This window comes from Thamnophis elegans, chromosome Z (genome assembly GCF_009769535.1).
Source record: "Thamnophis elegans isolate rThaEle1 chromosome Z, rThaEle1.pri, whole genome shotgun sequence".
NCBI classification, from domain to species: domain Eukaryota; kingdom Metazoa; phylum Chordata; class Lepidosauria; order Squamata; family Colubridae; genus Thamnophis; species Thamnophis elegans.
The window spans coordinates 123,152,925-123,295,998 of record NC_045558.1 but is presented as its reverse complement, the minus strand read 5'-3'; the positions used below and the strand labels follow the sequence as shown (position 1 = coordinate 123,295,998).

The following is a 143,074-nucleotide window of genomic DNA, read 5'->3' as shown; positions in this document are numbered from 1 at the left end:
TAAACAGACAAACACAACACAAAAAAATAAAATAAAATCATCTTTCGTTACATATTGTAGAAGTGTGTCGATTGGTTACAAATAATTTTTGTGCATCTCTTCCACAGTCATTACTTATAATTCATATCATCACATTGTATATTTTAAATAAAAAATCTTTATATATTTTACTATCAACATCCCACAATTCTCATTTGACTATAATTGTTTTAACGTCCTTTTGCATAAAATAATCCAAAATTGAAAAACACAACCACATGACATTTTATTATTTATAATATCATCCAATAACATTACACCTTTATAACATGTTCTAAGTAAGAATTAATTATGATTGATAACAAAATTTCTAATCCCCTTTTCCAAGTTGCTGTTTACTATTTGTATCCCAATACCTTTTATTGAGCCAGTACATATATTTATTGTTAAGTATATTCCTTGTCATTTCATTGTTATTATTATAATTGTTATTTATTAATAGAAATTCATTCGCTAATTATATTAGGTTTCCTCTCTTCAAATCAATACATGTGTGTACCTTGTTATCATTATCAATTATTTATTTAACATATCACTCTAAAGAATACTAAATTACTAATCACTAATCATATTGTAGAAATGTGTCAATTGGTTACAAATAACTTTCATGCATCTCTTCCACAGCAGGGATGTGCAGTCACTGGAGGCAGGGGAGGCGGGGCCTCACCAGTCAAGCGAGGAAAAGGAAAGAATTTTTAAAATAATTAAAAAGGCCAGGGTAGTTGCTGCCAGACTCCAAGTCACAGTGACTTGGAGTCTGGTTAGTGTTAACTGTAGGGGGAGGCTAGAGAACTATGGGCCTCCTTTGCATAAGGAATTTTCCACCTTTTAAGAGTTAAGCAAGGGTTAAAAAGCAAAAAAAATCGTATGCAAAGGAGGCACGTGATTCTCCCGCCTCCTGATCTGGGAGCAGCAAATCATGCCTTGCAGTTGAGCGACTGCGCAATCTAGCAGCAGGAGCCTTGCTTGTAAAACGCCCCTGTGATGGAAAAGTTCATGCTCCGAGCAAGTTCAACTCTCCAGCGTGCAAGTAAAGTTTCTTTGGTTTTTCCAACCTTTTACCATTATATCTACGGAGAAGTTCTCAATCATTCAGATCTGCGCTTTTTCCAAAGGCAGGTGGACTTTCTGGGGTCCCCCCCTTTTCAGACATTTCTCTTCTCATGCAAGAGGATAGAAGAACCGAAAGCTTCATGGATGAGAAGTGAAACGTTTTCAAAGGTGGGGGGAAATATCCCAAGAAAGTCAACTCGCCTTTTGGAAAGAAAAGCACCTTTGGGACCACTTCTTCTTGTGTTAATGTGCCTGGCGTTTGGGGACTTTAAAAGGATGCGTGTTTCTCTCTTGCATTCTTTATATTTCGCTATGTCCTTTGTTCAGTGTATTGGTATTTCCATTGTCTGATAACTGCCAGGACACTTTTAATGTTTTGTTACAGCCGCCCATTCCAAAATGCGATATTTCACATATTTTAAAGGATAGTCATGGCAAAGTGAGAGGTTAGTCCACCTTAAGCTCCAAGGTGGGGTTTTGCTGTTTTTGAAATGCATTGCTGTAATCCGGAGGGGCGCATCATATTTTCCTCCCTGCCTGGGCAAACCATTAAACAACATTTTGTTGGTGTCAGCTGACAGGGTGCATTGTAAATGGTGATCAACTGCAAATGGATGAACTGTTAGGCCGGTGGTTGCTTTTCCTGTAGGGCTTGCTCAAAAACACATGGTGGGTTTTTTGTTTTTTTTGCTTGGCGTGGAATAGCGAGGCGTACTCGGAAGGATGGCTGCTTCTATGCCAGAGGCAATCAGTTTGGGGAAAACTCGAGTTCACATTACAAAGAATTAGTAATATATCGTTGCTAAGACTGGCTGCCCGCAAAGGACCTCCCCAGACTTGTTTTGGTGAGTGCGGGGTGACTGACGGTAGTTTGCGTCGGCCGCGCCTGCTCAAACTAGCCTCAAACTAGCCTCAGTCACCTCGTGTTCAGCAAAGCAAGCCCGGGGAAGTCCTTTGTGGGCGGCCAGTCTTAGCTGCTTGCGCCTGGCACTGCGGCTGAAGTGAAGCCCCAAAGCCCCCGCTGCCACCAAAATATCTGCTGCCACCTCCTCCTCCTCCAACAGCACTGCCTGATTTGCCACCGACGCTGCAGCTGAGGTGAAGCCGGCAAAGGTGCCCCCACCCATGGCAGCGGCGTCTCCCCCTTCGCTCGGAGCACCTGAGCTGGGCTCCGCGTTACCACTGCCCCCTCCTTCTCCGCCATGCATTTGAGGAGCCATGAGTCCGCGGGAGGGAGCGGGAGCAGGAAAAAAGGCCGCAGCGCGGGGCAGCAAATATGGTGGTGCTGTTGGAGGAGGAGGAGGAGGCAGCAGCAGTTATTCTGGTGGCAGCAGGGGCTTGTTGGCATCTTCAGCGGCAGCCCTCCTCCTCCCATGAATAAAGCGAAGTGGATCAGATCTATGCAGATGACATCATTGCAACATGACTGGAGGAGGAATTCTGGGAGTCCACAAATCTTAAAGCTGTGCTGGGGGTTCAGCGGGACTTTCGCGCTTGACAGTCATAGGTATGAAAAATTGTCCTAAGTCACTTTTTTCAGTGCTATTATAACTAAACAAATGGTTGTTAAGTCAAAGGTTAAATGTACTGCAAGACCACAGGTTGGGAAAGATTGCCATATGTACGGTGTGTTAAGGCATCCTGCTTATATATAACAGATATCATATAGGATGGATCCGAGCATGGTGAATCCCTAAGCTAAAGGAAACTGCCGAAGCTGCATTTGGCAAGTGGAAAGAGTGCATAATGCCACCTAAAAGCTGACGTTGGCAAGCCTGCTCCCAGCATGCATAATAACACTCGATCGGTGGGGAAGGGCATCTCCAAAGAGAAGGTGCAAATGCCTGAGAAAATGTGGCCTGTTTTAAACCATCAATGGGGGTTCTATGACCTCCGGTGATGGATTAGACAAGCCTTTTTGCAGGTATTCAGTGGACGGGAAAGCTTGGTTTATGGGAGCTTCTTTCTATATATGTAAAAGGGAAAGCTTTCCCATGCACATATGTGCTAGTCGTTCCCGACTCCAGGGGACGGTGCCATCTCCATTTCAAAGCCGAAAAGCCAGCGCTGTCCGAAGATGTCTCCGTGTTCCCACCAAAGTGATCCCTATTTTTTTACTTGCATTTTCACATGCTTTCGAACTGCTAGACTGGCAGAAGCTGAGACAAGTAACGGGAGCTCACTCCGTTACGTTATATAAGACATTGCAGGAAAACTGCAGGACTTTAAAAAGACTGAAATTTTGGGAGTTCCCTTCAAATGGAAAAATGTAGACAGGAGTGTTGTAATATAGTTCCTTGTGCAGGTGTGTGTCCTCCATGGCCTAGGTCACACTAGGGCCTGCAGAGTCACGCTGAATCACACAGGAGACAACTGGCTCCAAGAACACCATAACATCCTGATAATGCATAACATAACATCCTGAGATGTGCCCTACCAATGACGCCCAGGATTTGACCATATATAGAGAGAACTTTCCTGAGCAGTAGATTAGAAATTGTACTGTTATAGGCTGTTTTCTATCACATGTTATTGCTCCTCCTGCCTTTGTCCTGTCTCAATAAAAGGGGCTCTCAGGTTCTCATCTGGGTCGCTCCATCTCGAGAAAGGTCGTGTCCTGTCTTTTCTCAACATTGGCCTCATGGTCGACCCACGGGAACATCACATTTGGTAGCAGAGGATGGTTACTTCACATTTGGTGACCCCGACGTGATTGTGTCACCAGCCTTTCACTCATCCCCGACTTGGCAAAGTCTCGCAACCAGGGCCTGCCGTTAGCCAACGGAGCACCCTCCCAATCGTGAGTATGGGCTCAGGTTTCTCGAAGGCTCAGACTGCACACCTGCAGGAGCTTCGGGAAATCGTTAAATTGTCTGTTGCAATCTCTCAAGCGGCAGGTCATCCGCTTCCCATTCCCCCGAAAAAACATTTCCTCTCTCTATTGGCTTACATCTATAAGAATTGTCCCATTTACCCAGAGAAGGACTCTCTTAAAGTCTCCTTATGGCTTCAATTGGGTGTTTATTTTCATAAGGAACCTCGGGCCCCGCCAGAAGTTCTCACTACTTGGAGACTTCTTGTAAGATGCCTTCAAATTCATGAGGAAGATATGCAGGGGGCTGCTTTTAAGCCCTCGGAATCACCTCCCCCGCACTACGAGGAGATCGCCTCTCCTGCTTGCCAGGCGATGGCCCTCTCCGAGGCCTCTCCAATTCCCCCGGCCTCTCCACCTCCCCCGGCCCCTCCGGAAGAGAAGATTTCCCCTCTTCCTTCCGCCCCTTCCCCCGCCCCGCAAGTGTGGCGTAGCGCTCTCCAAGACGCTCTGCGAGATGCTTACAATCAAGGGGACATGGAATTGGCAGAGGATTGTTTCCCCGTAACCTTTCAAACCAATGCGGCTGGGGTGGTTGTGCCTAATTATATCTCAATCCCCTATAGAGCTCTTAAGGATCTTAAGCAAGCCGTTTCCACCTATGGGGTGCAATCCCCGTACTGCAAAGGACTGTTCCGAAACCTTTTGTCAGGGGACCCCTACGTGCTGGAGGATTGGAAACTTCTCCTCGGCATGCTTCTTACCCCCTCTCAATATGCCATTTGGGCCTCCGAATACCTTAAAGAGATTAACAAGGAAATTGTCAGAGGTCTGCCCAACAATGTTACCGCCCCTCAGTTACAGGGAGGGGCTGGGTTTGATACGGGGCCTCTGCAGGCCACGGCCCCCCGGGAAGCCCTTGGAATTCTTTTCACAGATGTTTCACAGAGCAATTGATTTATAGGATCCGAATTGGAATGGAGAAAAATGGTTTTGTGCATGCGTAAGTTTGTGTGTGCATGTGTTTGAGTGAGCGAGGGATCCAGTAAGGGAATTGCGCCTATTTAGTAGGTAAATTATGGGGACAGGTTGGGCAGTAGAGAGTACAGAGAAAGTGATGAAAGAGTGGGAGAGAGGAAGAAAGAAAAAGAGTGAAAGAGACAGAAAGAGACAAAGAGGAGAGAGAAGGGAGAAGGAGAAAGTGACAGAAGAATGGAAAAGAGGGAAAGAGAAAGTGAAGAAAGTGACACAGAGAGAAGGGAGGAAGAGGAAAGAGATATCCCACAGCCCTTATAACACCCCTGTGTTTGTTATAAAAAAGAAATCTGGTAAATGGCGTTTTTTGCATGATTTGCGGGCTGTTAATAAAATTCTCCAACCCATGGGAGCACTGCAGTGCGGCCTCCCCAATCCAAATTTGATTCCCCAAGAATGTGATCTCATGACACTTGTCCACCATTTCTCAGAAACCCACCCTTTTTGCAGCCCTAATTACAAAAGCCCTTCCGCTCCAGTGGAAGCCTCCTTCAACAGCTTTTTCCTATCAAAGATGCTATAACTGTCTTTGCCGATGGAAGCAAACATCGGGGAGCATGTGCCTGGCAGGAGGATGGTACATGGCACACCCAGCTCACAGAGCCACAAAAATCCTCTCAAAGAGATGAATTGGCCGCTTCCATCTTGGCCTTTCAGTTATTTGACAAACAACCGTTTAACTTAATTCTTGATAGTCTTTATGTGACTCAGATTATAACCTCTTTGTATGAGTCTTATCTCTCTTCTTCTATTGATTCACAACTTTTGTCTCTGTTTCTCACTTTACAAGGTCTTGTCTCCTCTCGCTGTTATTTTTTCCATGTCTCCCATATCAGCCCTTCCCTGGGCCTCTCCAGGAAGGCAATGATGTTGCTGACGCTGCGGCATCAGCCCCCCCACCCCATGTCAATGTTTGTTCTGCTATCACACCTTGGGATAGCCACTCTTACTTTCACCAGAATAAAAAAGCGCTCATAAAACAATTTGGCCTTACGTCGGCGGAGGCATCAGCAATCATTCAACTATGCCCCACCTGTAGCCAGCAGGCAAACCCTCTCCCTATGGGGGTAAACCCCAGGGGGACAGAGTGTTGCCAAATTTGGCAAATGAATGTTACCCAATATCCTCCATTTGCCCCTTGGAAATATTTACATGTTTCCATTGATACGTATTCAGGCTACATTATGGCATCCCCCCAAAGGGGTGAAGCCACCAAACATGTTATTAATCATTGTATTCGGACCTTTGCATCGCTGGGACGCCCAAAAGAATTAAAAACAGACAATGGCCTCGCTTACACAGGTGCAACCTTTGCTGCCTTTTGTAACCAATGGGGCATTGTGCATAAATTTGGCATTCCTTATAACAGCCAGGGTCAGGCGTTGGCTGAGCGCGCCAACCAGACATTAAAACATGCCCTGGACAGATATATTGGCAATAGGGGAAAATGCCCCTTGGCCTCCCAGCAGTGCAACACACCGGCAGCCCACCATCCTCGGCAGCGACTCGTCATTTTGCAGCTCCACCTACTGCGGACACCTCCCGTCCACCTGTCTACTATCGCTGCTTGCCTGACTTGATGTGGCGAGGACCTGCTGACCTGATTACCTGGGAAAGGAGCTACGCTGCAATCCAACTAAAAGACAAAGTTCTTTGGATTCTAGGACGGCACGTAAGACCATATTTGCCAAAACCACCTATACAACCACCTACACAAACACAGAAGCAGCCTGACCATGACCAACCAACAGGAACCACAGCTTGAGGCTGTCTCTGTCTCTGACCTGGAAAACAGAGCAGAGCACCCTCCACCCTCCACTCCCCCGACCGGCTGCCCCGTCTTTCGCCACAGATCCCCCTACTATGTGCTTGGTTGAAAGCTACCTGTTGTCATTATTTGAACCGGTCCGGACAAATTGAAACCAGTGTGGACAAATCACATGATACCGTTCAAACAGTTGGACAAACATATAAGGCCTTGGACTCCTGGTGGGATTGGATGACCTCTTGGTTACCAAATTTTAGCTGGTTGGGAAATGTTTCCAAGACCGTTATAACCCTTGTTGCTTTGCTGATACTGTTGTGTTGCTGTATTCAATGTGTACCCTCTTTATTAACTATGTGTAAGAATATACTCTCTAGCTTGGCTCCACAGAAGAAAATTCACATTGTCAACCACATGGAGTTACATGAACAGTCAACCCCCTTCATGGGGAAAGCTCCCTTCTGCATGCCCAGAGACGAAGAAGGAGACGCTGCCTTTTAAAAAACAAAAACATTCCGGGTGTGTGTGTGCAGGGCAGTTTCTGCTGTCTGAAACACACATACACAGGGATGCAAAAACATCGCACCAGAAACATCTTTCCGGCCTAAACGGCCCGGACTCACTATGCAGCCTCATGTAACATGAACTATGTGAGCCAGCTACTCCCACACATACCCTTTCTCCCTCCCAATGCCATGCAGCTTATAACTTTCTACTCCCCCTTTGCCCACCCTTTGCCATGATGTGATTTTTTTATTGGTTTATGTGTAGAATGCTGTGATTAGCCCTGTCAGATGAAGAGGGAAAGTCTTTTTGACAAAAAGAAAATAAAAAAGTAGGAGATGTTGTAATATAGTTCCTTGTGCAGGTGTGTGTCCTCCATGGCCTAGGTCACACTAGGGCCTGCAGAGTCACGCTGAATCACACAGGAGACAACTGGCTCCAAGAACACCATAACATCCTGATAATGCATAACATAACATCCTGAGATGTGCCCTACCAATGACGCCCAGGATTTGACCATATATAGAGAGAACTTTCCTGAGCAGTAGATTAGAAATTGTACTGTTACAGGCTGTTTTCTATCACATGTTATTGCTCCTCCTGCCTTTGTCCTGTCTCAATAAAAGGGGCTCTCAGGTTCTCATCTGGGTCGCTCCATCTCGAGAAAGGTCGTGTCCTGTCTTTTCTCAACATTGGCCTCATGGTCGACCCACGGGAACATCACATTTGGTAGCAGAGGATGGTTACTTCACACAGGAGGTCTACAACCGCTGGTCCACAGCCTACTACTGGACCGTTGCCTGTTCAAAATTGGACTGTGGGAGAAACAGAAGAATGCACACGCGTGAAGCTGCACTCCTGTGAGCCGTAAGCATGTCTGTGTGTGCAAATCTCCACTCATATGAGAAGAGGGTGCTTACGTTCATGCAGGAAGCCCCATTCACGCGAATGGAGCTTCATGTGCAATCACAAGTGGCCAGCCACTCGCGCTTGATGCTTCATTCGCATGAGTGCATTGTGCATGCATGCTGCTAGCACAAATGAGCTGTGTGCATGCGTCGGCCATTCTCTCCCTCTCCCTCGCTCCCTCCCCCCCCTCTCTCTCACACATATGTCTGCCAAGCTGGAAAGATTGGAGACCGCTGTTCTAGCCATTTGCATTGCTTACGCCTAATTCGGAGGCTGCTGATGGGTCAGTAGTAAAGCTTATCATGCACAGAAACAGCCTTACCCAATGAAGGTTGGGAAACCTCCTAAGACTGCTGATCGGATAAGAAGCGTGGAAGAAGCCACAAGCTCCCCAGATCCACCACCTGCACCAGGGCAGTTCTACGTATCGGTTGGCTGATTATAGAGATGTGATTTATAACCTGGGTTTCATACGGGAGCTCAACATTGCGGCAGTGGTGTTCCTTCCACATGTTTTACTACCTAACCACAACCTGGAATATAGGTTGGGTTAAAAGGGACTGACGTCTTGTCACTCACTGGGCTTCTATGACTGAGAAGGAACTACAATTCTGCATCTCTCTATTCCTATTACCTAAACCAGCCACCTTCCTCACTACCACTGCTTTGGGTTCTACCAAGTCTAGGTTAAAGTCATGTAGGGAGATGTGAAGGCTGAGAAGAAATTCAAACCTGGGTTTCTCTTTCCTAATCCCACACCTGAACCACTGCATTACACATCTGCTTCCGAAAATCAGCAGGATTCAGCCCACCTTGGATTCCCAACCTATCTTGGACGTTCCGTGAAGTCCTTGAAATCAAAGCAGGTTCCTTGCTGGAGACCAAAGAAAGGCCAGAAATTTGTGAGGGAAAGATCGAAAAATGCCTGGCTTCCCTTGGATTCAAAGTCTACCACTGGTAGGATATCTCCCAGTTGCTTACCTGCTTGGCTCTTTCTGGTGTTGAAGTCTTGGGGAGCTGCTTCTTTTCGGGAGTGTCTTTTGGTCTTAGGAAACACGGCTTTTATTATAGGCTTGCTCCTCCCAAGGAGAAGGAAGCAACAGTGGGTAGGCAGGAAAATTGGACACACCTTCAGACAAGAGACATTGGACAATCCAGCCAGGGACTTGCCTATTGGTAATTTTTGTTTCCCTGTTTTTTTTTCATACTAGGAGGAACACATCTGCATAGCCAACCAATTAAGTAGAGTTAGTTGACCATTAATTAATCTCGTTTAATTAACAGAATGACAGAGTTGGAAGGGACTTTGGAGGGCTTCCAGTCCAACTGCCTGCTCAACTGCTCTGTCTTCACTCATCTAAGGACCATGAATACCGTTACTCCTTGACTTACAACAGTTCATTTAGTGAATGTTCGAAATTACGAAGGCACCGGAAAAACATGGCCAAGGGACATTTTTCACACTTATGACCATTGCAGCATTCCCCTACATGCGATTTATATTCGGATGCTTGGCACCTCAGGTTCATATTGGAAAGTTTTCCCCTTTCCAGTCATGTCTGACTCTAGGGGACAGTGTTCATCTCTGTGTCTTAGCTGAGGGAGCCAGCATTCTCCGAAGACGTTACTATGGTCATGTGGCCAGCATGGCTACATGAAGCGCACAAAACACGGTTATCTTCCCACCAAAGTGGTACCTATTTACTCAAATTTGCATGCTTTTGAAATGCAAGGGTGGGTGGAGCAAGGAATAGGAGCTCAGCCCATCAAGTGATGCTCGGGTCTCAAACCCAGATAGTTAGCTTTGCAGCTGACAAGCTCAGTGGCTTTGACCGCTGAGCCATCATGCTCCTTCTTTTCTTTGATATTCAGGAATTTGACATTGGTGATCAATGGAGCAGGTTCTTGGGCAACTTAATGAGGATTGGACTTCAACTCCCAGAATTCCCCAGCCAACCTGAAGTTTAGAGGTTGCGGAAGGCAGAGGGGTAGGCAAACAGGCTGATGAGGTTTGCAGGGAAGCATTTGAGGGACAAAATTCAGAACTCTTCTTATTGTAGGTAGTCTCCGACTTAAAACTGGCCGCTTAGCAATTGTTCAAAGTTATGACAGACCTTGAAAAAGGAACTTGAGACCCAGATTTGAAGTTCTGATATTTGCTGCCTTCCCCCTTTGGGGGTCACATGACTGCATTTTTGGCTCTCAGCAACTGGCCTGCATTTATGGCTATTTGTAGTGCCCAGTGATTATGTGGCAACAATTTAGTTTTCCTGGAAATCAAAGTTTACTTCGGTTTCTGGCAAAAAATGTTCCAAAGTGATCACTAGGTTCAGTTAATGACCATGATGTTTGCTTAAGGACCACAATGTTCATTTTAAAATTGCCATGTTCACGACTGCCACAAAAGGGTCATAACGTGAGGCACAATCATAAGGTGGATGATCTGCTTTTTAACCATCAGGACTTATAACTGAAATATGAAGCTCAATTATGGTCATAATTTTATTATCTATATTTAATAAGGGGCTGAGTGGCTAAAATGCTGAGCTTGTTGATCAGAAAGGTCGGCAGTTTGGTGGTTCGAATCCCTAGCGTCATGTAACAGAGTGAGCTCCTGTTATTGGTCCCAGCTTCTGCCAACCTAGCAGTTTGAAAGCCTGTAAAAATGTAAGTAGAAAAATAGGGACACTTTTGGTGGGAAGGTAACAGTGTTCCATGCGCCTTTGGCATTTAGTCATGCCGGCCACATGACCACGGAGATGTCTTTGGATAGCGCTGGTTCTTCAGCTTTGAAATGGAGATGAGCACCGCCCCCTAGAGTCGGGAACGACTAACACATATACTATATTGCCAAAAGTATTCGCTCACCTGCCTTTACTCGCATATGAACTTACTGTAAGTGACATCCCATTTCTAATCCGTAGGATTCAACATGACGTCGGTCCACCCTTTGCAGCTATAACAGCTTCAACTCTTCTGGGAAGGCTGTCCACAAGGCTTAAGAGTGTGTTTATGGGAATTTTTGACCATTCTTCCAGAAGCACATTTGTGAAGTCACACACTGATGTTGGACAAAAAGGCCTGGCTCTCAGTCTCCGCTCTAATTCATCCCAAAGGTGTTCTGTCAGGTTGAGGTCAGGACTCTGTGCAGGCCAGTCAAGTTCATCCACACCAGACTCTGTCACCCATGTCTTTATGGACCTTGCTTTGTGCACTAATGCACAGTCATGTTAGAAGAGGAAGGAGCCAGCTCCAAACTGTTCCCACAAAGTTGGGAGCATGGAATTGTCCAAAATGTCTTGGTATGCTGAAGTATTCAGAGTTCCTTTCACTGGAACTAAGGGGCCAAGCCCAGTTCCTGAAAAACAATCCCACACCATAATCCCACCTCCACCAAACGTTACATTTGGCACAATGCAGTCAGACAAGTACCGTTCTTCCTATCAGTTCAACCTCAGCAGATAGAGCGGAGACTTTCTCTTGCTTTTTTGAGCATTTGAGAATCAGCAGAAATTCTAACATTGTCCATTTAAATTAAGAATGGAACACCAAAACCTCAGGGCATCAGCCACAAAGCGTATTTACTACTCTTCTTTAATTTCTTGGAGTTTATAAGAAGAAACCTGCAATTCCTGCCTTTCTTTCTCACACAAAAAATCACAGATGGGAGAGTAGCTCTATTCTGATATGAAATGCTGGTGAAGTGCTTGGAAAACAGTCAAACCTATGAGCCATGATAATGTTTGGGGACCAGATTTTTAATGCCAAGGTGTAGATGCTGGAATTAGTTTTATATGCCTTGACTCACTCTAGCATCTTACACGGAAGGTGCCGTCTCTACAATGTCTTTTCACAGATGCCAAGGAAAGCATAATTCCAAGTTAGGTAACACAGCTTCTTCCAAAACGAAATCATATTATTTAGCTCGCTGATCAGTAAGATCGGCAGTTGGGTGGTTCGAATCCCTAGTGCTGCATAATGAAGTGAGCTCCCATTACTTGTCCCAACGTCTGCTAACCTAGCAGTTCGAAAGCATGTAAAAAATGCAAGTAGAAAAATAGGGACCACCTTTGGTGGGAAGGTAACAGCGTTCCGTGCACCTTTGGCATTTAGTCATGCCAGCCACATGACCATGGAGACATCTTTGGACAGCACTGACTCTTCAGCTTTGAAACGGAGATGACAACTGCCCCCTAGAGTCAGGAAAGACTACCACGTATGTGCAAGGGGAGCATTTACTTCAACCTTTAAATTGAAGCTATTAAACTTAAGCCATGTCCTCACTTGCACTGAACCAGGAAATGTATTTTTTCTGTCAAGTTCTGTCACAGATCCAGGAGATAAACATGTTTGCTGAGCCATTTTAGTAGTCCAACAGTTGTATTTGCACAACACACAATCTGCTTCCTGAATTTCTTAATTTTTCATGGACTGCTTCAAATCACAAACTACTTGGGAAGCTAGGTTCTCAAATATGCTGAGTCTCAAAGCACAAACGAAATGCTGAAGTAGCCAATCTTAAAAACCGTGGTTTAGCTTAATTTGGATTTGTTCCATTAGCCAAAAGTTTTGCACACTTTCCTCTGGAACAGATAATACTTTATCTCAGTTATGGTAGCCGAATATTCATTTGCACAGTAAACAGCCACAGGCTGTTTAACTTTGGCAAGACAGAAAAGATTAGGAATTAATTAAATAAAAGGAAGATTCTTGTTTGCATCTGAAGAAAAAATAAGGAAGAACTAATTGTTCTAATAATTACAGTATGTCCACTTTTTAATCTACAGGCTCTGAGGTAAGTAGTAGATTGTTAGTTTAGGCATTATAAAATAGGAATTAAGATGCATAGGTAGAATACATCTTCCTTAATAGTGTAGCTGGATAAATACAGTCCTCAAAGTAAGCAAATGATGCAATTTATTCTATTTAAAAAAACTGAGAGGAGGCGCCAATATCGCGATGGTACGGACGTGAGATCTCGATGCTCCGAGACCGCCGCTGATACTTTTGCCATTGGGTGGTCCAATAGGACCTAAACCGTCCCGAAGAGACGGTGAACAGAAAGACTACGTCTTGCTGATCTCAGGGACCCCGCAAAGTCCCTGTTTGCTTCAAGAGAAGGTTTTCAAGCTGATGACAAATGGCAGCCTAGGGTGATGAAGTTGGGATGGCTCTGGAATGGAAGGAAACAGAAAGAGAAAGTGTGTCCATCTGGTGAGGAATCCTTTCTGTTTTGAAAAAGACTGCCCCAAAACTTCTTTTTTATGCTAAATTAAATCCTTAAACAGAAGAAGTAAGTGGCTAAATTGACCTGCATTGGATTGTTTTGGATAGTATGCTTTTTTTCCCCTTTTGTAATTACACTTTGTGGATTGAAGTGCTCACGACTTTTTTTTCTCTTTTATAATGTTCCAATTCCCCTGCACTTTTTTTTCTCCTTTTTCTCTTTCTTTAAATTGGACCTTATGATTTGGAACTAATTGGACAAGGTGTTTAAGATTTTTATTGTCTTTTTGTTTTTTTGGATTTTTTACCACATTTCCTATATTCTTTTTTACTTTAACTCTGACCCCCTTGCCTACTTCTTCCACTTATTTACTCTTTCTTGTTCTATGTTCTTGAGATATCCCAGTGGTTATCTGGGATATATTTTTTCTCTCTTTTCTTGTCTTTTTCTTTCTCTTTTCTTCTTTCCTTATAGTCAACACTTCTTGCTTTACTTTTTAACTTAAGGATTAAAATCTCCTTCTCTATTCTAACAAAAGTTTCTATTATTTGCTATTAAACTCCATTTAGGAATTTTGTTTCCCTTAAGCCTGAGACAACATCAGAGAGTGAAAGGAAGCAATACTGCTGCTAGCAGGCTAGAGGCTAGAGTTTCTGAAACTATGCATTCGTTCCTGTTTCTCCTTTGATTTCACTGTCTTTGTACTTCAAAGTTCCGTAATTAAAAGTGATAAGAGCCAAGGGCACAAAGTGTTTACACAGGTATCCTTGAGAGCCTTATCGGCACTTGGAGTGGGAGGGGGGAAACGGAACCTCTTTCTTGTGAAGATTACAAATGATATTGTGTTTAAGATTATATATATATATACATAATTTTACAACCCCCGGTATGCCCAAATATGGGAGGAAGATCATTACTTCCATTCTCTGTCCTTCGGCTCATCACAAGAGACCATTCAGGCAGAAACCCAATATTTTTACTGTTGCCTTTTTGTTACATTTTGTTGTATTTGTGCTGATAAATCTCTCCCTTTATTTATTTATCAGCACAAATACAACATATATATATATATATATATATATATATATATATATATATATATATATATGTATATATGTATATATGTATATATGTATATATGTATATATGTATATATGTATATGTATATATGTATATATGTATATATGTATATATGTATATATGTATATGTATATATGTATATATGTATATATGTATATATGTATATATGTATATGTATATATGTATATATGTATATATGTATATATGTATATATGTATATATGTATATATGTATATATATAGATAGATAGGGAGGGAGGGAGGGAGGGAGAGATAGATAGAGATAGAGATAGATAGATAGATAGATAGATATAGATATAGAGATAGATAGATAGATAGATAGATAGATAGATAGATAGATAGATAGATAGATAGAGAGAAAGAGAGTCTGGAATAGCAGTAATTTACAATTTGGAAATATGGATCAATTTTCAGAAGAGGAAACTTTAATTTTGCAAAATATTTGGGATGGAATTCAAAATTTATTGGAGTTAATTGGGAGAATTGAGAAGAAGATAGAGTTTATACTAGAAAAAAATGATGTAGATGGAGCCCTAAAAATTCAAGAGAAAAATGAATACAAAGATAAGAAAACTAATGATTTGATTTGTGAAAAGTGGTTGAAAGTGAAAAATTGAGAGTATGGAAAAGGAAATTTGATGGACTGGAGCTCTACCCCACATTTCCAGACACAGAAGAAGAAAAAATGATGGTTTTAAGGAGAGAACCCTTATCAGAAGCACGATCAACAACCAAAGATAAATTCATTAAAGTAGCAAATGGAGGACGCCGAGATTACCTGAGAGATGCAACAAGTAACAAGGTACGGAGAGATGTCCATAAAAACTTTACTAAGGAAATAAACGGAAGATTAATTCCACAAATGACAAAAGAAATAAGACTATATGCCTTCTGGAAGGATACCGGTTGATATATGAAAGTTGATAATAAAAAAGTAGCTACGTTTGGTGATTAGTTGTGGGAAATTATCCCATAATTGGCTGGGTGAAATTAGCTGGGATCAATAGGATAGGATAGAATATCTATCTGGATCAAAAGTATCCCAGTGAACATTTGCCAAGAGCCATATGGAAAGAACAGTCCTGGGAAAGCTTTTAGATAAGGAAGCCGAATTCATTTCGAGTGTCTATGTGAATAGCAATACACAGATACACACAGAGATGAGAGGCCTCTATTATCTGAGATATAAACACACAGAATTAGCCTTGCATCCTTTTGCCGCCTCGTGTAACAAATCAGTCATTCCCATATGCCTAATGTAGCTCTCTGTGTAATTTACAATTCTAAGACCGTTTGTTTCTCCTTCCTGCTCTCCTTATCAGGATGTGTTTTACAATTCCATACCTCCTCATTTCCCCTTATCAAAGAATACCTTTTGTCCCTCCTCCCTGCCCTTTCTGCCAGAATGTGTAATCAAGAAGTGATTTGTAACATACTGTGAGATCCTTTGTTTTGTACTAACTGCTGAAGATTGCTTCTTTGAACTTTCCTAATAAAGGGGCGCTCTAAAAGAATAGAGACTTGCCATTTTCACCCAGTCTGCAGTGTGTGTGTGTCTCATTGCCAAAGCAGCCTAGGAATTAGAGATTCGTGAAGTGGTCCATCGGATTGTGAGAATGCTTGTATTCCCAATGCAAGCTCACTCTCGCAAGTGGTGACCTCCGACGTGATCCATTTCACAACGCCAGGAATCAGTCGAGGTGCGACGCAGGGAGGCCCGGACAGGTCGAACGGACTTTCAGCGTGCCCAATATTCCCATCTCTTACCCAGCGCACCTTCCGTAAGTATGGGAAAAGATTTGTCTAAAGGGCGGGCGGCCCATCTTAAGGAAACAGGACCCCTGTCCAGAGAGCAGAAGGCTCACCTTAAGGAAATTGGACAGATTATTGGAGCTCATAAAACTATATTAAAGGATAAAAGTGAACTTCCCACAAAAAAAGAAGTTAGAGAATTAATGAGGTACATTTGGCAATACTGTCCGTGTTACCCAACATTTGGATCTCTTAATATAGACACGTGGGAGAAAATAGGCTCCTATTTACACGAGGAGCCCAGAGCACCGACACCCATATTAATCAGCTGTAAGGCTGTTTTAACTGCTCTCTGTCTTCATCACGGAGACACATTCACGCTTTCCAAAAAGCAGGCAGATGAATTAACATCTCTAAAACCCACTGCCCCTCCCAAGTATGAGGAAATAACAACAAAGGCTATAGAGGGAGAGAAAAGGGAAAGCAAAGAGGAGATTTTAAAGCAAACTCCTCAAGAAGAAAAATCTAACACCCCAGAAAAATCTGAAGAAGTAACAACAGAAATTGTAGATGTTTTATTGCCAAATGAATGGTACTCAGCAGCAAAAATACTTTCCACTTGGCAGATCGTCGCGGAATGTTTAAAAACTCATGAACAAGCCGTGATGGGGGGAACAGACACCCCCCTGCTATATTTGAAAACCTCTTTGCTAAATTCACACTCTCACTCTGAATCCAAGGCTTTCTTTTCCCTTGTATGCATGCCTTTGTTATCTTTAGCCTTTGAAGTTCCTCAACATTACACTTCGGGAGATTAATTTTGGGGCATTCGGCTAGCCCCACACAAAAGGCTGCTTCTTATTTTCCTTTTTATTTCAATCTCTTGGCAAGTGAATCTGCCTGGCTCTTCCTATTTCTTCCGGTGATTCCGGCTACCTCTATTTCATTTCATGTCTCAAGGAGTTCTTGTTACTCCCTTTCTTACTTACTCATCTAATTTTTCTTCTGATTGCTTTAAGCACACTTTTCTGCCTGAGCACCTGAAACTTTTTCACAGATGTTTCATTTCTCAGAAACCTGCACTCTTTGCAGCTCTAATTACAAAAGCCCGTGTCAGATCTGAATTGGAATGGAGAAAAAATGTTTTTATGCATGCATGAATGTGTGCCTAAGTTTTTGTGCACCCTCAAGGTAATTGTAGATAAGATGTTTTCAATCCAAAAGACAGGGATTTTAAAGTGTTCAATTTTGTAACAAATTTGCTGACTTTCTGGCCACCATCAGATGAAAATTGTTGCAGCTGTAATAGTTGTCTTTTAAAAGAAAAGTAAGAAATTTAGTAAGTAATGAGGTAAAGCCTGACTGAATGGGAAGACCTAGGTAATTGGACTTGATTACTTTGATGTAATGTCTGTTAAAACAATTCTTAGGTGTCCATCCCAGGTTCTGTAATTAAGGCACGTATCCGACCGGTTATTTTAAAATTGCATGTTAATTTGTGGGGGAGAGATTTGTTGTCTCAGTTTGGGGCAACCTTAACTTTGGAATAAGGTAGAGAAAGAGTGAAAAAAGGAAGTGAATAAAGGTAAAGAGAAAGAGGAGAATTGAATTAAATTGATGTTTGAAGTTTGTAAATGGGCTTTTGGCTTGAAGCTGTGAGGGTGAGAAGATTAGTTAGGATTTAAACTGCTCTCTGAAATTCCTCGCTGTTTGAAGAATGCATGACAAAGGATTTTGCATGTGAAGTTAATTTACACAAGCAGTTTGATTGCAGTGTTAAATGGTAAAAGTTGGTATGCACGTACTTTGATTTCTTTCATATAAAGAAACAGTAAGTTGCAAAGATTGTTTAATGGTATGTGTGTATGTTTGCGTGTTATCATCTCCAAATTTGTTGAGAGAAAGCATGTTTTAAAGAGCAGGATAGCCGTTTGTAGAATTGTTCAGCCTTGAGCTAACTTAAAGTGATTGCGTGGGTGAGTTCCACCCCCCCCTTTTCCCCCTGAGCCTTTCCTTGGAAGGAAACAGGAGAAGGGGGGAAAGAGAAGTGTGTGTGAGTGACTGCTTTCAGACCTAGAGGGAGAGAGACAGTAAGAAAATAGAGCTCATTGGCTTACATATAGCTCTTTGAACTGATGGTAATGAATGTTTTGTATTAAGAATAAATGAAATGGACCCTTTAATGAAACTAACATTAAAAAACAATGACCCGATTTGGATTGAACAGTGGCCCCTCCCTATTGTTAAATTAGAAGCCTTAAAAGAAATTGTGCAACAGTTGTTATTAGATAAAAAAATAGAATTGTCAAATAGCCCTTATAATACTCCTGTATTTTTAATTAAGAAAAAATCAGGGAAGTGGAGAATGCTTCAAGATTTAAGAAAGATAAATGAAGTGATTTGTCCCATGGGACCCCTGCAATGCGGTTTACCAAATCCTAATATCATTCCTCAAAATTATGCTTTAACAGTCATTGATTTAAAAGATGCCTTCTTTTCAATACCTTTACATAAAAAGGACAGAGTATTATTTGCATTTACAATTCCTGTACTAAATTATAGTGAGCCAACAGTAAGGTATCAGTGGAAAGTTTTACCCCAGGGAATGCTAAATAGCCCAACGCTTTGTCAATATTACATTAATAAAATTTTAAAACATTTTAGAGCCAAGTATAAAGGTATCCTATTCTACCACTACATGGATGATATCTTGCTAGCAATAGAAAAAGATGCACAAAGTGCATATTCACAGGTTTTAAAGGAGATCATACACGATTTTAATGATAAAGGATTTAAAATTGCTTCAGAAAAAATTCAAACTATGCCACCATATTTATATTTGGGACATAGAATCATGACATCTCACGCCTCACCAGTAATTCCAAAACTACCTGAGATGGATAAATGTAGTTTAGTGCAGTTACAACAGTATTTGGGTTCAATTAACTGGGCACGTCCCTACATGGGATTAACCACGAGTCAATTACAACCCTTATTTGCATTACTGGCAGGAGGAAAGGAGCCTGCTGCTATACTAACCATAGGGGACAAAGAAAAAGAGTGTATTCAGGTGATTGAGGCAGCCTTAACAAAAACCTGGGTAGACAGGATGGTTTCACACGTTCCTATCTCAGCTGCTATTTTCAATACCAAAAACTTGCCCACAGGGTGTTTGCTGCAAACACAGCAGAACAAAGTGTTAGTGATTGAATGGATACACTTAGCAAACAGCCCGGGGAGAACAGTTTCAACAAAACCTCTATTGTTATCCCAGATAATTATAAAGCTAAGAGAGAGAGCTCGAGCTACACTGGGAACGGATCCAGAAACTTTTTATATTCCATATCCGCTACCTTGGTGGGAAAAATATTTTCAAATATCAGACGCACTTCAATTGGCCTTAAGTGACTATTTAGGGACAATTAAATACCACTATCCCACAGATTATAGGTTTTTGTTACTGAATCTACAACATTTACAATTGACTTCCTTACAAAGTAAACTGCCAATTAAAAATGCAGTTACAGTTTTTGCTGACGGAACTAAGAACAGGGGTGCATGTGTGTATCAAATCTCAGGACAATGGGTGATTTACCACACGCACCCTCAGAGTTCAGCACAACGTTCTGAGTTGGCTGCCTCCATATTAGCATTTGAGAAATTAAAAGACCAAACATTTAATTTAATTGTGGATTCATTGTATGTTTACCAAGTGATTAATAATTTGTTTGATGCCTATCTTTCACCAGCCCTAGATAAGCAATTGTTAGATATGTTTTTACAGTTACAGCAATTAATTATGGATAGAAAATTTCAATATTTTGTGGCTCATATTAGGAGTCACCAGTCACTTCCTGGAATGCTAACAGAGGGGAATGATTATGCAGACAAAGCCGCTAGAGAAAGTTTTGTTGGATTTGCAACTCCATGGGAAAGCCATGAGTATTTTCATCAAAATGCAAAAGCCTTGATGAAGATGTTTGGAATTTCAAAAACTGAGGCTGTAGCGATCATCCAGCAGTGCTCAACCTGTAGCAGGCAAGGTAACGCAATTCCTATGGGAGTTAACCCCCGAGGAATTAAACGATGTGAGATATGGCAAATGGATATCACACAATACCCTTCTTTCGCACCCTGGAAATATATTCATGTCACAGTGGATACCTTTTCAGGTTTTATTTTTGCAAGCCCACAGCGGGGGGAAACAACCAAGCAAGTGATCAACCATTGTATGCGCTCTTTTTCAGTCTTAGGAAGCCCCCTGGAGATTAAAACAGATAATGGACCCGCATACAGTAGCGCTGCATTCGCTACCTTTTGTGATCAATGGAAAATTGTCCATAAATTTGGCATCCCATACAATTCCCAAGGACAAGGAATTGTAGAAAGAGCAAATTTAACACTAAAAATGATGCTTGATAAACAGCAAGGCCCCTTTAAGATAGGGTTGCCTGAAATCCAAAACCGTTTAAGCAAAGCCTTATACACACAGAATTTTTTGAATCTTACAGGCTCACCCATAGCTTCCACAGCTGGGGAAAGACATTTTCAGCATAGCGTAGTTTCTCCCCGCCCTCTTGTTTATTACAGACAATTGCCAGACCCTCAGTGGAAGGGCCCAGTGGAGCTCGTTACTTGGGGACGTGGATACGCTGCTGTGCAACTCCCGGACAGAGTGTTGTGGGTTCCTGGAAGATGCATACGACCGTTTCATGAGAGACCAGTGAAGACAGATGATAAAAAGGATCCCGAAGCAAGCCTATCCCTTTTGTTTCAAACAACAGACGACTAGAATTGCTGCTGCTCCCACTGTTATTCCTGTGAGCTGTGCATTGACTGCAGGATCCCATGTGACATTGTGATAATTGAACAATATCTTCAAGAATATTTTAACTACACCGATCCCTCCCGTATCACTACTGAACTTCGTATTACACCCACAGTACAACAAGCTCTTGATAATCCTTTTTCTAACGATTATCACGTAAGATCTATTGACCCCTCTTTTGACATCTAGTACTCAAGATGAAAATCCGTCCGGAACAGGTCGTTGGCCGGTCATATGTTCCCAGAGTACGTCAGCCCCGATGCCCATTTTTCAGAGGACCTTCGCCTGGACAGGAAATGGGATTTTGGGATTTTTGGGCTCTTCCGATGTCTTGTAAGCATTTTTTGTTGCACCTTTTGCTAATGATGTTGGGGATGGGAATTGTGCTTTTAATCATATGGGGGGCATGTGAATATGAACGCAAAAATAAGAAGGGAATAGTGGAGGATATTCAAGAAATTCCTTTCACACACAACCACTCAAAAAGAGCGATCATTCCATACTCCAATGGGGAAAACTGCAATTCTCAAGGGATATGCATCTACCCTCACAATACATACGGAGAAGCCAATACACAAGTTACCTTAACTTGTTATTTGAAAAATCCAGCTGCAGCATGTTTAATTACATGGCAATTTTTGCCTGCAAAATTCAAAAAGGCAATCCAAAATGTGAGAGGTATTTCACACCCGAAAGAGAACGGCTGTTTATCACACATTAAAGTAAAAATTACAGAGAATTCTATAGGTTGGTATCAATGCACGCAATACCAAAAAGGGTTACCTAATAAAATAATAAAAACAGAAGTAACTTCAAGAGCAAGTATAAAATTTCCCCCAGTTAGTGAGTGGTTCTTAACACTATTGAGTTATCAACAAGAGATAGGAGGAGACAACTCTCACCACCTAACAAAAAGAGAGATAAAAGAGGACATTTGCACAGCCTGTTTACAAAAAACCAAACAAGGCAAAACAATTTCCATGACCTTAATATATTATACTATGAAACCTGAATGCAATGGAACCTTAATACCACCATGCACACATAATAATACACAATACAATCAGTGCTATACACCAAATGGAATACAGTGTTATGAACCGAAAGCGGTAGGACCTATAACAAGTAGCATCTATGTTTATGGCTATAAAGGAGGATCAACTAGTTTAAAACATCAATTTCTTACAGCACAAAGATTATCAGGGTACATAGCCCATAATGTTTCAAAGGGAATGGCACCCATTACTGTTTGTTTTGATACATGTTTAGCAATTGCTATAGGGCAAGGAACAGGATCCGCGGGGGTAACCTGTGGAGGACAGTCGTGGGAACAATCATACATCCAAAACCATAGATATTTATTTACTCGCTCGACACTCTCAGCACATGGAGGCTATACCCAACCGAGTGTATATTGGTATACAAGTGGCTATGGACCTAACAATTTCGATCTTTCTATTACTCCAGTCACTACTGATTGTCAATCCCATCACTGCACACCACTCTGCCTTTCTGCACAGGTAGCAGGTACTTTAGGCACCCGATACTATCATTATGGTATTGGTATAGATAAAGCAGGAAAGGATCCTTATGGATATATTATTGTAAAGACTGAAGCAACGAAATTGACAAATCAACCTGTAAAGTTTTTTTGGAGTTATGAGCAGGAGATTGCTAAACTTAACGATCTACCTATACCTCCAAAAGCAAAAAATATGTTTATTAATTTGGCTCAAGAAGTTGCTACAGAACTTATGTTAAAAAATTGTTTTGTATGTGGAGGAACCACTATGGGAGATCGCTGGCCATGGCATGTACAAGAAGCAAACTATACTGAAATAGCACAATGGAAAGGGAACTTCACCTTTAATAATAACTTCAATGAAACCTGGCAAGTTACCTCTCATATAATAGGTCACATATGTTATACCAGAAATAAAAATAATCAGACTAAAAGAAATAAACCTATGGGATTTTTAAAATGTTCTAATGAGTGGGAAAATAACACTTGGGTTTCACAAACTAATATGACCAAACCTGAAAACTCATTGCTGGAAGTAACTAAGTTACGAGGACTTTCAGACCCTGAAAATGATACTATTGTGTGGAATTCACCTGATGGGTTATATTGGATATGTGGTAATTTTGCCTATAATATGTTACCCACGGGTTGGTATGGGTCATGCATCTTAGGGGCGATTCAGCCTTCATTCTTCCTAATGCCTATAGAGAAAAAACAAAAATTGGGAGTCCCTGTATATGATACTCTTGAAAGACGTAAACGTACCATAGATCTTGCTAAAGGGATAAAAATAGGTAACTGGAAGGATGATGAGTGGCCCCCTGAGAGAATTATTGCATATTATGATCCCGCGACGTGGGCACAAGACGGATCGTGGGGATATAGAACGCCGATATATATGATAAATCGCATTATTAGATTACAAGCTGTATTAGAAATAATTACAAATGAAACTGCATTGGCATTAACTAAGCTTGCAAAAGAAAGTGTATTGTCAAGAACTTATATTATGCAAAATCGTTTAGCCTTAGACTATTTGCTCGCTGCCGAAGGCGGAGTGTGTGGTAAATTTAATCTTAGTAATTGTTGTATACAAATTGATGATTCTGGAATTGTGATAGAAAAAATAACTCGAACTATGATACAAACTGCACATGTTCCTGTACAAACTTGGAAAGGCATATTGGACACTGACGGTTGGCTTGGAGGTATTTTTAACAATTGGAAGCAAGGTTTATTTTTTATTGGGATGATATTTTTGGGATTAACTATGTTGCCATGCATAATACCATTATTGAGATCCACTATGCAAAGTATTGCGGACGCTGCTATCCAGAAGCATCACGCATTATTAATAAGTGTCAATACATCAGAATTAATAATCCCTGGATATCCAATGGAAGGGGGATTTGTGAGAAAGAAACAACCCATGGCAATTGCTTCCATTTAAAAAATAAAAAAGGAGGAGATGTGGGAAATTATCCCATAATTGGCTGGGTGAAATTAGCTGGGATCAATAGGATAGGATAGAATATCTATCTGGATCAAAAGTATCCCAGTGAACATTTGCCAAGAGCCATATGGAAAGAACAGTCCTGGGAAAGCTTTTAGATAAGGAAGCCGAATTCATTTCGAGTGTCTATGTGAATAGCAATACACAGATACACACAGAGATGAGAGGCCTCTATTATCTGAGATATAAACACACAGAATTAGCCTTGCATCCTTTTGCCGCCTCGTGTAACAAATCAGTCATTCCCATATGCCTAATGTAGCTCTCTGTGTAATTTACAATTCTAAGACCGTTTGTTTCTCCTTCCTGCTCTCCTTATCAGGATGTGTTTTACAATTCCATACCTCCTCATTTCCCCTTATCAAAGAATACCTTTTGTCCCTCCTCCCTGCCCTTTCTGCCAGAATGTGTAATCAAGAAGTGATTTGTAACATACTGTGAGATCCTTTGTTTTGTACTAACTGCTGAAGATTGCTTCTTTGAACTTTCCTAATAAAGGGGCGCTCTAAAAGAATAGAGACTTGCCATTTTCACCCAGTCTGCAGTGTGTGTGTGTCTCATTGCCAAAGCAGCCTAGGAATTAGAGATTCGTGAAGTGGTCCATCGGATTGTGAGAATGCTTGTATTCCCAATGCAAGCTCACTCTCGCAATTAGTAAGTAGGAATTTAGTAATTTTTAGATTGCTTTGTTAAATAGTTGGCAATGGTAACAAACTACATGTATTTATGTTGGCTGGAGGTGAGGCATTTGGATATAAGTAGTAAATGATTTTGTTAACAAATATTAATAACAATAGTAATGAAATGATAAGAGATATAGTTAATGATATATATATGTACTGGTTTAACATAAGAAATTTGCAGTGACATGCGGTGAGGTTTATGGCTGGTGAGTCACTGACACAGCGTTGGGTTTCAAATTTTTTTAGACTTGTGGACTTCAACTCCCAGAATTCCACAGCCAGGCATGCTCAGTTCCGATTTAAAGTGACAGCATTTGTTTTTCTCCTTTGCGAAAAAGTTTTCTTCATTCTTTTTCTTCTCCCTCCCCCTCCTTCCTCCCTTTCTCAAACAGACACACGCATACATAGAAGTTGGATTGGACTCTCTTTCCTACCCCCTTCCCTCTCTCACTCACTCTCTCTCAAACAAACACAAACACAGAAGTTGGATTGGATATATTTTCCAATGACTTGAAAGGAGTTCCTCTGCCATACCACACAAACAAACACCCCACATTCCCTGCTGCTTTCCCCAATCACCCCCACCATTGCAAACGCAGCCTGCTGTCTGGGTGGGAAATGCCTGAAACGCAATAAAGCCCACCCACCCACTCACCTCCTGCTTGCAGGCTGGGGTAAGAGAAGAGACAGAGAAGCCGGAGGGGAGCTGATCCGAGCCTTTGATTGCAGGCAGAGCCACGTTGCCTTTTCAAACTTGTAATCAGTGAAGCTGGGCTTATATACTTTTATCCAGCTGTGTGTGTGTTTTTGTGTGTGTGTGTGTGTGTGTGTGTTTGAAAAGGCAACGTGGCTCTGCCTGCAATCAAACTACACTTGGGGAGGGATCTACACTTGAGGATGAAGTTTGAATTCCTCCCCCTCCCTCCGACCCACACCTACCTTTTCCAGCTGTTTCAGAGAGGATTTCAACTCTGCTCTTGCCTGTCATCATGAAAAAGGAAAAGGAAAAAGGCAAGATCTGAGGTCAGGCTGAGCTATTTGCTGCCATGGATGACTCTGCTTAACTGTTTAAAAAAGCCTCTAAAAAGTGCCCTCTACAGGAGGAGGCAGGAGAACGATGTGCCTCACCTATGTCAGGAATTTTTAGGCTTTTAACCCTTGCTTAACTCTGCTCAAATGATCATAAAATGCCTAAAGTCAGACTAGATGAGACACATCGTGTCTGTGAAGGCTTGAAGAGATGTTATGATTTAAGGTTACATTAAGTCTTGGCCACAAAAAGTATCTAAAAGGGGTCCATGGTGGAAATTTTTTTGATAACCACTGCTTTGTAGCATAAACATCCTTTGACAACACCATTTTCTTGCTAGGTGTTTGTGAATTTGCCTCCATCTCATTCCCAGCCCAGGCAAAAGACAGGGTGAAGTTATCCTTAACTGTCTGGTCATGATTTCCCCTCTAATCCATCTGCATCCGATCACAATTGCAAAGTGTGCAACTGATTGCCATCAGTTGTGGCAGATGTAAAAGCAAGTGACCAGTAGCAGTTTAGGACAAGACAGCCTCTTTCAGGCTGGCCCAGGCATCCCCAGGGGTGGGCTGCTTCGAGAGAACCCATAGCTAACGTTATGGCCGGTTTGGAGGAGCTCCAAATCCCACCCCTGGTTGGCCCCTCCCACCTCATCCGCCCCGCCCCTCCCAGGAGTCTCCATGCAGTCCATTTTGGATGCGAGGTAAATGCAGTGTCCGCCTGGAGCAGTGGTGGGTTCCGGATCCTGTTGCAATCGGTATGCTGCAATGGGGCCCGACATCCAACCCATGAATGCATGCAGCATGCGTGCAGCGTAGCTGCTTGGCAGAGCATCATGCAGGCACCATATGCTCCGTGTGCATGTGCAAAAACCTCAACCGGGTCAAATAATGGTAAGGAGAGTGGGTGGGCCCTCAGGAGCACCGGAACGGAACAGTACCTGGTGCTCCCAGCAGGCAATGGTATGCCTGTACCGGGGCGTACCAGTTGTATCCCACCACTGGCCTGGAGGCTCGGGGAGGGGGAAAAACAGACCTCCAGGAAGTTCTGGAAGGCCGAAAAAGGGGCCATTTCCGGAGGGCCTCTGAAGCCTGGGGAAGGTAGTTTTCACCCTTCCTGAGGCTTGACCATGGAAACATCTTTGGACAGCACTGGCTCTTCGGCTTTGAAATGGAGATGAGAACTGCCCCCTAGAGTCAGGAACGACTAGCACATATGTGCAAGGGGAACATTTACTTCAACCTTTAAATTGAAGCTATTAAACTTAAGCCATATCCTCACTTGCACTGAATCAGGAAATGTATTTTTTCTGTCAAGTTCCCATGATGTAGCCACCAACTTCCTCCTAGCCAGGATGAGATAAGCTGAAGCTGCCCGTAGATCTTCCGGTTTCCAAGTGGTATACAGGTAGTCCTTAAATTACAGCACTTAGTGACTGTTTGAAGTTATAACACAGCTGAAAATTGTAACTTGTGATCATTTTTCCTATTTGTGACTGTGGCAGTGTCTCCACGGTCACATGATCAAAAATTCAGTCACTTGGCTATTGACTCATATTTATGACGGTTGCCATGTCCTGGGGTCGTGCAAATCCTCTTTTGTGACCTTTTGACAAGCAAAATATATGGTGAAACCAGCTTCACTTAACAACCATGTTACTAGTTTAACAACTGCAGTGATTCACTTAACAACTGTAGCAAGAAAGGTTATAAAATGGGCAAAATTCACAACCCTCTTTCTTAGCAACAGAAATTTTGGGCTAAATTGTAGTCGTAAATTGAGGACAACCTGTATTCCCCCTTAAACCATCAGCACTTCAACCTCTCAAATACTGGAATACTCCTACCCCATCCCCACTAGTCCTTCTTTTCTCTAGACTAGTCAAACCCAAATCCTGCAACCTTCCTTCATAGGTTTTAGTCTCCCTGCCTTTAATCATCTTAGTTGCTCTTCTCTGAACTTTTTCCAAAGTCTCAACATCTTTTTTGTTCTGTGGTGATCAAAATGGATGCAAAATGGAGCAAAATTCATTTAACAATTGTCTCTCTTAGCAACAGAAATTTTTGCTTCAAGTCGTAAGTCAAGTATATAAATTATATCAATTCAATATCTGACATCCTTTTTTAATGAACAATATTTCTCCATTGTTTTGGTGAGAGCCAGGTCTGTCATCATAATGAAGCTTTGTCCTATTTTGTGGCCCTCGGGTATTGGAGCTGGCAAATGTTTGCCACTATGGCAAATAACCAAAGAAAGTTATATGTCAGTCTGGGTCATAAGGAAGCCACTCTCACAGGTCCAGGAGATAAAAAATAGGTTTGCTAAGCTAAACCATTTTAGTAGTCCAACAGTTGTATTTGCACAACAGACAATCTGCTTCCTGAATTTCTTAATTTTTCATGGACTGCTTCAAATCACAAACTATTTGGGAAGCTAGGGTCTCAAATATGCTGAGCCTCAAAGCACAAACGAAATGCTGAAGTAGCCAATCTTAACAACCATGGCTTGCCCATGCGACCTGTCAATCAAAAAGTTGCAACTGAATTAGTCAATACTCTGGTTGAGGCAACAAAACAATAAAAAGGAAGAAAAGTGAAATAAATTAAACTGGGCTGAACTCTTAATGCAGAGTCAAGATTTGCTTAGTTTAATTTGGATTTGTTCCATTAGCCAAAAGTTTGGCACGCTTTCCTCTGGAACAGATAATACTTTATCTCAGTTATGGTAGCCGAATGTTCATTTGCACAGTAAACAGCCACAGGCTGTTTAACTTTGGCAAGACAGAAAAGATTAGGAATTAATTAAATAAAAGGAAGATTCTTGTTTGCATCTGAAGAAAAAATAAGGAAGAACTAATTTTTCTAATAATTACAGTACGTCCACTTTTTAATCTACAGGCTCTGAGGTAAGTACTAGATTGTTAGTTTAGGCATTATAAAACAGGAATTAAGATGCATAGGTAGAATATATCTTCCTTAATAGTGTAGCTGGAAAAATACTGTCCCCAAAGTAAGCAAATGATGCAATTTATTCTTCTATTTTTAAAAAAATAGGGGGAAAAGACAAGAAACCATCCATCAAATCACTCTAAAAAGACAAGAGTACCTGGGAGGTTTTAGTTGCAAACATCATTACAGGTACCCTTTGACTTACACCATTCGTTTAATGACCGTTTAAAGTTACATCACAGATAAAAGTGACTTATGACTGTTTTTCACACTTTCGACCCTCACAACATCTCCATGGTTATGTGATTTACATTCAGATGCTGGACAACTAGCTCACACTTATGATGTCACAGTGTCCAGGGTTCATATGGTCCTTTTTGTTTTGTTTTTAATAAAAAAATTATTTTTTATTTTCAAAACAAACACAACACAAATAATCCTCCTTCTTTACATGTTATAGAAAGTGTACCAGTTGGTTACAAAAAACTTTCATGGATCTCTTCCACAGTCATCAACCATAATATTTCTCAATTACCATATTTTTATTTCATTTTCATTTTCATTTTATACAATCACTTATATACTGTGCGTAACAAAAAAACAAAAAAAAAGGGAAAAAAATCCACCATAAAAAAACCAACATAACACTTCAATCCCCCATACACCCTTTCTTCTCCCCCTCCAACTTTCATTTCTCCCCTCCAACATTCCCCTCTTCTACTTCCCTTCCCCCTCAGACATCTCCCCCTCCCTCCATCTCACCCTCCTTACATTCCCTTCTCACTCCCTCTTTACTTCTCCCTCTTCTTTCCCTCTACTCCTCACTTTGGTGTATCCCTACAATTAATCTATTCAGTTTATTTTTTAGAAAATGAAAGAAAAAGAAAAGAAAAGCGAGCAACAGTATACAAGTGCATTCTTATTGTTCTAAGAATTGAAACTGTATTTCCACCCTCCCCCCTCCCCCCTATAATCCCCCCTCCCTAACCCCCTTACGGCTTCCCAGGTCCCATACCCGGCATAGTTCTTTAACAAGCACTGGAGTGTAATAAGACCAACTAACTTTAAAGTTAAAAGATAAAAAAAAAAGAAAAAAAAAAGGGGGGGGGGGAAATAGTAAAAAATAGAAAGAAAAAGACACACAAAAAAAAGAAAAACAAGAAAGATCAATAAACCCGCTACATTAACACAGCTTCCCATCCTCTGTAAATCTTAAACAATGTGCCTCATTCCAAATTTCGGTTATTTTATTACTTGCAGGGTTTCAAACTCTATTAGAGCCAGGTAAGTTAATCAATTGGGGTTCTCCGACTAAAGGTCTCATTGCTTTATCTATCTATTCGGACCTTTAATTTATCTCTTTTTTATCCAAATATCCAAACCTTTCTATAAAACCATTAAACTCAAGTACTTCTTTCATTTTTCATTTCCAACACCTCCCATTCTGTCCTTACCCACATCCACGTGTAAATTTTTTACCTTCCACCCTGCCTTTACCCATGTCCACATATATATTTTATCCGCGTCCATTGCTCCTCACATATTTACTCCACCTTCCTGGAGACTCTCTGACTAATCTTTCTTAACCTTATGTTGAAATAGCAATTCATACAAATATCAGCTTGCATTCTAGCCCCAAGTAGTCTAGTTAAGCTTTCGCTACCCTTCCATCTCCCACGCAGCTCCCAGCTCCGTTCGTCCCAAACCACAACTCAAGAAGATCGCGATCTCCGCTCTCCTCGCCTAGGAAAATAATTCATGCGCAATTTGAGTTAGAGTTCAAACAAATCTTATATACAATATATGTCCACAATCAGCAGCGCTTCTTTCAGCCTCCATATCTCATCATCGATGTACAACTTTTCCATTTTATACCAGGCAGAAATCATGAAGTTTTAAAAGCATCGCTAAGTCTTTATTCTTTACTCTTCTGCCCTTCCGGAAGAGGAAAGCAACACCCTCCGCCTTGTGGCCACGTGTCCCGCTGCTTCTCTTCTCCTTCTCCTTGTCTCTCTCCAGGTCCGGATGAATCAGGAAGTCCCGCCTTCAAAGTCTTGTAATAAAATTCTCGGGCCTCACAGAGAGAGTTAAAGCGATGTTTTTGATTCTCAAATGTAACTGTAATGCCAGCCGGGACTTCCCATTTGTATGGAATCTGAGAATTTCTGAGTTCTTCAGTTAAGAAAATGTAGTCTCTCCTTGCTCTTAATATTTGAGATGGTATTTCTTTAAAAACAATCAAGTCCTGTCCATCAATTCTCAGCCTCTTGTTGTAAAGCCTCTGTATTATCACATTTCTGGATTCCCTTGTGGTGAAATATATGATTATGTCCCTCGGAAGCTGTCGCTGTTTTGCTACCCATGAATTCTGGCGGTAAATTTTTTGGATCTGCCAATCAAAGTTAAGTCCCAGACTTCCCACCGAGCGGCTAAGAGCCTCAAAAAAGATCTGTTTCAAATTCTCCTGTTCCTTTTCACGCAGTCCTCTAACTCTTATTGCAAACGCAGTCTTATTATAATTTATCATGACAAGTTGTTTTTGAGCATTTTCAATTTCCTGTTGTAACGTTTGGATTTTGGATGTCAAATTAGAGTTGGTTTCTTCCAAAAGTTCCAATTTATCCTCCGTTTCAGCAATATAATCTGTCATAACTGTCATTACTCCGATCATATCCTCCTTTGCTTGAGCAATTTTAGCATCAAATTGATCATATAAATCCGATATCAGTTGATTAATTTCCTGTCTGAAATTATTAAGCGTTTTGAGAAGAAATTCTTGTGTTAACAAATCTCCAGTGGAGGGCGTAGGAGGCAAGGGCAGCGACTTCATAGCAATTTTTTGAGATGTGTTATTAAGGAAGCGCTTCTGCTTAGATTTGGGAGCCATTCCAAAAAAATAAAAAATAAAAACAAGCAATCAAGCAAGCCAACAATCAAAGTCTCTGCTCCCCTCAGTTAATCTTTTAACAGTTAATACGGAGAAGCCTTCAGGAGAGTAGGGCTGACTAAGTACGTCACATCAAACACAAAAGCTATAAGATCGCCATCTTGTGACGCAGCTAGAAAAGGGAGCCTTTTACAAAATTGAAGCTGGTATTTTGAATAATAATGGAAGAAATTCCTCAGGAATGGTCCCCGCCCGGATTAAATTTTTAAATAGCTTAGCTTTGTCCTGGGGGGGGGGGGGCAACCTGCCTAGGGCTGCAAAAAAGCAGCTGCGAAGAACTGGCTGGAGTAAAAGCTCAGCTAATGTTGAACCTCTTCTCCATTCACAGCGAAAAAAAAGGCTGTGAATTACAAAGAGATCCTAACGACTGACCTTCTCCCTGCCCCTTTCTGCCAGAAAGGGGAGATATCTATAGATCTTATAAGATATACAAACCAGAACTCTGAGAGGAGCTCCGTTGAGCTCCCGTCGGCGACAGGCTCCTCCCCCAGAAACCATCAACCATAATATTAACTCAAGTATTTTAACTCGGATATTTATACATATTACCATCATCATACCTCCACTTTCATTTGACTACAATTGTTTAAATGTCGTTCATCATAAAATATTCCAGGATTTAAAACATAACCACATATTGGCATTTCATTTAATATTTCTAAAATCCTTCAATAACATTGAATCCTTATGACTTATTCTAGCTAAACATCCATAATATTTAGTAACAAAAATTTCTAATCCTCCTTTCCAAATCACTGTTTACAATTTACATCCAGTTTCCTTATGTTGTATACATACATACATACATACATACATACATACATACATACATACATTGTTATCATTATCCCTCCTTCATTTGACTATCCTTTATCATAACATTCCCCCCCCAATAATCAAAACTTAACTAAATTTAACTTAGTTCTTTTTTATTAGCCTTTATATATAATCAAAAAGATTTCTAATCTTCCTTTCATGGGTAACATTCAATATTTGTATCCAATTATTACTTATCATAACATTACATATGTATACATTATTATATTATCAATTTATTTGACTATATATGTTGTCACTAAATTTCACTAAGTTTAACTAGTTTTAAAGTATACACTTCCATCTCTCAACCTGTATCTTTCCAGTAGCAAAACAGTCTCATGTCTTCTGCCATTTGTGGTATCAGCCCTCTAATCATCTCCTTAATCAAATTTGTATGGACTCCTCTTAGCAACTCATTGCTTATTAAGTCTCTCATGTAATTTCGATGGCCTTCTTCTGTTTCCTTAATCAGCTTGTCTTTAATTGTCAGTGGTGTTATCAATGATGTTGCTAATAAAATTTTTCTCTTTAAATCCAAAACTTCTTTTGTTTTTTCTTCTTCTGTATCTTGCCATCTGGGGTAGAGTTCCCCTCCATTTAATTCCTCTTTCAGTGTTCCACTCTTTCCATTTCCAGACACAAACTAATCACCATAGATATCAGTGGATTTAATTTCTTTATGGTCATTTTCCTCTTTGGTTTTTAGGACTCTAATCTCCACTTTTTCCACTTGATAAACATCTCCAACTTCATCATATTTTACTGTTAGATGCTCTAGGTTTTCCAACTTCTTCTCCATCCTCTCAAATGTATTTGATAATTTCTGAATTTCTAACAATATCTTTTGTAGGCTTAAAGTTTCTTTCTGCTGTTGAAGTTGTGCCATTACATCCAGCTGACAAACACTGCTGCTCTGGCTTGGAAGGTTTTTACAAGATTAAGCATAAATTCACAATAAGGTCCAATTTTCACTTTTCTCTGGTTAAAGATATACTTCAAAGGAACATATGTATGCTTCTCTTCTTATCACTCTCTATAAACAAACGGTGAGATCTTGAAGTGCCAAGCCAGAATAATCAGTGAGGAAAGTTTTGTTTCCAATACACAAACCTCCAGCCTCTGAGTAGCAGTGTTTTTCTTTCGCTCTGTTGTTACAATTTTCTTTGTTTTCTTTTGTATCTTTTTTATATTCCAATTTTTAAAAAAAGTCAAATTCTTGAATGAGTTAGAGAAGAAAAGGGGAAAAACACCCGCAGTAATGACAGAGAATTAGGTTACAAAGAATAATAATAAAATAAAAAAATAGAAGAAGAAAACTTAATCCATTCGTTTTAAAAGGCTTGCATAAATTCCATCCATGAACATAGCATTTAAAAAGTAAGATAACCCACTGTCCAAAACTATTCAAAGCTTAATTCCACTGCTTATTTCTTCTGTCCTCAAATTTAAATTAACTTTTAAGTTTTTTATAGGCAGTCTCTTTTAAAACGGTAAAAATTCCTCACCAGCTGGAAATACTTTCTCTTTCCATATCCTTCCGTTTTGGAGCTGCCGCAACTTCATCAGCCATGGCTGGATTTTTTGTCGCCTGCTTGAAGAACTTCTCTTGGATCAATCAAGGACTTTGCGATGTCCCTGAGATCAGCAAGACGTATTCTTCCTGTTCACCATCTCTGTGGGATGGTGTCCAATTGGACCACCCAGCAGCAAAAGTATCGGCTGCGGTCTTGGAGCATCGAGACCACAACGTTGGCTCCTCTGCCCATATAATCCTTTTTGTGATCCTTCTGACCAGGAGTGGGGTTCTGCCAGTGTTACTGCCAGTTTGGTACACACACAATTTGCACACGCATGCTTGCTTTGCTCAAGCAGGGGAAGGGTTTGGGGACGTGGTGAGCCTGCCGTCACTACCGGTTTGGCAACCTAATCACAATTTCCTCTACTGGTTCGCCCAAACCAATGCGAACTGGTAGCAATCCACCTCAAGCAAAATCAATAGGGAAGCCAGATTCACTTAACAACTGTGGGACTAATTTAACAACTGCAGTGATTCACTTAACAAATGTAGCAAAAAAAATCCTAAAATGGGGCAAACTTCACTTAACAAATTTCTCACTTAACAATATACACCTTGGGCACAATTGTGCTCATAAGTCAAGGACTATCTGTAATTTTAATTCCTGCAGGGTTGGAGTGGAGCTATTAGAGATTTGAGGAGCAGAGGTCCCAACTCATGGTAGATAGAAAAGTAATCCTGTTTTGTTTTATTTTGTTTTCCTTACCAGTTCTCATTTAATTTTGTGAAAGAGAACAGACTTCCAACATTTCTTTAAAAGAAGAAGAGAATTCTGATGAACTTCTTAGGAACGTACTATTCTAGAAATCTTATGTGGCAAGGGGGTTGTATGTGAACATCCTGCCTTTTTATTGCATCATTGCCAAAAAGGCATTAAGAGTTGTTAATTTAATTTTGAGAAGCTTCTTTTCTGGTAACATTGTACTGCAAACTAGGGCATACAAAACCTTTGCCAGACAAATTCTTGAATACAGCTTGTCTGCCTGGAGTCCACACTGTAGAACAGACATTAATATAATTAAGCAGGTCCAGAGGTATTTCACGAGAAGAGTCCTCCATTCCTCTACTCACAATAGAATACCTTATGCCACCAGGCTTGAAATTCTGGACTTTGGACAACCTGGAACTATGCCGCCTATGGTCTGACCTAAGCATAATACACAAATTTGTCTCCTACAATGTCCTTCGGTTCCATTGGGCATGTGGTGGCTGAAGATGATGCCGATGCCGAATGGGGAAGCATCGCAGGTCAGCACCAATGGCAGGGTCTGGCTGTATTGTATCAGAAAGGAGTCCGCCAACAGGAGTCATTTTACTGTGGCAAATGTGGCAGCCTTAGCTCTGCCCCAGGACCGTTTTATGTTCTTAGCCAGGAGACAGTGTAATGGCTCAGCAACGGTGGCTTTCTGTTTAAGAAAGACGCTGTAGAAATTAAGGAGCCCGAGGAACGCCTGCAGCTCGGTTTGATTGTGGGGGCGTCCTGAATTGCTTTAATTTTTTGCATGGTTGGGTGAATCCCAGAGCCATTGGTTAGGTACCCTAAGAATTCAACCCTTGACATGTTAATTTGCCATTTTTCTTTTTTGACACAGAGGCCTTTGTCTCTAATTTGACCCAAAACTGTTCATATACTTTTGAAAAGTTGCACCTCATTTGCAGCCCATTCCAAGATGTCGTTGATATAGGGGACAACTCCTGGAATCCCCTGCAAAAGCAGTTCCATGACACTTTGGAACAGTCCAGGGGTGATACTCCTGTGCTTCACAATGGTTTGGGCCTCCGCTGCAGCGACATCTACAGGCAATTGTTGGTATGCCTGTGCTATGTCCAATTTTGCAAAAAAATTTCCAGGGCCTAATGAATGAAGGAGGTGTTGTACAATGGGTACAAGGTAGGCGCTTTGTTGTAGCACTTTATTTATTGTGCACTTGTAGTCCATGCAGATGCGGACAGACCCATCAGATTTGACAGGTGTCACTATAGGGGTCTCCCAGCATGCGTGATCGACTGGCTCTAGGATTCCCTAGCCAAAGAGGTTGTCAATTTCCCTATCAATTTTGAGGTGGAGAGCAAAAGGTACTCTCCTGGGTTTTAGCCTTATTGGGGCTATGTTGGGGTTCAAACTAAAGGAAATTGGAGTCCCCACATACTTACCCAGACCCGTGCCGAAGACGTCCTCGAACTCCTTAAAGATGGCTTCAGCGCCATCGTCTTTCAAGGTGTTGATACTGGTCACTTCTAGGCCCAGGGCTTTGAACCAATCTAACCCTAGGAGGTTCTGCCACTGACCACTGTCATTGGGAGTTTCCCGCTGAACTGCTTGAACTTCACCTGGAAAGTGCCTTGGCCCACAATGGGGATCCGGTTTCCCTGGTAATCTCGTAGGCGGATGTCAGGGGTGCAAAGATGCTGCTTCTTTAGGCTAGGGATAGCCTGCTTTAGGGTAGAACACGACATGATGTTCAGTGATGACTCGGTGTCGATCTCCATCTCACATGGAGAGTCCTCGATGAGGACTGTGACCTTCAGCTTTTTTGGCCGCCTGGTGCAGACTTGGCCGATTGACATATGGTAAGTGACTCTATCGTCGCTCTCTGAGCGCCGTGGTGGCTTCTGCCATGCCCCTTGGTTGGGCCTCTGTTGGTGGTTTGGTGCGCTTCTAGGCTGCTAGGTGGTGGCAAGAAATTCGCTCCGGCACACCTTGGCGATGTGCCCCTTTTGCTCGCAGCGCTGGCAGGCTGGGTCGCGGAAACGGCAAGCCAATCTGGCATGGTCTCCTCCACAGCTAGTGCAAGGCGGAAGTCACAGTTTGAATTTGCGCGCCAGCAGGGAGCAGCTACTGCGTATGTGGCAGCTGTCATCTTCCTTGCCCTCTGAGCTCTTGGGTTCTGCAGCCTCGTGATGTAAGCATGTACTTTTTTCACGCATCTTATGGAGCACTTTGGTGCTGCAGAGTCTCAGTAGATTTGACAGCTGATTCGGACACCCTGTCTTCATCCAAGGCATTCTGTAGAATGAGGTTAGATTTAGCGAGTAACCTCCTCTGTAGGTTAATGTCCTGCACGCCACAAATTATGCGGTCCAGAATCAGCTCATCCAGGTGTCAGAATTCTCAGTACGCTGAGGCCTTGCGAAGTGCCACAACGTACTCATTAATCAACTCGCCCTCTTTCTGGTTCCTGATGTTAAAGTCATGCCGGTGAATGTGCTTGGACAGCTTAGCGTCTGCTGAAGCATGGACCAGGCGATTGATTGTAGTGGTGTCAGCTCAGAGAGGTCTTTCGCCGTCTCAAACACTTGCCGTCCACAGTAACCCAGGAACATGTTCTTCTTGGCCCATGAGGTCATTTACCTCGAGGAAGCAGTCAAATTGTAGCATGTACAAGTCCCAGTGCTTGGTGACTGGGTCATACGGAGTCGGTGAGGTATGCATGGACATTTCGTGTTCAGAGGGCGTTTTGAGTTTGCCGCTCAAAAATGGCTGTTCGAAGCCACGCTGAACTCCAGGCTGGATGTACTTGCTGGATTTCTACGCTCTTTTTGGTTTGCCTAGTTGCCTTCCAATCCCACCTTCATTGCCAGTGTTAGATTGGGTAATGGATAGCCACACACAGGCTTAATGGTAACAACAGCTCTTTATTAAGTACAACAAGTAAAAATCCAGAGAAGATTGCGTTTGACAGCAGCCATTTTATAGGGAGCTGTCAGACTCTTTGACCAATAGGATTAAACCTCTGTTGCTGCAGGAACAGAGGACCTTGGTGGAAACCACTGTAATTAGAACAAGTATCTAACAGTGTCTTTAACCAGTTTTGTACAGACATGATTTTTGCTCCTGGATCTCTCTTTTCTTATCACTTCGATTGTTTACAGTTGCATAAACCAGCCAAGAGAGCTTACAGGTCTTATTATTTTCATTCAGTAAATAGGTCTCCTGAATCATATGAACCTTCCTAGCCAGTAGCCCTCTCTGCTGGTGAAAATCTTATGGTGCAAGCCTGCGGACACAATTTCCCAAAATACATGGCTGCAGTTCTTTCACTTTCACAAAGATGCAAAAAATAAAGATCTGTAGTAATGTTGGTCTCTGACCCAAATAGAAATGGATTGAATAAAGATGTTTAGCTGACTGGGTGAGGTTCACTGACTGTGGAATTGTGGGAGCAAAAGCCCACACATCTTAAAGTTGCCAAGGTTGTGTGGGGAAAAATCAGTTCTTAGATGAGTGGAATCGATTAAATCATGTTGAGACATAAAACCACAGTTTGCTATTTTGTTAAAACAATTCCATAGATATGCAGTGAGAAATGCTTAAGTTTTGGCATCTGGCATTCCTCTCCTGTTGATTTATGGGAGATGTTTTGCTCTTTGTTTTATCGCTTTATTGCTTTATTCTCCCTTTTACAGATAGTCCTAGACTTACACCAGTTCTGAAAAAAGTGACTTATGACCAGTGGTGGGTAGCTAACCGGTTTACAACCGTTTTGCTTGTGCTTGCACGTGCACGCAATGCTTCTGCGCATGCAAAGAAGAGTCTGGGTGGGTGGGTGGAGCCTCCCTCCACCACCACTACCAGTTCAGCCGAATCGGGAGCAACCCACCTCTGCTTATGATCATTTTTCACACTTAAAAAAGACTGCTGCAGCATCTCCATTTCAAGTGATCAGAATTTGGATGTTTGGCAACTGGCATGTATTTGTGACAGTGCAGTGACCATGTGATCACCTTTTGCAACCTTCCAATAAGCAAAGTCAATGGGGATGCCAAATCCACTGAACAACTTATTTTACTAAATTAATAACTATGTGGTCTCTGGGAGTTGAGAACAACTTTCTGCCCCATAGTAGGGCCCATGCTTTTTAGAGAGGATTTCAGATATGGCTAATTGACAGGACCCATGTCCATCACTATGAACCACACTAGCTGGAGGCATAAAAAGTCAATTCTCCATCCCTCCTCTTGGACATCTAAAGGAAGTAGACAAGGCTAACTCAACTAACCTTTACCTGAAATTAACCAGAACAAGCTGGTATTCAGAAAATATTTTGCCAGAAAGTTCTAATGCAGGGGTCCTTGGTGCTCTCTGAGCTTGCTTGTTTTCTTGCAGATGTTTCATTACCCTAACTAGGTAATCATCAGTGCTAGTTAGGGTAATGAAACATCTGCAAGAAAACAAGCAAGTTCAGAGAGCACCCAGGGGGCCTCATTTCAACCCTGAGCTACAAATAGTCCCCTTTATTAGTTTTAATGTACTAAGCCAATGTTTCCCAAACTTGGGAACTTGAAGATATGTGAACTTCGACTCGCATGGCTGGCTGGGGAATTCTGTTGAAGTCCACAAGTTCCTGAGATTGAGAAACACTGCACTGAGCCTTTGTTTTCGGTGTCAAGAACGCAACACTTATCAAACAACTACTTGCGTATCCAAACCAAGACATGAAGATTTGTGTCAAGGAATGTTCTGCCTATTGACATCTGCCTACTAGGCATCTTCTACAAAATGTTGGGGGAAGACAAGCTGAACCCAGGTAGTAGAAGTTGCCCTTTCTCACATCATTTCCACCACCCCCCGCCCTCCAGTCCAAGTTATGTTCCAAGTTAATTGCACATCCAACCCATGACAAAGTTGGTTATTAACTATTCATGAACGTTCTTTAGAAAAAAGAAGGTAATATTTCTCTTTGGTCTTGTGGCTGGGGTACATTTGGAGTTTACGGCATCATGGAGACAGAATCACCACCCCAAACATCTAAATCGGTGGCCATCAACAATGTGGCAGACATTTTGGTCATCGGTTTTTACTTCCTTGTGGTCATTGGAACTGGCCTTTGGGTATGTATAGGTCACTTGGGATGTAACGCTAGACTGAAATTGCTCTGCTGCTAGTGGGGCATTTAGTTTGTAAAAAGTACAGGCAGTGCTGGACTTACCATGTTTTCCCGAAAATAAGACAGGATCTTATTTTCTTTTGACCCCCAAAATAAGTGCTTGGCCTTATTTTTGGGGAGGTCTTATTGTTTTTGAGGTGCAGGAGGGGGCGAGCGTGGTCACCTCATGGCTGCTGCTGTGTTGCAATATTTTGCGCAGGGCTTATTTTCAGGGGAGGGCTTATTTTAGCACATGCGTGTAAAAGCCCAATTGGGCTTATTATCCAGGGAGGTCTTATTTTCAGAGAAACTTCGTACAACCATTCATTTATTGACCATTCAAAACTACAGTGTCACTGAAAAAGAGACACTTTTGACCATTGCAGCACCTCTATTGGTCAGATGATCAAAATTCAGGCACTTGGCAACTGGCATGTATTTATGACCATTGCACTATTCTGGAGTCTTGTGGTCAGTATTTGTAAACTTCCCAACTAGCTTCTGACAAGCAAAGTCAGATTCGCTTAACCACCTCATGATTTACTTAACAATTGGAGTGATTCACTTTTAACAATCATGGCAAAAATGGTCATAAAGTGGGACAAAACTCACTTAACAAATGCCTTGCTTAGCAGTGCAAATTTTGGGCTCAATTGTGGTTGTAACAACCTGTATTGCTGGGATTCAATGTCAATTTCCTTGCCAAGCCAAAATTTCAGTAGTGGCTTAAAGTGTTTCTTAATTTCTCTAAAATGATTTGTTTTATGCTTACAATACTGGAAACAGTCAGTACGATTTCCTTCTGGAGTGGATTCCCTCTAGATTGAAAACTGGCTGCAAATTTGCTAATCTAAATCAAGATTTACTGCTTTTAGAGAAGCATGAAAGATATTTGGAGATTCTCTATTTTATCTCAATATCTTTATTTTTTTCACAAGAATATACAGGCCAAGAAAGTTGTTAGTTGTAGTTGTTGCAGTTGTTAAGGTCACAAAAGTCTTTATCCCCGGGCATCCTTTATTTAAGGGATAAAACGAGGAACCATCAAATAAAATAAAACTCTTGTTGCTTATTTAGACAGAAGAACTTTATTGTGGCTTCTTCTTCTCACCAGGATCAGAAGCTTCATAGCACTTTTCTGCACTGACAATATTTATTTAAAAAGCATATATTTTTGTGAGCTGCAACTCCATCAGATGCAGATACATTTTCATCCACACCAACTTCTTTGTTGGCTAGCTCCTTTGATTCTAAGGTGCCAATTATTTCAGTCTGCTTCTATGTATTTTTTTCCCTAATACAGCACTGCCATTTTCTTTCTTTTTTTTATTTATTGGAACAATATTGTTCCAATTTATAATCTACCCAGGGAATCATCTTTTAACAGGCAACTCAAAAAAGTGTGCCAAAATTTAGAAATCAAATATTGTCTAACAAAGGCATTTTTAATTAGGAAAACTACTGATTGAGTTATCAAAATAACCATCAGGTACAAATAAAAGTGCATATAATCTGTTCGAGGTGTCTAACCCAAACTCCTTAGATTTTTATAATAATAGCTGATAACCCAGCATTGCTCAGGTATTTATGTATAGGGGGGAAATGTCCGGACCAAACGTAATTTGTAATGTTGGCTTTTCCCCCTTACCAGAGGAAGCCCCACTTTGTGGAGTATTGTGAAGTTGTTACCATGGCAACTGCACTGCATTGTACAGTAAAAGCCATTTTACGGCATTACAGTAGAAGCCATTTTAAGGCATAACAGGCTGTATCTTAACAGAACACATACCCCGAGCGATGTTAGAGGTGTCTTACCCCCACAGTATTTTTCTCCAGAGAGTAAGTAATCTGTGTATCAAGTTTGGTTCAAGGCATTCCAGAGTTATGCTAGATACACACACAGAGAGACACAGAGAGACACATACAGCCATTTATATATATAAATATATATTTATATATTTATAAGAAACCATCCAGACAGAAACCCAATATTTTTACTGTTGCCTTTGTTACATTTTGTGTTGTATTTATGCTGATAAATAAATAAAGGGAGACTAGTATAGATCTATTTCAAGCTATTTAGCTCTCATCAGCTAGCCTATGTAACAAAGGCAACAATAAAAATATTGGGTTTCTGTCGTGATGGTCTCTTGTGACGAGCCGATTGACAGATAATGGAAGCAATTAGCTTCCTCCCATAATTGGAGCATACCAGGGGTTGTGACACTAAATATATATATATATGTGTGTGTGTGTATGTATGTATGTATGTATGTGTATATATATATGTGTGTGTGTGTGTGTATACATACATACATACATACATACATACATACATACATACATATATATATATATATATATATATATATATATATATATATACAGAAACCCAATATTTTTTACTGTTGCCTTTTTGTTACATTTGTTATATTTGTGCTGATAGTGTTATATTTGTGCTAATATATATATACACATACATACATACATACATACATACACATACATACATACATATACACATATACATATATATACATATACATACATACATATTGCTTCAGTTGTGAAAAGGTAGGCAAAGCACTTAAACAGTGACATTGTTAGGTACAAATAAGACGCCACCTGCAGCCCTTTTGCAGCCCTTTTTCACAAAGTCCTATGCCAAAATGCAAGCTGGCAGGGTGACTCGTGTGCATGTTTATTAGGCTTTTTTATCCAGGCTGTTAGTCTTTTTTAAAAAAAATTTCTGACCTTATTGCTCCAGGGAGTTAATTATTATCCTCAGTTACATGGTTCAGGAATGTACTGGAAGCTGGTAATGAGTAAAATTGAAAAGATGAGTGACTTAACTCTCTGTTCTTTAAAGAGTTACAATTTGCTCCCAGGCACTGTCTTCTAATTTAGTCAAGAAATTACCTCCTTTGATACCGATTAAATGGGATTAAATGATTATTTAATCATTTAATCATTATAAATGATTTGCCAAGCTGAATCACATTAGCCTCTTTTATCTGTCTTTATTTCAGGGGTGTCTACAGGGCATGGGTTAAAATAAACCAAGATAGCAGCACAACAGTGCAATTAAAACTCATCCTTTATTGCATGTAAAAAAAACAGAAGAAGCTTTGATCACAATGCCATTCCTGTCATCTTGGCTTTTTCGACCATGCCCTGAACATATCCTTCTTTTATTTAGAGCAGTGGAAGGGTTTTTTTTTTGGTTTGTTTTTTTTTGAGCTTTGGCCCTTTGAAGAGGTGTGGACTTCAACTCCCAGAATTCCTCAGCTAGCATCACTGGCTGGAGAATTCTGGGAGTTGAAGTCCACATGACTTAAAGTGGGAAGGAAAGGAGGAGGAAGGGATCTGCAAGCAGCTTCAACATGGAAGGATGCTGATTGCAGTGGGCAGCTCTGGATTTCGGTAGAGGACAATTTGGGAACTTGATTTTGCTTTCTTTGCTGTGATACCCCTATTCTAGAGCTCAAATGACTCAGTCCTGATTAGAAGTGGTTCTAAAGGCCACAAAAAGAAAAGCAGGGGTGCAGAGCAGTGGTGGGATGGAAAAAATTTTCACACCGGTTCTGTGGGCGTAGCGTGGCATGGCTTGATGGGCATCACAGGGAAAGGATACTGTAAAATCCCCATTTCCTCCCCGCCCCACTAACCTGCTTTCCAGCTCTGTTCTCCTGTGCAGGGTAAAAGAAGAAGCCCCAGCCAATCAACTGGGACTGAAGAGGCAGCAAATAGATGGGGGCAGGGCCAGCCACAGTGGTAGGTTCTGGATCCTGTTGCAACCAGTACAGTGCAATGGGGCCAGGCGTCCACCACATGCAGTGTGCAGCAAGCGTGCAGTAAGCGCATGCATACTTACCACCCGCGATGCTTAAGCTGCTTGGTGGAGCGTCGGCAGGCACCATATGCTCCATGTGCATGCGCGGAAGCCCCAATCAGCTCAAATACAGGTAAGGAGGGCGGGCGAGTAGGTGTGGTCTCTAGAGCACTGTACCAGAATGGTACCTGGTGCTCCCAGCAGGCACTGGTACGTCTGTACCGGGGCGTACCGGTCGTATCTCACCACTGGCCAGCCAGAGGTGGTATTTGCCAGTTCTCCGAACTATTCAAAATTTCTGCTATCGGTTCACCAGAATCGGTCAGAACTGACTGAATACCATCTCTGGTGCAGAAGGAAACCATGATGTAGGAAACCAAGATACTTGTGGTTTATTCCACAAACCATGATTAAGACACCCAGGGGTAGGATGTGTTATGTGACTCAGACCATAAATCCTCATATCTTTTCTCTTTCTCTTGTGGTTCGCAGTCCATGCGCCGGATCAATCGAGGGACAGTGGGGGGATATTTCTTGGCTGGAAGGAAGATGATGTGGTGGCCGGTGAGTGACCAAAAGAGAGGTGGGAGAGAGGTCAAGGGACCCCAATAATTGGGGGATGGGACAGAGGGCACTCAAAAAGATTTTAGAGTAGGGGATGCAGCAAAGTATAGAAGGAAAAAGGAAAATCAAGTGGGTTATTTGGGAAGGAGAGGGATATGAAAAAATCTGCCAGTGATAGGCATGGGGATTAGACTAGATCAGGGGTCTCCAACCGGCGGGCAGGAAACCGGGCCACACAAACAAACGAAGCCCTATCTGAGGGATGCCGGCAGCACACGAAACTACACCCACTCCGGTCCATGGAAAAACTTCTCTCCACAGAACCGGTCCCTGGCAGCCGAAAGGTTGAGGGCCACTGGACTAGATGACCTCTAAAGTCCCCCGATCATAGAATTTCTATGAAGATGTGATAAGAGTAGGAGAGAAAGAAAAGTGAACTAAGTTACTGGATGAACTGGGAGACGAGACCCAAGGCGACAGGGCCCAGTAGATTTAGAAAGTCGATATGCTTTTTTTTTTAAAAGAAAACTTGGTGGTTGTGTTCACAGATTGGCGCTTCTCTCTTTGCCAGCAACATTGGCAGTGGGCATTTTGTGGGATTGGCAGGCACCGGAGCAGCGAATGGCCTGGCCGTGGCAGGATTTGAGTGGAATGTAAGTAGCACAAAAACAAGGTTGGGGGTTTCCCCAATGCAGGGGTAGGCAACTATGGCCCCTCTGTACGACTTGTGGACTTCAACTCCCAGAATTCCTAAACCAGGATGGGAAGTCCACAGGTCACAAAAGGGACATAAATTGCTCATCCTTGCCAAAGAGGAATTCCCACAAAGGGGGTGGGTGGGGGGTGGAGCAAGACCCACTTCATTTGCTGAGCAGAAATCACCAGAATACCTTGATGAGTCCCTGATTTCCCCCTCCCCAGGAGGGGGAAAGCAGAGAGAAAAGGAGTATCCACAGAGTAGGGCAGGTCAAAAAAAGCAAGATGGCCTCCCACGATTGTGCAATGATGCACATTAAGAGGCAGCAGTAGTTTTAGTACAATATGAATCAGTGGTGGGATTCAATTTTTTTTACTACTGGTTCTGTGGGCGTGGCTTGGTGGGCGTGGCATGGTTTGGTGGCCATGGTTTGGTGAGCATGGCAGGGGAAGGTAACTGCAAAATCCCCATTCCCTCCTGATTAGCTTGGACTCAGGAGACAGAGAATAGATGGGGCGGGGCCAGTCAGAGGCGGTATTTACTGGTTCTCTGAACTACTCAAAATTTCCACTACCGGTTCTCCAGAACTGGTCAGAACCTACTTAATACCACCTCTGATATGAATGCCGCCTTGCCTTTTTTGATTCCCACCCCGCCCATAACTCTGGTGCTGCGAGAGAAATTTTGTCGATTTCTACAGATAATCAGTAAGAATTGACAATGCAATACTGGAGGAAGCTTCACTTGTTTCCTTTCTGCCTGGCACAAGCAGCTGCAAATTAATCATCCAGAAGCTTTGATGGGGATTTTTTTTTTGGGGGGGGGGGAGAAAAAGATGGAAACTTGATCTATCCTGGTTTCTCATTAGTTTTTGTTTTCTTTCTTTTTAGGCTATATTTTTTGTTCTTCTCCTGGGATGGTTCTTTGTTCCAGTTTACCTCTCTGCTGAGGTAGTGATTTCTGCTCTCTATCACACATTGATTTGTTTCCTTGTCTGTGGCATTTTTAATCTTCCCAAAGAATTCAGGGCAGGTCCATCATTCTCTCCACCCTCCCTACTTTTCTTCACATCAGCTTTGCAAGGTAGATTAAGTTGAGAGCAGGGACGTGCAGTCAGGGGAGGCAGGGCCTCACCACTATCATCATGAAAAGAAAAAAATGTAAAAGGAAAAAGGCTGAGTTGCTGCCAGAGTCACAGTGGATGACTCTGCTTAGTGTTTAACTGTGTAAAAAAGCCTCTAAAAAGTGCCCTCTATAGGGGGTGGCAGGAGAACGAGGTGCCTCATTTAGTCTGACTTTATGATCACTCGAGTAGAGCCAAGCAAGGGTTAAAAGCCGAAAAATTCCTTATGTAGATGAGGCACGTCGTCCTCCTGCCTCCTGTAGAGGGTGTTTCTTTAGAGGCTTTTTAGAGGCTCTGGGATCAACTAGCTCAGTCTGACCTCAGAGCTCATGCCTTTTTCCTTTTACATTTTTTTTCTTTTCATAATGGCAGGCAAGAGCAGAGTTGAAATCCTCTCTGAAACAGCTGGAAAAGGTGCATGTGTGGGAAGGGGGGAGGAATTCAAAAAGTTTGATTGCATGCAGAGCCACGTTGCCTTTTCAAACACACACACACACACACACACACACACACACACACACCTGGATAAAAGTATATAAGCCCAGCTTCACTGATTACAAGTTTGAAAAGGCAACGTGTCTCCACCTGCAATCAAAGGCTCGGATCCGAAGGCAGCAGGGGAAGTGGGGGGGGGGGGTATGGCAGAGGAGCTGCTTTCAAGCCATTGGAAAATATATCCAATCCAACTTCTGTGTTTGTGTTTGTTTGAGAGTGAGTGAGTGAGAGAGGGATCCAACTTCTCTGTGTGCGTGTGTCTGTTTGAGAGGGGGGGAGGGAGGGAGAGAGGGAGCAAGGAAGGAGGGGGAGGGAGAAGAAAAAGAATGAAGGAAAACTTATTTCGCAAAGGAGAAAAAATGCTGTTGCTTTAAATCGGAACTGAGCATGCCTGGCTGTGGAATTCTGGGAGTTGAAGTCCACAAGTCTAAAAAAATTTGAAACCCATGTCAGTGCCTCACCAGCCATAAACCTCACTGCACATCACTGGTTGAGAGGAATGTTGCAGCCAAATATCCAGAGTGAGCTTGCCAAATGCCAGTCTCCTCCAAATTCTTAATTTAACCAAACAGGATCCATTCCTGTTATTTTATGCAACACAAAAAGTGCCTGGCCTTTAATACCATTCACCAGGCAAACCTGGTGACAGAGGAGGCAGATCTCTTGCCACCGAAAGTGTGCCAACCTGAGCGTGCCAACCCTGTCAAATCTTCTTGACACAGGGAAGTTCCCTGAGGATGGGCTCCAGCACAAGTGCAAAAGCTTGGAAGACAAAATCTCTGTTCCCTGTGACCAATCCTGATTGGATCCTGCAAATCCTCTTGTGGTCTGAGAGTGTTGCATAACATTTGAGTTGTGGATTAAACACTCTGGCCTTTGGGGGGATCTTCTGACACTGTGGGAAAAAAAGAGCCAGCTGGGTATAGTCATTAAGGTGCTGGGCTAGAAACCAGGAGATGGTGAATACTAGTCCCACCATAACCATGAAAGCTGGTTGGCTGACTTTGGGCCAATCTCTAGGAGACAGTGAGTTCCAGTCCTGCCTTAAGCATAAAAGCTGGCTAGGTGATTGTGAGCCAATCACCAGGAAACAGTGTGCTCTAATCCTACCTTAGGCATGAAAGCTATCTGGGTGACTTTGGGCTAATCATTCTTTCTCAGCCCAACCCATTTTACAGGATTGTTGTTCTGGGAAAAATGGGAGGAGAAAGTAGTATCAGTATGTTTGCTGCCTTGAGTTACCTACAAAGTAATAATGGTGGAATAAAAGTCTGATCAAGAAATCTATATACATAAGAGTGTGTGTGTGTGTGTGTGTGTGTGTGTGTGTGTCAGCATAACTCTGGAATGCCTCAAACAATTTCAACCAAACTTTGTACACAGATGATTTACTCTCTGGAAACAAATACTGGGGGGGGGGTGGGTAAGACACCCCTAACACTCCTCAGGGTGTGTGTTCTGTTAAAATACAGCCTGTGGTGCTTTAAAATGGTTTCTACTGTACTGTCATAAAATGGCTCCTATTGTACTGCCTAGTGGAGTTTCCATGGTAATGGCTTCACAGTACTACACAAGGGAGCTCCCTCTGGTAAGATGAAAAATCCAACATTAAAAATTACTTTTGGTCCAGACATTTTCCCCCTATAAATAAATACCTGGGCAACACCGGCTTATCAGTTAGTAATAAAAAAATGTAACCTGTTATCTGCTTCTTCCCCCACCCCCTGTAGGTTATCACAATGCCCCAGTACCTGAAGAAACGTTTTGGAGGCCAACGGATCCGTCTTTACCTCTCCATCCTATCTCTCTTCATGTACATCTTCACCAAAATATCAGTAGGTCATTTTTTCCAGTGACATGTCGTGGAGAATATTTGGAAATACGAATCTCTTTACTTTTGCCTTTTCAGGAAGGCTGGTATAAACATTCTCATGGTTTTTAAACTCTGATGAATCTGCACTTCTCCCTGGTGGCGTTTCTGCTTCTCTCACCTGCAGGTGGACATGTTTTCTGGTGCCGTCTTTATCCAGCAAGCCCTGGGCTGGAATATTTATCTGGCTGTCATAGCACTTCTGATCATAACCACCATTTATACCGCAACAGGTAACTTGGGTTCTTGGGCTGGGAACGAACTGGGTACATTGAGGTAGTCCTCAACTTACAACCATTCGTTTACATGTGAAGTTACAAATGTTTCTGAAAAAAATGACTTATGACCAGCCCTCACACTTATGACCATCGCCGCATCCCCACGGTCATGTGATCAAAATTGGAGCGCTTTGCAACTGGTGGGTGTTTAGGACGGTTGTAGCATCTTGGGATCACACAATTGCCATTGTCAGCCAGCTTCTGACCAGCTATGTCAAGAGGGGGACTTGGATTCATTTAATGACTGCATGGCGCACATAACGACTGCAGTGATTTATTTAACAACCATGGCCAAAAAGGTAATAAAACTGAACATGAGCCAGTTAACAGCTGCCTTGCTTAACAATGGAAATTCTAGCCCAATTGTGGTTATAAATCGAGGACTTACCTGTATTAAATAGGAAACTGAAATTCCTGGGCAATGTGATAAAATATAGCTGGGGGAAGAGTTCCAAACACCAAGCCAAAAGAAAGACTGGGTTTTTTTGTACGTGAGATATAATTATAGCCTTTTAGGCAGGGGGAAAAACATGGAAATAAATATGGAGGGAAAAATCACTTGATAATTAGAAGGATTCAGGAATGTCTGCAAGAGAAAGGTGGAAAAAGAGGGCAGCCCCGCCTCTGTGATTGAAGCTCCACCCATTTTTACCTTGTCATAACTGTTTTTAATGATCCTGGCAAGGTAAAAAATGTACCATAAGTTGACACTGATGAAGAAGAATATTTCTGGAGAGAGTCTAGTATTCGTTAGAAAAATGAAATAATGGAGTATTTGCTGTCACTTATTCACTTACTTGCTGGATACCCTGCCTGCTCCGCTACGAAACTATGTGATCAGGCTTACTAAATCAACACTTACAGCTTGAAAATTAATGAGTAGTTACGAGTGAGTGATATTTTATATATATAGAAGATTTGAAGCCAGGCAACTAGGCTTAATATTCTCCTCACCTCTAGAGAGCCAAATCTTCTTTTAGAATATTACCATTTAAAAATTCTTCTCTTCACCCCACAACCAACATTTAGGGGCCATTAACTCAGCTTACTTCCCTACTGGATTTTGTCCTTTTCTTCGTAATATTGCCAAATTTGCATTTGTCCCAGGATTACCATTCCTTTTTCAGATGGATGCTGCAATTCTGGATGCCCAAACAGCCAGACAGAATGCCAGCAGCCCAGCCCTCTATCACACACAATCTACACACACTATCCTATCAGCCAATTAAAACTTAATCCCTTCTAAAAAGAACAATGCAGTAGCCAGGAAGTAATCAGGCCGGAAATCTAGAAGAATTTTTCACAGAATGAACCTTTTCCCATCGCATGACCTGTCTGTTCCCTAAACACACACATGTAGAACAGGGGTGTCAAACTCGAGTTCATTGAGGGCTGCATCAGGGTTGTGTTTTACCTTGGGGGCTGGGGTGAGTGTGGCCAGTGTGGACATGGCCAGCTTGACATCACCCGTGCGGGGGTGCTTGTGACGAGCTCAGCGCTCTACCAGTAAAAACGAGCTCCATTTTTAGCTAAAATGCAATGGTGGGTTGCAGGTGGTATGCCCCCAGTACTGGGTACCGCTCCAGTATGGTGCTCCGGAGGGCCCACCCACCCGTGCTCCTTACCTGCCTTTAAAGTCTTCACCGCTTACGTGCACACGCATGGCACGTACAGCGCCCGCGCAATACTCCACCAAGCAGCTGGAGTGTCGCAGAGGCTCGCAGAGGCCTTGTTGGACAGTAAGACGCATGCACGCGTGCTGCACACATCCAGGTGGGCAATGCCGGGCCCATTCCAACTGTACTGGTTGGAACGGAATCCGGAACCGACCACTGCTACAATGGCTCCAGTGGTGGGATTCAAATAATTTAACAACCAGTTATCCGCCCTGATAATTTCTTCCAATAACCAGTTCACCAAACTGCTCAGAAAGTTAACAACCGTTTTTCCCAAAGTGGTGCGAACTGGCTGAATCCCACCACTGAATGGCTTCCTACAATCCTCTCCCAGCGAAAACAGAGCTCAGGAGGGCCACACGCAACCCTTGCAAGCTCAATTTTTGCTGGCAGAGAATAGGTTGATTCCCCTCATCTTTATAGGAGCCCCTCAAATATTAGAACATTGCCATCATATCACCATAGTCCTTCTTTTCACCAATTTCTGCAACCGTTCTTCATGTTTTAGCCTCTAGGCCCCTAAACATGCTGGCTAAGGAACTCTGAGAGTTGAAGTCCACAAGTCTTAAAAGTTGCCAAAGGTGGACACTCCTGGTTAATATAGTCTGAACATAAGAGGAATAAAAACCTAATAAGCTGGAACAACTCTTAATGTCAACATCCACAAAAAAGTCACCTTCCCTCTTGGTTAGTTTTCCTATCATTCCTTATGTGGCAAACTTACAAGTGTGATATCTTGCCTCTGCTATCATGTATCCTTAGTTTTTCTTTTCATTAGATTAGTCATATCTTGTAAAGTACATAATACATAATTCTTGTAAACATTCTTAGCCTTCAGCCCTAGATAGATGATTGATAGATAGATAGATAGATAGATAGATAGATGGATGGATGGATGGATGGATGGATGGATGGATGGATGGATGGATGGATGGATGGATGGAGATAACTATAAATAGATATATAGATATATAGATATATAGATATATAGATATATAGGTAGGTAGGTAGGTAGGTAGATATGGCAGGCAGGCAGGCAGGCAGGCAAGCACGCGCACACACACACACACACACACACACACACACACACTCCATAGGCAGGAAAGACTCAAAAGTTCTGAATCTCTTGTTTTAACAATAGCTTGTTCCACATCTAGCCATGACATCTGATTAATGACTAAGTAATCACACACAATCTGAAGTTTCTTCCTTGTTTGTAAGGCAGGGGTGTCCAACCCTGGCAACTTTAAGACCTTAGACTTCAACTCACAGAATTCCCCAACCAGGATGAAGACCACAGGCCTTACAGTTGCTAGGATTGGATACCCTTACTTTAATAAGGTCTCCACCAGAGCTGCCCGTATGTTATATATGGCAAAGGAAGCCAAAAACAAGTCTTGGTTAATGGAGCATCCCAAGATACATGATGTATAACTGAAAAAAATGTATAAGAGGAAATTTTTCAACTTACCAATTCTCTCTCCCTCTTGAAAATGAATTTTATTTGGTCTAGTCAAGCTGGATATCAGAATCTCCAAACTTTTTGTGATGGGGTTGCAAAACCAGGCCAATCTCCCATAGGCAGTTTCAGCAGCATTCCATGGGCAAGACCCTAACACAAGACAATGGGTTATTTTATAATTAAGCAAAGAACTAAATATGCAACAATATGATTGGTTACCCAAAAAACAAAAGGTTTGTAAACCAGATTTATGTTGGGCAACAACAAAATTTCCTCCTAGCTCCAACGGTCGTCTACATCCTTTCCTATCTAACTCTAACAAGGTACGGTGTTTCTCAGCCTCCGCAACTTTAAGATGTGACTTTCAATTCCCAGAATTCCTCCAACCAGTTTCCCCAATTCTGGAGTTGAAGTCCTCACATCTGAAATTTGCCAAGGTTGAGAAACACTTTTCTAGATCATCAAGGGAAGGAGGAAGGAGTGTCGCTTGATAGCAAGCTGTAGACTTGTCAGACAAAGGAACTTGTGTTCTGTGCTTGGCATTTTCAGCTAATGTGAGGAAGACATTAAAATATATATATTTAATGTTTTTAATAAACATAGTAATAAAACCAAATTAAACAAAAAGAGAGAAAGATAATAGAAAAAGACAACAGAAGATAATAATACAGAAGTGGCTTCCAACTTGCATCACACCAAGCATAAACTGATATGCTAGCTTTTCACCTTTCTTTTAAAGTTACAGATATAAAAAACATCTTCTCCCCATAGCGTTTTATCATCTTTTCAATTCTGGTTCAGCAAAATATACATTAGGAGTTAACAGAAATATCAAACAAATACTGTAATATCAATGGAGGAAAATATGTGTAGCTCAGTGTTGAACCACATGTGGAGTCCTTGATGTTCTCTGAGCTTGGTTGTTTTCTTGCAGACATTTCATTACCCAACTAGGTAACATCTTCAGGTCTAGAGGGGAATGGGATGTACTCTCTTGTTTATATATAGCAGCATACCCTGTCAGTATAGGTGGGGGTGAACTTCTTTTTGGTACTTCTTTGATTATGTTGTTATTTAAACTATTATGTTGTTATTTAAACTGAAGATATTACTTAGCTGGGTAATGAAACATCTGCAAGAAAACAACCAGCTGAGAGAGCACCAAGGATTCCACAGATGAGAATCATTTATTCCTAGTCAAATAATTCAACTTTACTATATATTTCTTCTTTTTGCTTTGCATAACCTTGACCTTTAAATCCTTCCTATGGCATTGCAGGATTTGATCTTTCATCACTGTTTGGTATTTAAAATAAATATTCAAAGACATTTCAAAACTACCAGCCTACTTTGTAAATCACATAAAGAGACAATATCCAAGTTTTCTTATCAAAGCTTTTTCCAAATCCAGATCCTTTCCTTGATTTTTCTTTTGTGTTTCCATTTTGGTAATTTCATTTTTTGTGGTTTTCCATGTCTCTTCCATACTCTATAATATTTAAGTCAAGTCAATTTTTTTAAAAAATATTCTTGCTTAATAGTCAAAAGAAGAAACTTAGGAAGGACCTACCATAACGGATCATGCCAGGGGTAAAATCTACTTACCTTTGCTAGGGGTTCGCACATGCATGTGCCACCTCTACACATGTGCAGGACCTTCCACGCATGCACAGAGGGTCAAAAATTGATGTGATGACACCTGGGTGGGTGGGCAGAGCCCTGCTACTGATCCTGCTTGCAAAAGTAAGTAGAACAGCGGGGGGTGGGGAGGAAATCCACTATGCCACATGATTTAGATTAGCTAGAAAGCAGGAAATCCTGCTTTCTGGCTAATATAAATCGTGCATCACAGCTGATTGTCAGAAATACCAGTTCGGGAGAAGTGGTAGCTTTTTTTACCACTGGTTCGGGCGAAGCTTATTGCATTTCACCCCTGGATCATATACTTAAAAGTGGCAGAGAGAAGTTTGCACCTTAGACTCTCAAGATTCTGTTAATGTAGCTTTACAAAATTGTAGAATTAGCTCATCTGGTCATGTTTCCAATAAAAGAACAGTGTCTATCATTCTTTGAGTAGAAAAGGTCAGCAGGATCTAAAAGAAATCAAACATACAGATAGCCCTGGATTTACAACCATTTAATGACCGTTCAAATTTACAATGGGGCTGAAAAAAGTGATTTATGTTTATTTGTCACAGTTATGGGCATTACAGCATCCTCCTAATCAAAATTTGGACACTTGGCAACTGGCATGTATTTATGATGGTTGCAGTGTCCCAGGGTCATGTGATCCCCTTTTGCAGCCTTCTGACAAATAAAATCAATGGGGAAGCCAGAATCAGTTAACAACTGTGTTGCTCACTTAAAAATTGATTCACTTAACAACTGTGGCCAGAAAAGTCATAAAATGGGGCACAAGTCCTTTTACAACTGTCTTGCTTGGGATGAGTGGGGATCACAGATCAAAAACAACTGATATTGTTCTCTCAAAATATGTTGCCTACAACCCTCTTCGTCTTTCCCAGGTGGGTTTGTCCTTATTGCAGAATGACATTTAAAGGACCCTCAGGTGCAGATAACAGAGAGCCAGTTGTATAAGGAACCAAAGTAGGGGTGGGCTTCAAAAGTTTCAGCAACGGTTTCTCTGCCCGATTGCTGGGTGGACATGGCCATGGTAGGCTTGGCTGGTTGGCCTCCTTCATCACGGGAGGGGAGCGTTTTTGCCCTGGAGGCTTTCCTCAAGCCTCTGGGAGGGCGAAAACTGCCTCTCCCAGGCTCCAGAGACCCTCTGGAGGCCGGAAACAGGCCCATTTCTGGCCTTCTGGAACTTCCGGGAGGCCCATTTTCCCCACTCCTCAAGCCTCTGTGTGGGCCCTGCACTTACCTCGAATCCTAGAATGTTACCCAGTGCTCCGGGCAGGCCCCGGTACGTCCATACCAGGGCGTACCTCCTGAAACCCATCAAATCATTGTCATACATGCATATGAGTGTCCATCTTACTTTCAGGAGGATTAGCAGCCTTGATGTACACGGACACAGTGCAGACTTTTGTCATGATTGGAGGCGCTTTCGTTCTGATGGGGTTTGGTGAGTAGGATGCTGAAGATACAAGACTGGGTTTCTTCTGTCATCTCAAACTGCAGAAAGTGGGTTCCAGTAGCCTCACACATAGGAAAACACAATGGAAGTGGATACAGGTAGTCCTTGACTTACGACCAGTTGCCTCGTCGCTTCTCAAAGAAGAGGGGGGGGGGGTGTCAAGCTATTTTCCAAAGCACCTGTAGGGCAGGAGAAGAAGCAACGGGTGGAAACTAATCAAGGAGAGAAGCAACCTAGAACTAAAGAGAAATTTCCTGCCAGTCAGAACAATGAATCACTAATTCTCTATAAGGGAGTTCATGTTACATTACATCAGCCATTTATAATGCTCTGGCATTTTTATCAAATGTGATGCTCTGAAATTTTTGTCACTAAAGGGCAGGAATGGTGGGAAGCCTCATACAATAAATCCTAATTTTTAAGGACAAAAAATAACACAATTTCCACAGATTCACCTATTTTTTGTACATTTTTTAAAAAAAGATTTGAACCAGAGATAAATTGGATCAGTAAACTTTTCAAACTAACCCTTATTTACTAAAATCTTTGTGATGAACATAGTTAGATACCGTAAGTTGCACATGCAATGAGATTCTGCCATTTTTGCAATTACATATTTGTGTGTGTGTGTGCGTGTAATATATATATATATATGTTATATTTATGCTGATAAATAAATAAAGGGAGACTAGTATAGATCTATTTCAAGCTATTTAGCTCTCATCAGCTAGCCATACCCAAGTTTTTGGGAATCGAACCTGTGCTCTATTGCCTCCCAGGCAGGGAGTTAACCATTTGAGCTACAGAGAATGACTCCTTTATCAGCCAGCCAGGGTGGGAGGTATATACTTAAAGTCACAATACTTGGGCATACCAGGGGTTGTGACTTTAAGTATATACCTCCCACCCTGGCTGGCTGATAAAGGAGTCGTTCTCTGTAGCTCAAATGGTTAACTCCCTGCCTGGGAGGCAATAGAGCACAGGTTCGATTCCCAAAAACTTGGGTATGGCTAGCTGATGAGAGCTAAATAGCTTGAAATAGATCTATACTAGTCTCCCTTTATTTATTTATCAGCATAAATATAACAAATGTAACAAAAAAGGCAACAGTAAAAAATATTGGGTTTCTGTCTGGATGGACTCTTGTGACGAGCCTAATGACAGAGAGTGGAAGTGTGACCTTCCTCCCATACTTGGGCATACCAGGGGTTGTGACTTTAAGTATATATATATATATTTGGAACGCATCAAGCAATTTCAACCAAACGTGGTAAACAATACAATACAATACAATACAATACAATACAATACAATAGCAGATTTGGAATTAACCTTGGAGGTCTTCTAGTCCAACCCCCTCCCTAGGCAGGAAACCCTATACCGTTCCAGACAAATGGCTCTCCGACATCTTCTTAAAGACTTCTAGTGTTGGAGGCAAGCTGTTCCACTGATTAATTGTTCTCACTGTCAGGAAATTTCTCCTCAGTTCTAAGTTGCTTCTCTCCTTGATTAGTTTCCACTCATTGCTTCTTGCCCTGCCTACAGGTGCCTTGGAGAATAGTTTGACTCCCTCCTCTTTGTGGCAGCCCCTGCATGTTACAGATGACTTACTCTCTGGAAACAAATACTGTGGGCGTAAAATACTACTAACACCCCTTGTTGTGTGTGTGTGTGTGTTCTAAGATATAGCCTGTTAAAATGGCTTCCACTATACTGATTTAACATGGCTTCCACTATGCAGCACAGTGGAGTTGCCATGGTAACAGTACTCCACAAGAGGGCTCCTTCTGCTAAGGGGGAAAATCCAGCATCACAAATTACATTTGGTCTGGACATTTGTGAATGTTTAATACAGGATTGGGGTAAACCAATACCCGGGCAATGGTGGGTTAACAGCAACTTAATTAAATTATTCAGGTTCAACTGATCCTATCAATCTAAAACAAAATTTAACTTTTTAAAAGATGTAACAAAAGACCTGCTATGCTGGATTGCAATTTCATTGCACATGGAAAAAAGTTAGAGGGAGGGAAGAGATCTCCAAACTGGGAAACAGCAAGAGTAATGTAACATGCAAACATCTGAATAAAAATGCAATTTCAGTTCCAGCGTGATTATGACTCTTCCCATACAGCTTTCAATGAAATCGGAGGTTATCAAGGATTATTTGACAAATACATGGAGGCTATTCCCAAGCAGACACTTTCACCCATCCCTGCCCTCTACAACATCTCGTCTTCCTGCTACCTGCCCCGTGAAGACTCCTTCCACATGATCAGAGATGCCACCACTAGCGATCTGCCCTGGCCAGCTCTCATCATCGGCCTTTCCATCAACTCTCTCTGGTATTGGTGCAGTGACCAGGTACAATTTACAATTCCTTACTTACAAAGCAACAGAGATGCCTAGAAGCCTCACACTACCTATTGTTGTTAGTTGCGAAGCTGTGTCCGACTCAACATGACCTCATGGACAACATTCCTCCAGGCCTTCCTGTCCTCTCTCATTCCCTGGAGTCCATTTAAGTTCACCCTGACTCCATCCAGCCACCTCATTCTCTGTCGTCCCCTTCTTCTTTTGCCCTCAATCGTTTGCAGCATTAGGCTCTTCTCCAGTGAGTCCTTCCTTCTCATTAGGTAGCCAAAGTATTTGAGTTTCTCTTTAGGATCTGGCCTTCTAAAGAGCAGTCAGGGTTGATCTCCTCTAGGACTGACCGGTTTGATCGCCTGGCAGTCCAAGGGACTCTCAGGAGTCTTCTCCAGCACCACATTTCAAAGGCCTCCATTCTTTGGCGTTCAGCCTTCCTTATGGTCCAACCTTCACAGCCATCCATTGCAACTGGGAAAACCATAACCTTGACTATACACACTTTTGTAGGCAGGGTGATGTCTCTGCTTTTTAGTATGCTGTCTAGATTTGCCCTAGCTTTCCTCCCCACTACCTATACATGATATTAAATCCTGCTATTATGCCTAAGAAGGTTAAAGTTTTCCTAAGGCTTTCAGGTGGAAATAATTAATCAATCAGAATAGAGCTGGAATGGATTTTTGAGATCTTCTATTCCCACCCTCCTGCTCAAGCAGGAGACCACCCCCCCACTACCATTTCAGACAAGTCCAGTCTCTTAAAAAACCTCCAGTAATGAAGCACCCACAACTTCCGAAGGCAAGCTGTCCCACTGGTTAATTGTTCTAACTTTAAGGAAGTTTCTCCCTAATTCCACGTTTATTGTGCATAACCTTTTATTATGGCCCCTGATCGTTTGTTGGTATGGAAGGAAAATTACTTATATTTAAGGCCAAGCCTCTGTTAAACTGAATTCAACTTCTAACTTTATATATATATATGGAGATAAATAAAAATCTAATATATTTATTTATTTATTTTTATTTTATTTATTTATTTATTTATCAGCACAAATACAACATATATATATATATATATATATATATATATATATATATATATATATATATATATATATATATATATATATACACATACATATATACATACATACATACATACATACATACATACATACATACATATATATATTTTATATATATATATATATATATAAACCAATAGTATAGAGCCTCTGCTTCTTTCAGATTTACATATTTTTGCTTTTCTGTCTAATGTACAAACTTTCATGGTGGACTCTCATTGAAGCATTACCTAAATACAATCCTGTGTGGCTTTTTCAATCTCAGCCATGCTTAGCTAGGTTACTCTCACTTATAGTGCAAAGTACCTGCACTATAGGTTCTGATTGATTTGATTTGATTTGATTTAATGAATTTATAGGCCGCCCAATCCTGAAGGACTCTGACCCATTCTGGAGCCATTCTGGAGAACCGGTAGTGGAAATTTTGAGTAGTTCAGAGAACCGGTAAATACCACCTCTGTCTGGCCCCGCCCTCATCTATTCTCTGCCTCCTGAGTCCCAGCTAATTGGGAGCTAATGCCCACCAAGCCATGCCCACCAAGCCACGCCCACCAAGCCACGCCCACAGAACTGATAGTAAAAAAAATTTGAATCCCCACATTGTTTTAGTGAGACTCACCCTTAGAAACATCCATATCTGGAATTCTATATAGCCTTTAACTTTATATATACAGATAGTCCTCAATTTACAACCGTAATTCGGTCGGCATTATCGTATGTCGCCCATTAAATGGGTGCCCAACTTTGCAACCTTTCTTGCAGCAGTCATTAAGTGAATCCTTTCCCTTTTTACAAACCTGTAGTCTCTATTCAGGGTATCACTATGGTCATTTAAAAAAACAATGTGGGCATTAAGAGAATCTGTCATCTGAAATGGGTGAGGTTTTTGGCAGAAACCAGAAATAAATGCTGTTTCCTGCAAAAAAAAGTTGTAAATTACAGTCATGTGACCATGGGACACACAGCCAAGCATCTAAAAAGCAATCACATGATCGTGGGGTGTGGTGGTGGCAGTCAGAACTACCATATTTTTTGGAGTATAAGATACACTTTCCCCCTCCTAAAAGAGCTGAAAATTTGGGTGTGTCTTATACGCCAAATGTCTTTTTCAAAGCTTTTTTTTCAACCCTAATGAAGCGCTAAAGAATGAAGCAATCTTCCGGGCTTCCCCTGCTTTCCGCATGTTGTAACATTACGAAGTGGCTCCTCCTTTTCGTTGGTTTGAGACTTTTCACTGCTCATCAAACAGCTTCATCAGAATGTTGGAGATTCTCAGTAATGGATGTCCCAAAGGTGCTTTTTCAAAAGGCAACTAGACTTGGTTTTTCCTTGAAGACATTTCACTTCTCATCCAAGAAGCTTCTTCAGTTTGGACTTTTTGGGACAGCTTGGTCTGATAGAGCAAGTTGAGCAAAGAGTCATCGGAATGTACTAACTCATCCCACACCAACCTCAGGGGTTTTTCCCTCAAAGTGTGTGGGAATATTCTGATTGAAACATCTCAAGCCAACAAGACAATAAGCCCAATTGCCATGACTCAACTTTTAGGCAACTTTACCTGGATGACTGAAGTGTCTTCATGAATTAAGTGACATATGTTAACAATTAAGAGGATAACCAGTCAGAGAATGAAAGAATAGAATAGAACGGAATGGAATGGAATAGAATAGAATTCTTTATTGGCCAAGTGTGATGGGAGACATAAGGAATTTGTTTTTGGTGCATAGGCTCTCTTTTTATGTACATAAAAAGACAAGATACATTTGTCAAGAATCATAAGGTACAGCACTTAATGATAGTCATAAGGAAAACTAAGAATCAGGAAACAATCAATATCAATATAAATTGTAAGGATGCAAGCGATAAAGTTACAGTCCTGCAGTCGTAAGTGGGAGGAAATGGGTGTTAGGAATTATGAGAAGACTAATAGTAATAGTAATGCAGCCTTAGTGAATGGTTTGACAGTGGTGAGGAAATTATTTGTTTAGCAGAGTAATAAAGTACCAAATAAAGGAACCTGAAGTCTCTGTGTACCTAAACTACAACTTCCAGTATGTCTGATACAAAACAAATGTTAGGAATTGTAATATAGCAACATCTGGAGGTGCGTTTCTATCTCCAATGTGATTCTGAGGCTGTATACCCTCAAATTAGTATAAAGAACTACTAGTTTTCTCCTCTGTTCTTCCAGGTTTCATCCAGAAGTTAGACAAACATAGCACACATGTTTTCTGTTCAGAAGAACTCATAGAAAATAAAAATATTTCTTTCCATACCATTTATCAGAATTGAGTCCTACCCATGTGTAAGAAGCCACCCCCCCTCTCCCACAGAGAATGAAAAATTTTAGAGAACATTAAAAGAAGACAAATGTTATATTTCCCCAAAGGAGAAATGGAGAAACATGCTCTTAAAGACAGAAAAGAGCCCCAGTCTTCCTGCTATAGGAAAAATCAAGCTGCCTCAAGCAGAAGATTGAAGTCTTTAGAGATGGATATTTTGTGCCTATTAAGAAATCCAGGCCAGCCTAGTCAAAATACCTTCAGGACATAATAGGATTAACCCACCACCGCTAGAATAGTAAAAGACACAAGGCTCAATCATTGCACAAACCCCCTGGAGCATCTCAATCACCAAACCCCAGAACCCTATAAAGTTCCATCCACTCACTCCGCCATTTTGTCAGCCACCACAGAAACATTGCTTCTGTCACTGAAGTTTCTGGAAATCAAATAAACAGAGACCTTCCTTCCAACCAGCAAGTCTCCATTTTATTTCCAGTGTCCTTCTCTTGGCTTGGAACCGGACTGGATTTTTCTTCCTACACATGGAAAAATTTCTCCTGCGGGTGTCTTGTGGAAAGGAAAGCTCCTATTTAACATAGTGAGATCCAAACATAATTCTCTGTAATGGCCTCCGTAAGTGGCCATCTCAGCAATTTTTAAAGAATTGTCCATATGCCATCTAGTGCAATCCCAGGCTAAGGACAACATTGTAATCAAAATATCCCATTGAAGAATGTACTTTGTGGCCATCTAGTTGTTCAACTCCATATATTGTATCTAAAGAGGATACCCTAGAACAGAAATGAAGGAGATGGCATAGATGATTTACAGCAAACCTTCTCATTTGCATCCCATGTAGGTCATAGTACAGAGGTGCCTGGCCGGGAAGAACTTGATCCATGTCAAAGCTGGCTGCATCCTTTGTGGGTATCTCAAACTACTCCCCATGTTTCTCATGGTAATGCCTGGCATGATGAGCCGGATCTTGTATCCAGGTAATCCTCTGAGGTGATGGTTCAGGGGTGGGTTCCAGCCAGCTTTATTGCCAGCTCACTTGTGCGCACGATGGATGCACGCTGTGCATGCATGCACATTTCAAATAAAATTGTTCTGCGCATGCACAGAACTCAAAAACAAGATCGTGGTGGCAATGGGGAAACCAGTTTGGGGGCGTGGCAAGCTTCGGTCGCTGCTGGTTCTAGCGACCCAGGCCGCCATACCACTACCAGTTCGGCTGAACCAGGCTGAACCGGTAGGAACCCACCACTGGTTGGAATGTAGTTATCAGAACTAAAAGACTTGTGGACTTCAACTCCCAGAATTCCACAGGTCTTAAAGTTGTCAAGTTTGAAGACCTTTGATCTAGAATGTTGCATAACACAAAAATCAGTTGTATTAATTTTGTATGCATTGTAAACATTAATTCATTGTAATTGCAAAAATGTATTAATTTTATTTCAAACAAGGAAACGTATCTAGTTACTGATCTAGTTACATTAGAGCCAGTATTGACTTTTGTGATGCTCTCAATCTTTGTTTACTTATTGCTTATGAGACAGTTTCTAGCAAAAGCGTCGTAAATCGGAGCCATGTGACTGTGAGTGCTGGAAATGGCCATAAATGCTGGTTGCTGAGTGCCCAAAATGCAGTCATGTGATCATGGGGTGTTGGGAGTGAATGTTAGAACTTCAAATCCAGGTTGTAAAGTCCTATTTTCAGAGTCTGTCATGACTTCGAATGGTTGCTAAGCAACTATCGTCAGTTGGTGACTACCTGAATCTTATGTTGTATATAGTTAGACCTCAACTTACGACCACAATTGGGCCCAAAATTTCTGTTCCTAAGTGAAAAATTTGTTAACTGAGTTTTGTCCCATTTTACGACTTTTCTCACTTCAGTGAATCACTTCAGTTGTTAAATTAGTAGCGTGGTTGTTAAGTGAATCTGGCTTCCTTATTGACTTTGCTTGTCAGAAGGTCGCAGAAAGGAATCACATGAACCCAGGACACTACAACCGTCATAAACATGAGTCAGTTGTCAAGCATCCAAATGTAAATCACGTGAACATGGGGATACTGGAATGGTCATAAGTGTGAAAAAGGATCCTAAATCACTTTTTTCAGTGCTGTTGTAATGTTGAATGGTCACTAAGTGAATTGTGATAAGTCAAGGACTACCTGCATAGGTAGATGTCTGGTAGATGTCCAGACAGCTTTTTTCTATCTGCCTACAACTTCAACCACTCTTTCCAGTCCTTCCCCTTTTCCACCATGGCCGCAGCAACCCACCTTCCTTTCCCATGGGAAGGTTACTGTCCGTGAGAAAATGAGTTTTATCCGCATTTCTCAGCTTCTTTTCTCAGGAGAAAGAGCAGCTTGATTAAATGGCAGGACAGCCAACAGCCCTGGGCTGGGACATACTGAAACAATAGTGAGTGAACTGTGAACTGGTGAACTGTCACCAGTGAAATGTTGTGACAGTCCCTCCCTTTGTCTGAAAACTTAAGCGTCATAGAATTTAAATGAAATTAAACCCTTTGGGGAAAAAATACAGGTTGTCCATTTATAGGGTCTCCTCTAGTTCAGGGGGCTGGACTAGAAGACCTCTAAGGTCCGTTCCAGCACTATTCTGATGATTTTAACTTCTTTCCCTATTATTCTATTGAAAGGGAGAGAAAAATTGGCCAGCCGAATTAGTTGTTCTATCTCTTAATATTTATATTGGTGGCTCTGAAACTTGTGTTTACGGCTTTACTTTTCTGGTTGACTCCACTGCTGACAGAGAGAGAGAGAGAGAGAGAGAGAGAGAGAGAGAGACGGGGGGGGGATTATCATAAATCCTTTGATTAATGATAGGTAAAAGATATCAATTTTAATAGAAAGGCAGACAGATTCTTCTCAAAACAGAAATTCTTCCATTGTGCCTTCTCTATTTTGTGCTGTGTTTGTACTTGCTATCTCTCCTCTCTACCACGTTGGAAGAACCACTCTTGGTATTGTATATATATCTCGTGTGTTATATATTATATATAAAGAGAAGTTAATGGATCCTGCTGAATCAGTTACCTCTGTGTGCTGTCTGGATTTGATTGCTGCAACAAACTTTGACAAAAGTACTTCTCTAAGGAACTGAGGAGTGGGTTCATAATTTCCTACAGAGAAAATCCCCAAATCCTCCCTCCCACCTTCTCCTCAGTTAATTTAAAAACACAGCACCTCAGGATGGTCACTCACAAATTTAGAAGTGAGGTATTTAAGATGGTGAAAACAAACACTTCTTGGCACCCGCAGAAACAGTATATGGTGCAGGGACGTGCAGTCAGGGGAGGCAGGGGAGGCAGAGCCTCACCACTGTCATCATGAAAAGAAAAAAAATGTAAAAGGAAAAAGGCTGAGCTAGTTGCTGCCAGAGCCACAGTGGATGACTCTGCTTAGTGCTTAACTGTTCAAAAAAGCCTTTAAAAACTACAGCAGGAGGCGGGAGAACGAGATGCCTCATCTAGTCTGACTTTACGATCACTCGAGCAGAGCTAATCAAGGGTTAAAAGTAAAAAAATTCTTCACGTAATGAGGCACGTCGTTCTCCTGCCTCCTGTAGAGGGCGTTTTTTTATAGGCTTTTTAAACAGTTAAGCAGAGTCATCCACATGGTGACTCTGTCAGCAACTAGCTCAGCCTTCAGTTCTTGTCTTTTTCCTTTTACATTTTTTTTTCTTTTCATGATGGCAGGCAAGAGCAGAGTTGAAATCCTCTCTGAAACAGCTGGAAAAGGTACGTGATTGCATGCAGACTTCATACGTTGCCATTTCACACACACACACTTGGATAAAAGTATATAAGCCCAGCTTCACTGATTACAAGTTTGAAAAGGCAACGTGGCTCCACCTGCAATCAAAGGCTCGGATCCGAAGGCAGCAGGGGAAGTGGGGGGGGGGTATGGCAGAGGAGCTGCTTTCAAGCCATTGGAAAATATATCCAATCCAACTTCTGTGTTTGTGTTTGTTTGAGAGTGAGTGAGTGAGTGAGTGAGTGAGTGAGTGAGTGATCCAACTTCTCTGTGTGCGTGTGTCTGTTTGAGAGAGGGGGGAGGGAGGGAGGGAGAGAGGGGGGAAGGAGGGGGAGGGAGAAGAAAAAGAATTTAGGAAAACTTTTCCGCAAAGGAGAAAAATAAATGCTGTCACTTTAAATCGGAACTGAGCATGCCTGGCTGTGGAATTCTGGGAGTTGAAGTCCACAAGTCTAAAAAAAATTGAAACCCCTGTGTCAGTGCCTCACCAGCCATAAACCTCACCGCACGTCACTGATATGGTGTACACAACCTTGGTCATATACATCTGTATACACATCCACATGTATATCTATATGTTAATGCAGTGTTATTACCTATGGCAGAATCACTCATCCCATTCTTCTTCTTCTTCTTCTTCTTCTTCTTCTTCTTCTTCTTCTTCCTCCTCCTCCTCCTCCTCCTCCTCCTCCTCCTCCTCCTCCACCACCACCACCACCACCACCACCACCTCCTCATCTTCTTCCTCTTCCTCACTTTACAGACGAAGTAGCTTGTGTCATTCCGGATGAATGCAAACAAATATGTGGCACAGAAGTTGGGTGTTCTAACATTGCCTATCCAAAACTGGTTGTGTCTCTCATGCCAAATGGTGAGAATGAAATTATTTCCTTTCTGACCCCCATACTCTTGCTTTAGCCAAAGTTGCTGGTGGTGGCATGCCTGGAAGAGCACCGCAAAATCAAACCACTTGTCCATCTAGTTGGGACCATCAACAATAAAGGAGGAGTTTGACAAGCCCTATTACAGATAGCAGTAGGGCTGAGTAGTGGCTCAGTGGCTAAGACGCTGAGCTTGTCAATCAGAAAGATCGGCAGTTTGGTGGTTCAAATACCTAACAAAGTGAGCTTCTGTTACTTGTCCCAGCTTCTGCCAACCTAGCAGTTTAAAATCATGTAAAAAATGCAAGTATAAAAATAGGAACCACCTTTGGTGGGAAGATAACAGCATTCCATGTGCCTTCGCCGTTTAGTCATGCTGGACAGCAGTGGCTCTTCAGCTTTGAAACGGAGATGAGCACCGCCCCCAAGAGTTGGGAATGACTAGCACATATGTGCGAGGGGACCCTTTACCTTTATTACAGATAGCAGGATTTGGGACTCTACCATTGAATTAGAGGTCCCAGCTCTGTTTTGAATTTAACCAGCTGCACGGCCCAAGAGATGCTGAATGCTGGAATTCATTCCTTGTTCCTTTCCATTATGTTTTACTACCACAGGCCTTCGGGGGCTGATGTTAGCAGTGATGCTGGCAGCTCTCATGAGCTCCCTGGCCTCCATCTTCAACAGCAGCAGCACCCTCTTCACCATGGACATCTACAAACGCTTGAAGCCCCAAGCCAAGGAGAGGGAGCTGTTGATTGTGGGCCGGTGAGAGAGAGATCTGGGACACCCTATGTTCATGTACACCCTTCCTTTCCTATTGCAAAAGAAATCCCTGGCATCATGTTAGTCTTCCTCCATTGGGTGCCCTACAGATGTGTTGTGACATTATGTAATTCTTGCCTGTTGTGGCCCACCAGCGGAGCTGGCAGCAGATTTGGACAGTGAAGAAGTTGCGGAGGAACATGGGCCAGTCCTGGAGTCTGGGGAAGGTTCTGATGAGGGCCCTGTGTTAGAGGCAGAGATGGGGCCAAGGCCGTCTGACAGCTATCAGCTGCCTTTGGAGTCAGAAATCAGTGAGGCAGATGAACAGCTGGAGCCTGTTCCGACTGTGGCATGCGCAGAGTTGCCAGACGAAGGGAACAGCTAAAGAACAGGGGTCGACTTGGGAGTAAGGCCACAGGTGGACGGTGAATGGCCCCTCCCACAGGGAATAAAGGAGGAGTGAAAGGGGAGGGGTGTTTGGAGGAGACAATTAGTTCATTCCTCCATTCTTGCCAAGTGTTGTGGCGTCTGAAAGATATTGGCCTGGCCACTCTCCAAGCCTGATAAAAATCAGTAATTGTGAACTATCTTGAAAGACTGTGGGCCGGGATTTTGCTGAGAGGAATTCACTGTAAATTAAATAAAAGGGGTTTATCGAGATGAGGACTCGGCTTCGTGCTGCTGGGTCAGCCTAGTTCAGAACATTACTATGCTCAGACAGATGCGGGGAAGACTGGTGATACCAACCAATTTAAAGCTTTAACTCAAAGGATGGCAACATTTTCAAAATGTGAGGGGAGTTGTACACTGATGTAGGCACCAAAACTCCATTCATTCATTCATCTTCATTCATTCATTCATTGCAAGAAGCTAATATTCTCCTTTGGAATCTACAAGAACTAATGCACAGCCCCTGAAATTTTGCAAGGTCTGACAAATTTGTGAGATTATTTTCTTTAACTTTGGAAGTTGGAAGGCATCATCAAGGATTGTTAATGATACACACTGGCACCTCAACTGCTATAAACACTACAATGAACCCACATTTGTACACTTCTCTGTTATTTTTGCCATACTGCAGGCTGTGTCAACTGCATTAGAAGCATGAATCTTAGGACCACAAGATAAGTAAATTTTACATGGCCGTGATTAAACCCACAGAAATCCTTTCCCACCTTCAATTAAACCCCACTTTGCAAGCGTGTCCCTGCATCCTGGGCAAGGGATACATTTTCACTTTGCTGTTTCTCTCTACAGGGTGTGGATCTTGCTGCTTGTGGGCATCAGCATTGCATGGATCCCTGTGGTACAAGTTGCCCAAGGTGGACAACTCTTTGATTATATCCAGTCCATCAGCAGCTATCTGGCCCCACCCATTGCTGCCATTTTTCTCCTTGGAGTCTTTGTCAAAAGGCTTAATGAGCAGGTGAGCAGGGTTTTTTTAAAAAAAAGACACAGGCAATCATGTACTCCAAATAAGGAGTGGGATCCATGGAGGGGAACCACAAACACTCAAAATAGAGGGAATAAGAGTACCAGAATTTTAAGCCTAGTTAGAATGGTGGCATGTAGGTTACCTTAACTGCCCTACGCCAATTTGGACTTCCTATATAGTTAAATAAGTGACCATTCAGAGATTCCAGATACTGGGAAGTTGAAAAAAAATCCCTAAGAAGGCAGAAGAAATCCACTTCTTCCAAGTGCCAAAGTCATCAGCAGTTGGGTTGAAGTCAACAGTTTCATGATACACAGCCTTAGAGATGGGAAAACATTGGTCTACTAGCATGGAGAAATACAGGTGAAAGACATCTGTGTCACACATACTTCCAACTGAGGGGTCCTTCATGTTAATACTGATAATATTACCTAGTTAGGATAATGAAACGTCTGAAAGAAAACAAGCAAGCTCAGAGAGCACAAAGGACCCTTCATTTCATCCCTGTGTCAGACCTGGAAGCCAACTTTTATCTTTTGGATTTCAGGCCTGCCACTTTTCCTACTGTAGGAAAATGGGAGGGGGGATTATATAGAGTGTGAGTGATATGTAACCATAATAACATTCTTTCTCAGAAAGTCAAGGTGGACCGGCCCTGCAGCTGTGATGAGATAACTGGGAGGCCACTCCTGGCTTGGATGGTGCTTGATAGGGCCATGTGATGGACATGTGGGGGCTGACCAGAATCTTAAACTTTCATTTGGGTGGGAAAAGCCTGGAAGCTTTCAGATTGTGCCAATATGACATCTCTAATAAAATGGAACTTTGAGGAACTTCAAGCCTCGGAGTTTTCTTTTGTTATGGTTGTTACTTGGAACCCTGACACCCTGAGCTAAAAATATTTTCCTTTATTTGACACTTCCAGCTTCTTAACAATTATGCTTTCCCCAGATTTGCAATGGTCTCTCAGTTTTAGGGAACAGGGAAGGGCCCCGAATAGGATCAAAGTGTCACTGATACAATGTGAAAGCTCCTTCTTGTTTGCTCCTCATCCTCCATGTTCCTCTTCAGGGTGCATTCTGGGGCATGATGGGAGGACTAGCCATAGGCATGGCCCGAATGATCCCAGAATTCGTCTATGGGACAGGGAGCTGTCTCTTCCCAAGCAACTGCCCTCGCCTGATCTGTGGGGTCCACTACCTTTACTTCGCCATTATCCTATTCTTGGCTACAGCTGCCATTGCAATGGGGGTCTCGCTCTGCACTTCACCGATTCCTGATAAACACGTAAGTACAGGGGAAACTTGGGGGTGGTGGTGGTGAGAGAAATAATGGCAGTGCATTTGAATACAGATAGTCCTCAACATATGACCACAATGGGCACCAAAATTTCCATTGCTAAGCAAGGCAATGAGTTCATCAACTCATGCCCGATTTTACAACCCTTTTTTGCCATGGTTGCTAAGTGAATCACTGCAGTTGTTAAGTGAATTGTGTGGTTGTTAAGAAAATCTGGCTTCTCCCATTGACTTTGCTTGTCAAAGGTTGCAAATGGCGATCATGTCACTTTCTTCAGTGCCTGCTATTGAAACTCTGAATGGTCGCTAAACAAATATCGTTCTAAGAGTTGTGCTTCCTTCCCCATGTCCGCTTAAAGCTCTTCCATGCCAGACCTTCAAATCATAGAGGCCGTGGCCTAGAAAGGCCCCCTCTTTCGTATACTAAAGATAAAAGAGGACTAAGAAATCTGCAAGAGTCAAGGTTCACCTATTTCGTGTTATAAACCATAGCTTGGAACAATACATTAATATATGATGTTTGTTGGTAGGGATATAAGTACATAGTATGTATTCCATCCATCCATCCATCTTTCTCTCTCTCTCTCTCACCCCCCCCCCCAAAAAAATATTACATTTTAACCAAGCCTGAATTGGCTTTTAATTTCTGGTGGGAGGGGGTTTCCTCTCCCCCCCTACTCCCAATATTTCTCTAATCCTCAACAGTCCATCTGCTACCTCTTTCTACTCACCCATTTCTCATCTTCTGATTGAACCAAGTTTTCTCGTTCTTTCGGGGCCCTATGCTGGTCCACAAACCTTTTACTTGGCAATTGAATAATTTACAATTGTCAGAGATTCCAAAGAAAATCGGAGAGGGTGACACCAAGGAGATTCCAGGAGATAGACCTGGAATCACTTTTCACCTCCCTCCCTCAGAAATTGATCACCTGACAACCGAATGCACTCATTTCTCCTTTAGAGCCAAGCTAACCTTTTCCAGTTTGTTGCTGAGTTGGGCAACAGTTCCCCAGAAACCCCTTCCTTCCCCACCCAGTCATTCTGTTTCACTGTTTGTGCATCTTTAAACTTACATTCTGCCAACCCAGCTGCATCGCCTGGTATTCAGCCTCAGGCACAGCAAAGATACCCGGGTCGATCTGGATACGGAAGAGGAAGAGGAGGAAACAAAACGGCAGCAGCAGCAAGCAGAGAATGCAGTCACCGGGAATGAAAGACCAGAACTGATCTTAGAAGTAGATGGTGAGAGGATGTTATGCTATGTATTTATTTGATTTATAGCTTCCCTTCATTTGGGAGCTCAAAAGCAGAGCCATTTGGTGTAGTGGTTAAAGTAATGGCCTAGAAACCAGGAGACAATGGATTCTAGTTCCACCTTAGGCATGAAAGCTGGCTAGGTAACTTTGGGCCAATCTCTCTTTCTCAGACCAACCCACCTCACAGGGTTGTTGTTGTTATGGGGGGAGGGAGTATTATTATTGCCACATTGAAATACTTATAAAATACTTTGATTACTTTTAAAAGTACCTTCTTATAAAATAATAAAGGCAGGATAAAAATTAAATAAATAAAATGACCGTTGACTTACCTGAATGGTCCTTCTATGTGCGCTGCGAGGGGAATCCAAGCATGGGTTAACTTTGTCCATTAACCAAGAGACTGAGTTATGTAATTGTTGACCACGCCTCCTCTGACTGGGATAGTTCAGTTTTGTACGAAGGCTCAGTCGATCCAAGAGATGTAATAGAACCAGCTCAGAATGCAAAAACCATTAAACAGGTAACTAGAATGATGTGTCCAATGCCCAGACCAGCCGAAGCCGAGGGCGGTTTTGGATTCCCCTCGCAGCGCACATAGAAGGACCATTCAGGTAAGTCAACAGTCGTTCTCCTGTGTGCTGCCTAGGGAATTCAAGCATGGGACATGCCAAAGCAATGAGTCTCAAGGGCGGGAGCTAGGCTGGTCAGGGACCCCAGGTGGGGATAGAACCCTCTGTAGGAGTCGCTGCCCAAAGGAAGCTTCCGGCGAGGCATACATGTCCACTCTATAATGTCTGATAAAGGGTGACAGTGATGACCAAGTCACCACCCTGCAAATGTCCTCCACCGAGGCCTGTGTCGCCCAGCCCGCTGTGGTGGCCACACTCCTGGTGAAGTGGGGGGGGGGGGAGTGATGCATCTGGGAACTTGTCTGGCTTGACTATTGTAAGCGAAGGCAATACACTTTCAACCAGCATCCAATGGTTTTCAAGGACAGCTTCTGTCCCATAGATGCTGGCTGAAAAGACATGAAAAGTGCCTCTGACCTTCTGAAGGACGCAGTACATTTCACATAGCGACAGAGCGTCCTGCGAACGTTGAGATGATGCCACCGTCGCTCTTGTGGATGTGAGGGCTGTGGACAGAAGTCTGGAAGGATGTTCCTGTGCCCTGTGGAATCATGAATTAATTTTAAGAAGGAATGCCGAGTCTAACTGCAGGATGACTCTATTCGGATGGAAGATACAGAGGTCCTTCTGGACCGCCAGCGCCACCAGCTCCGAAACCCTCCTAGCTGATGTAATAGCTACCAAAATGATGGTTTTAAGGGTCAACAATCTAATGCTGATCGAGCGGATGGGTTCGAATGGTTCCGCTGAGAGAGCCCTAAGCACGAGGGATAAGTCCCATGTGGGGTAACAATGGACCACTGGAGGCCTGAGGTTCAAGGCACCCTTCAGGAAAGACTGAACCCTTAGATGTTGAGCCAAAGGCGTGGCCTTGTCTTTCCCCAACAACCGTTGATAGGGCTGCAATTTGGCAATGGAGGGTGTTGGGTGTGAGTCCCTTGTCCATGCCCATCTGTAAAAAATCTAGTACCTGTAGTATGGATGCCTTGATTGGATCAACACCAGCCTCACGGCCCCATCTGCAGAAGGCCTGCCAGGTGGCCTCATAAATGCATGTTGTGGATGGGTGGAGTGCTGCTTGGATTGTGTCGATTACTTTGCCGGAGAAGTGTTGCCAGATTAAGATAGCCCGCTCATGTGCCACATGGCTAACTGAAACAGCTGGGGGTTCGGGTGAATGAGAGCCCCCTGTGACAGAGATATCTGATCATCCGGAATTCTCCATGGGTGTGATACGGAGAGATGGCGTACCAGGTATGCTGGGGCCACATCGATGCTACCAGTAGGATGTCCGCCTGTTCTGCCAGAACATTCCGGATGACGTGCAGAATGAGCGGGAGATGCATAAAGGCGTAAAGAAGGTCCCCCGGCCAAGGACTGCGAAGAGCATCGGTGCTCTCCGCCCCCTACACTTGGAACCTCATAAATAACCTTGGCAGATATGTGTTATGAGGCTGTGCAAAGAGGTCCACTTCGGGCTGGCCGAATCTGCGAGACAGTTCCTGGAACAGGGCCAGGTGGAGGCGCCACTCTGCCTGAACCATCAGCCAATCCGTCTGTACGTTGGCTGTGCCCGATATGTGTTCCACTCAGATTGATAGCAGCCGAGTCTCTGCCCAATGGTGGAGCCTCTCTGCCTCCAGCATCAATGACTTGGACAGCGTGCCTCCCTGGCGGTTCACATGGGTCTTGGAGGCTACGTTGTCGGTGAGGACCAACAAGTGGCTGGCCGACACCAAGTCCCGAAATTCGTGGAGAACCAGGCGAATGGCCTGCAGCTCTAACCAGTTGATGCTGTTTCGTAATTCCTGGGCACTCTAGTGACCCTGTGTTACTTGGTTCAAGGCGTGGGTTCCCCATCCAAATAGGCTCGCATCTGTTGTCACTACAATGCGGTCTGGCTCCTTGAAGAGGCATCCTTTGAGTAGCTTGGAGGATGTCCACCATCGGAGCAACCATAACACCTGGGTGCCACTGTTACTCTGTTTTGCAAGTGACTGGTGCGGGCCCTCTGGAAGGGAAGCAGGAACCATTGGAGTGGTCGTGTATGGAATCGTGCCCAGGGAACAATGTCTATACATGACACCATTTTCCCAAGAAGTTGGGAAAGAACTGCTAGTGGTAATGACCTCTGTAGTAGTACTTGACTCACCAGGGTCTGCAGACTTTGACATCTCTCTTGAAATAACGACACCTCACACAGCTCTGAGTTGATAATAGTCCCGAGGTGCAACAGAGACCTGGTTGGGTGTAGGTGACTTTTCAGAAAGTTCAGGATGAAACTGTGGCACTGCAGGGTGTTGATTGTGACTTGTAGGTCTCAATGTGCCTGGTTCCGGGATGATGACAGGATGAGGATGTTGTCTAAATAACAATTGATCCTTATGGGCACCGATCAAAGGGGTCATCCTGCAGGCTATCAAAGATATCACCACCAGCAATTTTGTGAAGGTTCGTGAGGCCGAAGAGAGGCTGAATGGCAGGGCCTGGTACTGGAAGTCGCGTCCCGCAAAGTGGAATCATAAGAACCTTCGATGTGTCGGATGTATCAGCACGTGGAGATATGCCTCCTTGATGTCGACGGAGGTCACCCTGGCAGATGTAAGTTAAGATGCTTTTGAGCAACTGCATCTTGAACCTCTGATATTTGAGATATAAGTTGAGCCGTTTCAAGTCTAGGATGGCTCGCCATCCTCCTAAGCTTTTGGGGACAAGAAATAGAATAGAGTAAAAACCTAGTCTTTCTTGCTCTTGTGGTACCGTTTCTATGGCACTGATTGATAATAGATGTTGGATTTCGGTGTCCTTTAGGTGTCTCTTTATCTGACACCTGGGTACAGGGCACCTGATGAAACGCCTCGGACGGATGGAGAGAAATTCTAGAGTGAGACCTAGCCTCACTGTCTGGATGGCCCAGGCGTCCAAGGTGGTTTCTGCCCATTGGTGAGTGAAGGCTGTTAAACGCCCACCAATAGAGCCGATCCCTTGTGAATCACCGGTACCTATGAAAGGACCGGTTGTTGGTACCACGAAATGGCGCTGAGCCTGAGACTGCTGCTGATTCTGTCGGGCCCTATCAATGACACTGGATCGGTCCTGGGCCCTGTCCTGTGTCTGTGTGTAAGGCCTGTTGTACTGGGGAGTATAGAGAACTGCGGTGTTCCCAGAATCCCCTGCCGAAAGGACTGCATTCTATTATAAGGCTGCTGTCTCCTGCCGGTGCGTCTGATGACCAATGGGAGAACTTTGTGCTTATCTCTTGTCTTGATTAGGATAGGGTCTAACGCGGCGCCAAATAGAGAGCCACCTTTAAAGTGGGTGGAAGCTAGACGCCATTTGGAACTTAACTCTGCCTGCCAATGAAAGAGCCAAAGGAGGCGTCGGGATGCAATATTGGATACTGCCGCTCTAGATGCGAATTTGGCCGCATTGAGGGTTGAATCTGAAGAAAACTCCAAAGCCGCCACCAATTTGTTGATATCTTGGTGGAGACACATATCATCAGGGGTGAGCCTGGCCTTTAACTGCTTGAGCCAAACCAATGAGGTCCTGTTGAGGAACAAAGCTGCTGTGGCCTGGTGCGTTTTTACGGATGTTCAGCCTTACGGTCCTCAGTTTTAAGACCTTCTGAAATTTTGGACAGAATCAGGGCTGGGGTGGCCAAGGCTGCTACTGGGGGATCTACTGTAAGGAATTGAAGAATCCCATCCAGTTCCGGTGTGGAGGAATAGAGTTTCCTGTCACCATTACTAGGTGGAGGGACCTCAGTAGGTTGTGTATACTGCTTCTGGACAACGTCCAGGAACCATTTCGGAAAAGGTATAACATCCTGCTCCTGTACCTGTCCTGCAAACAGGCGCTCCATGGAGTCAAGCCCCACACCGGTGCTGGCCTGAATGATAGCGCCTCCCATACTGGTTGTCCCTTTGGCCTTGTATAACAGGGATTTAAATAAAGCAGGCCGGAATAATCTGGAAAAGGCTGGCTTGTCCTGTTCTAGGCCCTTGTCATCCGACAGTTCTAATTCTGATGTGCCTTCCACTTCACCCAACACCGAACCTTCACTGTAGACCGAAAGTAGCGGTGTTGGGGATCAGCCTGAGAAATAGAGGGGTCCCTGGCTAAGGTTGCAATTCTAGGCCTCTGAGCCCTGCGGTGCAATTCTACATCCACGCCCTCTGAGATGGCTGCTGATATCATATCCTTAAGCTCAGGGGGAAGGCTGAACTCAGAGCCTTCCTCAGATCTTAATCCTGCAGCCGTGGGCGTAAAAGTAGCCGTAGGGCCAGAGCGTGTGGGTGCTGGCACCTGGGCTGGGCTGACTCTGTTGGATCAGATGGAGATTGTGGCCCCAATTCCCCTTCCTCAAGTGGTAGACCCAGTGGGGGAAGGTCAGGAGACCAACCTTGGATCCTTGCCAAATGAAGGGAAGAACCAGGGGAAGGACCTTCAGCCAAAACAGTGGGTGGTGACCTGCTAGTGACCACAGGCACTTTGGCCGATTTACTCTTGTCCTTGCGCTTAGTGGCCCTGCCGGGATCCGCAGATGAAGTGCGAGTCCTTTGTCTAGCGGTCCTAGTGGTGGTTCTGCCCACCCTAGTGTTAGCTCTGGTAGCATCAGAGTGCAGCGGGGGAGGAGTAGAGGCCCCAGCGCTGCCCCCAGAAACCGAACGATCAGCCATTGAAATATAAATGGGGGGGGGGGCAAGTTGAAAAGTTCAGCTTATGTCCCAATCAGGGTGAGTGCACTGATAGAATCTGTAACAGAGCTAATTCAGGCTGCTGAGAATGGCAAGAGAGCTGCGTGTGCTGGAGCAGTAAGATGGCGAACCGACTTCCTCAATGCTCAGGCAAGAATGACGAACAAGGTCTCTGCAATTTGGGTGCAAAGTGTTAGACACGCCCCTTCTGTTCGCCTTTCGGCACCAAACTCCAAACGGCTGTCAAACAGGCCAACGTGGCAAGAAGGATGGCGCAAATTTCAAATGTGGCTGCAAAATGGCCACCACTCGCCATTAAAATCCCCCCGCGATCCTCCGCTGACCTGGTTACAGCAACAGGGGAAACGGCGCTAAGCAGCTAGGCGGCGAAATAAATGGGACTGATTGTGGTACGAGAGCGGATCGCGCCCATCTCCACTAATGTGAGAGCATCGAATCGACTCCCGATTGCGGCAACGACAAGCAAGAGTGGCGAACTGACTCTCCTCCATGGCACCAAAGCGAACCAAGTCACGCAAGTGTGACTGTATCGAGCCGATGGTTCCTCCGGCCGTGAAAACCTTAAAGGGAACTTCGTCAAGCTGCTAAGGAGCTCAGGCTAATTTAGCGTATAGTCCTGTCTTGCAATTGGCCAATCCACAACAATCAGTCAAATAGTAGTAGGAATCCAAAGGAAAGAAATGAGTTAATTTTGTCTATTACCCTAGTGCAAAAAATTAAACATCTCTTTAGGCTGGACTGAGTTAAAAAATTGAACTACCCCAGTCAGAGGAGGCATGGTCAACAATTACATAATTCAGTCTCTAGGCTAATCGACAAAGTTAACCCATGCTTGGATTCCCCCCAAGCAGCGCACAGGAGAATAGGACTCCTTTTTCCTTTGAGGTAGTGAGAAAGAATGATTGGTCCAAAATCATCTATTCAAGGTGGACCTGATTGTGGGTCCCCCCAATGCCAGTCCAACCCCTTAAACACGGTTCCACCACAAAATCGCGGAGGACAAAATCGCGCTCGACGAAAGCGCGCATTTGACGTCATCACAGCGCGACGAAAACATCGCGCTGTGATCGAAAAATGTAAAAATAAAGCTAAAACATTCCCCTAACCCCCCCAAACCTAACCCTAAACCTAACCCTTAACCTAACCCTAAATCTAACCCTAAACCTAACCGTTAACATAAGGAAAAACCTAACACTAACCCTTAACCTAACGCTAAACCTAACGCTAACGCTCTAAACCTGACCCTAACCCTTAACCTAACCCTAACCCTAACCCTTAACCTAACCCTTACCTTTATGTGAATCGGCTTGCTTTAATTTTAATTTTATTTCAATTTTTAATTTTTTTCATCGCGCTGTGATGACATCACATGCGCGCTTTCGTCGAGCGCGATTTTGTCCTCCACGCTTTTGACGGGTCACGCTTAAACACTACACCACATCAGTTCTTACAGGATACTATTTGGGAAACAAGATGCAGACTTTATAAAAACATACATCCAGACAATTCTAGGATGTCCCCAAATCATCAAATTTTCTCAGCGTGTTTGTGTGTGTGTGTGTGTGTCTTTCCTTTTGAGTTTGCCCTTGTCACAATTTCACAACCATCACAATGTTTTGAAGAACCCTAACTTCAGATGCCTCTTCTTTCCCCATGCAGATTCTAAAACAAGGACTTCTTGTGGCCGACTACGCCAAGGCCTGGCCTGGTTTTGTGGGATGAATTCTGGCAGCCCAAAGGAGCCAGAACTCAACCCAGAAGAGGACAAGGATTTCCAGGATCTGACAGGGATCACGGAGCACACCCTCTGGAAGCAAGTAGTCAACATTAATGCTGTGATTATGATGGCCCTGGCCATCTTCATGTGGGCCTTCTATGCCTGACGGTCCTCAACAGTTCAACAGAATATGTTGCTCACCAGCCCCTCCAGCTGCATCCCATCCACCGATTAGGTTAACCCAGAGAACAACAGGAGGAAAAAGAGGGCACCAGGAGGGACTCCCTAACAGTCCCCTGGGCCATTTGCCATCATCCAAATCACTGAAAATCTAACTGTGTCACTCAAGTCAAAATTCACCAAATATCATCGTAACTAACTTTGGAAGACAATCTTAAGTTATATAACATCATGAAAAAGAAATGCCATTCAAAACTATTGACAGCTGAAGTTAGGGAGAAACTTGTCCTTCTTAAATATCCTGATGATTTGGAACATTCTGTTTTCAGAGTCTTAGATGTCAGGCAGGAAGCACCAAGGCCACATGCTAAGTTCCAATTAAACTAATATATTGGTTGTGCCCAGGTATAGGAATCTAGTCAACTAATGGTTAGCACTATTTTGATGGCAGATAAGGATCGAGGTTCATGATTTAATTAGAGCATCTGTTGGAACCCCAACAGCTAATGGAATTCAAGAGGAGTTAGATCAGTGGGTCTCAACCTTCCTAATGCCGTGACCCTTTAATACAGTTCCTCATGTTGTAGTGACCCCCCCAACCACAAAATTATTTTGTTTTCCGTATTTTTTCAAAAATATGTGTTTACAAATGGTCTTAGGCGACCCCTGTGAAAGGGTCGTTCGACCCCCAAAGGGGTCCAAGCCCACAGGTTGAGAACCACTGAGTTAGACTCAGTCTATTGGTGGCTATATAATGACTCTAGGTTGATTCCCCTTTTGTCTCCACCTGCCAGGCTCTGCTATTCCTTCACCTACAAACATTTTCTTACTTGTAATTTCACAACTGGTCACCTAAACCAGTGGCCCCCAATCTTCTGGGCACCAGAAACCAGTTCCATGGAGAGAGGTTTTCCACAGACCAGAGGAGTGTTGTTTCGTGTGCTACCTGCATCCCACAGATGGGGGTTCACTTGTTTGGGTGACCCTGTTTCTGCTTTACAATGACCATTCACAGTTACGATAATGATGCAAAAATAACTTTGCAACCAAACCTCGCATTTATAACCTTCGCAGGTCTGTAAACATTGCCACAGCCCAATGCCACTCCACGGACTAGGAGTTGGGGACCCCTGACCTAAACTACCTCTAATTATGATTATCTATAATTCTCCAGACTGCATGCTTATCATGGTATGTTTGCCCGAATGTCCTTCACAAATATTTATGCTCCCCGACCTTATGCATCTGCCATGTTCTCCTCCTCCATAAAGGGCTGTTGAATTTATTCCAGGATTGCAATATGTATAAGGCACCAGATGCCTTTTTATTCCTCACTAGCCATGCGAAGGGGCACCCACTTATTCTATTCTACCACAATGTTTTGTATTCCATCCCATCCCTTTCAAACCTTTGGAAAAGAGAGACAAAAACACGAAAATATATTTGGAAACCCGTAGGAACCCACCTCTGGAGCAGATGTAAAAGAAAGTTGACATATTTCCCTTTGAGGTAGAAAATCAAATTTGGGAGTTAAAAATCTATGAAACAAAGAGACGACTCCCCCATACTGAACAAGGCACACCCTGGTAATCTTCGTTTAGCGACTGCCTCAGACAATGACCATTCGCAGTTAGGATAATGATGCAAAAATAATTTTGCAACTGAACCTCGCATTTATAACCTTCACAGGTCTGTAAAGCAAAGGAAAGCTGAAGTAAGACCATAAACACAGCTGCAATTCATTTAACAGCCACTTCAATTAATGACCAGGTTGTCTTTCCCAACTGGGGTCACTACATGAGGATTACCTGTACAATTAAGCAAACATCTGTTAAGTCTTGCAGTGCTGCTCTGAAGATATATATTAGCTTTATACCCAGAGGCAAAATACGTAAACACCTCATCACATTTTTTAAAAATAGTAATTGAAAAGAAGTGAGGTCTCATGTTGTCAGTGCCTCATCTTTATTTTACAATTAAGGAAATCACCTGTTGCCTTTGTAAAAGACAACTCCAAGGAAACCACGATCCCCTCCTTTTCTAGGATTGAATAAATCAGGTTGCTGGCATAAAAAAAATCTTCCAGAATCAGAGCATTTTCTTCTCAGCACTGAGCCATTCCATCCGCCACTCCTCAGGGCCCAGAAGGTTCCGATCAGTTATCCATCCGGCGGCTGCCAGTCCTTGGAAGAACAGGGGAATCCAAAGTGAACAGAAAGGATTGGGTGTATCTATAAACATTGCACCCTCACCTTGGTTTATACCTTTCGGGTCAAAGTGCAAGGGACGTAAGTGTAAAGCAGCACTAGAAATTCAAAACTACAGTAGTCCTCACTTACCCACTGCCATAGGGACCAACAAACCTGTTGCTAAGCAATTAGATTATAAACTGAAAAACCATGTGATTGCATTCAAGTTACAATGGGAGTTTGAAGTTTCTGGCTATGGTCATTAAGTGAATCAACACAGAGGCACTTCCCCCCCCCCCAAATGAGGGTGAAAATTTGGGTGTGTCTTATACATCGAACATAGCCAGGCCCACACGATGGTCTCCACCCTTCAGCCTCCACGCATTTTAGACCTATTCCAGGCTACAGGGATTCCCACAGACTATCACCCCTTCTATGGCTTGCATTTTCGGCCTCTAAACGCTCTATTTGAGCCCCGTTCAAGGCTGTGCAGATCGCCAGAACACATTGTTGCCAATTGGCGCCTCTGCACATTGCATTTTTGCCCTCTGCTTATTGCATTTTAGACCTCTGCACGCACCATTTTTGGCCTCTGTGTATCCAATCAGCGGCAATGTCCTTTGGCGATCCCCGCAGCCTTGAATGGGTCTCAAATGGAGCATTTGGAGGCTGAAAACACGAGGCATGGAGGCCAAAATGGCAACCCGGAACTGCTGTTGCCTTGTCTGACCACTTCCGTGCTCCACCTGCTTTACTCAATTCAGTTCCCTGCGATGATCAGCTGTGTTTTTGAAACTGTGTATCAGCCCCAACGAGGCGCGCACATGCTCACAACCAGCAAACTAATGTGCCGAAGCTGACCAGGCTGTTTGCTAAGGACGCTAGCCAGATGAATACCAATGGATGTTGATAGGTAGAGGCAGAATTTTTTTTTCTTATTTTCCTCCCCAAAAACTAAGGCACATCTTATACTCCAGAGCGTCTTATATTCAGAAAAATATGGCACAATGTCACACTGTGACTTGTGGCTTTTGCCAGCTGCTCCGTTGACTTTGTCAGAAGCCAGAAGTAAAGGTCGCAAATGACATTCACGTGAATCCCAGATGCTACAACGCCTACAACTTTGAGGACCTGTCATAACTCTCAATGTTGAGCACTGTCATCACTTCAAATAGTCACCGAACAAAGGATGAGTAAGTAAGGACTTACCTGTGTCTGCTATAATTAAAGAAAAACTGTGTAAAGTTGTGGCTGACACTACGAAGCATTCCCAGAGTGCTGGGGAAAACTTTGAACAAGGATGATTTCACACCTTCAAAAAACTCTGGAATCATTTGATGTCCTTTAGGGCTGCTTTAATCAGTCTTTCTCAACCTGGACCACTTGGAAGATGCATGGACTTCCAACTTCTAGAATTATGTAAGCAGAAGTGAGTTGCTCCCGATTCGGCCCTGATCAGGCAAACTGGTAATAGTGGCGGTGGGAGGTTCCACCCACCTGCCCGGATGCTTCTGCGCATGAGCAGAAGCATTCTGCGTGCATCCAAATGCGCACGTACGCAAGTGAACCAGTAGTAAAAAAAAAAAAAATGGAAACCCACCATTGGGTTGAAGTCCACACAACTCCAAGTGGCAAAAGCTGAGGAAAAAACTATCTAAATATTTCCCTTTTAGTCAGCATTTGGAGGGGTGGAGGTGGCTGTCAGCCTCTGCTTTGCTGTTGCTTCGGCTGCCATGAAACGGGGAGGGAGGGCATGGTATTTGGGAGGGGTTACTCATTGTGCTGGAGGAAGGTTCTGGAGTTCAGCTGCCTGTCGGACTACGCATGCGTGGGAGATTCCCGCCAGGACTAACGGCACCGACATTCCATTTTCGTGATGCCTTTTGAAGTTATCTCACACCTGACACTTGAGAGAATTATGATTGTAACTGTGATGCCAAGGGGTGGGGAATAGGCTATTCTATATATCAATCGCTTTCGCGCCTAAATAATCAGACTTCGCTACGCTATGCCTTTAATCATTTATAATTAGTAAAAGTACACTTGATTTCTACAAATGGAGTCTCGTGGTTTTCTTTCCTAATTATCTAATGGAGAGGTTCTGACAGTTAGCGAAGTCTCACTCGCACCCCACCAGGAGATTTCAACCTTCCGTGGGGGGTGTACTTACAAGAAGAAATGAGGGAGATGTCTTTGCAAGCAAGCGATGAAGAAATTGAAAGGGAAACCGCTGATCGCATCATTTCCGATAGAGGTGTCCAGTTCACTTCTGCATTCTGGAAAGAATTTCTTAAACGCATTGGCTCTGCCCAGGGCCTAAGCTCCGCCCACCACCCTCAGACTAATGGGGCTTGTGAGAGGACTAATTCTGTTCTGGAGCAATATTTACGTTGTTTCATCAATTATCAACAAGATGATTGGGTGGACTTGTTGCCGCACGCTGAAGTGGCCTACAATAATTCTGTCCATAGCAGCACTGGGTTCACTCCTTTTCATGTCGTTTATGGTCAGGATTTTGTTCCTATTCCTGAAATTCCCCTTGAACAGCCACAAGTTGCTTCCGTCTCTGAATGGAGCGAACGTTTGAGCCATGTTTGGCCTTTAGCTCTTACTACTTTGGATGCGGCGCATCGTGCTCATAAGAAACAGGCTGATAAGAAGCGTGCGCATCCTTACCAGTACAGAGAGGGTGACCTGGTTTATTTGTCCACAAAGTTCCTGCATACTACACAAAAGTCTAAGAAATTGGGACCTAAGTACGTGGGCCCGTTTCCCATCATCAAGATCATCAATTCTGTTTCAGTTTGTTTGCAGCTGCCCAAGCATCTCAACCGGGTTTATCCAGTTTTCCACGTTAACCTCATTAAGCCTGTTCATGTCTCCTCTTTACGTCCGCCTGTGGACCCTCCACCTGCTCCCCTATTGATTGATGGTGAACGACATTTTGAGGTTCGTGAGATATTGGACTCCCAACGAAGGAGAAATCGGATACAGTACCTAGTGGCTTGGAAGCATTTTCCTCCCTCTCATACCGAATGGGTGGACAAGTCCCATGTCCGTGCTCCCCAACTGCTTCGACAGTTTTATTCTGCTTATCCTGACAAGCCTTGACTTTTTCTTCCCCCTCCCCTCTTTTTCTCTTCCGTTTTTTTTGTCATTTGTCTGTTTGTTTGTGTTTTCTCGTTTTCCAGGCCTGAATGCCTTTTTCCGGGGGACGGCCGGATGTCAGCCTCTGCTTTGCTGTTGCTTCGGCTGCCATGAAACGGGGAGGGAAGGCATGGTATTTGGGAGGGGTTACTCATTGTGCTGGAGGAAGGTTCTGGACAGTGGCAGTGTGACCTCAGAGGTCATGTAAGATACTTTTGTGGCTCCTGGAGGCTATTCTGATCACCTGCTAAAAGCTGATGGCATCATTTCCCGCTATTTTGAGATGGAAGACGCATGAAAACAGGCATTATCACAATTAAAGAGCAAAAGCCCTCCCCCGCAAAAAAATATTCCCACCAATGATGGTTTCATCTACATGAATATGATCCTATCCTCTTGAGACCCTCAGCCCCCTTCCCAATATGTGTGCTCCCTGGCCATCAATACAATACCAAGCCTGACTGAATTGTACAACCAAACATCCAAAAATTTTTTACTACTGGTTCTGTGGGTGTGGCTTGGTGGGCTTGATGTGGTGGGTGTGGCGTGGTGGGCATAGGAGGGGAAGGATATTGTAAAATCCCCATTTCCTCCTGATCAGCTCGAGAGGCAGAGAATAGATGGGGCGGGACCAATCAGAGGTGGTATTTACCGGATCGCCAAACTACTCAAAATTTCCACTACCAGAACTGGTCAGAACCTGCTAAATACCACCTCTGCCGTAGATGGGCTTCACAAACATTTTGAAAAGTGAGGTTTGCATTTTCTTGGTGCTAAATGCAGGATTTAAACTAAGTTTCTAAATTTCCACCACGCACCTGCCAGGAATTTCGGGAAGATCCTGTCTAAGAACTGATGCATTTCAGAATGTATCCTGGGATCTTCTTTATTGGATTCTGAAAAGCAGAAAAAGGAAGACGGGACATGAGGAAGAGCTTCATGCACAGCATTTTTATGCCAGGCACAAACAAGGTACAGGTTAGGTTGCCAGAAACAGTACAACTTTTTCCAAATACTGCAGGAGAGAGAATGAGAACACAAGTAGGAGATTTATAAGCTACTCCTCACCTTATGGCCATAACTATCAGCCCAACATTTGTATTGCTAAGCAAGACAGTATTTAGGTGAGTTTTGCCCCCATTTTACGATGTTTCTTGCCACAGTTGTTAAGCGAATAACTGCAGCTGTTAAAGTTAGTTAAGTGAATTTGGCTTCCCCATTGACTTTGCATGTCAGAAGGTCTCAAAAAGTAATCATATGACTCCAGGACACTGCCACCGTCATAAATATGAGCCAGTTGCCAAGCATTCAAATTTTGATCATGTGACCATAGGAATGCCGCAATGGTTGTAAATGTGAAAAACAGCCATATGTCACTTTTTTCAGTTGTAACTTCAAACAGTCCTAAATGGATGGTTGTAAGTCAACAGGTAACAAGAACACTGTTAACGTCCCACCAAAGGTGGTTCCTATTTTTCTACTTGCATTTTTACATGCTTTCAAACTGCTAGGTTGGCAGAAGCTGGGACAAGTAACGGGAACTCACTCCATTACGCGGTGCTAGGGATTCGAACCGCCGAACTGCCGATCTTTCTGATTGACAAGCTCAGCATCTTAACCACTGAGCCACCACATCCCTTGGTGAAGGTGCTGTAGTGGCCATTACTTTGGGATTGACTCAGTAGCTTTTCGGGGGGTTATTCTAGCATATTACAGGTAGTTCTCGACAAACAACCGTAATGGAACCTAGAACGTTGGGGGGGGGGTTTCCTGCTGTAACTTTGAATGGCCATTAAGCAACAACCACCTATAAATAGTGCTAGAAGCACTGCAGATGCATCCTCATATTTACCTACAGTCTTCTGCAAGTGAGATGTTTTCACCTGCCTTCCTCATATCTAATCAGCTGAGAAGGGGCTTGCAAATGAAACCACTTCTCTCAGGTCAAATTTATTCCTTCCAACTGACACAGCTACTCTCCAGTAGACCTTTTTCAAGGAAGGGGGGGGGCTAGGGAAGAAGAATCTACATCAGGCTACCCCAAACATTTTGGGGCAGGGAGAAAAGGGAGGTTGCTCATCATAGATCGGGGTCTCCAACCTTGACAACTTTTAAGACTTGTGGACTCCAACTCCCAGAGTTCCTCAGCCAGCTTTGTAAGTCTTAAACTTGCCAAGGTTGGAGACCCCTGTCATAGATGATAGTTGGTGAGGTGGATGATTGGAGCAGATCTGGCGCTTTCTACAATGCTGGAACAGATGGCTTCCTTTTGTTGTGATTCAGGAAGTGGCCACCATGTTCCCAGCATCCGCATGAAATTCTAATAGCTGGGAAGATGGCAGCTGCTTCCAGAATCACATCACATGGCTGAGTGACAAAACAATGTGTTCTGCTTCGCTAACACAGCCTATTGTATAGTCTAGCCCCATGATGGCGAACCTATGGCACGCGGAGCCATTTGTCAGGGTACACAAGGCGTTGCTCTGCCAGTTGGCCAGCACACATGAGCACGCTTCGGCCTTCTTTTGAGGCCTTTTTTCGCCCTCTGGAGGCTGAAGCCTCTGGAGCACGAGAAACCGATCTTACAGCAAACCAGGAGTTTGGGAAAGCCTCTGGAGCCTTGGGAGGGCGAAAAAAACGTGGCAAAAGCAGGGGGGGGGTTGGGTTTCGCTGGTCATGCGCATACATGCCAGGAGGCATCACACGCATAGCATTATGGATGTGGCACACAAAACCCCCGATTTTGGCATGGCAGGCAAAAAAGATCCGCCATCACTGGTCTAGCCTTACTAGATTATTTCTCTGTGTCATATAATATATGTGGGTATGTGCATAATTTTGTATTTATTTATTGTGTCCTGTTTATGTGGTGTGTATTGGAGGTGGTGACCCTTTGAGAGCTGTAGGCAACGAGATTTCATTTTCATGTATGCCGATTAATTCAAAGTGACGATAAAGTTATTCTATTTCCGTGATGGCAAGCCTATGGCACGCGTGCTACAGGTGGCACGCAGAACCATTTGTTAGGACATGCGAGGCCCAAAGTTCCCTCTAAGCTGCGTGGGTGCGCGGCCGCGCACGTGGAAAGTAAACACCACACAGCAGTTTCCAACTGCTGTGCAGTGTCGTTTGCTAGACACGGACTGCAGTCTGCAGAGCAGCCGCACAATCGCGATTGAAACCCCCTCCAGCTAAACAGGAGTCTTGAGGTGCAGCAGAGCAGCAAAGTGACTGGGTTGAGGATTTGAGGTGGCTCGGGCTTCCTGGAGCAACTATTTAGAGGGAACACACAGCTGCCTTCCCACAAGTTTAAGAGGGTTAAATTTGCCTCATTGGATGGGGGAGGGGGAGGGAGTGATTGGCCGAAACTCGCTGAAAGAAAGTTCCGTGTCTTTCTGACCTGCGTGATTAATTCAGCCTCTGAGATAAACATATTGTGTGAAAGCAGCCAGCTTCCCTTCCTCTCCAGCATCCGTGCCTCGATTAACACATAAAAGCCCACAAGGGGGGGGGGCTGGTCGCGAACAAGAACGAGCCAACTAAACCGAGCGTGGGTTGCTCCGCAGAGAGCAACCCACGCTCAAGAGAAACAGTGGCAGTGAGCCTCCTGCCTTCGCTTTCTACGTGTCCGCAACGAGGTAGAAAGCGAAGGCAGGAGGCTCATTGCCGCCATTTCTCTCGAGGCTAGCCACCTGAGGCTCGCGTTGGCAAATCCAGGGCGGCGCGGCAGCGATCCTAAACTCCCACCTAGAGTCTGCGTGCCACAGAATCCAAATGCAGGAAGCAGGGTCTGTTTCCTTGTGCATCTCTCTCTTTCAAAGAAAATCTTCCTTGTTCTACCTCTCCTGGCTGCAATCTCAGCTATCATTGAGTCTCCAACCGGTCAAGTGTAATCACGTAATATTGGATAACTCATTGGAATTTTCAAAGTCATTGAGAATATTTTTGCTTTTAAGCTAATTAAACTTCCTATCTGTCATTTTATCTGTGCAATTTTGTTGGATATTTTGGGTCACTAGTTACTATCACTAGTTATATACAGAATTGTCTCCCAGAGTACCGTATTTTCACCCATATAACCCGTGGGTTTTTACCTACCCCGCATGCCCCCCACGGGGTATAAAAGTGGGCGGGGTATACGGAAAATATTTTACATGACAGCGACTAACAGATTAACTAATCTGTTAACAGATCTCAGCACTTTCCCTTCTCCTCCGTTCCTCCCGAGGCGGGAACAGAGGAGAAAGCCTGGGCGAGCTGGGGAGGGGTTGGAGGAATGGAGGAGAAGGGAAACTGCTGAGATCGGGGAAGGCACGGGAGGCAGGAACGGAGGAGAAAGCCTGGGCGAGCTGGGGAGGGGTTGGAGGAATGGAGGAGAAGGGAAACTGCTGAGATCGGGGAAGGCACGGGAGGCAGGAACGGAGGAGAAAGCCTGGGCGAGCTGGGGAGGGGTTGGAGGAACAGAGGAGAAGGGAAACTGCTGAGATCGGGGAAGGCACGGGAGGCAGGAACGGAGGAGAAAGCCTGGGCGAGCTGGGGAGGGGTTGGAGGAATGGAGGAGAAGGGAAACTGCTGAGATCGGGGAAGGCACGGGAGGCAGGAATGGAGGAGAAAGCCTGGGCGAGCTGGGGAGGGGTTGGAGAAACGGAGGAAAAGGGAAACTGCTGAGATCGGGGAAGGCACGGGAGGCAGGAACGGAGGAGAAAGCCTGGGCGAGCTGGGGAGGGGTTGGAGGAACAGAGGAGAAGGGAAACTGCTGAGATCGGGGAAGGCACGGGAGGCAGGAACGGAGGAGAAAGCCTGGGCGAGCTGGGGAGGGGTTGGAGGAACGGAGGAGAAGGGAAACTGCTGAGATCGGGGAAGGCACGGGAGGCAGGAACGGAGGAGAAAGCCTGGGCGAGCTGGGGAGGGGTTGGAGGAACGGAGGAGAAGGGAAACTGCTGAGATCGGGGAAGGCACGGGAGGCAGGAACGGAGGAGAAAGCCTGGGCGAGCTGGGGAGGGGTTGGAGGAACGGAGAAGATTGGTTTTAATGGGGAGGTCCGATGGAATAGCGCTAATGCAATGTTTGACGATTGGAACATCCGCTCTACATGTAACATTTAGAGTGAAATCTTATGGAGATGTAAATACTATCCCTCCAAACATCATATGGTTTCAGAAATGCATTTTTTTAAACTACAAAAACTTTCAGTAATGATACCATTTCTATTTAATTACTCTAAAATGAGGTATTATATACCAATCTTTTATGAAATCATTTTATGGCATGTTGTCTTTATTTAGGGAAATTGTTCATTTTTTAATCATTTTAAAGCTATTTGATACTGCCTCAACTCAACTCACAAATATTTTTTTTTTCCTATTGAATTTCAAGATCTCTCCCTTGAGTTGAGTTCCTCCAACCCCTCCCCAGCTCGCCCAGGCTTTCTCCTCCGTTCCTGCCTCCCGTCCCTTCCCCGATCTCAGCACTTTCCCTTCTCCTCCGTTCCTCCAACCCCTCCCCAGCTCGCCCAGGCTTTCTCCTCCGATTGGTTTTAATGGGGAGGTCCGATGGAATAGCGCTAATGCAATGTTTGACGATTGGTTTTAATGGGGAGGTCCGATGGAATAGCGCTAATGTAATGTTTGCCGATTAGTTATAATGGGGAGGTCCGATGGCTTACTCGTTGCGGGTTATATAAGAGGGCGGGGTATACGGAAAATATTTTACACGATCTTGAAAACCTGCGGGTTATTCGCGTGGGCGGGTTATTTGCGTGGGCAGGTTATATGGGTGAAAATACGGTAGTAGGTTACTGAAACCACCTGTATAGAGAATAACAAATTGCCACAATTTTTTAAACAATTAGCAAGCACTGTTGAACAGACAGGCAATAAATCCTTGAGTTTACAAATTAATGATGGAAGAAAACTGTTAGATGTGAATGAGACTTTATGCATGGGGATTTTAATCATTTTACTCATTTAAAATAGCAAATTGCATATAACACATTAAAATGAAGTATATCAAGTGAAATTCATTAAAATGAAGTATATCAAACATTTACTATTTTAATATTACCAGTATTAAGTGCAATTTATATATTCATTTCAAAGCTCTTTTTTATTTAATCCAAAATGAATTTGAAAAGATAATTGTAGTGAGTTTGCTTTTGAACAAATATTTCTAAATTTATTCGTTTACAATTTTATTTGTTTTAAAATTTTGTTAGTTTGACTTGATATAACACTGATTTCGTTGTTGTCTTGAGTGACAACTGTGAAAAAAATTCAGGTGCTCAGGCATGAAAATGTGCTGCTCAAACACTATACTTTTCCGCCCACACTGAAAAAAAATTAGAGGGAACATTGGTGATGCATTGCCCTAGCAACTCCAGAGCACATGTGCACACTGGCCAGCTCACTTCAGCCTTCGTTTTAACCCATTTTTCACCCTCTGGAGACTTCCCTAAAGCCTCTGGGGGCAAAAAATAACCCAAAGCGCAAACCGGAAGCTTGGGAACAGATTTCCGGTTTACGCATTGGTCCGTTTTTCACCCTCCGAAGACTTCAGGAAAACATCTGGAGGCTGGGCAGGGTGAAAAACTGGTCCATCGCGTGCAAAAAGCGGGGGAGGGTGGGGGGGTCGCGTGCACATGCACGGTGTTTGTGTGTGTCACACATGTAGAATGTGGGCACGCCCGCGTACGACTCCACTCCGCTCCCCCCGCTTTTGGCACGCGATGGCAAAAAGGTTAGCCATCGCTTTTCTATTCTATTATTCTATTACACAGCACTGTAGAATGCTTCAGGCTCCATTATGGTCATATGACGAGGACTATGTCTAATGTGCTGGACTAAAAGAGCTACCCCTCCTAATTGACAACCAGGATCGAAAAAAGAGATGTTCTTCTCAGTCCCTTCTAATGAGACATGTCAGAAAAGGAACCTGGGGTGTTAATTTCCAGTCCCACCAAGCTATAACGAGTCCTCCAGATTCTCCCCCTATCCCCAGTCCCAGTTCATTTCTTCCTCCACATTCACTTCCCAGGTCATCACCTTTACATAACTGATGTTGCAAACTCAGGAGGGAGCCTCTTTCCAAGGTACAGGTTTCCACATCTTGATGCAGTAAGGCCTCTAGAAGAAGGGCGTGTGTGTAGGCTTTAATCACATCAACACTGTCTGCTTGCCGATGGAGTATGATAGAGATTACCCCTACAGAGGAGGACAGAGGTCAATATATAGACAGGGTCCAATATATAAATTTCCCCCTCCACATCCACAGCAACTAATCATAATGTAGATTGCCTCACACAGGAGCCATCAATCTTCAACCAAACATTCACAGCTGTGTGTTCTGGCTCATTGCACAACCCTACTGCTCCAACTATTAAATTTAAATATTGTAACAAAGGTAAATTCAACAGTTTCCACTCAATGGTGAAATTCAAATTATTTTCCTACAGATTTGTGGCCGTGGTTTGGTAGGCATGCCAGGGAAAGGATACTGTAAAATCTCCATTCCCTCTCCACTCCAGGGGAAGGATACTGCAAAGTCCACATTCCCTCCCCACTCAAGGGGAAGGATACTGTAAAATCTCCCTTCCCATCCCACTCCAGGGGAAGGATACTGCAAAATCCCCATTCGCTCCCCACTCCAGGGGAAGGAGACTGCAAAATCCCCATTCCCACCCGACACCAGGGGAAGGATACTGTAAAATCTCCATTCCCTCCCCACTCCAGGGGAAGGATACTGCAAAATCCCCATTCGCTCCCCACTCCAGGGGAAGGATGCTGTAAAATCTCCATTCCTTCCCCACTCCAGGGGAAGGATACTGCAAAATCCCCCTTCCCATCCTACTCCAGGGGAAGGATACTGCAAAATCCCCATTCTCTCCCCACTCCAGGAGATGGATACTGTAAAATCCCCATTCCCTCTCCACTCCGTGGGAAGGATACTGCAAAATCTCCATTCTCACCCCACTCTGGGGCCAGCCAGAGGTGGTATATGCCAGTTCTTCGAACTACTCAAAATTTCCACTACCGGTTCTCCAGAACCTGTCAGAACCTGCTGAATTTCACCTGTTTCCACTCAACCATTCCACGAGGTTGCTGGGATTAAGAAATGTTGATTGGCCCAAATTTGAATAAACTGCCCAAGGGACGTTTCATCTCAGGTCTCCCTTATCCCAGCTCAGGACTATCTGCCATGCCACACCTGTCCATGCCAAAAAATTGTTCTATAAGAACTTGCGGTCGGTCAACTTTGCAACCTTTCCTACATTAAGATCACATACGCACCTGCTGGTTGGTTGAAGAAAATTAGGTAATTTGAAGTGTTGCCTTCAAGAGCTTTCTGGAAGTCAGCAACACTGATGGGGATGGGAGAAAAAAACATGGGAGTAACAAAAGTTAAAGAAGGATGCTTTGAGGTTGGGAAGAGACCCTCTTGTCAGTTTCCCAAAGAATATTTTCAGCACTGAGAAAAAAAAAGTTTGCATTTTCAGTGCCAGTTTCTTAGCATTTTAAAATTCCCCCCAAATATGCTCCATTTGCTATATTTTTTTCACAGCTCAAATCAAAGCTCAACTTTAAAAGGCCTAAATCATGCATTCAGCTTCCTCAGAATACGGGAGGAAACTCACCTGGAGGTCACTGTGTGAAGAGGAGCCCCAAGAGTTATCTTGAGCTGCTGCCGAAACCCTACATTGAAAAATTGGTATGAGTCACCACCCTTGATTCAAATAATGCTGACCAAACGTTCGGTGGAAGCCTTGGCTATGTGGTAGAGCATGAACTCCATCCCTACCTGTGAAATTAACACTTAGGGTTTAACCTTTTAGGTGTGAAATTACCAGGACACAGCTCAACAATAATAGAGCTTTATTGAGCTTTTGCAAAAGGGACTTCCATGCTCAAATGGCGAGCCAAGGAGGACATCTTCCATAGAAATACATGATACTTACCATATTTTTCGCAGTATAAGACACACCTTTTCCCCCCAAAAAAGAGGGTGAAAATCTGAGTGTGCCTTATACATTGAATACAGCATTTTTGGCCTACCGAAACCCTGTCGCCTTTGCAAAAATGGCTGTGCAGAGGGTTTGGGAGGCTTGCAAAGTGCTCTTGGGGGCTGGGAAGGGCAAAAATGAGCAGAAAACTGGCTGGTTTTACTCATCCCCCCCCCTCCAGCTGCCAGGAGCACTCTACAAACCTCCCAAAGCCCTGTGTGCCCCCCCTTTTTTTCTGCAAAAAACAAGGCATGCAGAAGGCTTGGGAGACCTGCAGAATGCAAAAACTTTTTTAAAAAATTTACCTCTTCAAAATGATGGTGTCTTATACTCCGGTGCGTCTTATAGTCCGAAAAATATGGTATATACATTTTCAGAAGCTCAGCCTTGGTGCTGTCTACTCATCCTATTGGCTAAATTCTGGTTAGGTAAAGTCCCTGTTCCCGTAACTTCCATCCCTTCTGGCATATTCCCCAACCTCTTTAGCAGCTGCAACTATAGTCAGCATTATTACTTTTAGCGTGATAACTAGACAGCTTGACCTGCCAGCTATCTTCTGTGACCAGCCAACTATTTTCTTGTGACCTGCCAACTATCTTTAACCAGAATGTGCAAAACAATCTTGTTATTTTAACTACAGAGAACATTCTTGCGCAATGTGTTACTTAATATTCCAGTAAAGTGTCTTAGGTTACTTGGAGGCTAAATATGGCATTACCATTGCTCTAACTTTTACAGGAATAATTCTTACTTCTCACACTATCAAAATAGCTACTCACGTGTGCCCAGAAAACCTTTTACAGAACTTTCATGGTTTCCATCAAAAAGTAGAACATTTTGGATTTATCAACCGTGGCTGCAGAATGTCTGATGACCACTAGATGGCAGCACAAAAACCCTCATATTGTATTTATTAACTCCCGTCGCCAATGTGGAATTATGTTCAGCAGATATATTCCCAGTGTGCCCAGAGATAGAAATATCTGTGTTCGTTTCTAGGTAGAGGCAGATATTTCTCTCTCTGGGCACACTGAAAATATATCTGCTGAACATAACTCCGCAATGGCAACAGGAAGGGCATCTGGCCATTAAAACACTCTGCTAGCTCCATTCAGTTGCCCAGACTCAACCCTGCAAGGGATTATGGGGTCGTTAAATGAAGAGGATGATTTGCTGCCCATCTCCTATTGAAACGACTCTAGGTGGCAGCTTTGCTGCCATCAAGTGGTTCTTGCAGCTCACAACTGCTGATCCTACCCTGTATTGGCAAATTCCCACCCATGATTCTCATCTGAATTGCTCCATTGGCCTATTGGCAAATGAAAACCCGAACAAATCTATTCTTTCTTACTAAAATCAGATTGAGGTAAACCTCCCTTCCTCATAATATCTCTTGCACTCCTAGGAACTGGAAGATGACACACCCAGCTATCGATAACCATTTTTTTTAAACCAGCCCATCACTAATGTAGTTCATACTGTCAATACATTGGACATGGTGCCTTAAGATCCCTGGGATCACGAGACCTCAGATACCTAGCAGAAGGGGCTCCTGAGGATTGATGACAGCAGGACTAGGAAGTTCTTCCCGCTTCAAGTAATGCTGCAGGACCAGGTAGAGCCGGGCGCGGTTAAGAGTCTCCATGCAAACTGCCCGCACTGCTTGATAGTTGGCATAGAGGTGGAGGACGGTGAAGAGAGCATAGAAGGCATAGGTGAGGCTGAAGGAAAGAGAAGGAGAATTGAAAAGAAGGTTTCTCATTCCTAATTTTATTTTTTCCCATCTCTCCTCTTCCCCTCCCTCGCCATTCCATTCCTTCAATCTTTGTATTCCTTCACAATCAGCCTGGCCTATATAAATACACAGGGAGAGAGAGAGAATGAAAAAAACAGCATTTAACTCACGAAAGATTGTCCGCTACAAGAGGAATCAGGAAAAGGCTGAAGACTAGGCCAGCTAAATTCACTAAGGTCTCCTACATGACGGGAGAAAGATGGGAAAAGGTTAGAAGGAAGTTGGTTTTAGATCTCCACTTGGCCAAGCCAGGGGCCGGGTGTTGCCTCTTTAATTTCGCATCTCACCTGGCTTCCATCTTTGGCTGATACATCCGCCATGTTGTCCCGGCGGGCTTGGTGCATGGTGAGAGCTGCACGGGTGGCCCCTCCGGCTACACCCACAATGCACTGACACCAAGAGAAGACAGAAGGAAACAGAACAGAAGAGAAACACGGTTGAAACTGTCATGGTCTCCACAACCATCCCACCAGATTTGGTCTCCCCATTGCAGAGACCTCAGTCTGCTGCTTTCGCTCCACTTTAATACAAGGTAGTCCTCGACTTACAATAGTTCATTGGAAGATTGTTCAAAGTTACAACAGCACTGAAAAAGATGGCTTGTGAAAGTTTTTCACACTTATGATCTCTGGTCACGTAATCAAAATTCGGAAGTTTGGCAACTGGTTCATACATATGAGGTACAGTGTCCTGGTGTCACTCTCCCATACTACCACCTCTTGCAATACTAGACAGCACAGTATCAACAGTAGAGACCTTCAAATTTCTAGGTTCTATCATACCTCAAGACCTAAAATGGACACCTAACTTCAAAAACGTCATCAAAAAAGCACAATAAAGAATGTTCTTTCTGCGCCAACTCAGGAAGCTCAAACTGCCCAAGGAGCTGCTGATTCTGTTCGACAGAGGGATTGTTGAGTCTGTCATTTGCACCTCCGTAACTGTGTGGTTTGGCTTTGCAACCCAACAAGACAGACGCAGACTTCAAAGGATAATCAGAACTGCAGAAAAAACAATTATTGCCAACCTGCCTCCCATTGAGGACCTGTACACTGCACGAGTCAAAAAGAGGGCCGTGAAAATATTTACAGACCCCTCGCATCTTGGACATAAATTGTTTCAACTTCTGCCCTCAAAACAACACTACAGGGCATTGCACACCAGAACAACTAGACACAAAGATGGTTTTTTTCCCTGAATGCCATCACTCTCCTAAACAAATAATTCCCTCACCACTGTCAAATCATTGACTAAGGATGCATTACTATTTCTATTAGTCCTCTTATCATTCCTGTCACCCATCCCCTCCCACTTATGATTGCATGATTGTAACTTTGTTGCTTGTATCCTTACTATTTATATTGATATTGTTTCCTGATTGCTTATTTGTACCCTAAGACTATCATTGTGTTGTATCTTATGATTCTTGATCAATGTATCTTGTCTTTTTATGTGCATTGAGAGCATATGCACCAAAGACAAATTCCTTATGTATCCAATCACACTTGGCCAATAAAGAATTCTATCCTATCCTATCCTATCCTATCCCACTCCACTCCACTTCATTCTAGTCTATGTGACTTTCTGACAAGTAGATAGGCAGATTCATTTAGCAACCATGCTATTACATTAACAATTGCGGTGATTCACTATGAACAACTATGACAAGAAAAGTCGTAAAATGAGGCAAACCTAACTTAACAGATGTCTCACTTAGCAACATAAATTTTGGGCTCAGTTGTGGTCGTACGTCGAGGACTACCTTGTATGGCCCTCTCCCCTTCTCTGCACTCTCTTGCTTTTTTACCTTGAAAAAGCCACTAGTGCAGACAATGAGAGTAAAGCATGCTGGGAAAGCTGGTGCTACGATCTCCATGAAGATGGCCACGTCGTTGAGCACATCGGCAAAGAGTCTAAAACGGTGGTATTGAAAAAGCCACTCGGTTAAGGTTAGAAATAAATCAGCCCTCCCCAAGCGTACCTTTTGGGTACAATGCCCGGCTGTGATAATGTATGAATGTGTACCTAAGACTGGGCATGAGATCTATTAATTGGAAGTCAAAACTGAAGGAAGGGCCTTATCTCTCTTTACCTCCACTGCTTAGCATCGCAATCCAGTTTGCTCCTGGAAAAAGAGAGAGAAAACAAGCAAGGAAGTTACAGGGTTTAAAGATCAAGTTCAGGTGAGGAACTAGCATCACAGATTCACATCCCTACTTATCTTTCAAACTTCCTGGGCTGATTTAGGCCCATCACTAGCTCTCAACTCACTTCCCAGGACAGAATGGGACAATTCGCTATGGCCAACTCACCAAAGCCAACTCGCCACAGGGCCATTTAACAGTTCAATGTAATTATTTAAAACAGTGTTTCTCAACCTTGGCAACTTGAAGATGTCCGGACTTCAACTCCCAGAATTGCCCAGCCAGCAAATGCTGGCTGGGGAATTCTGGGAGTTGAAGTCCGGACATCTTCAAGTTGCCAAGGTTGAGAAACACTGATTTAAAATAAATAAAACATTATCTTAATTTTTGTCATTCACATTTCATTTTGTCCCTTCCTTTGCGTCCTTTCTTTAATTATTCTATTCCACCATTTCTTTGATATTAGTGTAACGTAGCAAGTTGTCCCACAGCAAATTAGCCATTGTCCTGTGGAGTGTTGGCTGTGGAGAGTTGGTTGTGGAGAGTTGGCTGTGGAGAGTTGGTTGTGGAGAGTTGGTTGTGGTGTGATAAGGCATCTACTGAGGGAGGATGCGTGATTCACAGATGCCATTTTGAATTCTTAAGGGAAAAAGGAGGCAATAGATGAAACATGAATAGCCCCATCCAAGGTGAGGAGAGAAGGACTCACCCCTTGCTCCAAGCGAAAGCGATTCGGCCCAACATTCCTGTTCCATCTGTCACAGAAGAGACATGGTTTGCATGGCAACTCAGGGTAAAGTAAGAAAATGCAAAAGTAACATGAAGAGAGAATTCTGAGAAAGTTTGAGACCGGGGTTAGTAGATCTAGAGGAGAAGAAAGTAGGAGGGGCTTAAACTGAGACCAACATGGCTTCAGGGACTCCAGGCCCAACTGAAATAAGATTCTATGCAAGCAGTTTAATTGTTTATACACCACAGCTTTGTCAAATGCTTGCTCAAACATAAGGAACAATTACTTGAAGGAATTGAGATCTAATCAGCCATCATTCCCAGCACATTTATTCAACTTTAAATCAACTTTATCAATCAATTAATCATCATGTAAATGGCACAATAACCCCAGAGTTGCTTCAAAAGTGAGAAGGGTGGCAGATAAATTTAATAAATAAATCATTTGTGTTTTATTTGCCTGACAGGCAAATCATGCAATAACTAGCTTCTGGATTTAACATTCGTGGATGATTAACTATTTACTATTTCAATCATCTTCACCAAATTCAACCTGGATTCACAAGTTGACTGCTTCATAATGAAATAGGAATTTTGATTTAACAATGATGCAAACCAGGCAGTTGTTTGTAAAGCAATATTCAGGGTTTAGTGTTTTTTGTGAACATAGTTGTTTGTAAAGCAATGTTTAAGACTTAGATTAAGTTGACCTGCTCAAAAGTAAACAAGAATTAAAATAAAACATGATGAATATTGGAGAACCTACTACAGTAATGTTGTGTATCAAGGAAGAAGAGGGATTAATCTGCTACTGTTTGTTGTAGTCCGTCAGAGGCCAGTAGAGCTGGCAGCAGAGTCAGACAGTGAGGAGGTTGGGGAGGCACATGGGCCAGTCCTGGAGGCTGGGGAAGGCTAGATGGGGGCTCTGCATCAGAGGCAGAGATGGGGCCAGGGCCATCTGACAGTTCTCGCTTGCCTTCGGAGCTAGACAGCAATGAGGCCGAGGAACAGCTGGAGCCTGTTCCCAGTGTGCGCAGGCGCAGAGCTGCCAGAAGAAAAAAACAGCTAAGAAATCAGGGTCGACTTGGGAGTAAAGCCACAGGTGGACAGTGAATGGCCCCTCCCATAGGAAATAAAAGAGGAGTGAGTGGGCTTTTTCAGGAAACAATTTGTTCACTTATTCGTTTCAGGAGTGTGAAGATCTGTCCGTGAACCTCAGAGACTCTGTGCCAAGTCTTTCCTTGCACAGCACCTCATTTGAGAAATATTTACACGGCAGCTTTTCAATCTAGAAAAGGTCTGTGGTCATAAATTCACCTTTGACTGTTTACTAGGCCTTTGCTGAATGTGAAGGAATGGAATTCACATTCGTTAAAAGGGGTTTTTGTCGGGACCAAGAATCTGCTTTGTGCTTTTTGGGGAAACCTAGGGTCAGAACAGCTACAGCCTTGGGAGTCTATTACATTAAGTGAGGATTAGGAGAGACAAAGAGGTCTCTCCAGGGAATCTGGTGGCACAAGAAATAGGACTTGGCAATGGAAGTAGCACCAGAATACAAATGAGGAAGCTGGTGGAGAAAGGCCTTCCATCAAGAGAAGGAAAGGCCCAGAGAAATTCAAGCAAGGCCCACCTTTCAGAATCCAAGTGACAGTGGCAGCTGCGACGGTGGAGGTCTCATCCCCGACCCCCACCCCCTTCAGCACTGCCTGGGTGGCCAGTGTCCCTGTGATGCTGCTTGCAAAGGCCTGCAGGGTGATGGGGGGGATGAGGAAGAGAGAAAGGGCAACAGTTGGAACAAGATAAGGAATCCTCTAGGTCCAGTTCCATCACCATAAGAGTTGAAAGAGATCTTCTAGTCCAATCCACTGCTCAAGCAGGAGACCCTCTACCAAATATGGCTAACCTTTTTGTTGTCATGTGCCGAAAGTGGACATGCGTGTGTGAAAGCACATGCATGTGTACTGGGGGGGGGCATGCTGCCCCCCTGCGCTCTCCCCTCACCCCCTGCGCATGTGTGTATGTCTCCTACTTGTGCCCCCCTCTCCCCCTCCAGAAACACCAAAATTAGCTGCCCAGCGGGAGGTAGTGCGCATGTCCAGTATTGAAGCATTCACAACTTCTGGAGGCAAGTTGTTCCACTGATTAATTGTTCCAACTGTCAGCAAATTTCTCCTTAGTTCTAGGTTGCTTCTCTCCTTGATAAGTTTCCACCCATTGCTTCTTGTTCTGCCTTCATCACCTGGGTTCCTCCTAGCTCACAGACCCCAAAAAACCCACCCACCCCCAAAGATTCAGTCAAAATAAGCCCTCTGTTCAAAAACTTGCTCTTCTACAGATAGCAAAACAGAGAAGCTGCCTTACTGGGTGAGAAGGGAAGGAAGGTTTGAGCTTCATGGATCCCATGGAAAGAGAGCAGCCCTGCCCCTCAGAAAGGAGCCTTTCCCTCACCTGGATGGTGTCCCAGAACTGGTAGGCGAGGTAGTCCGCGCTCACGCTTTCAGGATAACCTTGGGGCAGGAAGATGGACTGCAGGAAAGAGAAAGTGTGAGTACCTTCTTCCTTCTGACCCACCCAATTTCTGCCCATGGATCCCCTCTCAATTTTGCCAATCTGCTTGCATTAGAATAGAATAGAATAGAATAGAATAGAATAGAATAAATAGAATAGAATAGAATAAATAGAATAGAATAGAAAAACAGACTTGGAAGGAACCTTGAAGGTCTTCGAGTCCAACCCCCTGCTTAGCAGGAAACCCTACACCAGACAAATGGATATCCAATTGTCTGAATATGGTATTATTCAGACAAGTGATATCCATTCTCTTCCCCAATTAAGGGCCGCACTGATTAATTTCTTCTGCTTGATCAAATATCTCTGGCTCACCTGCCATTGGCCCAACTAGGGTCCCGTCAAATCCTACAGCCAATGAAAGTCCAAGAGAAAAGGGTGTCTCAGCTGATCAGCATCCATTTATTAGATGGGGGAGGGGGGGACCCGTGGCCATATTCACCAAGATCTTAAAATAATTATTTGAATCCCAGTTGTGTAACCTGAGAACCTGGGACTCCTGAAAGCCATAACTGCCACTCGGAGACCTCTACAAAAAAGTGAAATTGTAAGATTCTTTGGGGACATAATGAGAAAATTATTAGAAGTATGGCTGGAGAGGATCAGATCTACTATATCTATTTCTAATTAAGTCAATCATCTTTTGTGCATTCCTCACTGTCAAGCAGCTCTCTAAACTTTAAACTTAAGGTTTCCAAACCTTGGCAACTTTAAAGACGGGTGGACTTCAACTCCCAGAATTCCCCAGCCAACATGGAAGTTCAAGTCTGCGTAACTTAAAGTTGCCAAGGTTGTGAACCTCTGCTCTAAACCTTTTTTTTAAAACCAGAACAGCTTACTTACCATGAAGATATGATGGAGTGAACGAAAGTGCCAGGCTTCAGAGGCATCTGCCACAGAGCTTAGCTTTCCATTAGGGAGGGCCTGGTAACGCCGAGCCGATCGAGAGCCGTAACTTTCTGTGCAAAGTGTCTGAATTTCCATGTCAGTCATGACTGGGCCTGAACTTTTAAAAATATGCAGCATTAATCAAGTGCCATTATAACTCAGAAAAAAAATGTGATCATTGTCTAACTAGATCAGAGGTCTTCAAACTTGACAACCTTAAGATTTGTGGGAATTGAAGTCCACAATTCTTAAAGATGCCAAGTTTGGGGACCCCTGAACTAGATCATGCAAGACAATATTTTACAAGATCCTTTCCAAAAAAGAGGCTAATCTCTCAAGCAATCTGGAAAGTTTGCATAAATGTACATATAGATATCTACATACCCTCATATATAACGTGCATGTTTCTATGTATTTGTTTTTATTTACTTTTTAATATTGTTAGGCATACTGAGTCAGAGATGGGTAGCCATATAAAACAAATAAAGAAATAAAAGCTAAAATCTTCCCACTTGTGGTCAATGCCTTTAATTGGATAATTTTCTATTTAATTATATAAATGGTATGTTCGTGGTTGCACCTATTTTTTTTTATAACAGGGAAGGAGAAGTGGAAAGTAAATAGATGAGTGTTTTTAAATCACAGCAATCTTAAGATGTGTGGACTTCAACTCCCAGAATTCCCTAACCTGGCTGGAGAATTCTGGGAGTTGAAATCCACATATTTTAAAGTTGCTGAAATTGAACAGCATGTGGTTATGTTGCTGCACCCTACACCATTGGTCACTCCATTCGAAAACTGCTAGAAGTTGTACTTTAGCCACCCCCTAAAAGATTTCACTTAGTCTTTTGGAAGTGCACAAACAAAGGATCAATGTGACAATTACAATATTCAACACAAACAGGCATTTTCAGCATCTCGTTTCTGAACACACATATCCAAATCACAGTTTTGTGATTTTTTTCATTACACTCCGGAACCCCAATGTGGTAGGAAGATGCCTCATCTTTCAAATATGTGGACTCAGTAAATTGTTTGGAGAGGGTTATAAAGAGCCATATATAAGTCTTAAGTGCTGCTGCTATCTTGAGAACTCCATTTAAATAAAAAACATTAATGACGCGTCTCTAAAGGTTTCATCCAGGCATTCTAAATCTATTTACCTTGAAGACCCACTGAACTTTAATAAGACTTGGAAGGAAAAATGTAAATAAATGCACAATAAAATGCATTCAGTTATATTGCATGCAACAGCTTCCTCCACCCCCTAAAGACCGTGAAAGCTTTACACGTAAAATGTCGGTTTCCCAAAGAATCGTGAAAGATAGGAAGAAAAGAAGAAAAAAACCTTTTGCAGAAGTGATGAAGACGACAGTCCGCGTCTTTCCTGTTTGAATTTGAGTTGGGAACCCAGAAGAAGTTAAAATATAGCCAAGCAATGCAGTTCCCTTCCCCTAAAGAGACATTTCGCCACGTCTTTAATTCAGAAATGTAGCCATAAAAGCGTCTCCAGCTGGCAGCGTAGACATTGCTTTCGTCCAGCGGGGGGAACCAGAGAACGCCGCCAAATTGTAAACCCGGCTTCATTTAAGTGTCGCGCCTTCTTCTTTTAGAGATCTCTGGGAAATGTAGTCGTCTGACTATCCGTTTAGTTTAGTTGAAAAACTTGAATTATGACTTCACATCTCTATATATAGTTTTCTTTTTTTTTCCATAGCTACAGATGAATCTGATGGATCAAAACTGAGAGTAAAGGAAGAAAACTCCGTTAAAAGTGTATGTATTAAACATCCCTAATAGATGCTTAGAACAAAGAAAAGCATTGGCACTTCACATTTAAAATATTTGAGACAGCTTTTAAGGGTCTCAGAAATCCACAGAAAAAATAAGCCTAATATAAAAAAATCTAATAAACATCCATTAAGTGAACCCAGATCTGATGTGGAATAAATTGAAGTCCTATAAAAATGAGCTTGAAACCATATGCTCTTTTTTTTAAAAAAAAAATGTTGATCCTGCTATTCAGGCACCTTTTTCTGGTGACTTTTTTTTTACCAGCTCCAATTGTATCCTCATCCTAACATTTAAACCATCAGTTTGGTGTTGTGATGGCACTGAAGTCGAAGAAGACCCTGCTCAAATCCCCCTTCATTCATGAAAACTCACTGGGCGACACTCAGAAAATTTGTGTTTTTGTTTTTTGTAACGGAATCTATCTCATAGGGTTATTGTGGTGGGGAAAAATAGGGGTGAAGGCAAATATGTGTGTCCCAGGCTCATGTTGCAGGATCCAATCTGGGTTGGGCACTGGGGTCAGATGTTTAATCTTCCAAGCTTTCGGACTTGTGCTGGAGCCCATCCTCAGGGAACTTTTAACAGAATGTCTAACATAAATAAGCTCCCTGAGGATGGGCTCTAGCACAAATGCAAAAACTAAACCTTTGATTCTGGAAACCGATCCAAATTGAATCCTGCAAAAATAGGGAGTGCTGTGTACGCAGCATGCAGCTCCTGAATATAAGCTATATATAAAATAAATGCAGTCATCTCATAGCAGAGTGCTAGACCCTCTTCTTCCCTCTCATATTTTGCATTTCTTTTCTAAACCAAACACCTGCACACGCACACACAAAATCCTTCCAATTGCTGTGCCTCTCCTTGGTCTTCAGGAATGGCTCCCTTTGAATTCCATTCCCCCCCTCCCCAATCTTTCTCTCACCCAAAATGCTAATGTATGTTTAGGAGGGGCTTTTGCCCCCAGAAATTGCAGCCAAAGATACCCATGCCTCTAAATGTTCTTCCAGAACAGGATGACCCCCTCTCCCCACTTCTAAGGCAAGGATAGCTCCTGGCCTTCTGGATTACATAAAAATGTAGTTTTAGGATTTGGGGATTGTATGCTGTAGAGGAATATTAATTACAATTTTTGTATTGAATTTCTGTCATTGCACATTAATAAACTACTGCATTGGCTGCAAGAATACTGCTCTTCAGCTCCGCATAGAGTCGCCTTAGCTAAAGCTCTTCATAGATCTGCAAATAATTAATTCTCCAATGAGCAGGACACGGTGCACAAATGAAACACAGACACTTAGGTTTAGATGAACAGAGAGGAATCTTGTAGGAGCAGACAACCTCTGTGTTTATTTTCCAAACACTCAAGCAGTTCTTGAAATTCTTAAAAAATAGAATGCCATTCCCAAGACGGGGCATTAGAACTGCATGGCTGCTGCCAGCAGCCAGCGATAGAGGATCATGTGCTAGATCTGCAAAACGCTAGAAGAGAAACCACCGAATCCCAAGGCAAAGTTGAAGAGCCTCTTCAGGAAAGGCTAAAAGGAAAGTGAGAGCAACGGAGTCAAGTTCTTCAGGATCCAGGGGAAAGGATCCAACATTATCTCCCCCAAAAAAACAACCTGTGAGCAGCCTCAGGAAAAGGGGGGGGGTACTTTGAGGATAAGGGATCCACTTGAAGAAAGGGCCTCAGGAGTACCTTAGATGGCTATCAAGGGATCCCCAGACTGGAGCCAACAAAAAAGCTGGAACAAGTCCTGATGGATCTAAGGCTGGTCTTCAAAAGGTAAGCCACGAGACACCCCCAACCCCACTCCATCCCGTGGAGTTCATGGATGGGAGGGCAAGTTAGGGGAAATGGGGCCAGCCGCTCAGCTGATGTAGATCCGGTGGAAGTCATTGGCACCAAAGGCGGCATTGCACTTGGGGCATTTCCGCTGGCGGGTGTCATAGCGGGTCTTGACGCAGTCGAAGCAGAAGACGTGGAAGCATTTGGTGAGGACGGCGTCCTTCTTGCGCGTGTTGCAGCACGGACAGGTGAGCTTGGCCTGGGGATGTGCACAGAGCAGAGGGGTGAGTGGCTGGGGCATTATTGGGAAGAGCTGCCCTTCCTTTAAAAGCCTCCTCCTCCTCCTGCTCTTCTCACCTTGTACTCCTTGATCTCCTCCTGTAGGATCTCATCGGCATCTGCATACACCTCCACTTTGCGCTGTTTTTCCAGTTTGCGCCGAAGGCGAGATATGTCCTCCTAGGGAGAAGATCAGGCACGTCAATGAGTCCAGGGGGGGGGGGGGAAGAGCTACTCTTTATTTGTTTGTCTGCTCGTTTATTAAATTTATACACTAGCCATCCCAATCAAGTGACAGGATGGCATATAAAGCAAGGATAAACAAACATTACAACATTAGAAAAACATTAAAACATAAAGACCAACAAGAAATTGGGAACCTGGGTAAACTAGGAACCTGGAGATGAATGGATAAGCTCTATCATGAGACACAAACACACACACCCCATAATAAACCAGGGCTGCCTCTTCAGAAGTATCTCCCTGAAGCCATGAGATCTACCGATTTGTTTTACATGTCATGGCCTTCCCCTTTTCCCCCTTGTACCTGAGCTCTCTTGAGGTTGAAAGACTCCTTCTCCTTGGCTGCCCTGTTCTCCGCCATGAAGGTCTGGATCTCCTTCAGTTTAGCCTGCACATGCTCCAGCTGCACCTTCAGGTCTTCTGCCAGCTGGGCTGCCTCCACCGCCTGCAAGCAGAACACGGCATCCAATCCCCACCTGCACCAACATCTAAAGGTTGCTCCCCCTTCAACCCTAGTTGTGAAGGCTCCCCATGAGATCCCATTGATCAGAATCCTATTTCTAGGGCTGTCCTTTTTTCTACTTTCTAAAAATTAATTGGTTTTTTTTTTTAATTGGGAGTAATGGGTGCCTCCAGTCACGTCCTAACTTGGCAGCCCCCATGTCGGCTCCTTACCTTCCTCTTGTTGAGCTCCAGGGCCTGGCTGCGTAACGTGAGCTCTTTCTCCACGGTGCCCATATTGCCCTGCAGGACCCGTTCCTTCTCCTCCAGCTTCTGCACGACTAAGAGCTGGGTGTCCACCTGAGGAAAGCAAGCGGACCCTCAAGAGTCAGGCTCAGCCCATGTTTCAGGAGCCACCTGCATTTAGTGGCCTCTTCCTTCAAGGCCCTGACCCCCCCAACCTGTTGGTGGTGGGTGGCTGCCTACCTGAGACTTGAGGGCTAGCACCTGCTCGGCAAGTTCTTCCTTCTCCTCCCGCAGGAGCTTGTGAATCTGGTTGGATTTGATGCGCTCCGACATCAGCTTGAAGTTGGCATCATCCTTCTCACGCAGCTGCTGGTTTAGCCGCATATTCTGCTCTTGCATGTCCTCAAAAGCTTGGCCTGTCACGTCCATCTCTGAGAGAAGAGCCTCTTCCTCCTGACCCACAGAAAAAAGAAATACTGGAATGAACTGGAATTTCCCCAGCCCTTACCAATAGCCGTATGTGTCTTTCTCTGGCTAGAATGTCTGGAGGGACTTCTGATTAGTTTCTTATAGATGCTAACCACCAGACCCTGAGCCTCACCTCTGTGAAGGTGGTCCTTCACAGCAACCAGTGGGCCAAATCAACAGAGAGTTTATGGTTATGGGAAAGTTGCAACCGCCCTCAGAGGCTCTCTAGGCTGCTCCTGTTCTGGGGCATTGCTTCTGGCAGCACAAATTCCTCCCCAGAAAGAAATACCTGCTTGGTCGCTGCCAGTTTTTTCTGGAGATGCTCAATTTGTTCCTCGGCCATCTTGATCTTGCGTAAGGCATCCTCATCGGCCATTTTCTTACTCTCTTTCTTCTCTTTCTCCTCCAGTTCACGGATCCTCACCCGCAGCTCCTCCACCTGTCCAAAGAAGTGAGTCAAAGAAAGCAGGGACAACTCCTTCGCTTGAGACCCCTCAGGGAAGAATCCTCCCAGGTATACCTGTAGGTCAAACTAACAAGCCCAACTACAAATGCCATGAAGTTATTTATCAAAAGCACAGCCAACCCTTCTCTGGGGAGCAGGTCCTTTCCTATATGAGGAAGCTATGTCCATTTTCTTCATGAAGTCAAAATGCTTTGCCCAGAGCCAGATCCTGAAACATACGATGGAACTCAAGTGCATGAAATTTGGCAGCTTCTAATGGGGCTGAGCTTAGCAGACCCAGGCACTGGACTGATACAGAGGTCCAGGTCTCCTGTGACAAAGAGTAGGCAGAAGAACTGGAACTTTGGGAACTTTATTTCTCTAGATAGGCCCCACCCTCATCTCACCTCAGCTTTGGTCTTCTTCTCAGCTGCCATCAGCTGCACTTTGTCCCGCTGCTCCTTGGGGGCCGACTTGTACATGTCCAAGAGAAGCTTCATCTCCTTCTGGCTCTCCTGAGCCTTTCTGAGAAAGGAAACAGAATCCACATGAAGAGGAGGCCCCTGTTCTACTCCAACCCTCTGCTCTACACCATGTCAGACAAATGGCTGTCCAATCGCTTCTTAAAGACTTCCAGTGAGGGAGCACTCACAACTTCTGTGCTTATGTGCAAGACTCTGCCACTTACAGCCAGCCTCAATAGAAACCATTCCAGCAGCCTTCCTGTGGAGATGATTTCCTGGTTTGGTCTACCTAGTGGAGCTAAAACCTCTTGACAGATTCTCCCCTCCCCCTTGCAATTAATCTCTTTTCTGGACCAACCTTCAAAGTGTGTTAGTTGAGTCTCTAGGCATCCACTCACAACATTCACACTATACAGATGGCTTGTCGATACTGGCTAAGTAGGCAGCCTGCCTCTGCTCCCCCAGCACTCCAATTCTCCCCTAGTTTGGGTGAATAAAACAGCAACTCCACCAAATCCCTGGACTGGCAGAGTTCCTTCCCAGATAAGTAAGACTTTTCTCAGTCTAAAGTGCTTTCCAGATAGAACAGAACAAACATTGCACATTGTCACCCCATCTGTGTTCCATGGACTATTCACAACCTGGTTTCAAAAAGGAAACAAAACCCAACCTCACCCAAGGCCTCCCCATCAAGCCCATTGCTCCCTTTTCCAAAGACTCACTTGAGCTCAGTTCGCAGCTGCTTCAGCAAATCTGAATCTTTCTTCTTAGCATCTTCGCTACCTCCACCACCCTTCTGCTTCTCCCGATCCCGTGAAGAGGAAGAGGAGGAGGAGGAGGAGGAAGAGACCTCTTTGTCACGATCCCGGGATCTCTCGCGGTCAACGCCCCGGTCTCCACCACGTCCCTTGGACCGCTCAGACTCTTTGGCGCGGGGTGGTGGTGGCGGATGGGGAGCAGGAGGCTGGGGGGCAGAGGTCTCCTCTTCTTCCTTTTTCACGCCCTCCGTGCTCCCGAGCAGCTGAGGAGACACCACCTCTTCCTTGGGCTCTTTCTTTACTTGCACCTCCTTGAATTCTTTCTTTACTTCGGAGGTCGCCGTTTCTTCCTCCTCTTTAACAGGAGCTACTCCAGGGTGGCCGGAGTCTTCGTTCCCTGGGGCTGGGGCTGCAATGGCCAAACTAGAAGGAAACCCACACTGTTGCATGCGGACCTGAAGAAAGAACAAGCCGACAGGCATTTTAGAACAAGCTGGCATCCAAGCAAATCTGAATCTTTCTTCTATTGCCCAGAGTGGGCAATACATTTTCCCAAGGGGCACCTGAGAAACTGGGACTGTTGTGGAGGGCTGCCATCTCTGCCTGGATAGGGACACCCAAAGGGCCGGATGTGGCCCTCAGACCATCAAATGCCCAGGTCTGCTATACACACAAAAAAAAATATGTTTCCATTTTCCATAAAGTATAGATTCTGCAACATGAGATGAACAAGAAGCTGAGGAGACCACTATGGTTGACAGAAAATTGCTATAACACAGGTCAGGCCCACAATAAAGCCTGCTAGATTTTAGATTCATAGTGAAAAGCCACTTTTGAGCACCAAATTTATTTTTCAATGAAAATAAAAGAATATCAAGATGACCTGCAGGCCCTCAGGTCCCCAGCTCTGAAGCATAACTGTGTCCTTCCCAAATCCAAACCAGGCAGGAGAGAAATCGTGAAAGCCAACTGACCAGATGCCCGGCCTTCCTTCAGCCATTCCCCCAACAAGACCCACCTTGTTGATCTCGGCCTGCACCTCCCGCAATTTGCGCTTGTACCGCTGCACATCTCCCTTCAGCTGGTGGTTGTGATTCTGGAGGCTGCTGATGAGGTGGCGCATCTCCCGATTGATGGGACCTCGGATTTGAGAGGGGAGACAAAGGGAGAAAGAACAAGTGTTTGAGTCACCTTCGCTATCCAGCTCTCCACAGAGTGCTCAGCATCTCTCCTCCTTATCTGTTATTCAGGTAATCTTTCATTCAGGAGCTAAAGGCAGCATATATGATGCTCCCTCCTCTATCTTTTCCCACAACTACCCTGTAAGATAGACTGGCCCCAAGTCTTCCAGGGAGCTTCTGAGGATGAGGGAGGCCTATATCCTGTTTCTGCCTTCTGGTCCAACATCTGAACCACTACGCCGAACCAGCTCTAAAACCCACATTTCAAAAGTTAAACAAAAAAAATATTTATTTTAAAAGACTATTGGGAGTTCCAGCATAACATTCCTTCATTGAAAGAGTATCTATACTACCTCTCCTTAGAAAGAATCTTAGAGCTGTGTAGAATAACCAGAGAGAACTTTCAGAGTTTAAACTATTAAAAATAACTAAAATCATTTTTTAAAAACACCCAACAAAATGGAGGAATGATTTAAAAGTGAATCCACGCAGAAGATAACTACAGCCATTCCACCAACCTGAACATGGCAGGGAGAGATTAGCTTTTTTGAGGGGAGGAAAAAGACCAGGAAGTAGAATTCAGATAGTAATGAGCAACACCAGGGACACCAGCTGATGCCTTCTCTTTGTGGCCAAGAAACAAAGACCTTGAAGTGAGAGCGAGAAAGAGGAAAGAGGAAATGCAGGCTCACCTGCTTGCTCGTTGGCTGCCAGGTTCTGTTCAAATTCAATGCGCAGCATCTCGTATTCCTTGCGCACCTGAGCCAGCGTGTCTTCCAGCTGGATCACCTCCGTCCGCAGTTTCTTCTGCACATTCAGCTCGTCACTCTATCATCAAGGAGAAGGAAGCTGCATCAGCCCCCAGGAGCCAAAGGACGCAGCTAAGAGACCCCCGCTCCGCAGTCCATCTAAGCCAGAACAAGCAGTCTGACCATGATGATGACCCATGGCTGAGACCAGGAGACGGAGAATACCCCAGCACCTCTGGCAGGAGGAGAGGGCTGGAAAGCTCACCTCCATGTGCTCGATGTGGCGCAGGTGGCTGTTCTTGGTGGTGAGAAGCAGGGCCCGGGCCTCATCCAGCTGTGTTTTCACTTGCAGGCTTTCATTGTACAGCAGTGAGAACTGGGATTGCAACACTTTGTACTCCAGAGTCTCCTTTACAGCCTCTTCTGGAAGACTCCGTAGTGCTACCTACAAGCCAGAGGTATAGAAGGAAAATAAATCCAGATGATATCTTTTGGACATGCTATCCTTAGAGCAAATAGGAAGGAGAGTGGGGAATAGTGTTCCTTTGCCCTGGCCCAAACAGCAATATCTTCAATAATATATTAATATCAAGTAATAGAAGCAATCGAAGATCTGAAACTAGCTGCTTGATCTGAGACATTGCTTACAAACTAAAGCAGTGTTTCTCAACCTTGGCTGCTTTAAGGTGTGGACTTCAATTCCCACAATGCCATACCCAGCATACGGTGGTATAGATATATGGTGGTATAGATTTTCAGAAAAGGGAGGCCTCATTCAGAAATGTTTTTATCAGTGACAGAAATGTAACTGCTATCACAAAGACTAAGTGCAGCTGAATTAATAGGACTAATAGATTTTGAGATTTACACTTTTATATTTAAAGCAAGGTTACGTAAACTGCAATACAAACTAACTTTCTGCTAGGTCTCCTAAATCACATAGGTAAATGCTGGCATTTAGAGCAGCATCATCCACAGCTACAGGTAGTCCTCATCTTATGATCACAATTGGGATGGAAACTTATGTTGCTAAGCAATGCGGTTGTTAAGTGAGTTGTTTTTATGACATTCTGCCATAGTTGTTAAGTGAATCACACAGTCATTCAGTGTATCCAGCTTCCCCCATTGACTTTGCATGTTGGAAGCTTCTTGGGAAGACCGCAAATGGCGATCATGTCAACCCGCAATGCCACAACCATAATAAAAAGTGCTTGTTGCCAAGTTCCTGAATTGAGATCATGTGATCATGGGGATAGTGTCACAGTCATCACTATGAGGACCAACTATAAGTCATCTTTTCAGCAGCATCATAAATTCGAATGGCTGTAAAAACAAGTGGTCGTAAGTTGAAGACTACCTGTACTTAAAACATACACAGTAAAATTGTATCTGTTGGGTTAATCCACTGGTTTTAATGAAAAAAAAGGCTGACCCAATTCCAAATATTGCATGAACAGCAATTTTAAAAAAAAAACTGAATTCAAGCCTTTGATGTCACCGAATGCTTCCTGCCACTCTCGGTGCTCAGAATGTAGTTAAAACTGCCAGCTGTTAAGGGGCTACATTAGTTCTTTCCAGCTTATCACCACAGGGTGGTTGTATTTGACACCTATCCAAATACCTTCAGCTTCTCATTAGTTCTAACAGCCTGCTGCATTTCCTGCTGCAGTTTCTCCAGCTCTGCCATGCGACTGTTGGCAAGTTCTTGATTCTCTTCCAGCTCTGCATTCAGCATCTCAAACTGCAAAGCAAGCCCAAATTAAGTCAGCAGAAAGTGTTGTCCAGGAAATGTGTTGCGAGACTCAAGTCTTGCAAGATGCAGGGCTACAATTTACTTTCCAGTCACGTTCTCTGGCTTACCTTCTGCATGCTAAGTGTGATCTGGCCACCGTGGAACCCACCAGAACTGCCTGAGGCGTAGTAACCTGAATTGAGCTGCCAAAAAAAAGTGAAAAATCAATAACCGTTAAAACCAATAGCAAATGTATGCGCGCGCGCACACACACACACACACACACCGGTATGAATAAAATGTTTCACAAGACATCTGGACTTGCATAACATTGAAAAATTAATCTGGTGTGCATACAAGTACATTCTCTGATTTGTTATATATTTAAATCAACTTCTGCATAGCTAGTCACAGTTCTGGATTTCAATAGGTTCTGCCTCTAACAGTAGAGATCTATTAATTTTATATATCAAATGTACATGCCATCAAATTTCAGGACTTGCATTAATTAGAAGAGTTCTAACTAAAGAGAAGAATTTATCTACCGTATATACTCGAGTATAGGCCGACCCGAATATAAGCCGAGGCACCTAATTTTACCACAAAAAACTGGAAAAGTTATTGACTCGAGTATAAGCCTAGGGTGGGAAATGCAGCAGCTACCGGTAAATTTCAAAAATAAAAATAGATACCAATAATGTTTTTGAATATTTATTTCAAAGAAAAACAGTAAACTAGCGGTGTATTCAATGAAATACTTCACTCACCTCATGATGCTGATGTCCCGCTGTGATGATGATGTCCCGTGCAGCCGCGGGAGCGATGTCCCGCCTCCTATGACACACGGCACAGTGATTCCTATCATTGGATCACTGTACCAGAGGAGGTGGGACATCGCTATGTGGCTGCTTGCCATAACAAGGAGGAGGTGGGACATCGTTGCAGAGCGGCAGGAGGGGGAGGAAGGGGAATCGTAAGACAGCCCTGCATTACATTAGAACGTGAGGAGGGGGGATGGTGCGGTGCGCGCTGCGCGGCAAACTGACACAGAGGGAGGGGAAACTCACAGGGGCACTGGGCCATTCACGAGTGTCACCCAGCGGCATGGCCCCGCCCCTTTTTCTCCTCCATTTCGGGCAAATTTTTCACTGACTCGAGTATAAGCCGAGGCGGCTTTTTTCAGCCCAAAAAGTGGGCTGAAAAACTAGGCTTATACTCGAGTATATACAGTAGTTTTGTTTCCATTTGGGAACCCCTTCTGGATTTCGTATTCAAAACTGAAAAAATGAAACTGAAATTTTAGGTTTTGATGATTGCAATGATTTTGTTGATAGGCTTTTGGGAAAATGAGTTGGTAAATTTTTGGTTTATAGAAGTGGCTCGAACTGTTAAGAAGTATAAAGCAAAAGCTTTAGGTTGATTTTTTAAATATATATTCTATCGCATTGAAAAAAGTCAGAAGTCACTACCTTTCTTTAAATTATTTCTGGCATCTTTTTCTAATTTCCTTAATTTTTGAATTTGTATTTTAACTTATAATAAAATTTAATTAAAAAATTTCCTTAAAAAATTTAAAGACTCGCAGCGGCTAAGATAAAATAAAAATTCAGCATTAATATATATTTTTAATTATAATTAAAAATGTTATATCGTATTGCTAAAAGTGCCAATTCTTCACTGTATCAATAATTATACTATTTAGCCGATCGAATCTGTGATAGTTTGATTTAAAAGTGCAAATCCTTGTCAAATGTGTTTAATAACCTATATCATAATTGTGTAGAGAAAATAAATATTTGTTGTCCTTATACTGAGAAAAGCAGAGTACAGATGGTTTTCAAGTTACCACCATTCATTTAGTGACTGTTCAAAGTTACAGTGGCAATGAAAAAAGTGACATTACTATTTTTCACACTTATGACCGTTGCTGCATTCCCATGGTCAAGTGATCAAAATTTGGGTGCTTGGCATGTATTTATGACAGTTGCAGTTTCTCTGTCACTTTCTGCGACTTTCTAACAAGCAAAATCTATAGGGATGCCAGATTCACTTAACAACCAGTTACTAATTTAACAGCTGTAGTGATTCAATTAACATCTGTAGCAAAAAAGGACGTAAAATGGAGAACTCACTTAACAACAAACTTGCTTTGCAATGGAAATTTTGAGGTCAATTGTGGTCATAAGTCGGGGACTACCTATAATCCTTGCCATATCAGGTTGATCTGACACGTTTGCATCAGATCAACCTGAAATTTTAATTTTTTTCATCAGAACTATCCTCAAAGCTTTCCTAAACCCAAGAAATAACATTTTTGGATTTAAAAAGTTATTGGGTCCATGAGATCAGAAGAGACCTCTTGTCTACTGAGTGAACAGATCCAATCTTTCCTAAGGGGCAGATGAGCTGATGAGGGAAAGGAGTAATTCAGAACTAAAGATCAGAAATTATCTTGGCCCTGCGGATATGAATCTTCTTTCGCCTCACAGCATATATTATTTCTGCTTCTTGAAGTATGTTGATTGATGTAGGACCAAAGTGGGAAATATGTTGTTTATCAAATCAGCTGAACTTTTATTGTCAGCGTTCCTCCTCACTAACCATGATGACTGAGAGGGATGGGAGTCGCAGGTCAGCAAGATCTGAAGAGCCGCAGCTTTCTGAAATGGTCTCCTAAAAGTGGGAAACTCACCAGATCTCCTCCTGCTCCGAGAGCATGACCAAGGGGCAGAAGCTTCACTTACTGTCTGGGTGTTCTTCAGAATGGAGAGCCAGACAAGGACTCCCTGCCCTTTCCTGCCCTTTAGAACTGGGCATTCAGAAGAACATTCCCTCCCTCACCCGACAGTTACAATTCAATGGAAACAGGCAGCCTCCCCCAGCGAGAAGGGAGGGGACCTCCTTGAAGGCCATTCTTGCCTGCTCCAACGCTTCAGTCAGGTGCTTGTTGATCTTCTGTTCCCGTTTGCGCAGCTTCTCTATGTCCCACTGCAGGTCTTCAATGGTCGTTTCCATTTCCAGCACTTTAGTTTCTGATGAAGTCACTTTGTCCTGCAGTTCTGTGTACTGAAAAAGAAGCCAGATTCAGAACAGCTCCTGCCCCGAGAAGCCACAAGAGGGAAGATGGGGCAGGGAACCTACCTCCAAGGAAATTTTATGGTGTTTCTCCTGCATCTGTGTGATCAGGTCCTGAAGGTGGCGATTCTCTCTGGTCAGCTCCTTGTTGAGGGCCTTCACAACTTCTTCCAATTGGTCAAACTCCACTGCAGAATAAGACATTAACTCTCCTCAGGATTTGGGCTTCCCAATTTTTACTCTCCTCCAAACTACATTGGGGATCAAAGACTGTTAGCTTTGGTGGCAGCAGGACAGACTCTGAGGGCTTCTGCTGGGAGACTAATGGCCTTCCCTGCCTAGTTGACTGGCCACTGGGAGGACAGATTGCTGGATTAGAGGAGTCAGCAGGCAACCACTTATGTTCTCACACACATGTACTTCGCTTTTGCCAAAAATCTTTTTTGTGATGTTACTTTGCTTTGAGCCACAAGTTTAAGCAACAGAACACCCAAGGTAAGAATACTCTACTTGGATTGAGTTTTAAAAAAAACGCTCTCCAGCGGCAAAATTGTTTTCTTTAATCCTCCTCTGGAAATACACAACACAGAACAGCCTCCCTGAATAACTGTAAATTGTCAGGCAACAAAAAAGTTGTTTAAAAAAACATATTTTAAGAAGCCTGTTTACCTCCACCCTCATCCCAAGGGTAAAGCATATCATCTGTCAGAATACAAGAAATCCTTTGCTGCCAGATCCTTCAGCTTTGACTGCACAAAAATCTGAATTATTAAGTATGTAGGAAATGTTAAATGCAGATTTCAAAGTGGCATTTTTATAAGGCGTGGACACCCTAAAATTTATTAAGTACAACCAGGTTAACTACTTTTTGTTAGTTTTTATTGTTTTAAATGTGGTCTTATATTCTGTAAGCTGAATAGGAAGCAATATAAATTCAATCAATCGTGACCCACATTGTAGCTGAACATATTAATAATAGGTTCTTTGGAAACTCTACTACGTCATGTCTCCTACCTGAGACCAGTACACTCCCAGTTTTTCTTTCAAAATATGCACTTTTAACATCCTCACACAATAAGTCTGGTGGAGTCTACAAATGTTTTCTGTCTGAACTATCTCTACACGTAGCACATCTTCAAGAAATCTGAGAGATGTCTTTGATGTTATATATATGTTAACAGCAGCAAGATTACTGTATGCACAAAAATGGAAGGACACTTTGATTCCCACAATGAATGAACAGCTGCAAAAGCTAATGGAGTAAGCAGAGATCGCCAAACTGACTACTTTGATTTTGTTTCTACTTGGAAACCACTTCTGGACTTGGTATTTGAGGTGGAAAAATGAATCTTTAATTCTGGGTTTTGCCAATTAAATAGGTTTGTTGTTATAGAAACAATAGTTTACACTATTATGTAAAAGTAAAAAGTTAAGGTTTGATGTTATTATCTTATTCTACTGCACCAAAGGGAGTTGGAAGCCTATTCTTTCTTTTCCACCGTTTCCTACACTTTTTCCTTCCCTTTTCCCTCCCCTATTTTTTCTACTATTTTCTTGCATATTTTTGCATTTTATATTATAAACTAATTTAAAAATAAGTCTGAAAGGAGATAGAAAAAATGCCCTTCTAAACCAATTCTCTTCCTTGCAACCAAGTCCACAGTAAATTACCTACCCAGAATGACAACATGCAATTCCACTCTCCCCATTTCCCTTGTTGAGTTTTCAATAATCTGAGGCCCCAAATCTTCCATTTGGGGAGTAATTTCAGAGGCCTCCACTGAAAAGGTTTCAAAGGTGTCCCTTAGCTGGGATCTAGTCTCACCCCGTGCATGGATCTTCTGGCAAAGCTCTTCTGTGCGCCGGTGGATCTTATCCGAAGCCTCCACAATGCGGGAGACGGCAGCTTTGGAAAATTCCATGCGTTCCTGAAGTTGAAGCTCAATTTCTTCATTGCTGCTGCTGGCCAAGGTAGCCAAGAAGGAAAGGGATGGCTCACTCAGCACAAGGTCCCCAGCCTTCCAGGGTACAGGGGGCGTAACAGGGGACAGCACTGCCTCTGAAGGGACCAAAAGAAAAGGGACAAAAGATCAGGGTTGTTGGCAGGCAGGCACCACTTTGATCCACTCCTACCATGCTTTGTGTAATAACAAAGGTGCTGAGCTAGAAAAGGAGAGATAGGGAGATCTAAGGCATGAAAGCTGGGTGATTTTGGACCAGTCACTCTCTCTCTCAGCCCAACCCACCTTCCAGGGTTTGTGGCTGCAGGGAAATCAAGAGAAGGGAGAATCAGATGTGCACACTGCCTGGAGCTGATCAAAAATAAAGGCCAGATAAAACATCCAATATGTAAATGCCCTTGTCACCTCAAGGCTGGATTATTGCAATGCGCTCTACATGGGGCTATTCTTGAAAAGCGTTCAGAGACTATAGCTAGTCCAGAATGCAGCCGCGCGAGCGATATTGGGTGTACCAAGGCACGCCCATGTTACACCTGTCCTCCGCGAGCTGCACTGGCTACCAATTGGTCTCCAGACGCAATTCAAGGTGTTGGTTATTACCTTTAAAGCCCTACATGGCTTAGGACCAGCGTACCTGCGAGACCACCTACTGCCACATGCCTCCCAACGGCCGATAAGATCCCACATATTGGGCCTCCTTCGGATGCCGTCAGCCAGACAGTGTCGACTGGCGGGCCCCCAGAGGAGAGCCTTCTCTGTGGCTGCTCTGACCCTTTGGAATCAGCTACCCCCAGAGGTCCGGACCTTACCCACTCTCATGGCCTTCAGGAAAGCTGTTAAAACCTGGCTGTTCCGGCAGGCCTGGGGCTGTTGACCTTATTGTTAAGGTCCAGCCCCGATTAGAACGAATGTGTGTTGTGAATTTTAAACTATTCTTTTTATTTTTCCTTTCTTTTTTTTTCTTCCTTCTTTGTAAGCCGCCCAGAGTCCTTTGGGATTGGGTGGCATATAAATTTAAGAAATAATAATTTAATAAATAAATAAATGTTCCAGAATGCGGGAACCTGGGATTACCTCTCCTTTCAGAGCTCTCTAAGTGAACAGCTTCCAGTTCTGAGCCTGGGATTTCCAATTTGGGCTCCTCAGGGGCCTGCCCACAATCTCCATCATAACGTCTGAGGAGCACTTGCACCGTCTCATCTAGCTGTAGGAAGGGGGGGGGGGGAAACACTGGAACTTAAGAAACAGAAATGACTAAGAGAATTTTAAGGGCAGGTAAACAGAGGTGGGCATATAGGAAGAAGGCAGCTTTTAGGCATAGTATGAATTACAGGTAATCCTTGATTTACGACCAGTCAAAAGGTACTTATGACCCAGTTCCAAAGTTCCAACAGTTATGCCCCTCCCACAATCACATGACATTTCGGGCATTTGGCAACAGGCTCACATTTACAACAGTCTGGTAACTGCAATTTGCTTCACGTTTTCAGCAAAAAATGCCCCACTGCAAACAATGGGTTTAACAACTGCAGTATTTGTTTAACAACCAAGGATTCATTTAATGACCCTGGTAATTCATTTAATCACCTCAGCAAAAAAGGTCATAAAATCAGGTTGGTTAGTGATGACTTTACAACTGTTATAACTTACAACTGGGATGCACAAATTCTATTGCGGCTGTAAGTTGAGGGCTACTTACATGGCAGTATTTTCTGTTCTGACTCTGCCCAGTACAGAGAAATTTAAGGATCCACAACAGCAGCTTTCTTTTCACCCCTAAACATCCTGCTAAAATCTTTTAAGATTCCCCCTGGTATGTTAATTTATGGATTGGAAGAAGCTGAAAGGAGTAACACGAGATCAGGCCGGAGGGCTCTCTGACCTGCTTCCAGTAGCGGTTAACAATCGAGAGAGTGGCATCATCAGTGGCCTGCCTCTTCTCCAGCTTCTCTATGCGTTCACGCAGCTCATCCTCAAACACTTGCCGCTGCTCCAGCCGCTCTGCTATCTTCTTATTCTTGAACTGAAGCACCTTGAGGTCCATCTCCTCCTGCAAATGCAGCCATTCCAAGTCACATCCAAGAATGAAATCCTCTCTAACGAACAATTCTACATTCCAACGATCGAACCCACAAACCTATACCTCTGCCCTTCCCTTCAGCCCTACCCAATGGCCTTGCCAGCAGGAGATTATGGCCACTGCAGTCTAAGAGATCTAGAGAGCATCAGATTAAGATGAACACCAAGTGCATTATATCATGATCATACTCAGATCTTCCACATAAGAGAGATTCCTGTCTACATGTCTGCTTTTCCATCATATTAGCAATACATTGATAACAAATTCATGAACTAATCTCTTTTGCTCCTTAAAAATAAACATGATTGACAAAACTAGACTTTAACATATTTTAGATAGGATGAACCATTATCCACTCCCACCCTCCATTTTTAATGAAACTTTCACAGCATAAGATCTAAGATGTGATCTGGTTCATAAGTCAGACAACATAGGCAGTATCTTAAGTCTATTTGGTTCAGAAGATAGGTCAAAATGTTCTATCTCAATTATTAAAAGGGAAAGAAAGATGGATGGATGGATGGATAGATTATTTCTTCCTAATGCTGGATTCTAATATAAACTGCCACAGATTTTATCACTCGGCACTCAATCCCCAAATCCCTCACCGTGGAAGAGATGCCTCCAAGGCGGATAGGCTCAATGAGCGTAGTGGTGGTCTTCTCCTCCCGGTTGGATTTTTTCTCAGGAGGCCCTGCTCCTCCATCTCCAGCAGCCCGCTTGCTTCCAGCTCCTGACATGGTGACTTTCGGCAGTGGGCCTGAACCCAGGAATCAGGCAGTTTAGCCAAAGAGGCAGCGGTTTAGCTAAAAGAGAGAAAAAGTTGAAATTACTCCAAAGCAAGATTACAGTGGTATTTAATGTGTACAATGTCTAAAGGCCCTCCTCAATCTTTTAATTCTGAATTTTTATTCTTGTTTTAATATACTTTGTATTATAATATTTATAGTTTTTATATTCCTATGCCTTATTTGTACACCACCCAGAATCACTTTGTGGGGGACATGGACGATTTCTAATAAATAAATAAATAAAATAAATAAATAAAATAAATAAATCACTGGCCTAAACCTGGCCAGAAGAGGGATAAACAAGCCCTATCACAGGGCTTTTGATGGAGAACATGAACAAATTAGGGACTACAGAAACATATTTTATTTTATTTTTATTTGGGCACCCAATTTGCAACTTTAGGCAGCATACATCAATAAAAACAGAATTTCAAAGGCCTTAAAAAGAAAACAACCCAAAATCAATAAGAGCAAAACAACACTGTTTTGTTCTGGTCCACCAATCAGATTTTCAAAGCCTTTCTGAAGTCTATCAGAGTTGGGACCAGTCAAATTTCATGAAGGGGGAGGAGCATTCCACCAGTACTAAAGCGATAAATTAAAAACTGCATTAAAATTAAATTATTATTTTTAAATGCATGGGGTTTTTTTCCAAGCACAAACCTGCTCCATCCTGTTTTTAAAAAAAATACAATTAGCAGGTAGGTGGATGCTATTAAATATTGTAAGGATTGAGTACAAAAGTGGGAATAATGAAAAGAGAAGGAATAAGGGAAACTGCAGCCCGAAGTCACTTTGTAGGGAAGATAGTGTGTGTGTTGTGTGTTTGTATGCACACACATACACATATGTATGTGTATGGTGTGTGTATACACAGACATACAGTGTATGTGTGTATGTATGTATATGTATGTATGTATGTATGTATATATGTGTTTATGTTTGTGTATATATATGTGTGTGTGTGTGTGTGTGTGTATGTATGTGTACACACACATACATAAATACATACATATACATTGCATATGTGTATTGATAAATAAATAAAGGGAGACTAGTATAGATCTATTTCAAGCTATTTAGCTCTCATCAGCTAGCCATACCCTACTGGGATTTGAATTTGGGCTGTTTTTATACGTTAGGCAGTTGTATTAGCCTTTAAGCCACAAGCTCTCCTCCCTTATCAGCTGAGCCAAGGAAATAATTGTTATGTCAAAGCACCTGGGTAAATTTGGGTGTACAGGTGCTTTGACCTGATACATACATACATACATACATACATACATACATACATACATACATACACACACACACACACGTGTATGTATATATACGTACATATACACAGACAGACACACACATCATACATATGCATATGTATATATGTATATGTATTTATATATACACATATATGCATATATACACACACGTGCACCTGCGCACACATATATACTGGTACATACATACATACTGGTACATACATACATACAACAAACTGGAAGTAAGGGAAGAGGCGGGGAAGGGAGTTTGGGCGAGAAAAAGGAGGGGGGGTGAGAGAAACAGCCTAGGACTGTCAGCATCTGAGTTGTTTTAAAAGAGGTGAAAGAACCTGACTGAGCATTGTCTGCCCTTTCTCCTAACTTTCCTGTTTCCACCTGCAGTGACTCTTCACGGACTGCTTTCCCCAAAGACGCCCCTCTCTATCCGCTACGAATTGCAGTTTCCGTCCCAGCTCCTGTTTTAACATACGGTATAAGAAGAGACGGTCCGTCTGCAGAAAGGTAGTCAAGGCGAGAGACCTCAGTGAGGAGAGGGAGCAAAGGAGAGGGGACGAAAGGAAAGCCTCCGGCGAGAGAGAGGTTGCCCAACCACTCACCGGCCCACACCGAGGTCCCTCTCCTCCATAGCCCTCGGCTCGCTACGACGCTGCCGACAAGCAACGCCAGCGCAGCTACCGCGCATGCTCGCCCGCCTCTCCTCCCGGAGCCCAACCTCCGCCTCCGCTTTCAACGGAACTCAACGTCTTCCCCTCGCTCTGCGCTCAGCACAGTGCGCAGACGCGGAAGCTCGTGCTAGCTAGGCGACCAACGCTCCACCTTTTCGAGGATCGTAGAGAAGTGGGCGGGATCATTATTCTGGACTTGGTCGGGAGAAGGGGACGGGACAAGAAGGTGATTGGGTAAGGTGCAGAAGAGCTTGCGTTCTGGTCCCCTCTGATTGGAGCCTACGTTGAAGGAAAAGATTGGTTGCCATAGCTACGCTGGCGTATTGGCTTCTTCCTTCTATTGATATTGAGATAGAGATAGAAAATGCAGAGACAATCATTCTATTGGACTTTGTCTGAGGGGGGATTAAGTTTTTCCTATCTACGTAGCAAGAGGTGATTTGACTATCAAGTGCTAGAGATGAATTCTATGCAAGATAGACAAAGAAATGGTTTATTCTCCTTTGGCAACCATTCCGGGTTTTTTGTTATTTTATTTTGTTACCATATTCTATTTCCATTGGAATTCCTTCCGTTTCTTTCGCCCCAATGAAAATGTCAGCGATTGGCGAAGCTTTCATTAGACCCGCCTCCTTAGTATACTTCATCGTGATTGCACCGCTACTGATGGAGCCCGGAGAGGCTGAAGCAGCGATTGCCATGGCAACGCGTGCTTTTCCCCGAGCCTCGCCGCCCAACTCGTCGAAATGGGGCCGGAGAACTTCGGGCCGGTAAAATAGAAGTGAAATTAATATTAAATTAATAGTTATAATTGCTATCTTGAATAAATAATTTCCTCGACGGAGAATGTTGTGATATTTGAGGGACAGAAATGCACATTCAACAGATCCAAAATCGCTTAGACGTTTCACCTGTTGAACGTCTGCCTGTAACAGTAACAGAATTGGAAGGGATCTTGGAGGTCATCTAGTCCAACCGCCTGTCATGCAACCGCTGGCTACAAGTAATAGAAAAAACATGTCTATGAGAGAGCTAAAGCTGAAAATGGCAAAACTCAAGTCAATTGATGTTTAGCTTATTCTATAGTTAAATAATTGGGGTTGAAATTAATGAAAATTGTTTTATTACCCTCGCTGTCAGTGGGTCCCTCTTGACTAAATAAGATTTACCCAGTGAAGAAATCCAGTACAGCTAGTTCTTGACTTACAAACACAATAGAGCCCAAAATTTATGTTGCTAAATGAGAGATTTGTAAAGTAGATTGTACCCCATTTTATAAACTTTCTTATCACAGATGTTAATGGAACCACTGTAGTTGTTAGTAACAAATTTGTTGAGAGAATCTGGCTTCCCCCATTGATTTTGCTTGTCAGAAAGTTACAAAAGTTGATCACATGATCCCAGGACACTGCAACTGTCATAAATAGGAGTCAGTTGCCAAGCATCCTAATTTCAGTCATGTGACCATGGGGATGCTGCAATGGTGTGAGTGTGAAAAAGGGTCATAAGCCACTTTTTTCAGTGCTGCTGTTTGAACAGTCATTAAATAAACGGTTGTAAGATGAGAACTACCTGTAGGGGAAATACCAGATATCATATGTAATTTGACATAACAGTAATAAAATTAATTCAGTGCATTGCTGCAGGAAGCATAATGGAAATATTTGAAATCTGAGTGGCTAGATATCCTGCAAGTAAACATGAACACATCTTCTCCTTATAACAGAGTTGACACAGCATACTTTTTTGAACTGTGGCTTGTTGAATAAACTGCAATGCTACAAGTAGATGTCTAAAATACATGTGCAAATATAATTAAACACCACAAAGGTTAAAATACATATAAGCTTACAGTTATAGTAGACAATGCTTTATTGCAATCTATCAGATGATGTTTATCGAATGAAACATGGCTTATAGACCATAATGAGTATGTGAACTAAATCTACAGTTCTACCAATAAAATGTGGCTAGTTTTTTTTCCCCAGATGCCACCACTCTGCTTAACAACTAATTCCCACAACACTGTCAATTTATTAAGACTGTATTACTATTATTCTTCTCATCCTTCCTAGTACCTGACTATAACCATGTTGCTTGTATCTCTACAATTTATGTTGTTTTGTTTCCTAGTGATTGCTTATTAGTAACCTATGACTATCACTAAGTGTTGTATCTTATGATTCTTGATGAATGTATTTTATTTTTCTGTATGTACTCTGAGGGCATATATACCAAAGATTAATTCCCTTTGTGTTCACACTTGGCCAATAAAGAATATTATTATAGTCTATTAGTATAGCTGATGCTTTTACTAAACAATGAACTGATCTTATTATGGACTAAACATCACACTATCAGAAAATGTATCTAAAACATATCTTTTTCTTTCAGCCCAAGCCCCATAAGGCAAAAATATGTATGTGGTAAGTAGCTTTTCATTCTTGAGATTCTGAAGAGTTATTAAATTTACTATCTAAGAGCCAGTTGCATGTTGATCCACAGAGAGAGGTTCCTTGAATTTCTGGATGACTAGGCTACATCCTTTATCTATTTATTGTAAGCATCTTTAAACTTAAATGGACCTTATTTTCAAAAGAAACCTGTACAAGATCACACAAAACGGAAAAAACTGTGTTACAATAGCAAGCCTTAGTTTTTCTCTTTTCTTTTTTTTGTGATGTTTCAGGAAATATTTAGATGTTCATTCCATGGATCTCATCAATAATGCTGAAACAACTGATGAACTGAAAAGGTGATGGGAATTTAAGATTATGAAACATTTCATGACTTCCTTTCTTAATCTCTTTCTTGAGAAAAACATGAGAAGTGCATAGAATGAAGATCTCAATAAATTCATTGCCAACCTAGTGATTAATAAAACCATTTTTCATCTATAGCACAACCCAGAAGTGTATTCATATACAATAAGATGCCTAGTTGTTCTCTAGTATTAAGCATCTTGCAAAAAAAGATGTATTGAGAATCCCAGCATAATGTAGTGCAATAAACAGATTTATCTCCCTCCCCTCATTAACAGAGGAGATAATCACACTATAAACATTTATCATTTTGGAGTGGTGGCAGTGAGTTTTGGGTTCAATTAGAAAAAACCAAGTTGAAATTATGCCAGTTCTGAACAAATAAACCTACCAGCCTTACCATAGACATAGAAACTTTTTAAAAAGGTTATTATTAAGTAATGAAAATAGCCGGTAAATGGGTGTGAATGTTCAAGCTGTCACATCTCTCCCCCCCCCGCCCCAATTTTCCCTACTTTCTGCAGGCTTCTCTCTGATTTCTTTGATCTGAAGGATTTTGAATCAAATCCTCGCTCTGCTATCTTGTTAGATTTGTACTTCTACACCATCCAGTTCAGCCGTGAGCAGAGCTTCAACCGGGAACAAACCTCTGCTTTCTTCTCAATTGTGAAGGATGTGCACGAGGCCTGTGTGGGTAAGGAACTGGACTTTGAGAAAGACTGCAAAAAGGAAAGTTGTAGGACTGGAGAAACATGAGGGAAGAAAATGGAAACTATTTATTTAGTAACTTGTGTATTTGGGCTTTCACACTGCTTCAGTCCCAAAGCTCTAAGCAACTTATTTCATTATTTACTTAAGAGTTTTAATAGTGTAATAGGCTGTGTAAGAGAAAATAATAATTGTTTCAGATGTCCAGATCACATTAAGTTTCTGCAGTTTGGCCTGACCCTGTTTGTCTTAGGCTGGCTATAGTACCACCAGTCCCATGTGCTATGTTTGCCTTTGATGTTATGTGGGAATACATGATGAGAAAATGTCTCTGTGAATAAGAGCAGCCAGCCATAGAAGTGGAAGGAAAAAGAGCCCCACCAGAGACAGTGATATGGAGGAACGGGGCAGCAGGGTGAGGCTAGAACTGGAAAGAAGAGGACAGGGAGGAAAGGAAAGAGGCTAAAGTGGACCTTTTGCTTATTCCTACCATGTTATTTTTGTGTAGAAACACCGCTGCCCAATGTGGAGGAATGCTATAAATATTTCTCTGAACTGATGTTCTGCCACTCCATTCGGGTGAGTGCGTGAATGCCAGGCAGGCCAAAAGTGACTTTATGTTACCTTATCCACATACAAGTAGTCCTCACAACAATTCATTTAGTGACTTTTCAAATGGCACTGAAAAAAGTGATTTATGACCATTTTTCACATACAACTGTTGCATCATCCCTATGGTCACGTGATCAAAATTCAGAAGCTTAGCAACTGACACCTATTTATGACTGTTGCAGTGTCCCTGGGTCATGTGATCACCTTTTGCAATCTTCTGACAAGCAGTCAAGGGGGACACCAGATTCACTTAATAATTGTGTTACTAACTTAACTGCAGTGATTCACTTGACAACTGTGGCAAGGAAGGTCATAAAATGGGGTAAAATTCACTTAATGGTTGTCTCACCTAAGAACAGAAATTTGGGGCTCAATCATGGTCATAAGTCGAGGACTACCTGTGGTTTGCTTTCAGTGAAGCTCCCCTGCAGAGAGCCTTCCTCTCCTCCCCTCTCCTTGCAGTGGTTCTATGGCTCCTATCCTTTCTCTCTCTCTCAGAGGCCCCCCTTCAGCATCGATCTCTTCAGTCAGGACCAGCTGGTGCTCATAACCGACTACATGATTAACAGTTACTTCCGTCACTACAAACTTTACAAATACGCTTTCACCCCACAGGTAAGGCTGATTTCCTTTGGCCCAGGCAGTTCTAGGGAAAGGCTGGGGTTCTCTTGCCATTTTCCTGCAATGGGAAAAGAAGATCATCCCCTCTAGAAAACAGCCCAATTACAAAATGTGACCTCTGAAATCGTTTGGCTACTCCTGAGAATTTTATTGCCACAAGATGGAGCAGCATCTTTATGAAGGGAGCATACTAAACATAGAGGCTCAAGAAGATGAAATCCAAATATTAGTCCATCACTCTGGGCTTACATCCCTGATTGTGCTTTAAATCAATAGGTGCGGCTAGACATCTCATTCACTTACGTTGGGATGCCTGAACCAGAACCCAAAGAGGACGGTGAGTGTTGAGGAGGGCTAGGATTCTTTTGTAACTCACTTTTGAAGTTCTACTATACATTGATCCATTCCTTTTTTTTAATTGGGAGGATGAAGAAAAAGGAATGGAACAGGATGGGAATCTTCCTCCCAGATCGAATAGAGTTAAAGCTAGTGATAATCAGATTGGAAAGGTGGTTTAAGACAGCTTTCCCCCAGTCTGATGCCCTCCAGATATGGCTGGCTTACTGATCCTTCTCAGTCAACCCAGCAACTGGGCATTGTAGTCTAGGGGGCAAGATAAACTATTGTGTTTTTCAACTTGAAGACTGGTGGACTTCAATTCCCAGAATTCACCAGCAGCCATAGCTTTCTGGGAGTCGAAGTCCACCCGTCCTCAAGTTGCCAAGATTGAAAAATACCTAAGTAATACATCATCCCCCAAATCTGTGGATCTGAAAACATACCAAGTTGCATGACATGGGCTTAGGCCATTGGCCAGTCTAGATATTAGTTATCTCCCTCCTCAAAGAGGCTTTCAGATTGGAGATGGTCTCTTTCTCAACTCCATCAGTTTGAGATCCGTCCACTGGGGAAGGAATCTTGGACCTTGGATGTGCAAGGTGGATATGCTGCAATTGTGGCCTTTCTTCCTTTCAGGAGCGAAATTCGCAGGCATCGAAGGGGCCAACACTTGCTAATAGCCCTCCTTCCAAAGCTTGGCTTACCTAAAATGAGTTAGCTTATATCAACCAATCATGCAAAATAATAATTTATTAAAAATGAGAGCATTATCTGATCACTCTTCTTCTTCTAGGGCTGCTAAAAGATTTAGCGTCTTTCTCTTTTCTACAGAAGCTATGGCCGAGAGTACAGAAACAGGACTGTCTTCTTTGCATGAGGAATTGGAGGAAGCTGGGGCCCCTGAGGAAAGTAAGTGTCCACAGGGGCTTGAAGCTGGTATGGTGTATGGGTTTCAGAGGCAAACAATCAACAGCTCCATAGATCGTCCCTTTGCCATTAATAGCCATTCTCTTTTAGCCTTAGGAGGGATAATAATTCTCTATCAGATAAATTACAAGTGCTAACTAATACATGACGTTTGGCAGTGAGGGGCCTGAAGCCTGATAGCAGTGCTTCTCTTGGGTTGCTTATTAGCAATAGGAATAGCACTTATATACCATTTCATATAGTGCTTTACAGACCTCTCTAAGCAGTTTACAGTCAGCCTCTTGCCCCCAACAATCATTTACCCACCTCAAGGATGGAAGGCTGAATCAACCGAGTCAGTCAGGATCGAACTCCTGGCAGTCAGCAGAATTAGCCTGCAATACTGCATTCTAAGCACTTCCCCACTAGGTTACCTTTGTTAGAATTACAATTCACTGCTTCACCCATTTACAGGTCCCACGACTGCCCTGAGAGACTTCATCGTATCACAACTCAATCAGGAGTTAACCCAGCTGCGCCATTCCATCGACCAGCGTCTAAAAGTCACAGAGGACCAGTTTAATGCCAAGCTGATCCAGCTGGAGAAAGGTTCTGCTGCCAGCAAGGGGATTGCCAAGGGCAAGAAGAAGTAAGCAGACGAGAAAGGTTGGAGTGCAAGAGGACCATTTCCTGTCCCAGGGTTGTTTCTTCATTTCTGAGGCTTCTGCAAAAAGGGGTCGTCCAGAGAGCAAGAGAAAACACGAAGGGAATGGCAGTTAAAATAGGGGAAGCAGATGGAAAATCTGCTTTGGAAAATGTGATAAGGGTTTACGGAAAATCTCTTCTGGGTAAGGTCATATACTCACAGAAGGAACTGTTGTATAAAGCAGACTGTGTTGTGATATTAAAGTGTGGGTAAAATATTGTCTACTGTTCGTTATTTGTTTCTAGCTCAAAAATAGCAGCATTATCAAGATCAAAAGCCAATCTGAATGTAGGTGATTCTCCATTTACATCCACAATTGACCCCCAAATTTCTATTGCTAAGCACAGCAGTTGTTGAGTGAGTTTTGCCCCATTTTATGTCCTTTTTTGCCACAGTTGTTAAACAAGCCTGCCTCTCCCCTCCTCCTCAGTTTTGCTTGCTGGAAGCCAGCTGGGAAGGTTACAAATGGTGATCACATCACCCCAGGATGCTTCAACTGTCAAAAATACATGTCAGTTGGCAAGCGTCTAAATTTTGATCACATAACTGTGTGGATGGTGCAATGGTTGTAAATGTGAAACTGGTCAAAAGTCATTTTTTTCCTTTTAATGGTGAATAAATAAATGCTTCTAAGTTGAGGAACATTTTTAAGGATTTAATGAAACCAAATGAATCAAGTCATTCCAATATGATTAGTTCCCATATTTAATAGAGAAAAAAACCTAGATTATCAATTTGGTGGTATACAGGTAGCCTCGACTTACAACAGTTCATTCAGTGACCATGCAAAGTTACAACAGCACTGAAAAAAGTGACTTATGATCCTTTTTCGCACTTATGACCATTGCAGCATCCCCAGGGTCATGTGATTTATATTCAGATGCTTGGCAAGTGACTTATATTTATGACAGTGTTGTGGCCCACCAGCAGACCTGGCAGCAGATTCGGACAGTGAGGAGGTTGGGGAAGAACATGGCCAGTTTTGGATTCTGGGGAAGGTTCTGATGAGGGCTCTGTGTCAGAGGCAGAGAGGGGGCCAGAGCCGTCAGGCAGTTATCAGCTGCCTTCAAAATCAGACATTAGTGAGGTAGAGAAACAGCTGGAGCCTGTTCCCAGTGTGCACATGCACAGAGTTGCCAGACAAAGGGAACAGCTAAAGAACAGGGGTCGACTTGGGAGAAAGGCCACAGGTGGATGATGAATGGCCCCTCCCAGAGGAAATAAAAGAGGAGCGAAAGGGGAGTGGAGTTTGCAGGAGACAATTAGTTTGCTTAATTGGTTCCTGACTCTCCAAGACTCCTTGCCAAGGTTTGCAGATAACAGCCTGTCAACTCTCCAAGCCAGATAAGGTCCGTGACTATAAATTCTCCCTTGAAAGACTTCGCTTGATGTGAAGGAGCAGAATTCATAGTAAATAAATAAAAGGGGTTCTTGTCGGGACCAGAAGTTGGCTTCAGCTCTTGGGAAGCCTCGGTCAGAACAGTCGGTTACAGTGTCCTGTGTTCACATGATCCCTTTGTGCAGCCTTCTGACAAGCAAAGTCCATGGGGAATTCACATTCACTTAACAACTGTGTTACTAATTTAACCCCAGCAATGATTCAGTTAGCAAATATGGCAAGTTGTAAAATGGGATAAAAATTTTCACTTAGCAACATGAATTGTGGGCTCAACTCTGATCATAAGTCGAGGATTATCTGTAAAGTGGTGGACTAGAAATCAGGAGAGCTTGAATTCTAATCTGTCAGGCAGGAAAAGAGGCTCACACACTCTTAGCCCAACCTACCTCATATAATGTGGCTCTTGTGAAAGAAACAGGAAGTGAGAGCGTTATCAATGCTTCCTTGAGTTGCACAAGATAGGCAGGATATAAATAAATACGTTCAGGTGTTGGAAAGATTCTGGGGAGCCTCGTGCCTCAATCTGAGCACTCCTGGCCAACATAATGTAACTTGGCTGGGCAAACAGAAATATTTCTTTAATTAGAAGCTTTGACTGGAATACAACACTGCCAACTAGACTCCAGTGAACCTGGGTACGGTTGTTTTGGGCAAACCTTCCCTCATCCTAGCCCAGTTCCACCCACTCTGCCATTGTGGCCTAAATATTTTTTTCCTGGGACATGCCAGATTCCAGCTGCATCATTCCCTCCACTTTGGGCACAGTGCTTTGGAATTTCTGGGACCTGGGGAAGACATGTCTGGCAAGGCCTCTGTTTCAGTATAAATTATTATGAATTCCTCCTCCAAACCTTACAACGAAAAGGAAGCCCAACTCTGAAGACACCTGCGATCATATTTCACTTTTATTATAGTTGTCCAATTGTAAGGTGGGGGATGACAGGAAACAAACAACAAGCAGATCAGCAAAAAAGCCACGTCCACTACTTGATTGCAGCAAGGAGGAGAGATGCAAAATCTGATCCCATACTTGATCTCCAATACTGTCCAAATCTAAAGACACAGATTGTTCCCTCAGCAGAAGGGATTCCAGTGATGGATGAGGCCCCCGGACAGTCCTTACTGCGCAAAGGGTTTTGTCAGGGGCTCCTGGTCTTGCAGAAGAAGCAGATTGCTCTCCCCTGTCCCTCCTTTTGGACCAACACCATCAGTGTGACATCAACCCTACCCAAATCCAGAACAACCTTCCAGGTACAATCAGGGAATCCTGTCCCATCAACCCAAAATTCAAGATTCCCCGGGTTCTTGTTCCCTAGAAAGTCTCTTCCGTGCACAAGGAACCCAAAGGAGGACTTTAGCCATTGGCTGTCCTCTCCCCATGGGGCAAGGATGAGATTTCAGTTCTGTGAAACCCCCCCCTGCCCCCTCAACACCCCTCACCCACTCCTGTTTCACAGGGGCTCGAAGGTGTCTTTCTGGCAAAGGGGGTCTTCCGAGGGCGGGGCCTCCTCTCCTTCCGTGTTTAGCAAGACCATCTGGATGGCCTTGGGGACATTTTCGAAGAGGGCGGCCCGGTTCTGTTGTTCACCCTTCTTGACCCAGTGGCCGTAGATTCGGAAGGCACAAGCGTCAATTAGCTTGCGCACCCCCTTGAGGGCATAGGGGTCGCACAGCAGCAGCTCCTTCGTGACCGGGCGCACCCGGCGGTAGCTGGAATAGATGCGGATGGAAGCCCGAACTGTCCACACAATGACCTGCCATGGGGGAAAGAGGAAGACGTCACAAATACAGGCCACAAGTCAGAGAGAAGGAGGCGAGGAGGTTCATAAGTCATCTCCTCCCTACTAGTGGTACAGGAAGTCCTCAGCTTAAAAAGTTCATTAAGCACCCCTCTGAAATTACAACATCACTGGGGGGGGAAAGTGGCTTAGGATCGTTTTTTTACACTTACAACCATTGCAGCATCCCCCCGGTCACGTGATCAAAATTCGGACCCTTGGCCACTGGTTCATATTCATGACCGTTGCCGTGACCTCGGATCATGTGATCCACTTTTGCAACCTTCTGGCAAGCAAAGTCAACGGGGGAGCCCGATTCACTTAACAACTGGGTTACTAGCTGAACAACTGCAGTGATTCACTTGACCATAAGCAGGGCAAGATTTCACATCACAACTGTTTCACTTAGCGACAGAAGTTTTGGGCTTGATTGTGGCCGTAGGTTGAGGATTACTTGTAGTGCTTCAGGGTATTTGTAGAGGCCTTTGCTCTCCTGCAGTGATTCTCAACAAGCTGGAGACGTATGGACTTCAAGTCCCATAATTCCCCAGCCAGCATATATATACCTTCCACTCTGCTGAGACTGAGAAATGGTGCTTTAGAGAGAGAGACAGAGTGCTGGATCTGGAACTTTCTGCATCCAAAGCATGTTCCTTTTGACATTTTTATTTTATTTTAAAAGGAATGGAGTCTAGAACACAGTTCCCCAACCATTCCGGGTTGGTGGCCTGGAGTGGGAAGAGGAGACGGTTTTGTGGAAGGGACTGGCTCATGTGACTGTGCACATTTAAGAGGCATGGACTTCAACTTCTAGAATCCCCCCAGCCACCCAACCTTTTTTTTTTAAACCCTCACGAAGTGAGCCATTTTGAAATGTCTCCCACACTCAGAAGTGTTAAAAGCAGACATCCTCAAAAAAAGCCATGTTTGGCTTTCACTTCGGCCCATAACCATTTTATTTTTGCTTCCGGAACGCTCAAAAACACCTGTTTTGTAGTCAATACAAAATACCCTTTTGGGAATGAAGAATGGAATAAAGACGACTTAAATCAATACCATGTATTATTCTTATCTATTTGTCATTAAATGAAGTAAGAATACTGCCACTTACTCTGAACTTATGGAAGGGACTGAAATGCCGCTGCTCCTTTCCGTAGCGCTGGAAAAAGGGGTGCTGCAGCGCCTCCTCAGCGCTCAGCCTTTCCACGGGATCTACTTTCAGCAGTCGGCAGATCTGCCAAAGGAAAGAAAGGAGGGGCAGGGAGTTTCCTAAGAATCATTCTGGGGAAAGAGGATTGCTGATGGATTCTGACATGGAAAAGAGGAACTGAGAAACAACCTCATGGTTTAAACATGTATTGATTTGATTTCTCCCCAATCCCACCCTTCTGTCTGTCAGGCTAGGCAGGCCAACATGATCCACAAAAAATACAGATAGTCTTCGACTTACGACCAAAACGAAGCCAACCCATTACAATCATAAGTCGTGACAGTCATAAAGTTAGTCACTGCACAACTGGACCCCTTTTTATGACATTTTAACAGCAGCCCTGAAAGCGACCACTATGGTTGCAAAGCAAACCAATGGCCGTTTTTGCCAAAAACTGGAAGTGCCGGGTTTTGCTCAAAAAACGTTGTAAAGTGTGGTCATGTGACCTTGGGACAATGCAAATGGCCACAAATGCAACTGGTTGCCAAGTACCTGAATGCAGTCACATGACCAGCTTGGAGTTGGGGGTGGGGGGGAAGGCTGGCTTTGGTACTTCAGAACCGGGATCTAAGTACCTTTGGGGGTCCATCATAACTTCAAAACAATATTAAGTGACCAGTCGCAAGTCATGGATAACCCTGTAGAGCAGAGTTCTCCAACCATTCTGGTTTGGTGGGCGGAGGGGCAGGAGCATTTATGTGCGCCTGCGAACAAGGCAGCACAAGATCACATGAATGGGGTTGCAACATCACGCAAATGAGACCATGAATGTGTGCGGGATGCAAACAGGTACGCATGTGCAATGCTCATTGCAACGCCAGCACCAGTCGTGACGCTCACTGCAGTGCTAGTACAAGTGGGAGGGGTGTGGTTAACTGATTAGCCATCCATCCGTCCCGGTTGCCAACAGGCCACAGTCCGGGAGTGGGCCTTGGCCCACAGGTTGGGGGCCCCTGGTGTAGAGTTTGGGATGGCAAAGTCCCCTCCAGCTTGACAAGCTCCAACGTGGAAGAGCTGCAGCCTTTTCATTTCTCTCCATTACCCCGCGAGGCCCAATGACGCTGCTGCCTTCTTACCAAATCCTTGACTGTGTCGGATCGGTCATCCCACTCTGGAGAACCAAAGTGATACCGGCCTTCCATGATCATCCGAAGCATCAACATCTGTTTGCGGTGCCAGAAAGGGGGAGAGCCAGCCAGGAGGGTGAAAAAGATAACGCCACAGGCCCAGCTGCAGGGAAGGAACATTAAGTAGAGAATATTTGTAACTCAGGATTGGACTGTGAAGGATGTGTCTCTGTGTTTTTATTTTTATAATTATAATGTACACTGAAGATGGCATTTAGTTTAACTGTACGAAGTGCAGTGACAATAAAGTAAAGTAAACTTTAACTATGGAGTTTTTGGTGCTCTCTGAGCTTGGTTGTTTCCTTGCAGATGTTTCATTACCCAATTAATCACCAGTGCAATCGAACAGTAAACAACAGCCTAATCAAGGAACCATCAAAAACACTCCCAACAACCCTGACAGGGCAAGTCACCGGTATATAAACGAACTCCACTCCCTTGTAGCACTGATGATGTCACTTTTTTGGGTAATGAGGCATCTGCAAGAAAACAAACAACCTCAGGGAGCACTAAGGACCCCAAAAGGAGAAGATTATTTTCGGATGCCTCACCCCACCTTGGCTGGCAGGTGAGGACAATCGTAGTCCAGGATGTCTGATGCTAAAAAGGTTGGGGAAGGTTCCCTGACCCCATCCCATTCCCTAAGTATAACTTACAGATCCACCTCCTTCCCATAACCAGGGTGAGTCTCGTCCATAGAACATTTCAATATTTCTGGTGCCAGATAGCCTGGGGTACCGCATAGTTCTGCAGGGAAGAGTCAACAGATTCAGAGAACTTCAGAGAAATGCAAATTGGGAGACCTTTTCAGAACAAGAAAGGTGGATTGAATAGCCTACGAAAAGACGCTGCGAGCTGAGCTTTCCTGCCTGCCCTGTGCCTTAACAGAAAGCTGCTCCATGGGGAGCAGTTGGAAAGGCCTCCCCAAAGAAACGGCACCGGAGGGGACCCCACACCACACCTCGAAGTTTCTCTCCCGGCTTCAAATGGCAAGAGAAGCCAAAATCAGATAGTTTGATGCTAAGATCGTCGTTCATCAGGATGTTCTCCGGTTTGAGGTCGCGATGGACGATATGGTTCTCATGAAGGTAGTTTACGGCCTCCAGGAGGGCACGCATGATGCACCTGAAAGAAGGCAACATAGAGGCCGGGGCTGATGCAAGGACCAGGCCTTGAAGCCCTTCGCAATCTAGGCCCAACAGTGGACTTTCGGTTTACCTGGTCTCCTTTTCACTGATGGTTACTTTCTCCGTAAGATAGTCAAAAAGCTCACCACGTCTCATTCTGCAAGGAAAATTAAGAGTCTGAAAGCAGAATGCTCTCTTTCTTGCATTTACTTGTTTTATTTAGTGTATGGCTCTCTTTCTCATAATTATAATTTAATGCAGGGTTATACTGGCAGCTTTAAGCTGTGCAGACTTCACTCCCAGAATTCCCCAACCAGCGTATCATTTTATTTCCCACCCATTTTCAAACGTTGGTTACTTACAAATCAAAGACTAGGAACATGAAAGTAGATGTCTCATAGGAATCTATCAGCGTGACTGGAGAAAAAAGAAGAATGGTCACTTAGGTCATAATTGCTTCAGTGTTTATAAAATGACACTTGTATCTAATGGCAGAATACAAAGACAGGCAGTCCTCAATTAATCACCGCAATTGAGGCCAGAATTTTGGTTGCAAGCCATTGCGGTCATTAAGCAGGTAACCTTGTGACCTGATTTGGTTTTATGACTGCTTACATGATCTCTTTACAAGCCAGTTGGGTAATTTTGGGCCAATCGCCAGTAGACTGAGCTCTAGTCCCAGAGGAGGGGTGCTGCCACTTCGGACCGCTTCAGGTGAACTGGTAGTTCCGACCAATGTTGGAACAAGAAAACACTGCGCAGAAGTTTCAAACAGCCCCACAGTATTTTTTAATGTCTTAAAATATGACTGAAAATATCCCCCCCTCCCTTCCTGCTCTCTCTGCACTGAACTCTCTCCTCCATCTGGTAATTGGTGAAATCAAGGAAGACTCTGCCCAGAGACCGATGACGCTGCAGAAGGGAGAATTCCCATTGGTCCTCTGGGGCTTCGTCGGTTCCTAGGAAAACGTGATTCGCTGGTTGTAGCCTGCGTTTCTCTGCACATCCAGGGTTTCTCAGGCATTGTGTTGTCGGAAGCCTTGTTCTGGGCTCCTCAGTCTTTCTGCAATCCCTTCGCTTTGCGGAGAGAGGAAAGCAGCATGGAGTTGGACTGCCTGAGCCAAAGGAGTCCACGGGATCTTGAGACTTGATTTTTGAGCAGTACCAATCCATTCCACTCTTTCCTTTCCTTTCTGTCCTTCTATCTTCCTTTCCTTTGCCTTTTCCTTTCCTTTTCTTTCTCTTTTCCTTTCCTTATTTCCTTTCCTTTCCTTTTCTTCTTTCCCATTTCCTTTCCCACCCCCTTCCTTCCCTTCCTTCCTTCCTGGGGGTCTGAGGGAGAGGACCCTTTTCCTCCTTGCCCCACTCCCCAACATCTGCTCTGAAAGCAATTATGGCTAAAAAAAGAAAAATCAGGTGCTCAGGCATGAAAATGTGCCGCTCAAACACCATGCTTTTCTGCACACAGTGAAGAAAAATTAGAGGGAACATTGGTTCCAACCACCGGATGGGCACGCCCACCTGCACCAACCCGTCCTATTTATCTCAAGCTCTGATTTGTTCCCCCACCACGAAGCCGAGCTGATTGCCGTGCCTCACCTGGTCTACTCACCACGGCTGCCTGAGGTGGTTTGCTGTGTGCTTGAAGCCGCGCGAAAGTGAGGAAGGCATATGTGCATTTCCAGTGAACCAGTTGTTAACATATGTGCAGCCCACCTGCCTACCTAGTCCTCTCCTAGGCATGAATACTGGTTGGGTGACTTTGGGCCAGCCATTCTCTCTCACCTCTACCCACTTCACTGGATTGTTGTCAAGGAGGGAAATAGGAGTAGTAAGTAGTACAAGCAGTCCTTAACTTACAACCACTATTGAGTCCAAAATGTATGTTTCTAAGTGAGACATTTCTTATGTGAATTTTGCCCCATTGTTAAGTTACTAACCCAGTTGTTAAGTGAACCTGGCTTTCCCGCTGACTTTGCTTGTCAGAAGATTGCAAAAGGTGATCGCGTGACCCCAGGACACTGCAACCTTCACAAATATGAGTCAGTTGTCAAACATCTGGATTTTGATCATGCGACCGTGGGGAGGCAAAGCAGTCATAAAATGCGAAAAATGGTCATAAGTCACTTGTTTCAGGGCCCTTTGTAACTCTGAACGGTGACTAAATGAACTTTTGTAAGTCGAGGACTACTTGTATTATGTACGTTATCACTTTTTGTTACCTATAAAGTAATAGAAGGCAGAATAAAAAGCAAATAAATATAATAGATCTGCAGGACAGAGGAGGGTGCTGAGAGGATGCAGGTGGTACAGCCACACTTACTGATGAATGGGTGACCGGACACCTGGTGCAGGATGGCAATCTCTTTGCTGGTTGACAAGCGCACTTCTTCCAGCTGCTGGGGAGTCATGCGCTCCGGGGTTACCTCAATAATCTTCACTGCAAACTCCTGTCCTGTCTGCTTGTGAATACATCGCCGGACCACGCTGCTAACCCCTCTGTGAGTGGGATGAGCAGACGATGTGCAGAAAAATCAATTTTCCAGAAAAACTAATGTGTCCCAGTGTGGGAAAATAAACTGAGATACTTCCACCCCTCCAAGTCCTTCCGTTGCATCCCTTCTAGCCTCACCTGCCAATAACGTCCTTGGGGTCGTATTTCTGGTAGAATTCCTTGGCTCCAGCCCAGTCTGGAAGCTCGTCATCCAGGCCCACGTCTCGTGTCATTTTGCTGGAGGCTTGGTAAACCACAGGTGCCGATTCAGATTCTGAAATGCACAAAGAGGCAAAGGGAAACCTGTCAAAGGTACTTTCTGGACGCGGATGCTCCCTCATCTCCATGCACAAGTCTAAGAAGAGACCTAAGTGGGAAAATCAACCTACGTGATGGCAGCCTCAGGCCGAGACATTCCAATGCACACATGTCTTTCGTGGTGGACTTCTTGGAAGAGACAAAGGAAAAGGACTTAATTGGACTGAAGAGACTAACCCCCTTTCTAAAAAAAAAATATTCAGTGGCAGGATGGATTTTAAGACATAGGGAACTACCCCAAGGAGCTCTCCCCTACAGTCAAACAGAGCTGTGATTCCTCATTTGGATCTATTAACAAATAAACAATCTATCAATTAACATTTTGCACCTTTGTGCTACAATGGGTGTAGCAAATCAGGGCAAAAATGCCACAAAGATTTGACACACACGCCATATATAGTATAAGAAATAATGGGATTAGAGGCATGACCAAGCAAAGATATCCCCATGGAATATCCCATTAAAATATTCCAAATATGTATCAGCCTCTAAAAGGTAAAGGTTCCTCTTGCACATATGTGCTAGTCGTTCTCGACTCTAGGTGGCAGTGCTCATCTCCATTTCAAAGCCAAAGAGGCAGCACTGTCCAAAGATGTCTCCGTGGTCATGTGGCCAGCATGACTAAACATTGAAGGCGCACGGAACGCTGTTACCTTCCCACCAAAGGTGGTTCCTATTTTTCTACTTGCATTTTACATGCTTTCAAACTGCTAGGTTGGCAGAAGCTGGGACAAGTAATGGAAGCTCACTCCGATATGCAGCACTAGGGATTCGAACAGTCAAACTGCCGACCTTTCTTATCGACAAACTCAGCGTCTTAGGCACTGAGCCACTACAATTCCACATTTTGCCCAGAGTCATACCTTCTTCCTAATGTCTGCTTTTCCATCCCACTAAAATTATGTCTAAACCTCTAAAAAGTCATATCATTTTAGCTTCATCACAATTTTAGAATTGGAATCTAGATCTCCCCTCAATAAAGATGTAAATCTTGCAATGTTTCCTTAGGAGTATAAATGTCATTAAACTTAAATGAGATGGGGGTTTTCCCCAAGAAAAGATGCATAAACCTGACAATATTGTCCAATGAGAGATCTTTGGTGCTCTCTGACCTTAGTTGTTTTGTTGCAGACATTTCATTACCCAAACTAGATAATACTACAGTAGCACTGATAATGTTATGTAATTTGGGTAATGAAACATCTGCAAGAAAACAAGCAAGTTCAGAGACCACCAAGGATCCCTCATTTCAACCCTGAGTTACAAATATTCTCCTTTATAAGTTATTTCTAATAGCATGGTAAATCAAATTGGCTCAGAGAGCGTTCTACTTACTACGATAGCTTTCTCAACTTCACGCCCTCTGGAACTCATAACTGTCGAATACAAATATCTGTTTGTCACATTTGCTAAGAAATTACATGAGTGGTAATCCAAAATTTCCAAATGATACCAGGAAAAAAGGGAAGGCATTCGTTGGTTGTGTTGCTGAATCTACAGGCTGAAATTCTCCACAATTTAATATTAAAGGGTATTAAGAAGGGCATCTCCTATCTTTAAGCACTATTGATGTGTTTGGTTTTTAAAAAATCGATAGCAAGAAACCTGGTTTACGAATCTGGATTCAGTACATGAAAATCTACATGATTTTATCTAGAGCAGTGGTTCTCAACCTTTTTTTGGCCATGCCCATCTAAGCATCTTTAAAATCCTGATGCCCCTCCCCCTATAATTCTTACTTTCCTCAAAAAGTGAACTCTACTCATGCAGAGGAGGCTTAAAAGGCCATTAGTTTGGTTTAAACAAGGTTAAAATTGCCAGCATTGAAAATTAAATTCCCCCTCCCCTGTGGGGCCCACATTGGGAACCGCTGGCCTAGAGTATACCATCCATTTCTATGCCTTATCACAGAAAGAGAGCGGGGAGAGAGATGGAGGGAGGGGGAGAGTGGGGTGTAAGGGAGGACGGAAGGAGGGAGGGGGAAATGGTGGTGTGGGAAGGGGAATGGAAGGAGGGGGAGAGGGAGGGAGGAGGAAATGGAGGAGTGGGAAGGGGAATGGAAGGAGGGGGAGGGAGGGGTGTGGGTAAGGGAGAAGGGAAAGGAGGGAGCGAGGAGGAAAGGAAGGAGAGGGAGAGGGGGGGGGAGAAGGGATACCTGCATACTTATCCCTGCACTTGGCCCTTGTTTCCTGAACATACTTAGAATACCGGCCTACCTTCCAAGGTTGTTGCAATTACTCAGAAATCAAGGAGCCAGGCGCGAAGCCATCAAACGCAGCGTCCTAAGGACAAAACACAGAAAACGCCCATGAGATTACAAGAACGGGCTCTGCGGCGAAAGCTTCATCTTCCATCCCTCTCCCCCCACCACCACCGCCGCCAACATTTGCTAGGCCACGAGGAGAAATGCACTCTGAGCGTTCTCAGGAACTACACGCTTTGCATTTTAGGTCCGTGGCCTAGCAGCGAGAGGGGGGGGGGGAGAAATTCCGGGGTTGAGCGGTTCCGAGTCCCACGACGCCACCCCACCATTACCCGCCTCTCCCGGCCCATAAGCCCGGTCCGCTTACCTCCTCTCGGCCTCTCTTTTTGCAGGGGGGGCCTTTGGTCTCCCGTTATGCAACGTGCTCCCGCAGGAAGAGACGCCCCCAGAGGCTCACCTGGCGGCGCCCTCGCTTTAATTGAGTGAATGGCACCCGCCCCACGACCACAGCCGGCGACTTCCCGGGCCCCGCCCCTTCGATGGGATTGGTTCGCGTTCCCTTCAATGCGGCGGGGTGTGACCAGAGCGACCAACCGGACTGGCGAGAGCGGCGCCCAATGGCCAGACGAAACAGAGAGCGGAGGGAGGCGGGCTTGTCTAACGGCAGAAGCCAATCAAATGAAGAAGAAAAAGAAAAAGAAGAAATGGAAGGGCGAGGATTAAAAAGGAGAAGCGCTGTTTCCTACCCCACCCTACCGACGAGAGGAAGTTCATCCAATGAGAATGGAAAGGTTGTTAAGGTGTCAGGAGGATGAACCAATCGACTGCTGGGATTTGGATAAGGGAGGGAGAGGCGGCGCGGCCCGGTAAACAAACTTTGGGTGAAGCTTAGCCAATCGGGAAAGGGAAGGGGCGAGTGCCAGGCGAAAGGGTTATTCTAGGTTTCACGGTCGCCAAAGGAAAGGTCGAGAGGCCGGAGGGGGGGGGGGATTCTTCCACGCCTTTCTTCCAGGCTTGGTCACGTAATCACAGAGGGCAGTGTTATTACGCGCAATCAGTGATGGGATTCAAATAATAACCGTTTTTTTGCTCTAATGACCAGCTGGGTGAGTGTGACTAGGTGGGCTTGATTGGTCTCACCCTTAGGAAAATTTTCCTTACTCCAACTCACAATAAAATAGCACTGTTCCAATAGTGCGAGTACAATAGAATAACAGGGTTGGGAGGACCTTGGAGGTCTTCTAGTCCAAGCCCCTGCTTAGGCAGGAAACTCTACACCACTTCAGACAAATGGCTATCCAACATCTTCTTAAAAACCTCCAGTGTTGGAGCATTCACAACTTCTGGAGGCAAGTAATTCCACTAATTGTTCTGTCAGGAAATGTGAGGGGCTCCTACAAAAATGAGGGAGTCAAATCTATTTTCCAAAGCACCAAAAGACACCAAACAACGATGGAAACTAACCAAAGAGAGAAGCAACTTAGGACTAAGGAGAAATTTCCTAAGGGTGAGACCAATCAATCAATGGAATAGCTTGCCTTCAGAAGTTGTGGGTGCTCCATCACTAGAAGCTTTAGGAAGTACACCCCAAAGGACAATGCCCTTAAACCAATGTAGAAAACTTAAAACAGCCATTCCCCTTTAAAAAAAAGACAGAACCCCCAAAAAGTCAAAAAGCAAATGCACCAGCTGAGAGAAACAGAGCAGCTGCTCATGCTAATTGAAAGCTGGGCATGTTGCCAAAAGCCATTAACCCTTCCAACTCTATTATTATGTTATCTATATTCTAAATTGGGTGCTTTGCAGTAGAAGCAATACAGCTGACTGGACCACACATGCATTAAGTTTGCAGCCTGTATGATCAATCTGCATCATTGTCCCCTCCTGTATCTCCCCCCCCCCCAGGAAGAAACAAGCAGTAGCCAACATTGCAGCAGCTATAAAAGGTCTTGGGAAACTCCAGGGAGTATCAGCTGACCACAGAAGTGTTAACTTAATACCATTTAGAATGAAAATGTTTGTAATCTTGTACTTCCCATCTCTAGATGTGTGATTGATGGGTTTCCTGGGTATTTCCCTGACCTAACCCTGTCAGTTTCTATTGTTTATTGACTTTATTCAAGGTGTGTGCAGGCTGCATTCTAGCTTCAACTATTAAGTGGTTCTTGGAACTTTTAACTGAAGAGAGAAGAAAAAAAAACTCTCTTGCACTTTATTTTGCACCAGCTCTCCAAACCGCACAATTAATTAATTAACGGTTTGGGTGAACTGGTGGGAACCAGCTGAATCCCACCACTGCACACAATCTGCCCTAGCTGGACCCTCGGCCCAAATGGGCAGCTCGAGGTCACCTCAGATCTGCAGCCATCTAAATCTGGGCTTCCTATTAATCAGGCCAATTTCCTTCCATTTTATGATATGCAAATGTGTGGGAGCAGCTTGCATGGAAATTATAGGAATTGGAATCACGAGAGGGCATCAGGGTGGGAAGAGTGCTCTAACCACTATGCCACGATGTACCTGACTCCTTAAGAAAACTATGTTGCCATTTTTTAATCACTTTTCATCCAAAAGGGACTTCCACTTCCCACTTTTATTTGTACAACAACCCTCCAAGGTGGATCAGAACGAAGATTGAAGGACTGGTCTGAGGTCACCTGAGGGATCTTTATAGATGGGGCAGGGTTTGAATCCAACTCTCCCCACGGTCATTCTATGCTTTGATTCCACCTTGATGTTCACACTGCCTTTTGTGCCCAGCCATGTTATCTACATTTCTTGCGTTGGATGAGGAGAGCACATCTTTCTCCTTCTGGTCTTGGCTACTTTTTACAGAGGTGCAATTGAGTGTGTTTTAACAAACTGCATCTCTGTTTGGTTTGGTGGCAACAGTGCCTCAGATAGAATGGAGCATTGATTCTTACCTGATATGCCCCTTCTCTGGGTGGGTGGAGACAGCAGTCATGCATGGGTTAACTCAGCCAGTAACCAATAGAACTGAGTCTACCAAAGTGATACCATCGCCTCTGAAGGGTGTCCTCCCGTTTTCTTTTTATATATATATATATATAAACGATTTTATTTGTTTTTGAACAAGGACAAACAAACATAAAAATAAAAAAAACCCCATCTTCCATTACAAATTGTAGAAAGTGTGTCAATAGGTTACAGTATTTCCATGCATCTCTTCCATGGTCACCACCTGCTTTTCATATCAAATCGCATATTTTAAATTCACCCATATTCATGTATATCACAATTATTATATCTCAACCTTAATTTGACTATAATTGTTCTTGCATCCTTTTATATATAATATTCAAAATCTAGAATAGGATTATATAACATTCCATTAAATCATCCTAAAATCATCCAATCACAATACATCTTTATAACATATTCTAGATAAAGCTTTTAAACCTCCTCTCATAAACTCCATATATTGTTTATATAACATTTCATATTATCAAACTACTATATCTATATGTATTGTTATCATTATTAATAATTATTTAACTATAACTATTGTCACTTCATTTTATACATACTATTAGTAAACTAAATTTAGCTTAATTTTTATTATACATTTTCATTGCATCAATCTGTGTCCCTCCAGCAATAGTACGGTCTTATATCTCTTGCCATTTGTAGCATTAATGTTCTAATTACTTTCTTAATAAATCTTGTATAAACCTCCCTTGGCAACATGCTGTTCCTTTCGTATCTCACAAAAGCTTGAAACCCAACATCTGCTCTTTCCATCAGCTTATCTTTGGTTATCGCTAATGCTTCTATCAAGATTTCTCTTATCTCCGTCAATTTTTCTCTCTTCTGTGCTTTGAAGTCTGGGGTAGAGTTCCAATCCATCCATCTCCCCTTCCCATATTCCGCTCTTGCCATTACCAACCACGCTCACTTTGTTATCAGTATCCACAGTTTTCTTATCTCTTTGCTCACATTTTTCTTCCATCTTTTGAACTCTGTCCTCCACTGTCTTCATTTGGTAAACATCCTCAGATTCTCCGTCAGATTCTTCTGTTTTGTATTCCATATTCTCCAATCTCTTTTCAATTCTCTCTGTCACAACTAATTGATTTTGAATTTCAAACATAATCATTTGCAATGTTATAGTTTCTTTTTCCTGCTGGGCCATTTTTTCAATTTTGCAGATACTGCCACTATAGGGTTCAAGGCTACTTTAATAAACTTCGAACAGATTCATTTATTATCTTTCAAGTCAAAATGTTGTCTTCCCTCCAAAGCTAGTGATAGAACTTCCAAAGGGCACCTGTATAAACAACTTATGCTCTTCCTACTATCAATCAGTAAACAAGCTGAAAGAACCTTGAATCTCAAGTGATCAAAGAGAAAGAAGAAAAAACAATGTATCCAGCCTCCAGCCTCTAAGTGGCAGTGTAACTGCTTTTCCTCCTGTT

At 43.4% G+C, this 143,074-nt stretch overlaps 5 protein-coding genes across 8 annotated transcripts; 2 read left to right on the top strand and 3 right to left on the bottom strand.

Annotated features, from left to right (window-relative positions):
• Window positions 1-44,246: 44,246 nt before the first annotated feature.
• On the top strand, window positions 44,247-77,984 carry SLC5A2 (solute carrier family 5 member 2). Its single transcript, XM_032234548.1, has 14 exons — window positions 44,247-44,325; window positions 44,874-44,978; window positions 45,913-45,972; window positions 48,371-48,475; window positions 48,638-48,743; window positions 54,934-55,014; window positions 57,161-57,390; window positions 61,622-61,757; window positions 65,311-65,418; window positions 66,046-66,196; window positions 67,451-67,619; window positions 68,700-68,915; window positions 70,015-70,168; window positions 77,195-77,984. Exons 1-14 carry the CDS (start codon window positions 44,257-44,259, stop codon window positions 77,416-77,418), a joined length of 1,914 nt encoding a protein of 637 aa, XP_032090439.1. The 5' UTR covers window positions 44,247-44,256; the 3' UTR covers window positions 77,419-77,984.
• Window positions 77,985-79,375: 1,391 nt separating this feature from the next.
• RUSF1 (RUS family member 1) lies at window positions 79,376-101,433 on the bottom strand. Of its 2 annotated transcripts, none has more exons than XM_032237794.1 (15): window positions 101,236-101,433; window positions 99,843-100,005; window positions 98,880-98,957; window positions 98,062-98,176; window positions 96,412-96,457; window positions 95,651-95,683; window positions 95,366-95,471; window positions 93,846-93,947; window positions 93,669-93,739; window positions 93,300-93,484; window positions 91,398-91,455; window positions 91,054-91,124; window positions 89,809-89,967; window positions 83,587-83,664; window positions 79,376-79,615 (listed from the first exon to the last, which is right to left on the bottom strand). In XM_032237794.1, the coding sequence occupies exons 2-15, from the start codon at window positions 99,990-99,992 to the stop codon at window positions 79,521-79,523; spliced, it is 1,347 nt and encodes a 448-aa protein (XP_032093685.1). In that variant the 5' UTR covers window positions 99,993-100,005; window positions 101,236-101,433; the 3' UTR covers window positions 79,376-79,520. The 2 variants fall into 2 exon arrangements, with proteins under 2 accessions (XP_032093685.1, XP_032093686.1); XM_032237795.1 differs by having other exon boundaries at window positions 99,843-100,000.
• A 1,550-nt stretch (window positions 101,434-102,983) lies between these two features.
• Window positions 102,984-120,364, bottom strand: RNF40 (ring finger protein 40). Its single transcript, XM_032235655.1, has 20 exons — window positions 120,260-120,364; window positions 118,201-118,398; window positions 117,395-117,562; window positions 116,587-116,716; window positions 115,377-115,610; window positions 113,618-113,739; window positions 113,396-113,542; window positions 110,605-110,679; window positions 110,366-110,485; window positions 109,010-109,189; window positions 108,688-108,823; window positions 107,833-107,954; window positions 106,779-107,269; window positions 106,000-106,117; window positions 105,437-105,586; window positions 104,920-105,132; window positions 104,668-104,793; window positions 104,297-104,437; window positions 103,828-103,929; window positions 102,984-103,729 (listed from the first exon to the last, which is right to left on the bottom strand). The coding sequence occupies exons 2-20, from the start codon at window positions 118,330-118,332 to the stop codon at window positions 103,553-103,555; spliced, it is 3,084 nt and encodes a 1,027-aa protein (XP_032091546.1). The 5' UTR covers window positions 118,333-118,398; window positions 120,260-120,364; the 3' UTR covers window positions 102,984-103,552.
• Window positions 120,365-120,508: 144 nt separating this feature from the next.
• On the top strand, window positions 120,509-127,185 carry CCDC189 (coiled-coil domain containing 189). Of its 2 annotated transcripts, none has more exons than XM_032235657.1 (9): window positions 120,509-120,562; window positions 122,723-122,754; window positions 123,018-123,083; window positions 123,615-123,784; window positions 124,307-124,377; window positions 124,909-125,025; window positions 125,308-125,368; window positions 126,202-126,279; window positions 126,751-127,185. In XM_032235657.1, exons 2-9 carry the CDS (start codon window positions 122,750-122,752, stop codon window positions 126,927-126,929), a joined length of 747 nt encoding a protein of 248 aa, XP_032091548.1. In that variant the 5' UTR covers window positions 120,509-120,562; window positions 122,723-122,749; the 3' UTR covers window positions 126,930-127,185. The 2 variants fall into 2 exon arrangements, with proteins under 2 accessions (XP_032091548.1, XP_032091547.1); XM_032235656.1 differs by lacking the exon at window positions 120,509-120,562 and adding an exon at window positions 120,988-121,098.
• A 2,083-nt stretch (window positions 127,186-129,268) lies between these two features.
• PHKG2 (phosphorylase kinase catalytic subunit gamma 2) lies at window positions 129,269-139,166 on the bottom strand. Of its 2 annotated transcripts, XM_032237879.1 has the most exons (12): window positions 139,006-139,166; window positions 138,652-138,717; window positions 136,507-136,564; window positions 136,256-136,391; window positions 135,947-136,122; window positions 133,986-134,040; window positions 133,715-133,780; window positions 133,458-133,621; window positions 133,153-133,243; window positions 132,446-132,599; window positions 131,271-131,393; window positions 129,269-130,135 (listed from the first exon to the last, which is right to left on the bottom strand). In XM_032237879.1, exons 3-12 carry the CDS (start codon window positions 136,544-136,546, stop codon window positions 129,833-129,835), a joined length of 1,308 nt encoding a protein of 435 aa, XP_032093770.1. In that variant the 5' UTR covers window positions 136,547-136,564; window positions 138,652-138,717; window positions 139,006-139,166; the 3' UTR covers window positions 129,269-129,832. The 2 variants fall into 2 exon arrangements, with proteins under 2 accessions (XP_032093770.1, XP_032093771.1); XM_032237880.1 differs by lacking the exon at window positions 136,507-136,564.
• Window positions 139,167-143,074: the final 3,908 nt, after the last annotated feature.

What these genes read in the sequence shown, in the direction of transcription:
- SLC5A2 (XM_032234548.1), top strand. Translation starts at nt 44,257, where the DNA reads ATGCGCCGGATCAATCGAGGGACAGTGGGGGGATATTTCTTGGCTGGA. An exon ending in CACCATTTATACCGCAACAG is followed by an intron (nt 48,744 to 54,933) that starts GTAACTTGGGTT and finishes TCTTACTTTCAG; the next exon opens with GAGGATTAGCAGCCTTGATG. An exon ending in GAGCTGTTGATTGTGGGCCG is followed by an intron (nt 66,197 to 67,450) that starts GTGAGAGAGAGA and finishes TTCTCTCTACAG; the next exon opens with GGTGTGGATCTTGCTGCTTG.
- RUSF1 (XM_032237794.1), bottom strand. Translation starts at nt 99,992, where the DNA reads ATGACTGACATGGAAATTCAGACACTTTGCACAGAAAGTTACGGCTCT. An exon ending in TGTCACTTGGATTCTGAAAG is followed by an intron (nt 96,458 to 98,061) that starts GTGGGCCTTGCT and finishes CTTCTGTGACAG; the next exon opens with ATGGAACAGGAATGTTGGGC. An exon ending in GCAACATCAGTTATGTAAAG is followed by an intron (nt 83,665 to 89,808) that starts GTGATGACCTGG and finishes TCTGCTTTTCAG; the next exon opens with AATCCAATAAAGAAGATCCC.
- RNF40 (XM_032235655.1), bottom strand. Translation starts at nt 118,332, where the DNA reads ATGTCAGGAGCTGGAAGCAAGCGGGCTGCTGGAGATGGAGGAGCAGGG. An exon ending in TGACTGAAGCGTTGGAGCAG is followed by an intron (nt 110,680 to 113,395) that starts GCAAGAATGGCC and finishes TTTTTTTGGCAG; the next exon opens with CTCAATTCAGGTTACTACGC. An exon ending in CAGCTGCGAACTGAGCTCAA is followed by an intron (nt 106,118 to 106,778) that starts GTGAGTCTTTGG and finishes TTCCTTTCTCAG; the next exon opens with AAAGGCTCAGGAGAGCCAGA.
- CCDC189 (XM_032235656.1), top strand. Translation starts at nt 121,075, where the DNA reads ATGGGGCCGGAGAACTTCGGGCCG. An exon ending in GGCCGGAGAACTTCGGGCCG is followed by an intron (nt 121,099 to 122,722) that starts GTAAAATAGAAG and finishes TTTTTCTTTCAG; the next exon opens with CCCAAGCCCCATAAGGCAAA. An exon ending in AATACGCTTTCACCCCACAG is followed by an intron (nt 125,026 to 125,307) that starts GTAAGGCTGATT and finishes TTAAATCAATAG; the next exon opens with GTGCGGCTAGACATCTCATT.
- PHKG2 (XM_032237879.1), bottom strand. Translation starts at nt 136,546, where the DNA reads ATGTGTGCATTGGAATGTCTCGGCCTGAGGCTGCCATCAC. An exon ending in GTCCGGTCACCCATTCATCA is followed by an intron (nt 134,041 to 135,946) that starts GTAAGTGTGGCT and finishes TTTTTTCTCCAG; the next exon opens with TCACGCTGATAGATTCCTAT. An exon ending in GTCCCTTCCATAAGTTCAGA is followed by an intron (nt 130,136 to 131,270) that starts GTAAGTGGCAGT and finishes CCCCCATGGCAG; the next exon opens with GTCATTGTGTGGACAGTTCG.